The sequence below is a fragment of the Bactrocera oleae genome, chromosome 4 (assembly GCF_042242935.1).
Source record: "Bactrocera oleae isolate idBacOlea1 chromosome 4, idBacOlea1, whole genome shotgun sequence".
Classification (NCBI taxonomy): Eukaryota; Metazoa; Arthropoda; class Insecta; order Diptera; family Tephritidae; genus Bactrocera; species Bactrocera oleae.
In genome coordinates this window covers 43806646-43947116 of record NC_091538.1, presented here as the reverse complement: position 1 = coordinate 43947116, position 140471 = coordinate 43806646, and the positions used below count along the sequence as shown (strand labels likewise).

The window sequence follows — 140471 nt, the reverse complement described above, 5'->3', positions numbered from 1 at the left end:
TCAAATATTCTCTATTGAATATGCGTTTGTTGACAATATGGTTTTCTTGTATCCATTAGGTATAGAGTCTGCTCCTATGTTTCGGATATTGTCTTCTTGCATTATCCATTCATTATTATTTTTACCGTAAAGCACTTTAGCGGACTTCAATAAAAAATTTGTATACAATTTTTTTATTCTAACGGCATTCAGATTTTCTTTGTAGCAGCTCAAAACCCCAAATCCATGAGCAGAGAAATTTCCTTAAAAATACAACTTTTGGGAGTGCTTAACAATCTTTTGAATTAATGTTTGTTTGTTTCTTAAGCCAAACACGTCTCAAGGGGTAGAAAAATACAAAAGTTGACTAATCTGTAAATATTACATTGCTCCAATCACGGTTGATGTTCTCCTGCGACCAATGCATTCTTTTTTCAAAGTGTGATTTTGAAAATAGGGGTTGACATCAGTACTGCTGCGTTTGATGTCAGTTCCCTGAAATATGTCCCATATTGTATTTAGAGATATATCAAATCCCTTTTTAAACAAATTTCTTAAGATTTAAATGCCAAATAATTCTTTGCTCTTCGAAGACGACAAGCCACTTCGTTTCCAGTTTCACCATTATGGTCAGACCACCTCCTCACAAATGAAAACTCGTGTTTAAATACTTTGCAGTTTTTAATAGTATATTTGGGACCTTTAGGATAATTCGTTAGAAAAGCTGCTTCAAAACATTTTTTATACTGAGCACTCACCGTCAGTGATCGCAATTAAACAAATGTTACGTATATAAAACAGTTTTCAGCTAATTGATCGGGCAAGGATAAACGCACTGTAAATTATCAAAAGCAAGGCGCTACTACTCAAAACTTTAATCCATAGAAATAATTTTAATTTTGGCACTAATTCATGCGCACGTTCAACAAATGGCAAAATTGGGGTTAAACCAATAATAACGGCTGCTTGTGGTAAAATATCTTTATTTAGAAAATTGGGGAGTTTCTTTTATAACGTGAGTATTATTTAATATAAAATTGCGAAAATTCTTTCCGTTCATTTACAGAAAAGTGTTTCCTCGGCATCTCGATACATTTCTAAGATAAGTTCTGGTACAAGTTCAGGCCGTTATAAGCCACTGCTATGTGGCGAATCATCGAAAAAGTGTTTTTACGATAGTAAAATCCCATGCATTACACCGAACTATTGCAGAAGTTTAGTATTGCATATATTACTAATAATTTGCATACAAATTCGGTTAGTACTATTGAAGTTAGAGGTGGAACCGAAAAAGAAAACTAACAAAATAATAAACATAAACGAACAAAGTAGATTCCTTTAATAAGCGTTATACTCAAGCGGTTCCACCACTTTCAAACTTAAAAAAATACCCCAATATTTTTAGAAATATAAAATTTTTATATCTTCGAACATCCGAAGCTAACGTGGATGATGTCCATATTTATCCCTTTTTAGTAACTAGCATACTACAATTAATAATGATGTTTTGAAAGCAAATATATTGATTTTGGAGGCTAACTTCGAAAAACGGAACAATTATTTTCGTTCATATGACTCAATCTCTTAAAAAAAAGATTGGTTTGGCCCAATATCGGGTCGGCTTTGTATACACCATCCCACGATTTAAAGGTTAAAGGGAGTATGGTTGGACAGAGGAGATTCTCCAGATTAAGAATATAGCTGCGGGAGTTGGAAAATTGGAGATAAAATGGAAAATTTAGATGATAATATTTTGTAGAGGGTATTTTAATACTCTCGCAACCTGTTGCTACAGAGTATAATAGTTTTGTTCACCTAACGGTTGTTTGTATCACCTAAACCTAATCGAGTTAGATATAGGGTTATGTATATAATAATGATCAGGATGAAGAGACGAGTTGAAATCCGTCCGTCCGACCGTCCGTGTAAGCTTTAACTTGAGTAAAAATTGAGATATCCGTGAGACGGTTGGTATTGCAGATGGGCGTAATCGGACCACTGCCACGCCCATAAAACGCCATTATTCAAAAACAAATAAATTGCCATAACTAAGCTCCACAATAAGATACAAGACTCTTATTTGGTATACAGGATAACAATAGGGAGGGGCATCTGCAGTAAAAATTTTTTTTTTTAAAGTGGGCGCTAAATTTAATGTGCATATCTCCTAAACCGCTAATGCTATAATAACAACATAAATTCACTGGAAGCAAATGTTTTTAGAACCTCTACCTACAGTGTGAAAATGGGTGAAATCGGGTGACAACTCCCCCACTCCCCATATAACGGTACTGTTAAAAACTACCAAAAGCGCGATAAATCAAGCACTAAACACGCCAGAGACATTAAATTTTACCTCTAAAATGGTATGAGATGACTTTATAGGAACCGCGTTCAAAATTAGACAGTGGACGTGGCACAGCCCACTTTTAGGTGAAAATCCATATCTTGAGATCTGCTTAACCAATTTCAACAAAATTTGGTACATAACGTTCTTTTTATATTTCTATGTTATAGTTAGAAAATGGGCGAAATCGGAGTACAACCACGCCTATTTCCCATATAACACCATTTTCAATTCCATCTGATTCTTTCACTTTCCACTACGCATGTCAAGCAACAATGATTATATCGGGGTAAAACTTTGCGTGAATAATACGTTTAAAGTATGCCACCTTGTGACCAAAAATTGTCTAAATCGAACCGAAACTGTTCAAGCCCCTAAGTACTAAATATGTGGACCCCAGTGCCTATAGTTGACCTTCTACCGAAAATATCAGTCAATCCACAAAGAAATATCAAACGAGTATACCATTTGACTTTGCGAGAGTATAAAATGTTCGGTTACATTCGAACTTAGCCCTTCCTTACTTGTTTTTATTTATTATACTCTCGCAACTTGTTGCTACAGAGTATAATAGTTATAGGTTTTTTGTAACACCTTAAACTAATCGAGTTAGATATAGGGTTATATACAATATATTATATATAAATGATCAGGATGAAGAGACGAGTTGAAATCCGGGTGACTGTCGGTCAGTCCGTCCGTCCGTCCGTCCGTCCGTCCGTCCGTCCGTCCGTCCGTCCGTCCGCCCGTCTGTGCAAGCTGTAACTTGAGTAAAAATTGAGATATCTTTATGAAACTTGGTACACATATTTATTGATACTGTGAGACGGTTGGCACTGCAGATGGGCGTAATCGGACCACTGTCACGATCACAAAACGCCATTAATCAAAAACAAATAAATTGTCATAACTAAGCTCCACAACAAGATACAAGACTCTTATTTGGTATACAACCACGCCTATTTCCATATAACACCATTTTAAATTTCATCTGATTTTTTCACTTTTCACTATGCAAATCAAGCAACAATGATTATATCGGGGTAAAACTTTGCGTGAATAATACTTTTAAAGTATGCCACCTTGTGACAAAAAATTGTCTAAATCGAACCAAAACTGTAGGTACTGAATATGTGGACCCCAGTGCCCATAGTTGACCTTTTACCGAAAATATCGTTCAGTCCACAAAGATATCTTAAACGAGTATACCATTTGATTTTCTGAGAGTACTTAGCCCTTCCTTACTTGTTTTGATTGCTTTCATTCGTTTGCATATGGAAACACTTATTATTTGTCAACATGAAACCCATTTATTAGTGTGGATATAACGAAAATTGTGTAAAAAATAAAATACTTGTTTAAAGCAAATATGAGAATAATTGATATAAAATAACTATGTAGAAACAATTTAGTGAGGTGCTAGTGAAGAAAACTGTACTGTAAATCGAGAAATTGCAAGATAAAATTTGTCAAATTTTCAACTTGAAATGCAAATTTCTCTAAAACTAGAATTTTCCGGCAGCTATACATAATTTTATGTACTCTTTATCTGGAGAATCTCCTCTATCTATCCATACCCCTTTATCGTAGGATGGTATACTTAAGTTTCCCCCCAACATCTACCCAAGTATTGTAACATTACATACCGGGCAAGTTAATATTTGCTTGCTTTTGAGACTTCGTATAAGTAAGATTTAGTAGAGCTTAATTTTTTGTAGATACATTTTGGAATCGAATAATTTTAATAAAAACGAGCAAGAAAGGGCTAAATTCGGGTGTAACCGAACACTTCATACTCTTGCAACTTGCAAGGATTAAACACGGGGAATTGGTTTGTCTACTGCTAAATGCTTACATATATATTAAAAAGTTTAGCGAAAGATATCAACATTCATTATTCCACGAAATGAATGAAAGTGAATCAATTACAATAAAATTTGGTATTTTATTAAGTTATATTAAACTTCATAGACTCAATTAGTTTTATTGATTTATTTTACTTCGCGTCAGAAAATTATATTAAGATTAAGGCTAAGAGTGTGCTGTGGCGTTTAGGGCAAACCACCTTGCAAACCAACACTGCTATTTATATGCAGAGGACTGTTATCTCGGAGGATCAAGAATTTGTAAATGTCTACTAAGAGATGCCCGACTTCAATCCAACACGCATTTCGCTATGGTTGCTGTGTATCGAATTGGATCGCAAACGTATGACAGTTAAGAAACTAATTATGGAACAGATTTCTGAGAAGATCAACGCTGATTTCGGTGACGATTTGAATTCTATTTCCAATGATGACAAAGCTGACAAATTGGTGCTACGCATGTGTATCATGAACAATAAGGAAACTAAGAAGCGAATGTGCTCTCAGACATGACATCGCTGGGCATCAAAGCCATTGGCAAGGTATACATGCATTTACCGCAAACGGTACGTAAACTATCGACATTTGGCCTAGCTGTGTGACGCAATGACAGCTTACTGAATACATGTAAGTAAATTATATAACTCTTTTATATGTTATGTAACGGTTGACCCAAGTAGAGGTACTTTTTTCAATAGCCTTTTTCAGACAGATCACGTGTGAGTCGTGTCAAGCTGTCATGATATATTTGTTCAGAATTTTTTGATATTTCATCATGGAAAGACTTACGCCTAAACAACGTTTAGTAATCGTTCAACTTGATTAAGAAAATTCACGTTCTGTAAAGAATGTGTTTCGCGCCCATCGCTCAACTTATGGTCAACATAATCGGTCTACTGAGCGTACTATTCGCAACACCATCACCAATCTTGAGATCTAGCATTCATTATTGGATAATATTCGACCGAATAGACCACGTCATATGCTGGAGTGTATACGAAGACCGTGGAGAGTCGATTCGGCGCCGTTCGCAGTAACTCGGACTGACGTATTGAACAACTTGGGGCATTTTACGTCGGGATCTCGAAAGCGTACAGAATACAACTTGTGCAAGAACTGAAGCCGCTCGACAAACGGTTTGGTGTGGTTTGTGGGCCGGTGGAATCATCGGTCCATATTTCTTCAAAAATTAAGCCGGTGAGAACGTAACCGTCAATGGCGACCGTTATCGAGCCATGATAACATTTGGTTTCCACAAGACGGCGCCACTTCCCACAATCGCATCAATCAATGGATTTATTGAGAGAAGACTTCGGTGAGCGGATTATTTCACGTTTTGGGTCGGTCGATTTTTTCTGTGAGGATATGTAACGTCTAAAGTCTATGCCGACAATCGCGTTTCGATTTAGGCCTTTGAGCAAACATGCGTGATGTCGTTCGCAAGTTACCAGTTGAAATGCTGGAAAATTGGACTCAACAAAGGAGATAATCTTCAAAAGATAATTCCAAATAATGTCCGTTCGAATGATACCCAAGTTATTGGAAAGCTCACCACTATATTTGAAATGTTATATTTCACTCACTACCGCACATTAAGGAAAATCTCGGTGTATTTATATTATTATTTATATTTATTTTCGCATAATAATTATTATTAAATAACACAATTATTACAAAACTTTAACTTAACTTTACGTTTTTTGAGCGATATAATTGTTTGTGTTGAAAAATATGCGGGATTGCTTTTGCGAAACGATGTGACGAATAGCGTCGGTCCAATCGCCGATGTATCCGGAAACGCGGGACAAGGTGCCTGATCTAATTTAACGCGTGCGGAGCGGTATCGTATCAAATGATGTATCGCAGAAGCTTTTGTAGCAACCAAAAAAAGAGTAGCGTGATTAATCGCTTTTGTAATCGAATATGAAGTATCTGCGGCGGAGACCTTTTTGTTTGCTTAGGTGGTGCGCACTCGCGGTGCTGTGTTTTCCCGTGTGGTGATGTATGAGTATGGTGTATTGTGGTGGGTTATACTAGGGTGTGTCATTATTTTCACGGGTGAAGCGGTGTACTTGGCGGGAGGAGTTTATACTCATTTAAACACCCATTAAATTTGAATTTTTTGTGTTTTGTTATAAAAAAATTGTTTCTTCTGGTTCATTTTGGCACAAAATTGAAAGTGGAAGATTTCTTCATCTTAACCTAAAATATTTTGTTTGATTACCTTAACATAGGTAACCCATGTTAACCATTTGTTTGGTTACCAAACACCTATTAATCGCTGAGTATGGCGATAATTTTGCGTTGCGATAGTTGCGTTGGAGGTATATCTCTACACACCGATTTATAACAAAGACTTCCTCTTGGAAGGTGCTCGGAAAACTTTCAATGGGAATGGCGAGTTTGCTACGTGGTCCTGCATCAATTCACTCCGACGTTTTCGCGCCGTCGATGTACCACTTGATTGTACTGTCCCTTAGCAGTAGGTCGAGCGCAGAATCATTTCATTCCGCCTTACTGCTAAGGGTAACTTTAAACCTCCTAGTGAAGTTTAGCTTTCTTGGAAATAGAGCAAGTAGTATTTCATTACTTAGGGCCTTCATATGTTAGGACGAGATTACCTGTTGTCATTTGAAGCATTGTATGTTTAGCAACTTGACTGATTACTGTATGTAGCGGAGTGAAAGCTTGACTATGGTCAGGTCCACATGCTGCTTCCACTGAAGAGGGAAATCCAGCGTACTGCCCAGATATTTGGCCATGTTAGTCATTTCCAACTCTCTGCCTCCAATTGATAAATTTCTGAGGCCGGGCAGAGACCTTCGTCTCGTGAACAAGACGATAGTAGTTTTCGACGGATTAATGTTCAATCCAGCCCCGCTACACATCCCTTTGCCAGACTTAATCCCCTTTGTATGATGTCACAAAGAGTCTGCAAATCTTCCTCTGGCTAAAATAACAATGTCTTCCTCATATCCCTGACTTTATCTATGTATGTCCCTGACAGGGAATCCCATTGTTAGTTAGCAGCTCAAGTAGGTCTTCCACGACTAGGCTCCATAATCGGGGGGATAGCACTCCATCCTGTGGGAAGCCTCTTGCTGTGCCTAGACGAGTCCTAGTGTAGTAGCGAGTACATATATGTACATTTTTTCTTCCAAATTTTATTGTAAAATGGAAATAATGAACTTTTTAAATTAAATTCAATTTACATATGTACATGTATATCCAAAGTAACAAGTGTTTTTTTCTTGCTCTATTAAGTTTAGTAGTGTGTGCAGTATTAAAATTCAATTAAAGTGGGAAACCGGAAATCTCCCCTCTTTATTCACTTTCTACTCATTTTAGATATTTGTGAATTTTTGAGGAAAATTCTCAAGCTGGGCTCCATCACCGTTCAGTTCTTAAATTATGAAAATTTTAATTATTTAATACAAATAGTTCTAAATTTATTAATTTAAAACTGTTTGTTAAATTAGCTAACATGCATATATATATGTATATAATGTGCGAATACTAAGAAATAGTAAATTAATGTAACTATTATTGTAAATTTTAAAAGGTATAACAATTAGTATGAACTATCTATAAACCATATCTAAGTTTTTTTTATCAAATAAATAATGATAATGTAGAATTCATATATACTTGTGTGCGAACACATCACTAATTCTTTTGTTTGTATTAAATAATGCAAAAATAACTTTAATTCAATATTTTACTTTTGTTAAAATCCATTTATTCATACAATAACAAATGGTTGCAAAAACAAAAAATAAGTGTAAGATTCATTGTACATATATTAAAGAGTTTGATTTTCGAACTTTAAATGCAAATATCTCAAAAATCATCGGATAATGCTATCCTAAAATTTACACATTGTTTTATTTATAACGAAAAAGGTAACCCATACGTTAGGCGTTGGTACCAACAATGAATATCCAAACAAATAACCCATAGCAAATGATGAAGTAACCGATGCACCTGTTTTCTGTAACTTATAGGTTACCATAGCAATGACCAAACAAACTATTTTCATTATAGTTTTCCAAAATAATTGCCAAATTAAAACAGTAAAATATATTTAGCATTTGCGCAAAAGCAATGAGAGAGAGCGGGAAAGATAATCACGCCGACGTGTAGTGAAAGAGAAGAAATAGCTACTTTTTTCCATGGCTAGAACAAAAGTCACCTTTCGGATAACAAATGCATTAATTACTGATAGCTTATCAGTAACTAGTTAGCTGACTTTTTCTCGTCTTGTATAGAAAATATTTTTTGAGTTTACTTAGAGATCTCCGACGGCCGATATATTCATTGGTGCTTGATTTGTATACTGGAAAGTAAAAGAATCAGATGGAATGTAAAGTTGCGTTATAGGCGTGGTTGTAGTCCAATTTCACTCCTACCAAATTTGTTTGAAATTGTTTTTTTTAGTTCTTGAGATATAGGTTTTCACCCAAAGCTGGATGTCTACTGTCCAATTTTTATATTGGCTGCTATAAAGCTCGATCGTACCATCTTATGCGTAAAATATAATGTCTCTGACATATTTAGTTAAGTCTGTTATTGAACTTTTATCAACACTGTTATATGGAGAGTGGCTGGGATTATAATCCAATTTCACTTATTTTTACAGTGTCGTAAGAGGTGTTAGAGGTATTTGCAGATTTATTTGATATATTGTAGTTGAATGGTTTAAGAGATATATACATTAAACCTATTAGGGGGCGGGCCCAACCATCTTTTTGAAGATTTTCAAACCACAGGTCCCTCTCCTTAATAACATTCATTTTATCAAATTACAGTTTTATATCTTGCCAAGGAACATGGGTACCAAGTTTCATCAAGATATCTTAATTTTTGCTCATGATACAGCTTGCACGGACGGACGGATAGACAGACAGTCAACCGGATTAAACATGTCTAGCCAACGTGATCATTTATATGTATATCTGGACGATTGATAGGTGATACAAACAACCGCTAGGTGAACAATACTCTTATACTCCGTAGCAACATGTTGCAAGAGTATACAAATTTAAATCCCACAAACCGAATTGAAAAATAAAAATAAAAACATTTTTATCACAAGCATACATATAATTAAGAATTACTATCAGGTCACAAATTTCAAATAGATTGTATAATTGATTATATAGGACTATACGATGCTCAAATAGTGACTAGAGATTGCTTAGTGCCGTTTTACATTGGGACTCAAAAGAGTCTCAAACCAGTTTATTGTGGGCGAGGGGATGACGAGGAAAGACGAAGGGACCGTGCCACATGTGTTCGGGTGGCACGCTTTGTGTTCTTGTTCGTAACAGCTCGCTGCTACCCTTTTCAGCATTCCTTTTCACTTTCAAATCCTTTGAATAGTTGCAAGAGCGCTCGGTTTCAAATGAATTCGATAGCAAATTTGAATTCTGTTATCTATTTTTTGTATGTAATATGCAAATATGTATGCATAGAATAATAGAAATATTTTCAAAAATTGTAAATAAGGAGAAAATTAGGATATAGATTATGGAGTAAAGAAATTATGAATTTTTAATACGGAGTAAAGAAATTATGAGTTTTTAATACTTAAAGATTAGGAAATTCCTATTATAAATTTGGCCTTGAAAATATTAGTAGCGGATATTCTATACATTCTTGTGGATTAGGGAATTCCCGTCTTTAGTATTTCTTTGAAACTATTTAGCGGGTAGGTACTTGTATTATGCATATTGTTCTACCATATTCATGGTAATTCATTGCAAGCAAAATGTGTGACCATCATCTCAACATACAAATGAAATACGCAGCACGCAGTGTTGCGCAGTCGAACCGCACAAATATTTACGAAAATTTTGTGAAAAGGAATGCAGAAAAACTAGACTCGAGTTGCTGGACTCTTTTTGACCGTGTGAATGCACAGAGCGACACCAAAAGAAAATTTGAAAAAAATGAGACTCTTTTGAGTCCCAATATAAAAGCACACTTACTGAACTACGCTATAAATCTGTATAAAGGCCTATTCACATACAACTTTCCTCGCTTTGCGTGACAGTTCATACTGAAACTTAAACAACGGAACGCAGAAAACAAAGGTTATGCCACAATGAACGCTTTGCTTTCAATATTTCTCTCTAATAAAACTGGCGACTGTTGCTTGGCTAATGATGAGAGTTGCCTAAAATTTCGCTTGGCTTCGCGCCGAAAACGTTTTATGTGTACGTGCTCATAGAAAAGCGATCTATTTTGTCAAAACAAATGTTTTAGGCAAAGCGAAGCCAAAGTTCTATGTGAATTGGCCATATTTGTCTAAGAATTATTAGTAGCCCACGAACAGACCTACACATTAACAGCTGTTTTATTTGGCGCCACTTTGAATCTAGTAGACGATTTCTTGTTAAAAGATCGATTTCAAATCCATTTCTTTGGAATTTGTAAGAGGATGAAATGGATTATGAAGTGAATGAAAGTTTACGAGTTGTATTTCAGGTATAAATTTGTAAAATTAAGTGAATTTTTATAATATGTAACGTTATATTTATACGTAATTTATAGGCGATAAAGGAGAGATGTAGTAGACCAGTTCTCTTCGATGGGTTTGAACTAAAGGTGTTGTTGCAGAACTTAAGTCCACTGGAGCAGGTAGAGATGTGTTTACCTTGTAAAAACTACGAAAGTTGCAATTAAAAAAATTCTATTCCAGTTGCTAGCTGCAAGGTATTTTTGCAAGTTGCCATGGAATGTAGGAAGTTTGCGAGTTTTGGCTGTTCTGCAATCGGCTAATGTACTCACGGCAAGTAATTATTTATTAAGGTTTGTAAGAGTAATCCAGTTAATTGATTCATTGTAAATTAGTTAAATATTAATATAAGTATGTATATATGCAGACTGGAGAATGATGAGGAGGTACAGTTAATTCTGAATGATTTCCTCGAAGCTGAATTTGAATTGCTAAAAGAATTATATACTGTCGCATATTATGGTACTATTTTGTGATATTATTTGTAGTGAAAATTTTAAATTCGCTTTATAATTATTAGATAGCAGCAATGCAATAAGGCTAAACGACTGCCTTGATGAGTGTCTTTCCAGGTTGTATGCTGATTTAATGGAGAAACCGCAACTAAATGATTTAACTTACATTAATGGCATAACAAAGCATATGCCAAGTGAGTTGTTTTCATTTTTCATTTGCAAATGATGCGTTTAAAGACGTTAATCCTTGATATTCTAAAATTTAGCTGATTTTACACTAAGTTTGATGCAGAGGCACATTCGTGCAGCCTTAGATTTACATAAGAGCAATGCCAAAACAGCTTTTGGCAATTTTTCAAACTGGATCAATGAAGGTGTAGATGAAATTCAATTCACTAAAGAATTATATGAAAAAGTATGTATGTTCGAAATCTCATCATTTTGCTTGTTTAGTAATTACTGCAATTTCAGTTATTTCGACATTCTGAGCAGGAAGCGATTTCATATCTTTTTAAGCTGTCTTGTCTAGAACACTTCAGTCAGTGGAAATTTTATTTAATTCTCTTACAAACAATTTCAAGTAAATGCAGTGAGGAAAATTCGGCTTTTATACGAAGTTAAGTCACTCTTTGTTTAATGTAGAAAAAACGAAGATTGTTAAATTTTTGTATTTATTTCACAGAATACTTAAAAACACGACTAAGTCAAATAGCGGCACTTCCCAAACGCGAGAGTATGCTTCATTTGCTTCTGTCGGTTCGAGCCGCAACCGCAATAACGATGGATATTGATAAGAATATTACGGCATATGCTGATTGGTATAAACGAAATATATCTGATATGAAATTTGTTTTAAAAGTAGAGGAATTCAAAGCTATAATTGATATTTTGGAACAATGCATACCTTATGAATCATTAGAGGATTATCTAGAGGTACTTTATGTTATAATTAAATTAGTTTTGATTTTGTGGTATTAAATGTTAAACAATTTTTTAGATTCATGCTACTTTCTCAATATCCCCACCTGTTCATTGTGGTAAAATAGTACAAAGTTACAAAAGTAAATGCAAAATGCATTTGACCAAAATAAAGTCAAAAGCTAGGCAAAGCAGTGAACACGACGAAAGCATAGTCATAGAGGATTGTAATTGAATAAACTTATTTTTTTAAATGCAAGTGCGTATTATTTCAACAAACAAATTTACAACACCTGTATTACACCCTTAGCGTATCTCTTATTATCTGGACATAACTATATGCTTAACTCTACCCAAATCCTTATAGTTATTGTGCGCGATCTCCACCAGCTATAGGTTTATTTCTTTCGTCCCATAGTGTCACGCCATCACAAGCACAAATTTTTTTGAAATTCTCCATAATTCCTGCTGAACGTGCAATTATACCGCAGGCAATGCTATAAATTACCAGACATTATTTATTTATTAAGCTCTAAAATAAATGTTAATAGCACATTCTTACCGTTCACCAGCGTTTCCATCGATGCGGCTCCGTTCATTGCCGCCTCTCCCCATATCGTCAGCATTCGCTGTTATCGCCACTGAGCGCCCAATGATATGCCACACATCTAATACAGGATCGACAAAACGAAAGGTAGCACGACCACTTTCATCAGCACGTATATTGCCCAAATCACCCGCATGCCGTGCATCAGGTGCATTGTCCGGACTGCCGTGTGGTGAGCCGCGTGGATTGTAATGTTCTCCGATGGAAGCGCAACCACTTGATACGTCCCCTGACTCATGCACATGCAAACCATGTAATCCAGGCGTCAAACCATCTACAACACCGTCTACCACCACACCTGGACTATCTTTTGTTAACGCACAAAAACGCAAAATTCCTTGTATCGGTGTACGGTCAACGTCACTGCCAGTAGTATTTATAATCGCAACCGCGGACTGTCCACCAAAACCAACCAGTACTGCTTTTCGTCCAGTGCTCTCGATTTTATCCTTAATAACATACCAAGGTTCCTTTGTTTCTATTGTAACTCGTCCTTCAGTCGAATCAATGTGAACATTGCTACTACCCTGAAGGGCATTGCGCACTCTTTCAGCACAATCCTCACCTCGCATTTGTACTGCAAATTCAACCTGTTATTAGAAATGTGTAATAATTTAAAGAAGTATATTAGTGACAGATTAGTATTACTTTGATATCGCCCATTTCTCCACTTTCTATAGAGAGATAAACGAATAACTTTAATGTCTACTAGAAATTTCTGTTTTGAATTCAATTGCCAAAATAAATGATAAGGGCATAATTCGACAGCTGTTGACACTTTTGACGTTGGCATTGCCAAATGTAGTTTAGGTTCTGCAACAATTATACGCTATAAGAAAAGAAAAATACAACATATTTTATACTGTGGCAATTTGCTTTGTTAAAATATACATTATTCTAAGTTAATATATATTAGGGTCAGTTTTAGAATACCGTTCCAGAATTTCAGGGATAAAATGGAGGGTCGGCTTTAATATACCGTCCCAGGCTTTCGAGGATAAAATGGATATGGGCGGATAGAGGAGATCCTCAAGATCAAGAATATATATAGATATAGCCGCGGGAAACTTATAGTTTTCGGATATTTCCGTTTAAAGTTGAAAATTTCAACTATTTAAAGTATGTATTTTTGCGATTTAAAATGAATTATACACTTAATTTTTTTTCCCCTTTTATATCCACTAACACTTGATTAATTCGTTTTTAGAAACTTTTTTTTGGGAAAACTTTAGTTTAGCATCCCACGATTTCAGGGTTAAGAGGGGTATGGTTGGATAGAGGAGATTCTCCAGATCTCGATTCTCCAGATCTCGCCGGAAACTTATAGTTTTCGAGATATTTGCATTTTAAGTTGAAATATTCACAAATTTCATTTTACAATTTCTCGATTTATGGTTATCTTTTCTTTTATATTATGCACTTATTACACAGTAACACTTCACTACAATGTTTCTACATATTTATTTTATATTAAATATTTAAGTATTTGCTTTAAATAAGCATTTAATTTTTACACAATTTTCGTAATATGAACAATAACAAATGGGTTCCATGTTGTCAGATAATAAGTGTTGCCATATCCAAACGGATGAAAGCAATGAAAATAAATAAAAAACCCAATCACAAAATATTATGAACTTAATTTTCCATTTTAATAAAAGAAAAAGGTTTTATGGCTTAAACGTATGTTTTATTGCATCTGATAATTTCACAAATGGATCATGATGCTGATTTACTATATTTTTACGCTATATGAATTTATATATCAAATTTTCAAAATTATCACTGTTATTATAATTATCCTTAATAAAAATTGAAGTTTATAGAGATTTTTTTTGTAAAGATTTTTTATTTGCACTGGCGGCCTTCGGCCGCGCTTCAAAAAAATAACCCTGGTCGGTCCCACACCGGGGTGTTCATAATTCAATCGCGTCAAACTTCTTTCTGCACTGGCGGCCTTCGGCCGCGCTTTAAAAAAATAACCCTGGCCAATCCAATACCATAATTTATCAATAGAAGGGAATGAACAAAATAATAGTTCATGTATTTGGGGTATAATCCTCTTTTATTGTTCATTTTAATTTGCTTTCAAAATATATATTTATATATATATATATATATATATAATAGATATGGCAACACTTATTATCTGACAACATGGAACCCCTTTGTTATTGTTCATATTACGAAAATTGTGTAAAAATTAAATGCTTATTTAAAGCAAATACTTAAATATTTAATGGTCGGCAAAAATCCCCCACTGAACCCTCCCCGAGGGTGCCGACTGGTAATAGATACCACAGATTCACGACACAAGCGGGGACGAGCTGGTAACAGTCCGCCCCTGCCGTAGACGTGAGGAATCTAGCTAAGGTCAGACTTCTTATCTGTGTGTTCGATGTTCCTCAATAGCACAGCATACAGATGAGGAGCCTTACCATGGTCGGGGGTAAAGGGCTGGATCAAGGTGTCATGCGACCCGTGCCGAGGATCAACCTGGCTGGGGGCCCTTAAATAGCCCAGTCTCGAACGGAGCTTACGGATACCTGGCGCCCTCCGTAATAAGATAGCCTTACTTGTGCAACGGGGGCTATGCGCAAGTGGACATACGTTCCCCCACACTCGTGGGACCAACAATGAACCAAAACGCAAATAAACAAAAACAACAAACAAAAAATCGGAGAGAGCCCGGATCTCCAGGAAAAAAGCCGGAGGGAGCGAGTTGCTCCCATAAAAGAGCAGCATTTGGAGCAAGCTCAACAAACACGAAGAGGACAGGAGCGAAGCTTGGTCCTGATGACAAGGCAAGCACTAATAAAGGGGCAGAAGCTAAAGCTGGCCCACAGAAAGTGGTAGCGCCGGAGGCAGCCAGACCCAAACCCTGCGGCCAAAACACGGCTGAGAAGCAGGGGGAGGAAGGAGATGCCAAAGGGGCTGCTGCTGGAAGTGTATCTGCCAGGGAGTGGCCTGCATTTAGCATGCAGGACCCGACAAAGGCAAAGTATGCGGAGAGACGACGCGCCGCATACTTACTAAGGTTGGTAGAGCTAAAGCCGCCAACGAAAGAGGAGCTAACGAAGGAGCTCCAAGCATCGATTGACTGCGCGAGAGCAGTCACACCCAACTTCAAGTTGGAGCCGCCGGTAAAGGCAGCCAAGCGACAGAGGTCAGCTGAAGAGGCAAAGCCGTCAGCAAAGAGACCGAAGACCAAGGGTGTAACGCCCGCGAAATCATTTGCAGAAGTGGCCCAATTGTCATTGGCCCAATTGTCATTGGCGTTCTGGATGAGGGAGATCCCGAAGGAAGAATCCCCAGAGCCCAATGGAAATGGGTGCAGACTGCGCTGACAAATGTGGCGCTGGAAGTGCTATTAAGCAATCCGGGTCCGCCACCGTCATGCGCAGATGCCGGCTGGTACCAGGGCCAGATCAAAATGATTGCATGCGATGACGAGAGATCGGTCGCTCTATACAAAGCTGCTATAGCCAAGGTGGGAGAGGTATACCCCGGGGCAAAATTGGTAGCAGTGGACAAGAAGGACATACCATCCAGACCAAGGGCAAGGGTATGGATTCCGGCTACACCATCACACCCGGACCAAATTATGCAGCTCATAAGAGCCTGCAACCCGAGCCTACCCAAATTACGGATAAATTACGGGTTCACGAAAGTAAGGATAACGCCTTACAAGTCGGACGCCGATGCTGCAGACCATCTGGCATCGGGGAAAGAGTTATGCGAAGTAGAGGGAGATCCGATGGAGTCCTCCAGCGACGCGGAAAGCATGGAGCAAGGTGAGTGTTCTTCTTCCGGGTCTGAGCTTGCGGCCAGACTCTCAAGCTTGTATACCGAGAAAGAGCTTTTAAGCGACTCTCAGGAAGACGCAGATATAACAATAGTTAAATCGTCTTCTTCAAATTAATCTCCATCATAGCAAACTAGCTTCAGCAGCCCTAATTAACCGCGTGGCAATGGAACAGCCTGAATTTGTCCTCATTCAGGAGCCATGGGTTAATGGAGGGCGTATTTGCGGACTGAGGACGCCGAACTATAAGTTGCTAATAGCTAACTGTGAAGGTAAAATCAGAGCCTGCATAATGGCAAAGAAAAACCTTAATGTTTTTATATTACATAATTACAGCAACAACGACACAGCAGCAGTAAGCTGGGAAACGGGCTCAAGCAGTTACCGGCTAGTGTCGTGCTATATGCCGTATGAGCAGGAGCTGGTGCCACCTCTGATGGTAAAAGAGGTGGTACGGGATAGCGAGGCATCCAAGTGCAGGACGATACTTGGATGCGACTCAAATGCGCATCACACAATCTGGGGCAGCACAGATGTAAACGACAGAGGTGAGTGTCTCTTTAATTACCTACTAGGTACTAAATTACTGGTGTGTAATAAGGGAAGCACTCCAACATTTATTACAAGAAACCGACAAGAAGTGCTGGATATCACACTTGTGTCGGAAGAACTAATTGACAGGGTAACCCAATGGAGGGTTCTCGAAGAACATTCCTTTTCGGATCACCGATATATCGAATGTACAATAGAGGAAAGGGCCGATAGAGGCATTAACTTTAGGAATCATAGGAGAACGAACTGGCAGGTGCACATGCAAGAGATAGAGAAACGTATCCCTATGATTCTACCGTTTCAGCCCAATAGCAAGGAGGATCTAGATATCCTCGTTAATCGACTCACGGAATCGTGCCGGCAAGCACTAGAAGTGGCTTGTCCAATAACACGAAGCAGGGGTAGCCCCCCTGGTGGTCTCTAGAACTTAAAAAGCTACAAAAAGAATGCAGAAAGCAGTTCAATTTAGCTAAGCAATCCCAAGGCGAGTCAGGCTGGGATTATTATTACAACCTCCTTAGGTCATACAAAAAGGAAGTGAGGAGAGCAAAAATAAATTCATGGAAATCGTTTTGCAACGACATCGAGAACACGGCGGAAGCGTCTCGACTTAGGAAAATAATGGCACAATCGGTGCATAGTATCGGATATCTTCAGAAGCCAGACCGAAGTTGGACAGTATCCAGTGAAGAGTCCTTGGGGCTACTAATGGATACCCACTTCCCAGGCAGCTCTGAAAGCCATACTGCAGAAAATACTCAAGACAGTGGAGCAGAAATGAGCCCCACTCTCATAAACATAGTGTCAGAAAGCAACGTACGCTGGGCAATAAACAGCTTTAAGCCTTTCAAGTCGCCGGGATCAGACGGTATATTCCCGGCTCAATTGCAGCAGTCGCAGAACTACATAATGAATTGGCTAATTGCCATTCTTAAGGGGGCGCTGCAATTAAACTACATCCCTTCGCTTTGGAGGGAGGTCAAGGTAATATACATACCAAAGGCAGGCAAAAGCCTCTCCTCTTTCCTTTTAAAAATCCTGGAAAGACTAATAGAATTACATATAAGAAATAAACTGAAACCAGAAAAGTTGGCTGGTTCGCAGCATGCGTATTCTAAAGGAAAATCCACAGAAACAGCACTAAGCACTGTGGTGGCGGAGATTGAAAAATCTCTGGAAGTCAAAGAATACACTCTATTTGCCTTCTTAGACATAGAAGGAGCCTTCAATAATATCCAGCCTAGGGCCATACTGAGTGCGCTTAAGGATCTGGACATCTCTGAACCTCTCAGGATATTAATTGAACAGATGCTCACGAGCAGGTCAATAATTTCAACGATGGGAGCGTCAACGATGTGCAGATCTGTCCAAAGAGGTACACCTCAAGGAGGCGTGTTATACCCACTTCTCTGGGTCCTGACAATGAATAAGTTGCTGATGGATCTAGAAAAGAAGGGGGTACATGTTGTGGCCTACGCTGACGATGTGGCAGTATCGGTCAGAGGTAAATTTCCGAATACTCTCGCAGACCTTATGCAAACGATATTGGACGATATAAATCGCTGGGCAGTATCGTGCGGATTAAATTTAAATGCTGGTAAGACAGAGCTCGTATTGTTCACCAGAAAACATAATGCTCCAGAAGTTACGGCGCCAATAATAAATGGTTGCAGACTAACAATTGGAGATAAGGCAAGCTACCTGGGACTAATCTTAGACAGGAAGCTTTCTTGGAAACAAAACTTGGATGCTAGGGTGAAGGAGGCAGCCACAGCACTCTACACCTGTAAAAGGATGGTGGGCCCCAAATGGGGACTTACACCTCGGGTAACTTATTGGCTCTATACAGCAGTTGTCAGACCAATCATGACATACGGTATATTGGTATGGTGGCCAATAATGGAAAAGAAATACGCGGTAAAGCGTATGGAAAGCATACAGAGAGCAGCCAGTATATGCATTAGTGGAGCTCTTAGAACAACGCCAAGCCAGGCTCTTAACGTCATTCTACATTTACTGCCAACAGACCTGTTCTGTAAACAAGTGGCGGCAAAGTCAGCTCTTAGACTAAGGGAATCCTCCCAACTAGTCGCATGCAACAAGGGGCATTCAAGGATACTCAGTATATTCCCGTTCCTACCCAAAACCACGGATTTCCACAATCCAGTAGAACGGATGCTAAATTCGGTCCACAATATTGCCTTCCCCACAAGAGATGAGTGGAAAAGGGGCGAGGTGGACAGGAATACAGGAATTAGCATCTACACGGATGGATCCAAACTGGATCATCGAGTGGGAGGTGGTGTCTTTTGCGCAACATTAAACACCAATATCGCCTTCCGTTTGCCAGATCACTGCAGTTCACTGGGTTCCAGGACATAGCGATATTCCTGGTAACTGCGAAGCAGATGAACTAGCCAGAATAGGCACCACTTTGCAACTAACCCCTGAAAAAGAGGGTATCTTTATACTCTGGCAACTTGCAAACACTTAATCAGCGAACATGCTATAAATATAGCTGAGTCTCGGTGGAGACAATCAATAACCTGCACAACCAGCAGACTAACGTGGCAGGAATGGAGCGTGAGTCGCACAAACCGACTACTAAAATTTAAAAGGAATGATATAAGAACTCTGATAGGAGTACTAACAGGTCACTGCCTAATTGGAAGACATGCAAGTAGGCTAGGTGTACCATACAACGACTATTGTAGAAGCTGTCAAGAAGTAGAGGAAGAGGAGACTGTAAAGCATCTTCTATGCGAATGTAAAGCTCTATATAGGAAAAGAATCGCAACTATCGGTCGTGGATTCCTTGACGACGTATCAGAAGTTGCTAATATAAAATTATTTGTACTGATGAACTTCATCAGGAGCACAGGTTGGTTCAAAGAGGAGACGATAGAGTGAGGGAACATTAGTCCCGGTGGTATCACAATGGGCCTCCTATAGGCCTAGGTGCGTCATTGGACACCCACTCAACCTACCTACCTAAATATTTAATATAAAATAAATATGTAGAAACACTGAAGTGAAAAGTTAGTGTATTCGTGATCTGGAGAATCTCCTCTATCCAACAATACCCCTCTTAACCCTGAAATCGTGGGATGCTAAACTAAAGCCCACCCCTTTTTTTATATTAGATGCTGCAAAAATAGCTTTATTTAAATATTTAAGTCATTCTTCAATTTTATTAATTTTGACAAAAACAAAATGGTTGTGAATGTCAAAACACAAGTGTTGCCATACTAATATATTTTGTAAACGAAGAAAAATAAAATAAACAGAGAGATTATACCCTAGTTATAGGAAACAACGCAACAATAATTTCTGCGCTTAAAAACCTTGGTACACCCCGGTGTTGGACTGACCAGGGTTATTATTTTGAAGCGAGGCCGAAGGCCGCCAACGCACAAAGGAGTTCTAAGCGAAAAGATCTTGTTACATCCCGGTGTTGGACCGACCAGGGTTATTTTTTTGAAGCGAGGCCGAAGGCCGCCAATGCAAAAAGGATTTCTACAAGAAAAAGTAACATTGTCATAGAGGGTACATAATCCTTATTATCAATCTAATAGTTTATTTTTCCTATTTTTGGATTCCTTTATTTGGCGTATTATCTGTTTTCAATTCTTTCAGTTCATTTACAAAAGATGTTGATAAGTTAACATTGGTTATTTGACATTTTGCCATCCTTATGATAATGTCAGAATTAATAGAATTTAGCAATAATTTAAATATTGAATTAAACTATTTTTGCACTGCATTTACCTAATGTAAAATAAATGTGTATAAACGAATTAGTGAAGTGTTAGTGGATATAAAAGTGGAAAATATAAGTGTATAATTCATTTGAAATCGTAAAAATGCGTACGAAATTTTCAACTTTAAACGTAAATATCTCGAAAACTATAAGTTTCCCGCGGCTATATCTAGTTATATTCTTGATCTGGATCTCCTCTATCCGCCCATACCCATTTTATCCCCGAAAGCCTCGGACGGTATACTAAAGTTTTCCCAAAATGGATATATTGATTTAGCCGCGGGAATATTATAGTTTTTGAGTTGTTTGCGTTTAAATGTGAAAATTTCAACTATTTAAAGTAAATATTTTTTCGTTTTAAAATGTACATATTTTGCATTTTTATATCCACTAACACTTCACTAATTCGATTGTACACATTTATTTCACAATATATGGTACAAAACTAGCTTTAATTCAATACTTAACTTATAGCTTCAGTCTATTTATTCACATAATAACAAGAAGGTTGCGTATGTGGCGATCACATGGGGATTCTTTTGTCGTTCATTATCGCCAAATTGTCTTTTGGTGTCGCTCTGTGCGGAAAGTGTCCTCTTTATAAAGTTTTCGCAAATGTTTGTGCGGTTCTGCTACGCGACACTCAGAGCGTATTGTATCGTTCATTTGTATGTCAGTATGGTGGTCTCATATTTTCTTACAAAGAATTACCATGAAGGTGATAATTATCACAATACCAGTCAAAAATGAGACTAATATTGTGTCTGCAAATGGTGCAATCATTGCAACACTTCCGACTTTAACTGGATCTTTCTCTTTTACAATCGATTTTACAATTGATGATTCAACGAACCTTTCGACAAGTTTTATAAATTTATACAAAAAGAATAACTATATTAAAAACAACTCACCTTTGTAAAAATAAGTCCGCCATGTCAAAAATTTCCAAATTTGTTGCCAGTATTGGTATAGAGCATTGTGTAAAAGGCGTAAGCTAGTTTTAAACTACTTTTTAGGAAAGGAATATATCTTCTTTTTTACTTTAAAGATATTGGAACTTCAAGAAATAGTTTATCTAAGAAGTCTATATATTCAAAAACTAAACTTAGAACTGTATAATAATATTTTAATTGTTAATGTAAAGAGTTAAAATAAAATATTGTAGAGATACTGTTGTTGGAGAAGTTCGGCGCGAAAGAAATGTGCAAAGTGTGTCTATGTTATGATTTTTTTGCAAATATTATTTTTTCGAAAAATTTAAACAAATAGAATTATTGGGAAATAGACTTTCCTCTCGCAGATTTGTCACCTTCGTGTCAAAATAAAACGATCTAAAAAACAGTTATAATTTGCGTGGCCTCCTTCGTTGGGGGACCTAAACTATACATTTACCTTTTTATAATTATTTGATTCCAGTATCCGTTATTCTACCAATTTTTGAATGAATCACAATTATATTTAATAAGATCTTATTAACATATAATATAATCAGGGTTGCGAACTTTTTAATTCAAAATTGAAAATCTAATGACATCGAAAGTAAATATTTAACCTAAGATTGGGATTTTTGAATATATATAAATATATACAGATGCCGAGATTACAAATTAGATTTTAGTTTTTTTAATACCGATATTGGGGTTAAAAATTAAAAATCTAAATTTGAAATTCGAATTTTTAGTCCAATATGTTTGTAATAAAAAATAGAAAATTCAATTTTTTCATTAGAATGTGTAAGTTTGCCGACCAGTGCTCTAGCGAGGGTGGGGGAATGGATGTTGTTCAGGGTGTAGTGTGTGAAAAAATTAAAAAAATATTTTTCCACGAACATAATGGTGTTGGGATGTTTTTCCTGGTAAGGCGTTGGTCCTTCATTTTGGATAAAGAACACAATGACTGCCATTGAGTACAGAGACATTTTGCCAAACATGATGCTACCATATGCTGAAGAAAACATGCCGCTGAGATGCTGTTATCAACAAGATAACGGCCTGAAACATACATTGAGGGTGGTATCTTAGTGGATCAGGGATGCGAATGTGACCTGTATGCGATGGCCTAGTCAATATCCTGATCTCAACCCCATTGAGAACTTGTAGAGTGACCTTAAGAGCAGATTCGCAGCCTTTTCATTTCAAAATGAGAAGCAATTGTGGCGGAAAGCAAAGGAACTGTGGGATGCTACCCCAATAGAAACCTGCCAAAAATTAATTTAATCCATGCCGAATAGAATTGCAAAACTAACGAAAACAATGGAGGATATAATGGTTATTAAAAACCCATTGACCAAAAATAGGATAACTTGAATTTTTTGATTTTCCCGCCCCTAATAGGTTTAATGTGCATATTTCCTAAACCGCTAATGCTATAATAACAAAATTCACTGGAAGCAAATGTTTTTAGAACCTCTACCTACAGTGTGAAATAGTTGAAAACGGGTGGCAAATCCGCCCACTCTCCATATAACGGTACTGTTAAAAAATACTAAAAGCACGTTAAATCAAGCACTAAACACGCCAGAGACATTAAATTTTATCTATCGGATGGTATGAGATGACTTTATAGAAACCGCGTTCAAAATTAGACAGTGGGCGTGGCACCGCCCACTTTTACGTTTAAACCCATATCTTGGGATCTGCTTAACCGATTTAAACAAAATTCGATGCATGACGTTCTATTCATATTTCTATGTTATAGTGCGAAAATGAGCGAAATCGGACGATAACGAACAAGATCAATCTAGTAGCACAGCTACTAATTACATTGAAAAATCAAATTCTCATTTTAATCTTAATACTAATATATGTATATATTGATATGCAAGAAAATCTTCTAGAATGAAGTGGTTCAGGTCGTGGCCCGACTACGGGGGCGAGATCGAGTGCATCGGGAAGTGGAAATTCCACTACTGGAAACATCACGTGGATAAGACCTAGTACTTCATGTTCAAATAATTATATGCATTTTTCTAAAACTAAAATATTATGTAGTTATCGATATAGGACAGAAAATATTCAATGGGAAAATATTGATATAATAACAACCCCCTTAGCACTAGTACCTGTGAATTTTTTAACATTCTATTTAAGTGAAGCTAAATTTGATATGCTTCCATCTACAGCAAAAGTTACTAAAGTTTCTTGTCGGGTAACACCATTAGGAACAAGAACTGCATTTGATATAGGTTCTACACTAAGTAGTACAGCAACATCAGAATATGTACCTATTGGTTTAGTTGCTGCAGGAATAAATACATAATGTTATTTTAGAAATTTATTATATACAGCAGTAGCTACAGATCCAATGAAAGTAACAGGATTAAAAACAATGAATGTTACAGACATACATATATGAAAAATATTATAAACATATACCGTCAAATGCACTTTGTGTACCAACTGATATTGCTGAGTGTTTTGCACATGAATGGAATAGAGAAAAAAATCCCGATGATAAAAAAAATCCTAATTATATTGTACATGATAAAGGAAGTGTAAGAATGGATGAAAAAGTTCAGAAATTTTTAATAAACCAAGCAATAGGAATATCAATTGCTAATTAGGAATACAAACCTAAAAGTGGTTTTATAAAAAGAGGAAAGGAACATTATGTTCCAGAAACAAGAATAAAAAATAAAGTACATTCAAATCAAACACGACCACATACTTGTAGTCATGTACTTAAATTTTTTACAGCATCTGGAAAAACAATTCCTGGAGATATAGGTTTGACAAATACAATGTCTACTACAATTGTAATAAATAACATTAATGATATATATGCTAGAACTATAGAATCATATGGAACTTATCATCCTATAAAAGGAGGTTTTGGTTATGATGCCCAACCACAGTTACATGTTGGATTAATTGCTACACCTCAATTAAAACCAACAGATTCAAATAAAAGTTATTTGAATAGTAGTTGTTATTGGAAAGTAGAATGTTCAATGTTGTTTTGCTAGAGGGTTAGTGTTAGTTGGCCTCTGGAGAAAACTTTTACTGCAAACTGGGATCGTGCATATACTGATGGTCAAACACTATATGTAAGTGGAAAAATAGAATCATCAGCTATAAAAGAAGAAAGCGACGAAGAAAATGAATTTTTAGTTGTAAAAAAAAAAAAAACAATTGAATATAAAATAATTTTACATAAAATAAAAATATTATATAATTAAATGATAACATGCTAATGGATGTGGTTTCTTTTTTAAATATTTTTACATGGTTTCCATTTATAAGAATACATTCTCGATCTAAAAGCAGAATCTTTTGGAATAACATTATTATTTGATAATACAAAAATTGGCGTTCTTATAATAACAGCGTCATTACAATATTTTACTTTGGCATTTACTGTATCACCTCCAAATAACAGTTTTAATGTTTCTACTGCTGTAGCTTCTAGTTGGTTTAATATAATTCTTCTAGAAACACATTCCATTAAGGGAAATTAACACTGTCTATTGAAATTTCCTATTTGACTAAAATTTAAACAATAATAAATAAAAGTATCAAAAAAATAATTTTTTAAGCATTTGGTGGAGACACATAGTATTTTTTTTGGAATATTTTTACCTAATATTTTATATAAATTTTTTAAAATGATTTTATTTCTAATTCACTATTTGAAAATTGAGATTTTAATAATTCATCTAAAATATCTATTGATTCATTTATATTATAATAATAATCATATAAATTATTTATTGTTGCATTAGCATTAGAAGATATAATAGAGAAATATGAGTATCCTTCTCCGAAAGAACATTCGCTTTCTTCATTATCTCCTCTACATTCATTGGTTTCTTCTTCAATATTGGACCGTTGGAATCCTGCTTCCTTTTCCTTTTTTGCTGCTTCTCCTTCATAATCGATGTCTCAGTGCTTGTGTATTCGCTATCATCTGCGTCTGGTCTAAATCTTTTTGAATATCTTGTGAATGTAGAGGATATTCCTCGTTTTCGCTCATTACTGGCGAAACATGGTTCCCGTACAATTGTTACTTTTTTCGAAGACATTATTACCACAATTACTATTTTCCGGTGAATAATTATATGAGCACTGACTATTTTCACTGTCTGTTAACATTTAAATTTTAGTAGAAAATTTATCCGTAAAATTTCGACATAAATTAAATTTGCTATCGGCCGCATGCCATGATTGAGCTTAAGGAAAGCGTAAATATATTTAAAACAAAATTGTTTCAATTGCAAATACTTCAAAGTTATCAAATAAAAACTTTGTACACCTATTATTTTGTCCATAAGTGTACGTTCACGTTATTAATTCAATATTTTTTATGTTACATTTTTTACCTTTTCATGTTTCACAAGGTGATGGCCAGTGGTCCAATAGAAAAAAAGGACCAAATTTGGTCAAAATGGTAACCAGAACAGAGCGTTTCAAAATTCCCGTTTTATGTAACATTTTCCATTGTAGCCAAATCGGAACAATGATAATTTTTGGGTACTTAAATTAAAACACACAACAGAGAAACTTTTTCTATGATTTTATGGTACACCATAACAACGGACTTTTGCACTTCCAATACTTAATAAAATGATTTAAGCTTAATAGCTCTCAATTATTAAATGTTTTTAATCATTTTCAATTGATAATTTATACTATGATGTATCACATTACAAATAGTTTTAAATTTCTTATTTTCTTTAATTTTCATTGTTTTACATTTTTTATTAATGATCTTGAAGGGCGGCTACAAATCCCTCTGTTCACATATATTTTTGGATTTCAATCTGGCCGTTCTAGATGTTCCATCGTTATGTGATGAAATCTTATGTATGTATATGCCGTGCCATGCTTCATAGTATTAATTATCAATTAGGTAGGTAGATAGGTAGAGTGGCACACCTAGGCCTCTAGGAGACTCAATGTGATACCAGCGGGACCAAAATCCTCCTTCTCTTCTCTGAACCACCCGTACTTCTAATGAACTTCATCAGTAAGACAAGTTTTATCTGTGCAACCTTGAATACGTCGTCAAGAAACCCTCGACCGATGGCTGCGATTTTTTGGTTATAGAGAGCCTTACAACCGCCTACAAGATGTTTAATGATCTCCATCTATTCTACCTTCTCACAGCCTGAAATCGGATGTCAGATTAAGGCATTATTTCACTATCTTTGACGAAATCCTAAGAGACATTAGCGATCTCAAAGCCGACTGGCTGGCTATATTTCTTGTTGTGATCGCACTCCTTGTCAGTACAAGAAGGCTTTCTTTAATTGCTGTGACCTCCGCTTGGAAAATATTGCAGTGGTCTGGAAGCCGAAAGGCGATTTTGGTATCAAGTTTAGCTGAGAAGACATCGTCGCCCAGTCGATTATCTAGTTTGGAACCATCCGTATAGATGCTTATCTCTGCCTCCTTGTCCACTTCACACCTTTCCCACTCTTCTCTGGATATTATGGAATATTAGGGACCGGATTTAGATTCAGCTCTGTATGATTTCGAAAATCCATGGTTATGGGAAGAAATGGAAACTTCCTAAGTATCATAAAATGCCCCTTATTAGTGGCGACTAGTAGGGGGGATTCCCTAAGTCAGAGCTAAGTTCGTGCCATTTTCTTGCAAAACAAGTCTGTTGGCAGTAAATGTAAAATGACGTTTAGTGCCTTTATGTCTAACCGCGTATTTCTTATCCGTTGTTGGTCACCATACCAATATACTTATAAGTCATAATCGGCCTTACAATTGCTGTGTAGAGCTAGTGAGCTACTCGAGGCGTTAGTCCCCATCTGGGCCCCACCAATTTTTTACACGTGTGTAGCTGTTTTGTTTACCCTAGCTTCCAAGCTTGGTTTCCAAAAAAGCTTCCTGCCCTAAATTAGTCCCTTGTGCCACTTAATAATGGCGGCGTGATTTCTGGAATACTGTGTTTCTTAGCGAACACTACTAGCTCTGTCTTGCTAGCATTGAGGTTGTGAATTTTCCCTTAGAATACGCATGCTGCGAAACTGCTATTTTTCCTGGGTTTAGTTTGCTTCTTATGTGTATATATTAGCCACTCCAACGTTTTCAAGAGAAATGAGGAAAGACTAATTGGTCTGAAATCCTTTGGATTAGTGTGTGAGCTTCTGCCCGCCTTTGGTATATATATCACTTTGACTTTCCTCCATAACGAGGGAATATAGTTTAATTCCATTGCCCCTTTAATGGAATATGTTATAAAAAAATTTTGAGGCGCTCTCACACTGTAATAAGTTGGACATCCATTTAGCCCGGCCAAAAAATACGCATGTATGTATGAAACAAAACTAAACGATTTATACGACCTTTAATATTGAGTGAGTATTAGATATTTATAGAAATAAAGTTATATGTAAAAATAATTTTTTTTACAATACTAGTAAAACTATAAATAATTGTCTTGTTAGTTGGAACAAAAGCTTTAGAAAATATTTTGCACACTATTTCTATACAAAAAAGTTTTAAAGGAAATCAGTGATGGGCCTAATTACACTTGAATTGAAAATCGAAAAAGACAAGTAAAACATGTCACTGGGACAGTTGAGTCGCTCTGCACACGCATACACTCTCAAAAAATAAAATGTTTAAATGTGTAAGAATGCAAGAATGATAGTATACAAGATTACGCCAAATGCCATCGTGTGACGTAATTCTTTTAAGTTGATAAGAAGAAGCATAAAACAGTAAGTAAACTGTAAAAAAACGTAAAAATTGTTGTTAATTCGTGAAATAGACTTAATTTACTAGTTTATAGTAAAAATGTTTTAGTAAAATGAATAGAATATTGTTGTGGGAAAATATTTTGGTAATTTTTTAATAAATATTATACTTTTGATTGACAACATAAATTCCAATTGAGTGAATCATTAAGAGGGATTGTGATTGTGATGTATCCAGGAGTATTTTATTTGATTATACACCAATATATATACATGTATTAATAACAGTTCTGATGTATTAAATGAAATTATAGTTCAAAAGATTCTCAAAGTATATTTATTATGATAATGAAAAATTATCTGAAAGAAAATTGAAAAAACTCGTTTTAATGGTTTATTTGATTAATAGTTATTGCAACTCGATACTGCACACCTCATTTTTCAAAATCAATATATTTTATACCTATACATTTAAATAAATACAACCTTCGCAATCACAATTTCTTCTAGTCATTCACTTAGTTTGGCAATTATGTTGTCAATAGATAATTGTATTTAATTGAAAATAATTCAAATATTTTCAAGCAACATTCTATTCATTTCACTAAAAAAATTTCACCAAACACTTATAAATTAAGTCTATTTCAAGAATTAACAAAAGTGTTTACGCTTTTATTTACAATTACATGCTGTTCTATGCTCTTTCTTCTTCTCAACTCAAAAGAATTACGTCACTAGATGGCGGTATCGTGCCATTTGTGTTTGTAACAGTTGTCACAGCCTAAACCAAAAAACGCAACGGTAAGTATTGTCTTAATCTTATATTTTATCATTCTTGGGATATGTGAAACTTTGGTAAGCATTGTTGCACAACCTTAGCGTATTATTTTGTATCTAACACAAAGAACGTTCGAATTACACCTTCAAGATATCGGTATAATATTGAAGATAACTTTGAATACTTACATATTTATCAATTCATAAGTATGTGATCTAGTTTTGCAGATTTTTGCGCCGATATTGAACAAACGCAAAAGCAACAATGAAATGCAGATAATTCAGCTGCCGATAAGCCGATTGCTGGAGTAATACACGGGTATATGTATGTATGTACCTATATATGATTGTTTGTAACATATGTATGTATATTAGGGCAGACAATTTCCGCCTCTTAGGCTTAAAATTAGTCGAGTTTGTTAATAGCTTCAGATTCATTGGGATAATGCTTTTTTCTGGAGGAGAAATAACTGTATTACATTTGACAAGTAACAAATGAGTATACAAGTTTCAATCTATATCGACATTTTAATATAAATTATCTGAAAAACTTTCTATACTATTCTTTTAAATCGTTCGCACACCCTAATGCACTCCAGTACTGGTATGTAAAACGAGTAAAAGTCAGATTAGAGTTAATTTTTCTTTTAAATCAACTTGAATCATAAATGAACAAGCCCATTCGCGTTGCAACCGCAATGAAGTAATGTTATTTGATGGAAATACTGCTTTATAAAGAAATAATATCGGTGTTATATAAGTATTTTATGCATTCGTTTGAATTCTCGTAATTTTTGAAGTTAAAATTTGAAAAAATACTATTTTAATAACAATATTTTTGTGATTGTGGAAGTATTTATATTTAGTATTTAGGATAAAAAAGAAAATAAAGAGATACTTTCGCACATGTATGTGATCTGCACAAAAAAAAATCGCGAATGCAAGTGACCAACAGTGGCGAAAACAATAAAACAACACTTATGTATAACGTAGATAACTTGAGTGATGTTTGTGCAAAAGAAGTAAGCAAATCTTCACACTTCTGAAAGTGATAAAACGTATTTCACATTGATAAATTGTGAAAATAATTTATTTATAATATGTTATGTATTGTACTTCTACGTTTTGTTGCATTGACATTGTTTGTATATATGTACTCGTACATATAAATGTATATGAAGATTTCAAGAAGTAAATACTAAATGATTTTACAATAAATATTCTATTTATTCTCAATTACTTCATAGTAAACAACAGATAACAGTAACAATAATAACACAAAATAAAATAGTATAAATTAGTAATTAATACTGTGTACTTAACATAACTACTGTAAAGACTGCACCATTTAGCATATAGTTTGGATAAGCATGGAAGATTTCAATATTTGCACCATATCGTTAGTGATAATAGTATTTATACTTTTCATCATTCGGGTAAGCAATATCCATACCTGTATATGTATATATGTAGGTATGTATGTACAATATATGTATGTGTGTACATACAATTACTTGTATATAAAATTAAACGTGCTATTTTATCCAGTATCTGGGCGATAGTGTTGATAGTATACTAGCGGTACGAAACAGTCGTAATCTTTGTTGCTACTTTTAAGCAACGGTACCGTTAGACAAATGATGCTTTTGCCGTTATTTAGATAAGAAATACACCGTTAAAGTTAGCTCAAAAATGACATATTAGGTATTAGATCACAACGTAAGATATTAAGATGGAAGAGTTTACAAGAAGAGTCAAACATATGTATGTAAGTATACAAAAAAAGCATTTTGAGTGATATTTCTCAAAACATTTATTTTATAAACGTCCAGAAAACCTGAAAAAGCGCAATCTTTTTCTTAATAATAATTCAAGCTCAGTTTCAATTATAGTTTTTCTTTTCTTTCTTTTGAAATCTCTCACAAAGAGAAAAAAATCAAATTTGTTCCATAAAATTAATGAAAATCTGAGGAAGTTCAAGAAACGAAATATCTGATGAGATTGCCAAAAGTGGCATCCGACTGGCTACTGAATCAGTATAGGAAATATGTAAGTTACTAAAAACGATACACAATGAAATTTCCGAAAGGGTTGACAGACAGATCAGAGTAAGATGAAATGCCAGGATCGCCAAGATCATGTGCAAGAAGCCGCACGCTTTTACGCACACAGTCTCGAAAGGACTGCAGGTTGTTGACATAATGACAGATCATAACCTGCTTGCATCGCATGCGAGTTGGATGGGCATAAGTAAGGACGATACATGCAAAAAGCGCAGCGAAGTAGGCATGAGACTAGCGTCTCATGTTCTAGCACACCTTCTATACTTCTACCCAGCCTTATTTAGAATTCGTTTCAGATATCTAGGAACTTCGCAGTTCAAGGGACTAGACAAAGTATCAAAATTAGATATCAAGTCGCTCTTGAAGTTCGCAAAAAGCGTTCAAATTAAACTGAACCTCCATCTGGCATTACTGAGGACTAGTAGGTGCCAGACGGCCAGTAAAACCAAACCTAATCTAATGAAAACCCTGATTGCTTTCCTTTATAACTATTATTTCTATTTGCTTTAATTCCAAATAATTACTTCTGACATATCTTAACTTGTATTAGTTTCTCCAAGCTTAATCAATTCCATTATTGACAGAGAGATCGTGCTACAAACAAAATATCGTGGTTTATAACTTAGAGTCCTAATCTTAACTTCATTCAATCGTTTTTAAATTATTGGTTTCAAAGTAAAACTGCTTTTGCTATTTTTTTTAGAATGGAAAGAGTGAATTTAGTGTTTTGATGTTTTGCGGATTCCTAAGGTTTATCTCTAAGAATAAATACCCCATTTTATAACCCTATTCAACCTTTTCACAATCAAAATAAAACGACTTAAAGTTCAATCAATACAGCTTCTACAATTGACATCTCTGAAAGCATTCTAATATACATATTGACACGCTATCGATTGGTCGGATTGTGATAAGTATACTTGTATATGAATGACGCTCGATATTATAATAAGTTTCTAATAAAAATTTTCATCAAAACGGTCTAATTGTTACAGCTAATTTCAAAAAGTTTACATTTAAGACGTGATACAGGACAACGTCTGTCCGGCTTCTAGTAATTATATACATAAATATCTAAATACCACTCTGGTATAAATGTTATGAATAACAAGCAAGGAAGGGCCTATGTTCGGGTGTGACCGAACATTTTATACTCTTGCAACTTGCAAGGATCAAAGGCGGGGAAATACCTTCTGGTGCTGCCAAAACTTCATATTAAAAAATGTTGCGTCAGAATTCAACATTCATTACTCGACGAAATCGGAAATGAAAAACACGCTCACTCAATTTAATATATCGATATAAGTATGAGATACAAAAGCCGCTTGAAGTTCGAAAATCCTTCTACTAGGTATATGAGGGCTAAACAAATATTAACCCGATTCAACTCATTTTGTAAATACAGACACACTATAATCAGGAAAGGATTTGGAGCTTAGTTATGGCTCTTTAAAGGTTTTCGATTAAGGTCTATTAATAGATGATTCCGCCCATCTACGTACTCGCTCTCACATTTATGGCCAAAAACACGTATACCAAGTTTGTGTAATATGTCTTAATTTTTACTGAAGTTATAGCTTACGCAAACGGACAAACAGACAGTCACTCGGATTTATATATGTATATTATATATAACCCTATATCTAACCGGATTATTTTTAGGTGATACAAACAACCGTTAGGTGAACAAAACTAGTATACTCCGTAGCAACATGTTGCAAGAGTATAAAAATAATCATTAATATACATACATATATGTACGTATGTATGTGTAACATGTGTACTCGCCAATATGACTCTATGACTCTTTCATTTCTTTAACAATTTGTATATTTTTGGTTTTTTGCAGATACTCTCCTTATCAATTCGAAATATAATTTTATTGCGGCAACTGAAGTATGAAGGTATGTGTCCATTTTATTTTAAAATTTAAGGAAATCTCATTTGTTTACGCATTCATCATTTGTGAAGAAGAAGATAAAAAGGTGGGTGAACTGTTTGAGTTGGTTTGAAAAGGTGAACGCCGACAGCAAAGGTTCTGCTTGACATTTCATCATGGGATGGTATTTCAAACAGACCATTGATATTTAGCAAATAATTATGGTTGCGGTTCAATGTTATAGCAAGAGTCAATGGTCTCAAGAGTCCGTTTATGCATTACTTTTGGAAATATTCGTGCTGTTGTTTAGTAGAATTGCTGGGAAGTGAGTCTAAACGCGCTTGACATCTTCAGAGTTAAGACTTCTTTTTAGAAGGTGTTTCTGCTAAGAAACTTCTCTTCTGAAGTCTATTAGTTGTTTATACACATAGAGTATTTAAAACTTTATGGTTTCGCCATTGATCGGAGGAGGTTCGTCATTGAGGGGATCTACAAAAAATGGGATTAGAAGCTGTTTGAACATAAATGTCATACTCGTATTTATATCAGATATCATCTATCCAATACCATAATTACAACAAATAACGGGATTAAATTCGAGGGACCTAAATGTAATATATGGGAGCTTTATAGCTATTCCACAGTAAACAACCCAGCCCCTGTCTATGGAAATTAGCGACAACTTTGACTAAACTTTGCGTTCTGCTGACCTTTGATTAAGTACATGATGATTTATTTTCTCCAACTTGTGAAAGGGAAAAACGAATGTTGTAGGCTCGGTTAAAACCGTTATATTATATTTTTGCTAAATGTCAAACAGCAGCGTAGAGACTCCTGCGAGTTTTATCAAAAACTATTGCAAGTCAATTAAACCAAAAGTATCTCAAACTTTCACGTTTTTTTTAACGTAATGTGCATTTCTCTCGATTTTTTTCGAAGTTTACTTTCTCTCAGATCTTCCTTACTTCTATTGTGCATTTTAAGTTGCTCGCGCATGTCGAACATTATTTAGAAATGCTCAAGTTATTTTTTGGTTTTCTTAACAGAATATTTTACTTATACATTCCCGTAAATAAAGCCTATTCGAAGCATGTTATGTATCTTATCTTCCTTCGTACTTATATGTAAAATTACCTTAAATTTTAATGATAAACAAATCGCACAACAAAAACAATATTGGAAGGAGCTTAATTAATATCTAATAGTTGATTCACGTCAATATTGAATTTCATTTGAAAGTAATTTTCTACACACTACGACACCGTTGATCGTGTGTTGGGTCTTCGTGGAATAAATCACAGTTGTGAAATTTGTGTACAACGAACGGTTGGCGAATAATTAGAAGTAGCCAGAAGCAAATAGAGAGTTGTTACTAAGTTTTGGTTTAGTTTTAGAGTAAAAGCGCATCCAGCTTCTTTAATTAAAATCGAAACTTGTATACGTATATAGTCTTCATACATCTTTTTGTTAATAATCGATTTTAACGACGTTGCAATGTTAAATAATATCGAAAGTACCACGTCAATAAATGATCTATTAAATAATACGACAACGCCGCAAACACAATCCGATTTCCATTGTTGTAATTGGTTTGGGCTTTATCATTATCTGGTCGTGCTCTTTGTTCTTCTAGTGGGATTATGTATACTGTTCGTAAAGGTATTGTACTAAAAAAAATATTAGTTTTGATTAATAATGCTATTAATAAAAACATATCTTTAACTTTATTGAAGATGATAATTAAAGCTCAACGAAAAGCGTATAGACTATTGCAACCAGGTAAATATGCATATTAGTTTCTTACATAATGTAATGTAATTTATTAAATCTTTAATTTCTTTTATCAAAAATTGAAATGTATATTTCATTAACGCAACAATGCCAATTATTCGGACAAGAAGGGTTATAAAATTTACTCTTTTAATTAAGGCTTTACTGAAGAAGCACTGATTATTACGGTGCTGATTTTCAGAGGGTTTTTTTTAGACAATTAGTACCCTTGATATCACGTTAATACTCTTTATAGCTAACAGGGCTCACAGCTGGGTCTAAAGGCTCAACCTATTTTATTCTTTTTTATGAATTTATTTCTAACGATTTTATCTGCTTTTGATAAGTTCAATTAATGTTTAGAAACTTTTTTTTAGAGCGATAGCGTTCTGATGCCAAAAATATCAGGGCTTGACCCCTTTTGTTTATCCGAAATTTAAAATCTATTTTCTTGCTGTCAAAGTTATAAAGCTATTTTATATTCCTGCATATCGGATCGTCGCGGACTAAATTATAGACAGGAGAAGAAGAAGTTGTTCATAAGGATGGTTCTTGCAGACAACGCCAAGCCTCAGAGTACAAGTATATATATTATTTCGTATTCGGATTTTTTTTTCTTTCTTTAGAAGTTAAGAGACGATGGGATCTTAGGATGTCTGTTGAAATTTTATATTCCCTTAATAAAACAAATTGACTGGCTTTTAAAATAGTAGGTAGGTAGGTAGTGTGTATTTCTGACGGTGTACTTAAGCCTTTAGGGGGCCGAAACATTGCACAGAACAATGCAAGATGAAAAACTGGTGCTGTTTTACCACTTTCTGAAAATCACGTTTGAAACAACCATTTTGACTAGAAAATTTAATGGACATAAACAACGTTACAAACTTAATATACCCTGTTCAGGGAATAATTAATTTGGCTACATTATACAAATCTACCAGAACAAAAATTCCGTGCCATTGTTGTACAATCAGCACAAAGTACTTTTAAAAATAAATATTGGCTACTATAAAATGAAATAAGTATCAAATCACCTAAAAATGCTTGTTAGCAAGTGTATAACGGTATCTTATCAAGTCATTTGTCATTATTTCATCGGAGAAAATCCTATACCTTAGATAAAATTTTCACATATTTCCCGCAATTTATCGAAAACGGCACGAATTACGAGTTTATACTCACACATACACACAAACATACAAGCATTAAGAAAGGCAAATATTAGAGGCAGGCGAAAAATCAAAACTTGTGCGAAAATTTCGGATAAAGTCAAACGTTAGTTGAACATTAACTTTGCACCGTAACGTTTGGTATCCTTTTAAATAGTTCGCAATGCCGGTAATGTCGGCAAACATTACAACGGTCGGTACAACCAGCGCCACGACTATCGCCACACATTTACAGAATGTAACCGTGAGCAAAAGTTTCGATCCGTTTAATAATCAAACTATACCATTCTACAATAATAACTCAACATCGGCTATCGGCTTTAATTATTCAAATACAACACCATGTTGCCAAAATCAATTTCCAACCGACCCAACCATTATTACATTTGGCGATTATTGGTACTGGAATGAAATCTTTTTCTTATATATAATGGTTTTACTTCTAATTTGCATTGGAGTAGCTTATGTACGTAAATACATACATACATATACTTGTATAAATCTGAATGTGTGCTAATTCTATTTTACTTTTCTTACCACATATGCCGTTATACCAAGAAGGCTATCCGCGCACGTACTACATGTTTAGCGGCACAAAAGCAAAGAGGTAACTGTACATATTCGGTTAAAGGATGCTATGTAGAGATTTATAATTTTATTTTATTATTTTTACCTTACATACTTTTGAAATATCATATGCCTGTAAAGGCTACAACTTGTATATGTATATGTTTTATATATGTATATACACATATGGTATACATTTATTTAAAGGGTGTTTTTGTTTTAATCCTGTGGTTTTCAAGAAGAAATAAAACACATATAATTTAGTGTCATGGCCAAAAACTTAGCTTTATTATAATAATAAGGATTTGCCAATATTTTTTACAAACGATTTCGGACAAGTGACTGCCGAGAGACCCAATTTTAGCAGCAATTGGGACCGTATGTCAGCCATAACGCGCCGAGTATTCTCTTCCAATACGTCAATCGCCTTCGGCTTATGTACATAGACAAGCGACTTCACTTAAGCTCACACACCACAGACCTACGACGCGAGATATTGCGTGAAAAAGTTTCTATCAATAAAATGGTTGTTTCGTTGGCTGTATGGCATGTAGCGCCGACTTGTTGGAACCTAATGTCGCCCCTATCAACATTCTCCAATTATGGTACGAATAATTCATTAATAAATCTATAACATTTCCACCAGACCGGGTTCAGCTTTGATGAAATATGGACCAATAATTCCCTCTGCCCCTAAAGCAGACCAAACAGTGACTTTTTGACGATGTAACGGCAGCTCAACAATGGCTTGTGGATTGTCATCCCTCCAAATGGGATAATTTGGTTTATTAACATACCCATTCAACCAAAGAGTGAGTTTCATCGCTGAACAAAATTTTTTGGAAAATCAGGATCGAACGTGTTACGCGGTTGATGGTCGATCGAATTCAATTATTACACAAATTGGATTGTGTAAGCCCGAAGACCAAGATCCTTACGCAAAATTATCCATAAAGTGGATAAGTACAGTGACGCGATGGACCCATTTGTGTCTTCTTTGATGCTTTACCCACAGCAGCAATAGCGTCTCTCGGTGTCCGAGACGTCCATCGTTGCTCGAATTACCGACGAATATGTTGACCGAATATTGGACATAGTGCACGATGCGTCGCGTGACCGAACCATTATTTTGGTAATAAATTTAAATAAAAAGATAAACCAAATTGAGTTTAAATCAAGTTACAGCTGTCAAAAAACCAATTCCGAAAAAAATATTTCCTTATTGAAAACCACACGTCTAAACAAAAAACATCCGTTATATACACATATGTACATTTGCATATGACCAAGTCGCCATCAACTCCTCATTAACTTCAAAATCAATTCTTTGAAGAAGCACGATGTGCCTGTGTAAATTCTACCAAAGGTGCCATCTAATGCTGGCTACATGATTGAAAATACCATACAATAATCCACACAACAGTGTTTACTTACAGAAAACTTATGTTGCCAGTATGAGATAACAGCCGACAGTGCTTCTACCTGATATAAATTAATTGCACTGCTAATAGACCTTTTGAGCTGATTCATCATCATAATAACTGTATCAAGCGATCAATTCTCCATACTTCGGAGTGCACCATACTTTGCATTGGTGATTATAGGAAAACATCAATGTTTATGTAACCGGTTTTTGACCGAGTCTATTTGTGAGTGAAGGTGTTGTCATTGACGCCATCTAATGATAGGCCCAGGAAACGATTTTTCTTAGACGTTAACGGAAAGAATGTTAAAAAATCGGATTAGAATGTAAAGCAATGAAAGGGTTAGTTTTCTGTGGGAATCGGTTACATTGCCGATACTTTTTTCATATATCACGATTATATGTATGTATACAACGCGCTACTAAAGCCCAATAGTGCGAGGGTTACGCGAGTTTGTTCAAAAACTTAAAAGTAGGTAACAGACAAAACGCTGTCCGTTGAATATAAAGTCATATGTCTTCTGCGGATTTGCCATGAAGCCGTGGCGATTGATTGATGATAAAATGTTTTTGATATTGTTCACTTTTGTAACAACCGCCTTTTTATATGGATTGTAAACTGTCTCTGTTACACAGTCGTTCTCCGACTTCTCTTACTTTAAATTGCATACTTGTATATATGTATATCATCTGATTTCGGTAAAATGCTTACGTTTTTTTTAAATTAACCTAAGGTCATAAGTTTGCTCTTGTAAATTTTTGAATTAATATAGATCATGCTCCACCTGCATTCCACAGGTGAAGAGTTACAATTCTTGTTTTCTCCGGGCCCAGGGTTAAAACGGTGGGTGCCCCCTCTTTACAGGAATGTTCCTAATACTTCATAAGTTTTATTGACTATCTTTCCACTTACTACTTCAATGTTTTTAAATACTAAGTCAAATACGTCGTAGTAGTTTATTTTCTCATCACATCTGTATTAAATTTGTTTTCTTGTTGATGTTGGGTGGAAAAAATTTGTATTGTACGCTTTTGAAAATCAATAATACATACATAGACTTTCAGTCAAAAATAATTTTTCAGATTATACAGGAATATATGAATATATCAAGACTTGACAGTTAATATGAAGACACAAACATCTTATTCAAACATTTATTTATCGATCTAATTAATGAAAAAACAGTTCTTTTGAAATCGGTTGATATCAATCCTCAATTATTGGAACTCAGAAGTGAGTTTTTCGAGCCCTGGCGGCAGCGAATGTGTCGATAACAGTCTGAAAATCCAACTTCTTGGCTAATTCTGCCTCTATGCCTCTAGGCACAGTGTAGCTAGCCCTGAAATACTGCCCTGTGATGAGCATGATCTATTAGGTGCGTAACTAAGTTTCCGCTGTATGTCAATAGATGGCTCCAGTAATTTGTGGTGATCGATTTTGATATATCCAAAACGTGATAAACTTAACCTAAATATTTGAAAAGGAAACTGCGTTTCCACATTAGTGACATTGTTTATGTGTCATATACTTTTGGTTCTGCGAATATGTCCGATTTTTTACCAAACAATCGTCATTTGCGGAGAAGTGTTGATTTTCTTCTTTCGGTCAAAGAAATCGCCAGCTGAAGTACATCGGGAACTCCAAAAAGTTTACGGAGGTGCTGCCCCTAATGAAACAATGGGCCGTGATTCGTCGCTTCAAAGGTATCCGCTTGATGGAAAGCCGAAATCCTTCGAAGTCGGTGAATTGGAGACGTTGGTCAAGATTGGGAGTCAGCCGACTAGTCATTTCAAAACGATTGCATACGCTGAAAACAAAGGTGATTCTGCTGCATGACAACACTCAGCCTCAGAGGTCAAATCCGTTAAAACTTACCTGGAAACGGCTGAATGGGAAATCCTACCCCACCGGAAATATTCCTCAGACATTGCACCGTCCGATTATTATTTGTTCCGTTCGATGTCACTTGGTCTGGCTCAAAAACAGTTCCACTCACATGACGACATCGAAAAATGGCTTGATTCGGGCAATACTTTGAGTAATTCATTTGTAACTATTTCCTTACAATAAAATTGCATTTTCATGAAAAAACAGCGAGAAGTTAGTTGCACACCTAATATGATCCTTGCTAAATCACTAAACAATGGTTCACCACTTGAATCAGAAACGGGTAAGGTGCAAAATATTCTCAAAGCGATGCAAATATTTGGAACAACCCATCCTAATGTTCGAGCATGGATTTAAAAATTTGCATCGTAAACGTGTCTGAAGTGAATAGCTTCATTGGAAAACTTGTCAGATACATCAACGGAATACTTTTGAGCAACTGTTTTTACAGCTGCGTTGAGTTCATCTTCTTTCATATCATGGAACCACCATAGAAATGAGAATGATTTCTTTTGAATTCAATTTCTTCATTATTACAATTTTCATCCACTTCTTCATGTTGGTCGTTTCCATGTTTTTTTGTTCTTGCTGATGGTAACATCGTCTCGACATGCTTTGAATTCTCTGCAACAATTTTGCATTTATTATAAATTGCTCTGCACTGGTCGCGCATAAATTGCAAATCCGCAAGAATGCTTTCTATCTTATCTAACTTCAGCATCTATGGTGGTCTTGATCTCTTGAAGAATCAAGTTCTGACAAATTAAGGCCAAAAGATTTCGAATCGTGCTAAATGGAATAAAATTCGTACAAAAAACTAAAAAAAACTTATTTCCAAACAGAGTTAAAAAATGACCGCTGTCATACAAACTAACCGATCAAAATGAAGTTGTTGTAACTGAAACCTTAGAAGAGCCTTATGGCTTCCATGCAGCCGAAGTTGACGTTTTTTCCAGGGACCATAGGATCAAGTAATATAAGCAAATTAAATTCTCTTTCTTAGTAAATGATCCGAACCAAAATTAGACATTAAATATGTGTTAGCTTCCTATACTAAATACATTTCATATTTTCTTGAAATTATTATGATCTTTAGACATGGATCACTTATAGAAATTCATAAATTTTATTGTTGTTAAAATTTATTAGATTACTCACTGGATGTTAGCTTATGAAATACCTTAAATTGTTTTGTACGCTGCAGTTAACTTGTTATTTAGTTGCAAAAAGTTTCACATCGGAAAATGGCTAAGTTAAAAATAAATCAACACAATACATACATACATATGTACACGCAAACAACCATAATTTACCTATATATAAACTTTAAAAGCAATTACGAAAACACTTGAAAAATTTGTCTTCATTTTCTATGCCATAATTACTCGTAACTCTATAAAATTTGTTTTAACGCCGCAAAGAAACCGAAATTCACGACACCCAAATACACATAGTAGATATTCAACTTGAATATCTCCCATTTCTCACGCACCGCTAATCGCAGAGCGGTCCAGCGCGCTGTGTTAAGCGACCTCTGCTCGTTGAATGTCGAATGTACACAGCATTTGGACATTACCCAGAAGGCGGTCATGCGATTTTGTGTGCGTAGCGTAGCCTCAATGCCGCGTATTAGATCGTTGGTTTTCAGTATGAGTAACATCTGACGATCGACCTGCTCTAACACATCGGAAATATGCGGTAATACGAGCGAAGTATTGTTTTGTAGCGTAGCTTTCTGTGTGTTAACGAAATTATAGGAATAAATTATAATTTAAAGAAAGCATATTAATGCAGCTACTCACCTCTTCTTTGGAGTATTTGACTTTGTTAATGCCTTGGATAAGCGTCTCCCAGGGACGGCCCGTTACCATACATGCAAACAATCCATACAAGTCACCTTTGATGCCCAAGTTCTGGCTATGAACGCGCATCGCCTTTCGATCCACATTCAGAATGCTGAGCCACAGTTTAGAATACTCATAACGAAATTTATCCGTTAGATTCGCATATAGTCCATGATCTAATAATACGATTTCTACTTGTCCCTTTGGACTTTTATGCACCAGTATATTGCCTGGATGTGGATCACTGTGCACGAAACCCGTCGTGAATATCATTTCCGAATAAAGTTGGCCGATTTTGTTGGATACAGTGAATGGATCTATTTTATGCTTTTTAATATAATCGAGATCGTTGACTTGTCCGCCTTCAAGATACTCCATGACTAGTATACGCGGTGAGCTATGTTCCCAATATATTTTCGGTACGCGCAACCATGAGTATTTCTGAAATTGTTTGGCAACTTTTTCAGCATTTTTACCCTCATTTAGAAAATCCATTTCGATAGGCAAATTCTTTTTGGACTCATCGACCAACCATTGCACTTTGAAGTCGGGAAAAACGAGAGCCATAATTTTCACTAAAATTTCCATTGTTTTCATATCGACACGTGAGTTACCCTTCACATAAGGGTGTTGTACTTTGACAGCGACCACCTCGCCTGTCTTTAATGTCGCTTTGTGAACCTGCGCTAGTGAGGCGGTACCAAGCGGTGTCGGCTCGAATTTCGCAAAAATGTCCTCAGGGTTACGTTTCAAATCCTGACGTATGACTCTATACAAATCTTCGACGGGATTTTGTGGCGCATTCGAGTGTAGTACCTTCATGGTTTGCACGAATTCTTTGGGTAATAAGTACTCTAGTGCACCAATATGTTGACCGGTCTTTATGTAAACACCCTTATTGACGCAGATGAGATCCAGCAGCTTTTCTGCGGCTATTCTATGTACACGACTCTTTTCCGCTTTGTACTCGGGCGAAGTTTTGTCCCATTCCCGATAGTAAAGTTCACGTTTGTATGTGAGCGCCACATCGAAAACGGTGATTGCCGAACGGCCGAGACGCACAATACCCAACGAATTGACATCGTAGTCGTTGGTGTGTAGGCTGAGACCGGTGCTGACGACGCCGGCGCCAATGATACTGTACGAAAGCACACGTCGAAACATTTATGGCACAATGGTGACTCGTTTTTTTTTTACCCAGGTGTGGCAAAGCAAATGATTTGTAGTGTACAAGGGAAGATAAGTGAAGAAGCTGTAAATACATAGCATATAATTAATCTGATGTGTTCAGCAAATATTGCGCAGAGGGTGAATGTGGGTTACTCCCACACTGAAGGATTGTGATGTGATTGTAATAAGGTGTTGTGACAGGAAATTACATATGCATTTTAGAGGTAAGAGCTAAAAATACTACATTAATTTAGAAACGTGGCGACGAAAGTCTGCAGAACAGCACATAATTCTTCAACTAACAATAGTTTATAAATATTAGACAGGGTGACTTTGAGGTTAAGTTAAATCGTATAAAGTTGAGCCTTTATAAAAATTAAGTTTGAAGTCTACTTTAAAAGACTGACGGATGTTTATACCCTGAACAGGGTTATTAAGTTGCTTCGAAGTTTGTAACACTCAGAAATAAAAGTCGGAGACTAAAATATATACATATAACAAAGACCAGAGTGCCGAGCTCAATCGATTTAGACATGTCGATCTAATCTGTCTAAATATACGAGACTAGTTTCTCAGTTTTGAAATATCGATCTGAAATTTTGCACACGTTCTTTACATCCCATGAAGCTACCCATTTGTCGGAACCGCTGTTATCGGAACACTATAGCAAATAGCTGCCAAACCGAACGATCAAGAACAAGTTTTTGTATGAAAACTTGTTTATATGTGAAGGGTATTATAGCTGCGGTGCAACCGAAATTAACGTTTTTTCTTGTTTTTGTTATATGACGGTCTACCCGGTCTTTTTAAGAATTTAAGAACCCCTAAAAATACCGAATATTTATATGATTTTAATAATTAGTTACTCTTATGCCCTGAGTAATATCCGATTTCGTCTGTACTAAAGTCTTACTCTATTTTTCATTCAAGTTTCCAGAAATAATCGTATATTATAAAATTCCTTTCTTTCATCCTCGGAATAGCAATACCAAATTTTGGCGTTGAATTCATTTTTAATTGCTTTGTGCGCCTAAATTACATCACTTTCTTGTTTAAAAAACATGTTTTCAAATGAAAGCCGCAAATTTGGAACGCTTGTGATTTAATGTCACTTTAATCAATCATAATTATGACTTTGAGCATTTGCCATGTGTTATCAGCGAAGTCTGATAAGAAACTGAACGGTAAAAACGGAGAATTAGAGTAACATAAAAATCCCCATTCACACAATTGTAGAAATGCATTACACTCGTACAAGATTGCCATTAATAAATACATATGTATTTGATTGCGTGAATGTGTTTGTATATATTTAGGCGCCGTGCCAAACAGCTGATCGCGCATTACAGAAAAAGAAAATAAAAACTAAACCTTCACGCAGCGCTCAAGAGGAGCGCAAAGAGTAACTGCAGAGAATGGTGCACGTTGTCTCACCGCTGATTGTTTGTTTTTCGTGACTTTCACTCCACCAAAGCCAAGCCACAATGCCAGGGCAGCAACAGTAAAAACAATAACAGTCAGCAGCAATATCACTAAATTCCAATAACCACGGCATAGTAATGCCAGAGTCAGTGGAAGCAGTGTGCGTTGCCGAGGCAGTGTGACGTGGTTACATAAACAATGAATAATTTAGATTGCGTTTTCTAAATTACACAAGCCAACGAGTACTCGCGCACAAAATACATACAAACATACACACGTTTGGTGGAAGCGGTGCGAATTTCACTTACATATTATTATGTAGTCTTGCCAATTTTTTGTGAAATCGTTAGAATCTATCAATTGCAACACAAACGGCGATGTTAAATAAATGAATGAGCACGCCGCGTAATACTACAAATCCACTGTTAGCATGACTTTTGACACTGGTTTAATTCATTCCGTATATTGATGACGAAGATGACAGAAGAACGATGACGACAACAGCATCGACTTTGACCTTTTCACAGCCATACAACACATGCGCTTACCGTGAGCAACAACACCCGACTGATTGGTTAACGTAATTCTTAAGCGATTGGCTCTCGTTGAGAGATTGGACGCCGCACATCTGTATGTGCTTTGGCTGCGCTACTGTGAGTTTTTCTATGCTCACGCTCGCGACTGCATATTTGTTTTCAGTTGACTTTTGTTTTACTTATACATTTCAATGTATTATTTGAATACCTTTTCGCCCGTCAGATATTTATACCCTTCACAGGGTATATTAAGTGTGCCACGAAGTTTGTAACACCTAGAAGGAAACGTCCGAGACCCTACAAAATATGTATATAAATAAACAGTATAACAAGTTGACTCGACTCAGCCATGTCCGTCTGTCTGTGTCTGTTGGCCATTTGTCGGAACCGCCGATATCGGATCACTATAGAATTTAACTATCATAAAAACTGATCGATCAAAATCCAGTCCTTGTTTGGAAAAATTTTTTATTGACCAATAAATCTATACGTACTTTGGTATGGATTATTGTCCAAGGCAACTGTAAAATCTTCGAAGAAATTGTTGGGATTGGACCACTATAGCATATACATAGCTGTCATACAAACTGGCCGATCAAATCTGAGTTCTTGTTTGGAATCTTTGGTATTTGTGAAGGGTATTATAGTTTCGGTGCAGCCGAAGTTAATGTTTTTCCTTTTTTTTTCGTTTGTTAAGGTCAGCTGCTGTATTGAAGTTCAACAGGTACTGAGGCGCATGAATTTTAATGCGCTGGGTTATTTGGGTTAAACGAAAACAAACCCATTTTCATTAAAGAGCATCGCTGTGTGTTTCATACTGATGATCATTAGTGTGAACGTTACCATAAGCTCAACTGTATATGTGTGCGTGCGTATTGTAACTTGGTTATCAAGCGGTTTTATTTTTGCGCCGAAATGTAGATAACATTTTGCCATATCGTTTCTGGAGCGGAGCGGGTTTGTCACACTTCTTGTATTTATTGAGTGATGGTCACTAGACCTACCTATGTAAGTTTTTGGGATCCTATTGTACACAAACTTCAAACTACTTCCTCCACCTTGAGTACAAAAATTATCTCACGGTATTTGTGGACTTAAATGTGGTTGTTGAGGAGCTAAAATTTCTATTTTTAAAAAAGGAAATGTAAAAATAATACAAACTACCCTGGAAATATTGTATTTAGACATACTTTGTAATAAATTTATCATAATTTTTACAATCGAAAAAAAAACATTTTTGGACCTTAATTTTATAAGAAATTAAGCAAAACCGTTATAAATCTATTTATCTTATTCTAATGAATATTAAAATTTTCTTACCTTCTGCTTTTACGACGCAGCTCGTCTACGTGCCCAAAGTAGTGGAAATGCCAGCCCACCGGCCGACGGCAGCTGTACAGAAAACGCAGCGCCCAGATGCGACAATCCGCCAACATACGAGTCCGCCATGGCAAATTATCTCGACGCAAAGCAACAGTTGCGCGAGATGGAAGAGGGTGCCTTAGCTGGTGCTAATGCCATGACGGCTTCCACAACGACAATCGAAACGTGTATATCTAATGTTGGCCAAAGTCATACAGACTTGAGGACCACCATAAACGATGCCGCACCCACAGGCAGCGAATCACCAAGGCAGCCGCTGCAGTGATAAAAATTATATACATACATATTATGGGATTACTAATGGTCTAGTTGTACAATTCTACTGAATAAAGATATAATGCCTATATTACACAAGTGATCCACCACAAGCAAGTCATACATACGTATAAACCCAATGCTATATACTGTACACTTTATCACAAAAAATATATGTAATCATATGCAATGCAAAACTGCTTACATTTTTTTTGTCAAAATCCTTAAATTCTTTTCTATGCCTTTTATGTAAAATAGAATTTAAAAAATCGACGACATACACGATACATACATATCAATAATTACGGTAATTCAATAGTTGGTCAATTTAATATGCCAAAACCAAAGAGCACTAAGCAATTAAAAGATAGCAGCAAAGAAATAACACAACGAAAAGGTAATAAAAAAAGACATCGTAAAAACGAAGAAGACTGTATTCTTGTTGAACCTTATATCGAAGTTGTCGAACTAATCGAGAATCATTCGAAAGAACTACTAAAACCGACAAAGGAACAAAGCGATGTCACAAAGCCAACACTACCGGAAGAGGTCAACAACAATTCAACACGGTCGCTGAAAAGTAGTAGCAAAAGGAATGTGAAAAGGCGGCGTTCTTTACGCTTATTGTCTATGAAAGAAAATAAATAATTTCTTTTATTGTATTTTTTATTGATTAAATGAATCTTAACTAATAAATATTAAATAATAAATGAAGTATTTCAATTAATGCTTGTATTAATTTTTTTTTTTTAGTTTTCTCATTACAAGCTTCAAGATAATATACGTAAATATACAAAAGAAAGTGCTTAATATACAACAAGCGGACTTAGCCGCAATTGAAAAATTAATTATATCGATATATAAATATGTAAGTAATAATCCTTCTAAGGCTAAAGTACCAAATTCTACACTTAAAAGTATTTGTTTTACGTTCTATTCAAAATGGTTTGCAATGATGGCCCCCACTTGCCGTACGGATCTTTGGCAACCATAAATAAGTCATTGCACCAGGTAAATCCGATAACGCGATTCTCAATCAGTTTTTTAAAAGCGGCATTTTCGTTTATGAGATCTCGATAGTTGTCATTGGAAACAATCGCTGCATCCATTTCAGCAGCGAGCTGTAAGACAAAACTGCAAGGAGAGGGAAATTAGCTATTTGTTTGTATATTACATTTCCGTACTTACCGATCGTCATAACTAATGGTGAATTTTCCCGGTAAATTTTTACATGGTGTAATAACAATTTTGCCCGCACTGTGCAATTCGAACATAGCGGCGGAATTGGAACATTTATGCATACGAAATTGAGGTACAACGGCCTTGACTTCATGTCCTATTTTTTCAAAGTAATCAATACAAATTTTCAAACCCTTTACTGAAAATTCTCTGTTAAGGGCGTGGCTGTAATGGAGATTTTAAATGGAAAACTTTTTAATAATTAAGAATTTAGCCGTTAATAAAAATTTGGTATAAAAAGTGTTTTAAGCGAATATAATAAGTAAAAAAAATTCCCACCACAGTCGGTTCTAAGATACCGGTATTGACCTGAATTTTAACCGGCCAGGCGCTGTCATTTCGGCGATATAACTCCGTTTGGATCGGTAAGTACCAAGTTAAAATTGGAAAACATCGTCGGAACAACTCCAGCAGCAGGGTTGCATTATATATGTATATAAATAAGTAAGGAAGAACTAACTAACTTTTGGTTCAATTTAGATAATTTTTGGTCACAAGGTGGCATACGTATTATTCACGCAAAGTTTTACCCCGATACAATCATTGTTGCTTGATTTGCATACTGGAAAGTGAAAGAATCAAATGGAATTTAAAATGGTGTTATATGGGAAATAAGCGTGGTTGTAGTCCGATTTCGCACTATAACATAGAAATATGAAAAGAAGGTTATGTATCGAATTCGGTTGAGCGGATCCCAAGATATGGGTTTTCACCTAAGAGTGCGCGGTGCCACGCCCACTGACTTATTTTGAACGCGGTTTCTATAAAGTCATCTCATACCATCCTAGAGAGAAAATTTATTGTCGATGACTTTTTTAGTGCTTGGTTTATTGCGCTTTTAGTATTTTTAACAGTACCGTTATATGGGGAGTGGGAGGGTGTCCCCCGATTTGACCCATTTTCACACTGTAGGTAGAGGTGCTAAAAACATTTGCTTCCAGTGAATTTTGTTATTATAGCTTTAGAAGTTTAGGAGATATGCACATTAAACCTATTAGGGGCGGGACCACGCTCACTTTTAATAAAACGTTTTAGCTACATGTGCCCCTCCTTAATGTGATCCAGTGTACCAAATAACAGTCTTGTATCCTATTGCGGAGTTTAGTTATGGCAATTTATTTGTTTTTGACTAATGGCGTTTTGTGGTTGTGGCAATGGTCCGATTACGCCCATCTGCAATACCAACCGTCTTACGGTACCAAGAAACATGTCTACCAAGTTTCATAAAGATATCTCAATTTTTACTCAAGTTACAGCTTGTACGGACGGACAGACAGTCAGCCGGATTTCAACTCGTCTCCTCCTCCTGATCATTTATATATATATAATTCTATATCTAACTCGACTAGTTTTAGGTGATGCAAACAACCGTTAGATAAACAAAACTGTTATACTCTGTAGCAACAAGTTGCGAGAGTATAAAAATGTTGCGAAAGAATTCAACATTCATTTTTCGATGAGATCACGAAAGCGTTACAATCAAATTTGGTATTTTATTAAGTTACGTATATTTTAAGTCGTTGACTCGCATAGTCTTATTACTACATTTTGGATGTCCGAAATATTAATATAAAGATTAACCTAATTGACTAAAATGATATATAAGTGATATTATCTCAATCAAAGCTAAATTTAATACCCCATATTAACGAGGAAAATGTTAATGAAAAGATGGGAAATCCCAAATTCATTATGGACTAATGAAAATCATAGTGTAGTATATGGAAGTGGGGTAATTTGTGGATCGATATCCCACATTTTTGGCATTCATATATAGTATATCGAGCCTTAGAATTTGAATTAGAATAGTATTAGGTTTGCATCGCAAACTAGCGTCTATTGTGCCCTCTCCTCCATCACATGTATTCCTAAAGTCCTAACACCCTGACCAACTACAGAAACCTGCTGGGTGCTATTGAGGTAATGTGATCCCTGTCCACATAAATGGAACCGAGGGCCTAGAGTCTGCCTTTACAAATTGCTGTGCAATATAACCAGTCTTATACTGTCACTTAATTTTGATAAGATATCTTACAAACTAACACATATATATTTTTCATATGGGGGCTTGTGAATATTTTGACCCGATTTCAACTAGTTTTGGTATTACGAAATATCATTACCAGAAAGAGGCTCTCCGAGCTTTATTAAAAGACCTCACAGATTGACCAATGTAAAAGGTATAAAGGCAAGTGAATGTTTGAAAATTCGAATATTGGTTATAAAATGAAATACCTTGAGTGCACTATTTGTGCAAAGTTTTATTTTGATAACTTCATTTAAGTTTGATTTCTATACTGTAAAAAAAAAGATTCAGATGGAATTTAAAAATTTGATTATATGGTTGTCGGTTGTCGATTTCATAATGTATTATAGGAATGTTTGGGTAATCTCACACATCATCTTTGAAATTGGTCAAGTATTTCCTGAGATATAGGATAGGCGCTGCCACACCTCTTGTCAAATGTATACAATTGCTTCTATAAAGCCTTGTCTTACCAACTTGGTTGTGAAATTTAAAGCTTGTGGCGCATTTAATTCGTGAGTTATCATCTCTCAGTAGTTTTCAACATTACCGTTATACATGTAGAAAGCTTCATCAAAATATCTCAAATTTTACTCAAGTTATCTTTTGCAAGGACGGACATGGATTTCAACACGTCTCGTCATCATATTTATAACTCTATATCGATCTCGATTAGGTTTAGTTGATACAAACAACCGTTAGGTGAATAAAATTAGTATACTCTGTAGCAACATGTTGTGAAAGTGTAAAAAGTTAAAAAAAGCAGACAAAAATTGTAGCATACTGTTAGGCTGATCATTATCAAAAAAAAAAAAAAACACGAAGTTTTCAGAAGATGATTTTTCTGACGGAAACTTATTACTTGTAAAGAAAGTTATAGTCCTAAGTATTAATTTTAAATAATTTAACTAAAAATATTCTACAAATACATTATTTGAAATTTAATAAAAATTCATGAAGGATGTCAACTTACTTAAATGCAACATTACAGCCATCGATGAGTATTAAGCGTTTCATAGATTGTTGCTCTGACGCTTTTGTGTTACCAGCATTTGGATTATATGTGTTGTTATTGTATGCCTGCAAAGCCTTTTTCTCGCTAGTTGTAAAGAGGCCACTGTTTACAGCCGCTCTTCTCGGCATACGGGGCGGACTTACCGGAACGATAATTGGCTGCAAAATTATTATAAAAAAACATTAATATGCGTAATTTAAAAATCGAAAATAAATATATGTGCGTTTTAACTTTTATGGTTTGTTCAAATATTAATTTTTCTATATTTTTCTATAGATTTCACTTACATTTGGCACATCATTACTACTGAGCGGCACAAAATCTAATACAGACGCAGATCTATCTGATTTCCGGGTGGTTTCGCTGATGAATATTACGGAATCGTCCATCTCCACATCTTGCCTTTTGCTATTTACTGAATTTGTAGCAGGTCTCAGCGTGGAGTCATTAAGGGTGTCATCCAGAACTATGACATCTTTCGATGTTACTGTCTGCTTTTTCTTTCTATTTCTTCTACGGTTTCTTGAGTTCGACTTACGATTTCCGACTACTTTCGACGTCTCAGTATAATTCGAGAAAGTGTCTTCCGATCTTATACTGTCTAGCGTATTAATTCTAGAGACATCTTCGTAGAACATGATAGTTAAATCAGTGAAATCTTCTTCATTCTTTTGTGAAGAATTTCGCGCTGCTGCGCCGCCGCATGGCGTTGAAGTGAGTAATTTGTTGGTAGCTTGAGTACCGCGCCCATTTATACGCTGTATTATGGAAACATAACCGGAAGAATTGTTATTTTTTGCCTTCGAACGAGATGTGTTGGGCAGATCGTCATCAATAATGATTTGTTCAATTTGTGGCTCAACACATATGCAGTCATCGTCATTATCCTTGGAAGTGTTCGCAGTTAAATGCATATCGTCATCCGAGATTATTTCACCTTCTTCCATACTTAAATTGTGCAAGTTGGACGCTGGAGCGGCGCATTTATTTGCCATATTCAGTTTAGTTCTCAAACTACGCTGTAATTGTTTGGATTTATTTTGATTTTGTAACTGACGTCGTTTTATGGCCCGCAGAAGCTTTTTGGTAACTCTTTGGCCGGCGCTCGTTACATCTCTGTTTGTTGTGCTTCGACTAAGTCGCTTATTTCGTAATTGTAGACGGCGCTTCTGTGTATTTAAAATATGTACAAAATATAAGAAAAATATTTCGTGTTTTAAATTTACCGTATTATCTCGGAATTTGTTGAATCCACCGCTTTTGCGTTTAGCGCTAGTTAAGGGCGTCTCGTTTGCTTCGGTCTTTGGGAATGTATAAATATATAAATATAAAAAAAAATAAAAAATAATAATATTAGCTAAAAAATAAACTTTAGATGCACTAGGTTTAGTAATAAGTTAAACTTACCTGTAAAAACAACAAGCTAACATTTGTAATGCCATTTTAAAAATATTTTCGCCTCGTTAACCTGACGATTGGCGTTAGGAATAAACTGGTATAAAGATTCGTTCTTGTATTAAATTCTACTGAATAACTTTGTTAAACCCTGAACAATGTTTTTTTTTGCCACGAAATTTGTAACATCCAGAAGGAAACGTCGCAGACCCTAGTAAACTTTTTAATTGGCGAGATATCTTCGCGAATTTTGGCGTAGATTATTGCTTAAAGGAACGCTACAATCTCCGAACAGTTTTGAACCACTATAAAAAAATTACAATACAAACTGATCAACTTTCTTTTTATTCGTGAAGGGTACTTTAGCTTCTTTTTTTCCTCCTTTTTGGTTTCATATGAAATAATTTTAACAATAGAGCAGAGCTCAATACCGTGACCTTGAATATATTATACCAGTTTTATGACTCACTACTTAGCTTGTTGTTTCATATACTTACCTGCATGGTCTCCAACGATGTAGTTACATGATTATATGCATGTTCTTTGACAGAATAATGCAAGTCTCACAATTATGAGCAAAGGAAAAAATAAACGGCACAGAAAGCATTCTACAGCTCTAGTACTTTTACCTTCGCTCAAATATTTTAAGTTACTTGTTTTAATCTGTCCAAAGAACAAGCGGTTCATTTAATGAAACACACTGCTGTTTTAATAATTTATTTTTATTATTTTACATACAATAAATACAGAGAAAATAGGCAACATTTGAATTTTATAAATATTTTATTTGTTTGTGCATTTGCGGTGCAGCGGTTGATTGTTGAATATTAAGCCGGATTACACATACAAGGTGGGTTCAATATTTCTACTAAACTGTTTCGATTTGACACCGTTGAGATTTACCTGCGTTTATTAATTTAACAACATTACAACAACACATATGAAATTTCCACGTCCGCGAACGCAACCTAAATACTAGCTATATATATATGTATTTAAAATGTGTATGTGTATGCATTGTTTGGAATTCTCAAGTTAACTTTCATTTGATAGAGCTGCATCCTATACAATTTTTTGATTTTAGCTATACATAAATTTCATATAGTACCATCTGTCTAATATATAATGAAATAATAAGGTCAACGCTTATTCCATACAAAATCTAATTTCGAAATTCATCAAATTTTACGTACAGATATGAAAATCGAATTTTTCCGAATTTAAATCACTAAAACTGACAATTTTATAAGTCATTACACTTTAAGTGTGCTTATTTCGTCTTTCATATTAGCACGCGCTGCAACTTCATAGCGTGTTTGAAATTCCGCTGTTGAAAAAATATTTGGTATGCTTAGTAATGTTTGAAGCACCTAAATACCCAAGTCAGAAAATAAGTTTAGAATTAAATTTTGGTTAGGACTATATATTTAAATTACCTTCAAACGCATATTTTTATAATCCTCATCGCTCATATGGTCATATTCCATACGCAGTAATTGGCAGTAACGTTTATAGTTCTCACTACTGACACTACGAATGTAGAAAAATACATATTTGCAACGTGTTTTATTCACTAAATAGTTAATAGCATTATATTTACGCTAATATGGCCAAATCCAAATCCTGCAGTAAGTTGGCGTCGTCTTCAAAAGTGGCCTCTAGTTCGTTTTCCGCAGATTTATCGCCCAAAAGTTTTAATATTGAGTTCTTGGACTCTTGCTAAAAGAAATTATTATAACGGCTAACGGTTTACAAATCGACTGGTTGAATACTTACATCATCCAATGACGCATCGCAACAAAATTCTTCAAATGCTGCACAATTTTCTTTAGCACAAGGCTGTATGCCATCATATGAGTAGTATTGGAAAAATGCTGCGAGTACCAATGCTGGCTTACAATGCAGCAGATGTTCGCGTTTATGCTGCATCATTTCATTCCAATTATGATAGTAACGTTTGGAATGGCTTTCATTAAGTCGCTGATAAATACGTGTGTACCAGCTTTTGGCCACATCCTCAGGGACAGCGAAATTGTTGCACACTTTATACCACAATTCTTCCATTTACTCTTATTTAGGTTCACACAATTAATAATTTCGAATATAGATGTTTAATTTTTAATTTACGCGGAAGACAATTTTTCCTGTCGCTAATATTGATGATTCAACCTGAGTAAACGATTTTTTCAGTCTTACTTTTTGACAATTTATACATAGGTTATGGAAGGCTGGGTATAAGGGTGGCGAATTTCGATAAGGATAGGGATGCTAACCGTTATATGTGTAGGTAACTAACAGGTGTTATGTTTTTAAATAAATTATTAAGTCAAAATCCAAAGGTTGGACTGTTATATCATTTTTTCAATAGGTATAAAGATTAATGAACCTTTACTTTAACAAGAATTATAAAATAGGCATAAAATAAATAGTTACAACATACAAAGATGTAATTAAATACAAGTTGGCAATTCTGTGTAAACCCCATAACCACCGAAGGACTTATGGGAACCACACTTTTGTGACTATTTTAACTACGCACGCGCTGGTATTGTCAATACGAATAATTCATAATACCAAAACAAGCTAAATGTTATGTTGTGAAATAGAAAAACTCTTGACATGTTTATAATTAAATTGTACCCCACTTACCATTGCACTAACTATTACTGTGCTACTTGGACCGCTAATGTCTTTTGACTCTGATTGCACGTTGTTTAACTTGTGTGCTAATATTTTTTGAGTTGCTAGTTTTCCTTTTGCTGATAATCGCTGGAATTTTTTTCGCGCTTTTACTTTATTTCGTTTACGCTTCTGTTTGGTCAAAACAGTTGCATTGGTATCGTTAGCCGTGGCAAGAGCAGCATCAATGCTTTTATTATTTTTACATTTAGAGCCCCTTCGCCTAATTCTTTTTTGTTTTTGTTTGTGACCAATTCGCATTATAGCATTTTTGGTAGAAAATAACTTCGAAAAAATGTTTTATTGTGTAAATACAAGAAAAAATATGGCGTTTAAAACTGGTACAAACGAAATGTGATTGAATTTATAAAATCAACAGCTGATAGAACTTCATTTTCGGTGTCATTCACAATAACATCCCACAAAACGGTTAGTATGTTGCTTCAAAATTAAAAAAAAAATAAGTTAACAAATTTAATTTGGAAACAATAAGTAGACTTATTGTTATTAATTTGTTAAAAGTATATATTAATTTATTATAATTTATAATAGTATATAAGTACATTCTGCTTCACTCTAAAAAACATAGCCCGATGCGTCAATGTTGTTCACAATTGAAAAACAGGGTTCCGTATCATTGTAGCGAAATTTTGCGAAATATGGCCTTCTTGTTTTTATTGAACATCTACTATAAAATATATAGTTTTAGTTTGCATATAAATCTAAGATTATTTTTTTTTTAATGTAAATAACTATTTGAAGAAGTTTTGGTATAAATACAATTTATGTTCACACTTGCTCTGATTTGCTTAATACGGCAACACTATTCCTAATCAGAATAACTTTTGGGAAACTGCGAAAACTCAACAACAAGTATATAAACAGCACAAGATATAACCAATCGTATCGCAAATATCACATTTAAAGCGCAAGGTGCAGATTATTATTTTCAAATTACTTCTGTAATAGGAGAAAGTAAATATATATATTTTGTGAGCATAAATAAATAAGTAAATTTTGTTCTAAATAGTAAGAAGCTATATAAAAGCATTTAAAACTATGCAATGGCAATTGGTTACATTCAACTAAAGCACGATTCCTTTATTGCAGACTCTTCGGAACAATTGCAACAAGTGCTCGGCATACGTAGAAGTGCATAAGAAGATAGCTCTTCCAACTGGCATAAGTGTAAAGGGCTTCCGGGGAAAGTTTCATCACGGACGTGTTTGGTCTGTTGGATTATTTCGACATTGAAGAAATGGATTTCTGGGCGCTTTTGACAATTGTCGTACTAACGGTGTTCATTATGAGCTGTTGTGGATACTGTTGTTCCTCAAAACAACGTGGAACCGTATTGGCAAGTAAGTATGGCAATACCAGGAATACAGCCAAGTTGAGTCATAATATATGCATACTAAATCGGGGAATTTGATCGTTAATATATAATTATTAATATAATTTGAACATACATTGACGCTCTTAACAGATTTTTTTTTTTTGTTTTCGTTGAATTGACGGTTGAACAAAGAGTGGTTGCAAATTATTTTCTTATCACAATATACTTTGCACAGAATTTGTTTATGTAGACTTTCATACATATGTATATACATAAGTGAGTATGTTGAAGTTTGTACATACTTTGAAGGTACAGCTTTTTGGAGATTGATCACGTTTCTTTGTTCCCTTCATCAACGTCTTACCGTAGTAACGTCATAAATGGGGTATACATATGCTGATGCACATATAGATGTATACATATATCTCATAAGTATTTGTGTAATTACATATTTAAATGCATTAAGAGCTGATATAAACATAATTTTGTTAGCATATTGGATTTCATCCTAAGGCAAACAAGAAAGGAAACGCAAAAGTTTAAAACATTGCATCTTAATTCTGCTTTCGTTTTTTAGGTAAAATTGCGAACTGATACCACAATGCGTTGGCATGCCCATTGACCAATTTTTGAATTGGTCCATATGCAAACCCGATGTACTATCCTTATTATTAAATTTAATATTATTTGTTAGACTTATTTCACTTTTGTTAGTGTTAAACATATGGTTAGTTACATATATGGGAGATGTGGATATGTACTCGCCTTTCTGATTTTCTCTCAAAAATGTATGCTAAGGACAAACATCGCCCACAAATTTTAATTGACAAAGTTGGGTGGTCAATAAAATTTGTTTATGGGTGTAGCAATGGGCGTATTGCGAATATCTGCATCTGTCTAAAAGACATCGAACAATCTACGCTGCCTCCAGGGCTAAACAGGTGGACCATTAACTATCTGAGCGGTCGGTAATCGTCCGTACTATTTCGAGATCGAAATAAGATGTTAAGAAGAATTAAACTTGGGTTCCGCAGGGTGCTGTCCTCTCCCCGCTAATGTTTAACTTCTATATTTCGAAACTCCCACAAACAATGAAATTGATGGTATGTGTTCGAAAGTAAACAGCTATCTCACCGATCTTTCTCGCTTCTTCTATGCAAGGAGCCTGATACTCTCTCCCATTAAATCCACAGCGACTATATTCCCGAACTGGACTAAGGGGTAAAGACTTGATCTTAATATCACAGTCGATAGCATTAAAATTCCGACTGTCAACAACTCTAAGACATTAGGTGTTGCACTCAACAGCTTAAACTTCTTTACTTCGCATACGTCCCCGGTTATTGCCAAAGTACAGAGCCGTAACAAAATCCTCAAGTCGCTAGTAGGTAAAACGTGGAGAAACGATAAGGAAACCTTGTTCGCAACATACAAGGAAATCGGTCGGCCGATCATTAACTATGCAGCACCGATATGGCTTCAGACGTGCTAGAACTCTGCACTTTGGCTCCCGTTGAACACCTAGTAAGGCCTGCATGCTTCCGGTTAAGAAATACAATGTATTAATCTCCGAGCAGTTTCTGTTGGGATGGTTTCTGCGAAATACCTGCAGTAATTTGCTCGAAGCGGAGCCTCTCCTACGAGCATCAAGATGTCATTCCTTGATTACGTCGACGACAAAGACCCGGGGTCGGTTTTTTATGGGCCAAATTTTCAATGATCTCATTTTTCATAAAATATTGCATATTATTCTCAACCTTTCCCCAAAAAAAGTCAAATATTCCGTTACTTTCGAAAATTTTTTGTACTTTTGGTTTTGATTTTTTTTCACACGGAGCTGAGCTCTTATTTTTGAGTATTATTTATAAAACTTTCAAAAAACGTATTTAAATTAGTGAAGACAATACACTTTTCACTTTCTTAATTTTTTTTTTCGTAGATCGTTGCAATAACGGCGTTTGATACAATGACTTAATTATGTGAGCACATGCGACTAGACCAACTGCGAAACACTTTAAATTTTTTCGCCAACCACATTACTAATTTCTCTGAATTTGTTCTTAGCAATTACGAAACAGATAACAAAAACTTTTTCCATACCATTATACAAATGCAAAGTTACTTCGAGGACTTTATATTGTGAAACGTTAGTTTGCCATGTAGCGACTTAATTATGTGAGCACGAGTGTATATAAATGATAGGGATGAAGAGACGAGTTGAAATCCGGGTGATTGTCTGTCCGTCCGTGAAAGTAACTTGAGTAAAAATTGAGATATCTTTATAAAACTTGGTATCGTAAGACGGTTGGTATTGCAGATGGGCGTAATCGGACCACTGCCACGCCCACAAAACGCCATTAATCAAAAACAAATAAATTGCCATAACTAAGCTCCGCAATAGGATACAAGACTGTTATTTGGTACACAGGATCACATTAAGGAGGGGCATATGTAGCTAAAACTTTTTATTAAAAGATGGCGTGGTCCCGCCCCTAATAGGCTTAATGTGCATATCTCCTAAACTGCCAAAGCTATAATATCAAAATTCACTGGAAGCAAATGTTTTTAGCACCTCTACCTACAGTGTGAAAATGGGTGAAATCGGGGGACAGCCCCCATACCCCATATAACGGTACTGTTAAAAAATACTAAAAGCGCGATAAACCAAGAACTAAACAAGTCATCGACAATAAATTTTCTCTCTGGGATGGTATGAGATGACTATAGGAACCGCGTTCAAAATAAGTCAGTGGGCGTGGCACCGCGCACTTTTAGGGGAAAACCCACATCTTGGGATCCGCTTAACCGATTTCAATCGAATTCGGTACATAACCTTCTTTTCATATTTCTATGTTATAGGGCGAAATTGGACTACAACCACGCCTATTTCCCATATAACACCATTTTAGATTCCATTTGATTCTTTCACTTTCCACTATGCATATCGAGCAACAATGATTATATCGGGGTAAAACTTTGCGTGAATAATACGTTTAAGGTATGCCACCTTGTGACCAAAAACTATCTTAATTGAACCAAAACTGTTCAAGCCCCTAGGTGCTGAATATGTGAACTCCAGTGCCTATAGTTGACTTTTTACCGGAAATATCGGTCAACATAGAATAAGGCGGTAAGATCCACAAATAAATCTAAAACGAGTATACCATTTGACTTTGCGAGAGTATAAAATGTTCGGTTACATCCGAACTTAGCCCATCCTTACTTGTTCTATGTTATAGTGCGAAAATGGGCGAAATCGGACTACAACCACGCCTATTTCCCATATATCACCATTTTAACCCATATTTTACTAATTTTTTTTTCATTTTCAACATCAACCACATATTATTTTTTATTTATTTACCTTTAATGTCTCGAATAAAAAAAGATGTTTTCATTCTATATTTTACTTTTTAAGGAAATCTACAGAGGCGTACCTATTATATTCGCTTTCAACTGAAACAAAATAGCATTCACGCAGTCATTCTAGAAGTAATTGACAGAAATCGCAATAAACATATAAAGTACTGTTATCAAGCATGATTGCATAGTGACTAGTATATGAATTAGAAATATTGCTTTAAATCTGAAATTTATATTTATTTCATAATCAACTGCATATCCCTACTTTTTAGATGAAACTCGCGCCCGCACAGTCTCGAACTCCGAATCATGCCCAAATTGATCATGTTAGAAGTTCTAAAGAAACAAAATTCACATATATTTTATTTCTAATTTACATTGATTAAAGGCTTGTCTATCGAACACTCTATCTTATCTAAACCTAAACCTCGCAGGGAGGCAGGGATTGGTTCACAACAAATTGATAGCAATAGTGTGCTATTTGAAAATAGAAATCTACATACAAGGTGCAATTCAAAAGTTTCAGGACTTTTATTATAAAACGAATTATATTTGTTTTTTTTTTGAAAAATTTATTGGTCGCCTTCAAAATAGTCTCCTTTCGCCTGAATACAACGTTTTGCACGTTTAAGAAGGTTATCAAATAACTTTTTTAGGTTATTTGTCGGTATAGCGTTGAGGATGGCGGTCGTCGCCTTTTGGATGGCATCAACGTCAGCATAGCGGTTTCCTTTCATGGCCAAATGTAGTTTTCCGAAAGGGTAGAAGTCTCACGGTACCATATCAGGTGAATACGGGGAGTGGTTGATAGTTAAAATTTGATTTTTGGTCAAATAATCGGCCGCATGCGTCGATCGATGAGACGGTGTATTATCGTGCAACAAACGCCAACTTCCATCTTCGCGATATTCGGGCCGAATGCGACGAATACGTGCTACCAAACGCTTCAAACTTCTTTGTGGACAATACCCTTGGAATCATAAAAACAAATCAGCATTGTCTTCATTTTTGACTTCTCCAGGCGCGATTTTTTGGGTTTCGATTCATTTCTCATTTATGTCCTCACGACCACTTTAAAAACGTTTAAACCACTCGTGAATACGGCTACGGGATAGACAATCATCGCCATAAACTTGTTTCATCATTTAATGAGTTTTGGTAAAAGTTTTACCAAGTTTAAAACAAAACTTAATGTTGGCTCTTTGTTCGATGCTCATTTTCCGACCGACACTACAAATGTAATGTCACATGTAGCGCGATATCTCAGCTGTTATACAAGTCAGCTGTTATATAAATTTTATACGACAACACTAAAGAATACACAATTGAGGGATAACAATTTCAGACAGATGGCGCCACTAGAAGCCGCGTTGTTTAAAAATTCCTTTGTCAAATTTAGTCGAGACACAACGGGCTTTGATCATTTATGTGTGCGAAAAAGTTTTGATTTATTTTTTATTTTATGAATTAATTGAGACATTTTTCGTGGCAAATTAAAAGCTTTCTCGCAATAATATTCGTAAAAAGTTTTAAAATATTTTATATGAAAGCTATTAAAAATCGCATTTATTGCGGAGCAGCCCTAATATAGCCCATTACTCGTATGTGTGTGGCTGTATTTTTAATGTTTTTATAACTTTGAACTTTTGAGTAACATCAGTGCGTGGCTAGCTCACTTGTATTCGCGATTTCACCACGCCAGACGCGCGCAACCAAGAAGTTATACTTTGTTTAATTAGCGCATATACTGTTTAAAATGGTTTGGATCGGTGTAATTTGGCTCCCGATTTCTATATTCGTTTTATTTTTTCTGATATTTCTTGCAATTTGTATAAAACGTCGCCGTACTGTCGTGACCCAAAGAACATTGGGTAAGCTACGTGCTCATTTTGTATAAAAGTGCGTTATTGATAAAAAAATCTATGAAATTTTAGCCCCTATTATGGCTTTTAACTCAATCCGTCAAAAAAATTTCGGTAGAAATTTTGTCAAACTTTAATTTTTTTTTGTATTACGTTTTTCAACTTCTAAGAAGCAGTTCATGAATATAATATTTTTGAAAAATATTTATAGAAAATGGAAAATGGGTAAAAGGAACTATTTTATTCATAAAATCATTTAAACTGCATTCTTAATAACTATCGGCAGTTAGTAAATGGAGAGTTTGTTATAACCTTTTATAGTGTTTTCTTGTTTGAATCTACGATTTTAAAACTTTTTAACTTAACTTTTTTTAAAATTTTATTATAATCGGAACATTTTGCAAAAGAATATAATGTTTTCGATCGCTCAAGGGTTATTGTAACACCCAAAGCTAAGTGATATAGATATAGGGCTATACCTAACTATCAAAATGATCAGGATGACTGAAAAGCGAGCAGCGTCTGGATGAGAATAGGACATGTGAAAAATTTCTGGTCGATATCTTAAAAACTGTTCCTTTCTCACCAAGACGCTGCTCGTTTGTCGGAACCTCCGATATCGGACTAGTTTTCCATATATCTTCCATATAAACTGAAAGATCGAAATCAAGTACTTATATGGAATGCTTGGTCATTTGACGAGATATTTTCAAGAAATTTGGCATGCATTATTGTCTAAGGCAAGAAATTGTTCAGATCGGACCACAATAGCATATAGCTGGCATACAATTGAACGATCAAAATCAAGATAAAGACATTTTTATACTCATTTATGCTAAAAAAAATCCACCGGTGTGGGTATTATAGCTTCTGTGCTACCGAAGTTAACGTTTTTTCTTGTTTTTTCATTATGTTGATATACTCGCACATGCCGCTGAAGTACCATACAATTTTCAGCTCTATTCATTGCTTACTTTGTCTGTAGCAGCCGTTAAAGTTAAACGTGTTTTTATGGGCTTGGCAGTTTTCGTTTGTTAGAAGTTCTCTTACTTGTTTGTGAATTTTTGGCCAAAAACAACATTGCAACGATACGCTAGCCTCCATATTCACTAGACATGCATAATATCGAATGCGAATTCTTTTGGAGGCAACACCATTAGTTTAGGCAAATGAATAAATTAAAAAAAAAACCAAAATTCCCGTTATTTTTTGAAGGGATAAAATCGGTGTGGACTTGAGTAAAAATTGGGATATCTTAATGAAACTTGGAACACGTGTTCCTTGGCATTAAAGTGAAGACTATGGGTGTAATCGGAGCACTGCCACACCCACAAAACGCCATTAATTGAAAACCTATAAAATGCCACAACTAAGCACTAAATTAAGATATAAACCTGTATTTTAGTACAGGGGATTGCTGTAGCAAGTGGCATCTGTGGTCCAAAAATTTTGAAGAAATGGGCGTGACCCCACCCTCCAATAGGTTTAATGTACATATCTACTAAACCACTAAAGCTACAATAACCAAAGCTTAGGACAAATCCTATAACTACCCCTATCGACTGTGTGAAAATGGATGAAATCGGATTATAAACCCGTCCTCTCCCCATATAATGGTTTTGTTAAAAACTGCAAAAAGTGCGATAACTCACTAACTAAACATGTCAGAGACATTAAATTTTACACCTAAGATGATAGATAGATAGATAATAACGAGGTTTGCTCCGCGACCTAAGGTCTATTGTGCCCTCTCCTCTGCCATAACGACATTGATAACTTCCAATATACTGCAAGTTGCCAATGTGGCGATGTGATCCTTATTCGGAAACATGGATTCTAGGACCTTAACACTGCGTCTGCAGTCTATCAACAGGTGTTCGGGAGTTTCCGGCTCCATGTCGCAGAACCTGCAATTCGCATAAGAGGCTCTGCCCAATGCGAAATTTTTAAACCAGCTGAGGTTGTAACCACCCAATACTTCTCCATGTCTACCTTTTCCTCCGTGAAAAGCAGCTCCTTTATGGTATGAGGACCAACCGCCAAACACGGTTCCGGTTCTACCATTCTAGTAGAAGCTGCAGAGCGGGCAAGTTCGACAGCCAGTTCATTTCCGGCTATATCCAGATAGGATACATTTCGTTACGCCCTTAAATACGCTGTTTAGCCGTTCTATGCACTCCTCCACAAGTAGCGATTTAATCTCAAATAGAGATTGTTAATAGTGCTGTTTGGCTATCGCTGAGCATGGCGATACTTTCGTTGCGATATGTGCATTGGAGTTTATCTCTACACACCTTAACCGGTATGAAGTTAGCGTTAAGATACAAATGTGTTGGCAGCGAGCCCTGTGCAGCCTTGCTGCCTCCGGTGTTGAGGAGACATAATCACTGACATTTCTGAAGCATTGCTGTTTTGCAGACCTAATCTCTTTATTGTAAAAAGTTAGGTTGCACCTAACGTCTTTTGGTTATCGTCTTTAGGCGATGATGAACTGGTTTGGCGCACTTCTGTCTAGCTACACCTCCCTACTAACATTCAAAAGATAACAAAATCTGTGTTCTTAGGAATACGTCTGCGAGGGATTTGCTTAACCTTTACTTTTAGTGCGAAAGTTATGATTGTGTGATCTAACATGGACATTGTGAGATGAGTCCTGTCATAAGGTCGTTACACAAAGTGATGTCTAGCACCTTTCTTTTTCTTTGTAATAATTCAATTACTACTAATGATAAATTCCAAAAGAGACTCCCATTCCTTGTGGTGGGCGTTCGCGTCGCATACTAGGATAAGGGGCAGCTTGTTGCTTCTGCAGTAGTCCACTAGGTTATGCACTGCCTCTGAGGGTGTGTCTCCCCCGGAAAGTAGGCTGCTGCCAGGACGAAGTCCGCATCTTCGGTGTCCTTGGCCTGCACAGCGATCAGGTCATGTGTTAGGAATTTTGAAATACAGAAGAAATCAATATCGTTCGGAACTACTACATGTCGAGTGGTGCAGGTTCGCCTGGTCAACTTTCACATTGGCCATCCAGAAGCTCCTTTGTAGTGGATAGCACTCCTCTTGTACTCCTGTCTGCTCACTGGGGACTCCCACCATGGCCGCAGCAGTAGCAGCCTGATTAGCGGTACTAGCGCCGGAGCGAGTGGCTTCCTCATCAATCAGCATTCTTTTATTAGTTCTGTTATCAGCAAGTCGTATGCTTCTAGGTGCTCATCAGGCGGAATCCCTATTACAGTATGAGTTTGTAGAACTCTACGTCTACACAGAGGTTTAACATCCGTCTGGATCCTCGACTTTACTGTCGACCACTCGTCAGGCAGAGGTATTAATGTCCTCGTTCTGATTCTTGACGACTCCGGGAACAAAGTCATAACGCTTGCCTGCACATCTGGGGAGAAAAATCGTCATGTTTTGCATTGGTGAAATCACATATCTCCGGATCTACTCGACCAATTTCAAATTTGGTAAATAACATAATCCTGACGATTCTATATTACGTTGTAAAAGTGGGCCCAATCTGACTATAACCACGCCTACTATTGAAGCACAATTTTAAATTCCATCTATCTGACTTTTTCACTTTTCAGTATACAAATAAAGCACCAATAAATATATTCGTAAAACTGTGCAAATAGTAATCCATCTCGAGTCTAAAAATTACCGAATATGTAGAGCCCAGTTCGTCTGGCTGACTTTTTCCCGAAAATATTGGTCAATCTTGGTAAGATATGTTATTCAAGATGTGTGAGATATTATTTTAATAAAATTGAGAGAGCGTATTTTTCTAATAATCCTTGTGCCTAAAATGGATAAAATCGTGCGAAAAATTGCCTTAGCCCCCATATATATAACTGATATTCTGGTTTTTGAAACATCCGGCTGATTTTACCCCATATGTATTTTTATATTTATGTATTTATAATATTGCTTCAAAATATGTTCTCAAGTATATCTAAACAATGTCAAAAATGAATGCAATCAGCGCTTCCATTTCTCTGCCCCCAATATACTCTATATAATCATTTCTGACTTTCGACATGACTTTAAACCGTTTAGGTTGGTCAAAGTGTGTGTGATATTTTAATGAAATTTAGTGGACTCGTTTTCTTAAAAGCTATGCAATTATATTAATGGTTTGGCACTCTATATAAATAAAATTGGTCTTTTCCAAACCTCATATCCCTAATATAATGAATTTCAATCACATCAACTCAATATTGTATATTAAATTTAGCCTCTTCGGTTGAGTTTATATAACATATATGCCATTTGAGGATGATTTAAGTTTAATTTTCGCTGACGGGAAGTAAAATGTAGTTATAAAACTAATTAATTGTATGACCTACAATATAATATAACTAACTGGCTTATAAAAAAAGAAAAACATAAACCTTATGAAGAAAACATGCTTTATTTATAAAATTATGACAAATTGTGGTCAAAATAATAAATTAAGATACCTTGGCGAAGCAAATCTTTTTTGCACCTAGTCTTGCTTTTCCGATCACGGTTTGTCGGGCAGAAACCCCAACCTGCCTGTGAGTGACGCTCATGCACAAGAGGATCGACAAGCATAGGTTTATTGTGGATCGCAGATATACTTTCTTTGATATCCCTCCTCAAAGTGGGCATTTGAAAGCGTTCTTCCAAATGCTTCTATTAGATTCATTCCCATTTTTTTCAAAAAAGTGGGACGATACTTTATATGAAGCTTATTATTTGTTTTTAAACATTTATAGAGCACCCATGAATTAATGAATGATATGATTATGATTAATGAAATTAAATAATTCAATAGCCCGTAGAACAGGCACATTGGCCAATGTTTTGTTTTAATTTAAAAAAAATTTTTTTTGCCATTGCATGCCACACATCGACTCCTCCCTTAGTTTTATTGTAATAATGTATTATTTCTGGGAGATGGACATCATTATTCTTGTAAAGCGAATCGTGAAGCGTTGATAACATGATCACGACTTTCTTCTTCGTTGATCTTGGTGGGTAGTAGGACAGAAGAGGCAAACATAACAGTATTTTTTTCTCTGTTGGTTAACTCCAAAAAAAAATCTGGTCACCTTTGTTCTTTCGCGTCGTGCCAACCATGGTCAATTCCTTCTCAGACAGAAGTTTAGCTAATGGTATACTGGTGAACCACAAGATGTTTGACCTACATAAACCATGGCTTTCAACATTTAACATAGCAGCTTTCAACATCATCAATATTTTTATGCCATATTTATCATGTTTGGATAGTATATACATTTTGAATGCACAACGCCACAATGTGATCAAAAAGTTCACGAACTGGAACTAAGCGATTAGTCGCACGACATTTTTCACGAGTATCTTTATCATCAAATCTTAGACAATTTGTCAAAAACTCGAATCCACAATGTGACATCGTAGCTCTAAAAAGCATCACTCCAGTAAATCTATTAAAAATATCTTTCGTATTTATATCATTCATTTTAAACCTGCTAAGTAATAAAGTCCAATTAAAGCTTTTAACGCACTTAAATATGTGGGTTTTACAAATGATGGTCTTCTCTGTCTTCTTCGTATTGGTACCCTTTACTTTTTCTTACGCTCTTTTTCTACTTCTGCATTAGTATGACAGACAATTTTATTAAGTAAGTTATTTCATCGTATAGATAAAGATTCCAACCTGGCTTTTCTCCGCTCTACTTGTATTTATTATTTTTTCTTTTGCCATAAAGAACTCTTGGGACATCAAAAACTTTTAACATCCCTTGTTTCCTTAAATTCTGAGATATCTCTAGCAAGGTCGTATCATCATCGCTACTAAAGGCATCTTCATCCATATTTTCTTGCCCATTTGCACACTCATGATGAAAATCTTCTATGATTCCATCAGGTTCATCATCGATTTCTTTAATTTCCGAGCCTGGAATAACCAGGTCTTCCTCGTCACTCGATTCTTGATTTATTATATTATCTATTTCCACAATATTCAATCCCAATTTTTCGCGTCATAAACTAACAACACACAAATTGACATGTAAAGAACAAACTTAGCGCGACCTAAAAAAAAATAATATACAAACATAGGAAAAAAATACGGTTTGCGCACCGAGTCAAATTTGTTCAGACGGTATATATAATATTTATTAACATTATATAATATAATTCGGTAAAATAAATGATGGATATTGGTATGTTCCTTCCCACAACATTGATATAATTAATATAGTGATCTGTGTCTGTTAGATTGATGTTTTTTATATGTTAAATATCAGGGATATGAGACAAAATATAGTAATGAAACTAAGCAAAAAAAGTCTATGCCAAATCAATTCGTTAATATTTATTGACGGTGTTTTTGAATAATTGATAATAATTATCAAATTCTGAATATATATCCTCGCGCTTAAGCCTTGCAAAATGCGGAAGTATAAAATGTTCGATTACGAATTTAGCCCTTCCTTACTTGTTTATAATAAACATATGCAGCCATCTCGAAATATGTCAGACGCTTTTATTTCTTACGAATTTCCAGTGTACGTATACAGTCTCTATAAGAAATCAAAATAATCTTGGAGGTGTTGTACTGACTGACTTCAGGCTAAATGAGTCATATCTAATCTGTTTTTACCAAAAATACAGGTGAAATAATGATAAATCCGCTTAAATTGACACGATAACAAGCTGGAATTGTATAATTATACATTTGTGTGTTTGTATGTGAATGTATTATATCTAAAGCAATACATACAAACCTTAAACATTATAGGTACATATGGTTGTATTCATGTCTAGGGTGTTTTTTGGAAGCAAACTATAATATTATACTTGTACCTATATAGGTATATTAGAAAAATAGTTGGCAAACTGTAAATAAGCGAACCGATAGTCTATGCTGATAACTGTTACTACTGATTCGTTAGAAATCAACATTCGGCACAATTGGGCGCAATGGGCTTCCTTACAGACAGTTGCGATTTATTTAAATAAAAATATTCTATACTTTTAAAAAACACGCGTCACATATATATAAGGTGAATTCCATAGTAAGTAATTAGTTTTTAAATAATGTCAATATGTCCATGAAAATAGCGAAAAAAATACTTCAAATGGCGCTGAGAGTCTGCAACTTTTACACAGTCCAAATTTATCTTATAATGTTAATATGTATGTCCTCGAATCGTAAAGCAAAACAAGAATGTAGTACTATACCGCCAAAAAATGAGTGAGAATGTATTTTTTTCTATAATTTGAAAAAAATATTTTTCTTAGAAAGCACCTTGTAATCACTAAGGTAAAAATCTGATTGTGAACCCCCATTGGCTGTTTGTCTTTCAACAATAAATTAAAAGAATGTCAGTGGATTTAATTTAATCTTACGCTCTCTTTACTGAACAAGTCTACCGAAAACTAGTTTATTTTAAGATATAAAAATGTGTAACGATCGGTATTATGAAATATGGGCGTCAGTTTCCTTTGTTTTTGTTTTCATTTGTATAAATACGCAATAATATTTACCTTTACCTTTGCAAGGTAACATAAGTTACATTAAAAAAACCATAAAAAATGTCAACTTTGCACCAAAGCTAAAATATCCTTTACAAATAAAAAACTTTTTCATACAAGAACTTGATTTTGAACGTCCAGTTTGTATGGCATATATGCTATATTATACCGATATCGGTGGTTCCTAGAAATAGGCAGCTTCTTGAAGAGGATAGGGCGTGTGATAAATTTCAGATCGATATCTTAAGAACTTAGAGACTAGTTCGCGTATATACAGACAGACATAGCTAAATTGACTCAACTCGTCACCCTGATCATTTATATACACATATATTTTATAGGGTCTCCGACGGTTTCTTCTGGTTGTTATAACCTTTGTGGCAAACTTAATATACCTAGTTCAGGGTCAAGTAATCCATATAAGAGCCTACTACACAAATTCATGCAATGACAGGAATTTTCACAATTGATTTTAATTTATATACATATGTATAGTAAAGCAATAACTAATTTGGTCATTAGCATTTAATTCCCAATGAAGAAAATGTGCCTATGAAACCCTGTAAAGAGTGTTAAATTAAAAATAAAATAAAATTTCATCAAAAAAAACGACAGAAAGCCAAAATAAGTTAATTTAAAACAGGAACAAGAAAAAATGTTTATTTCCGTTGCACTGAACCTATAGTGCCCCTCACATGGCACTATAGCATATAAGTGATCCAATCAGAACAATTTCTTCGGAGCCCGCATTATTGCTTTAGGGAATAACTCATGCCAAACTTCGTGAAGATATCTCGTCAAATGCAAAAGCTTTACATGTAAGCACTTGATTCCGATCTTTCAGTTTGTATGGCAGCTATATGCTATTGTGGCCGATAGCGGCGGTTCCGACAAATGAGCACCTTTTTGCGGAGAAAAAGACGTGTGCAATTGACATCTCAAAAATTGAGGGATTCGTTGGCGTGTATGGTATACAGACAGACGGACGCGGCTAAATCGACTTAGCTCGTCTTGCTGATCATTTATACATACATACATACACACATGTATTTATTTTTTAGGGTCTCTGTCGTTTCCTTCTGGGTGTTACGAACTTCGTGGCAAACTTAAAGTTAACTGTTTCGGGATAAAAATAGTACACACAACTGACAACTTCAAATTCACATCTTCACTGCCTCAGCTAATTGACCAGCTTGAACATGCCATAACCTAGTGTTTAAATAGGTAAGCGCATACCACTGTAAAGTTTTATGTGACACTTACACTCGCGGTTAATGTTATAAACGAAAAGCAGATCTCTTTATGATACCAAACAAGTGGTAATTTATTTGTTATTACAAAGCATTCTAATTTTAACACTTGTTTAAATACTAATAAAGATAGCCGTGTAGAATGATGTCGAACGAAATGATTGTAGTTGACGGTTACAGGATTGCTGACGAAACGAATTGTAGCGCACTTGATCGTGGTCGTATCGATGTGTGTCATCGTGTGTGGTGGTAACTTGTGTGGTGACATCCTGTGTAGTGTTGTCGTATTAGGATGTGTCATTATTTATGCGGATAGAGCGGTGTACTTGGAGGGGGGAGTTTATAGTCATTTAAGCGCTTAGAAAAACATGAGATTGCTATAAAATTCTTACAAAGTAATTTATTTATTATAAAAATGTGGCTTGTAATTTATTTTATTTGATGGTCAACTTAGTCGTTAACTTTAACGTCGACATGTTCATATGTATGTGTAAATTTTGGTAAATGCATATGGTATTTTCCCCACATAAGTACAGTTATACTGAAATTAAATCACACAGGGGCCTAGAACTAAAAATTGACATTTAAACACAAATTTTATCATAACAAATTGTCTTAAATAATAATCCTATCAGGTTTAGTGCAGCAGATAACAAATATTTCCTTAAGGCAGCAAGTAACTAGTGAAAATATTTACCAACTTTGTTTAGTTGATCGCAGACATTGGCGCGCAGAGGGCGTTCGATAAACTAACCAACTAAAATTATTAAAAAATTGTATTGTAATAATGACCTACTATCTCGGTTTGATATTAATTGTGTGTGCAGTGATATTTTGTAGCTTCTTGGTGGCCTTGTTGGGTGCTTTAAGACGTCGGCGTCTACGCGCTTTGGCTGACCAAGAAGCTCAACTGTTAAGCGAAGCAGGACTTAACTGAAACTTTTTATAAAATATATATCAATAATAACAAAATAAATTTTAATATTTGCCCAATTATCTACATAATGCATAACTAAGTAATTACACTGCCTGTCGAAAAACATGGTACATAAAAGCCTCAAGAGATTTGGTGAATACAACTATTTCTACTTATTTTTTAATTTATAAATTCTGACATTTATTCATTTATTTTGTAATTTTAACTCCAGGTCTGTGCTATTCGAATTTACTTGTTTTTCAACGATTGATAGTTATCTGTCGACTTTCGATGCTAAAATCCTTAATTGTTTCTAGTAACTTAAATTGTAATATAATTTCCTCTACTATGTATATAAGTATGAGTACATATGTACAGTGAAACCTCCCTTCGACTGAAACTCGTCATCGCCCAAGAAAGATTTCTGCCTTTAAAACTCACTAATTTATTATTGAAATTAAAAATTGTCGTAAATATGGCTCAAACAGGTATTATTATGTATTACTTCAAATGTCCAAACTCAAAAAAAAACTTGGAAACCGTCAAATATTACAAATAGATTTCCAAAATTTGCGACGCAATATATTTTTAAATTTTAAACAGCAATCAAAACAGTTTAGTTTGAGGAAATTTCATTACTCTATTCGGAGCCGTATTATCCAACTGTACTATCATTAGCAATAGTTTCTAAATTTGCGTCAGTTACAACATCCAATTTGAAGTCTGCGTTTTGGGTGCATATATTATTATCTATTGCGACAAAGTCATACGGACTAGACTCTCGGAAGGTTTTCGATAATGAAAAAATGCAAGCCAATTTTACCACCGGCAAATTTCCATTCCAGCATTCCCTGGCTTCTTTTATGAGATGTATTGTCTGTGAAATATTTATATTTTTTTAGCGACTCTATGCTTGCTAAGATATCTTTAACTTAAAATATTCGATAACGAATTTTAAAATTTTTAATAATACCTTGATCGTGACAAATTGAAGTCGAGTTACCGGAAAAATATTATCTTAATATTTAAAGAATTTATCGAGGGACGAGAAATAATAATAATTTTCTATTTTGCAACTGCATGATTTTGTCGAAATCATTCAGGTACTGTGTCATCCATGCCTTCTTGTTTAACTGCCAATTTACTGGAAGTTTTAAAATATCAATAGACGCAAAAGCTCTTGGACGTACCGCGTGCCGCTTCCCAATAACAAGAGGTTTTTCTTTTTTTGCCGGCCATATTCGAACGAAATAGGTCAACTTTTCTTTCGAAAGTTTGCCTCTACGAAAAAGTTCGTATTTTATAGCCAACGTTTTGTTTGGCCAAGTTCGGTAGAAAAAAACTGTTTTGTCAACATTATAAGTATCCCTGGTGAGAGTTTTTCCAAAAACTGCTGTACATTTTGCATATTAACCGCAGCACTTTAACCACAAATAAAACAAAAGCTTATGTTATTTCTAGCTAGACATTTTTGGAGCTAGCCGTTAGAAGTCAAAGAATCATCGACGCCGAGCTTAAAGTCGGATATATTTACATAGAATTTTGTATATATAATTGGATTAAAAATTTTTAAACCAAAATACATTTTTTAATTAATATTATAGTAAATAATTGTACGCGTCCGCCTAAGGTAGGATCATTTGTTCTAAATATTGCACTTCAAATTTGGTTCAAGAAAAAATGTCCTCTCAAAGGCAGTGTCCGTCTAATAGAAGCATTCGTTAGGACAGGTTTTTCTGTATATATGTACATGATTTTATAGAACCTCTGAAAATAAGAAAAAGTACTTCGCACTAAATATAAACCCCCGCTTCTTCGATCCTTATGTTTTGATTGGCGGAAACGCCTTTGGCATTCGTATGAAGTTTGAGCGGAGTATGGGTTTTAGTTTATAGTATAAAAAGTCTACATATGGTATATAATTACTGCTATTGAAAAAGTTGTACAATGTTTTGGAAAGCGCAAGTATTTAAGTGAAAAATGATTTTATGGATATAACTGCCTGCCTTTATTTTTGGTAAGTTTGGCAATAGAAATATTTAAGGATCATCAGTCGTATTTGTCTAGAGTTCAGCATAACTTTTACAGCCAGTTGAGTCGTAGCACTGGCTTCCGTAAAAAAAACTCTGCATACCTTAGTTAACTTCCCAATATTAATGACGAATTAACATCAGTTCTGTGTGATAAAATAGCAAATCGATTATGCAGGATGTGAAACTACATTGCAATTCTTCTCACTTGAAGAATTTATTATAAACAAACAGTTTTTTTTAAATACATTTTATCAGTTCTTGCTAATTCGCATTAATGTCGTATAGATTAAAGCCCAATATGTGTGAGTACTTGAGTTGTCGAATCGATATATTGCGATAATTCACTGTGAACAGATATACACATAGTGCGCGCAAGTGAATTTTTTATTCTTCACAGAGTTTCAGTTGAATATCTCTCCTCTTTGTTCGCGTTTTTTCTCCAGTTGTTTGTGAATTATTACTGTTAAAAATTTAACTACTTCATTTAATTAAATGTGAATTTGTGCTGTGTAACATGTTTGGTCATCCGTCGGAAGAAAACCACAATATAGTCGTTATAATTTTGGCAATTTCATTTTTTGTTGCGACCGCGTTGTTGCTCTTTGTGCTGATTTCAGCTTATTTAAAGAAGCGTTCCGAGAAGATGAAATGTCTTCAAACACTTTTTCCAAAAGGTTTGTGGCTTTATTTATTACTTGTTTTGTTATTCAAAATTTTTTTGAAAAAAGGGAAAACAGGTCGGGCGTTTTCGAACATTACCAATTACAAGTATGTATACTACAGAAATTACAAGAATTAACAGAATCAAATGTCTCTGATTTCTGTGATTCGATTATGATTATATATGATTTAAGCAAACATATTGTGACTATTACGGACGTCAGAACAAAATCGAAACGAGGATACATTGCCAGAATTAGCTAGACAGCGAAATTCGTAATTGCCAGAATGATCGAGTGGCGAAGTTTGGTTAACGATCTTCAATGTAAGAGCTGTGGATTGTTGCAACCAAGTCACAATAACAAACTGCGTGTATATAGTTTTGTTTCGATATTCTGCTTTGATTTGTTGTCTAGTATATCTTCTTTATTCAATTTAGACAACTCACACTATATTTTTGCGATATTATAACTGAGAAAGGTTCTTTAAAGTCGACAAATTAAGTATGGCTGTCGATCAAAAGAAAAACTTTCTCATCGTAACGTTCATCACTGGTTACATTCCTCTTTTTTGCCCATTTAATTTTCTATACAACTACAAATAAAAGGGTTTTGCGTATTGTTAACAGCAATATTTAGTGAAAAACTTACGCTTTGGTCAAAATATTTCTGAAAACTATATTAATTTCGGATTTAGTTCAGATATGAAGTTTATAAATATCACAAAAAATAAAATGTTCGATCCGAGAGATGGCGCTATTGTCGTAATACCTCTTTAATCATACCTATCATAATTAATATATAATATATCGAAATTATTTTACGGACTATTTAGGTTTATATTTAGTACAAATCGGTCTAGTAAAACTTTATTACTTTTCTAAATCGATCAATGCTTCGCTGCAGGGTGTTTCCTCTTTACACATATTTACAAGCAATAACTCAAATTGCACTCAAATCGATTTTCACTCAATATTTGCCGATAATGACTAAGTAACTAGCACTGGTAAGCGGCTACTATTGGGCGATTTCAATGCCAACTCATAGGTGTTGTTCTTTATTGGCTTCCCAAGTGTCCAGCGCTAACCTTAGAGTTTGATTTGATATATTTTATCTTTAGCAATTGTTTAAAAACTCATAAATATATTCAGAGTCTAACCATTAGCAGTCAATAGCTCGTGCCATGCAAATAAACTTGATTTTGTTTTTAATTGTCGTGAAAAATAGTTGATGAATTGTATACATATTCTTCTGAGTGAAAAATAAACAAACACAGCAAAACATTATGTGGACCGGTATGATTATTGGTATTGTAATGGGTTCCTTCGTAGTCGCATCGGCAATTACGTGTTTATGTCTCGGAATTTGCTATAATGCGCGAAAACGTCGAAATATGCACAACAACACAACGTTTCCGAGCCGTTAGTAAAACCTTTTATTCTAAACTTAGTTAATAAATATTTGTGTATGTGTGTGTGTGTGATAAAATTGATTGATACTGAGTCAGGGCTAAAGCGTGTACTGATAGTGCCATATGATAAGGTCCAACGGTTGACAACTAGACAATTTGAGTTCAAGATATGAAAAAAAGCTCATAGGACATAAAACATTCTGTGGGCTGTGTGTATTGAATTTTGGAAATTTTTTATTTAAAATCGCGCCGAAAATACTAGAAAAATCATCTTATGATTTTAAGACATTGACTCTACTTAAAACGTGAAGAGCTGAAAAATATTGTGAAATAAGTTATTCAGAGTAATAAATTAGAGTTTTAATCTGAATAGTGTTAAGGCATTTTTCTGAGTGTGCAAAGCAAAAATAAAAATTTTAATATAATAAAATAAGGATTTTTTTTCAAACGTTAGCAGAAAACTTCCAGAATATGCTATGTAACAGCCGTGAAATGTGTTTTTGTTTTTTAATGCATATAATGTTTATGTTAGACCGATTTACATGCGAAAAAACTGTTTTTTAACAGAATCGAATTACCTTTAAGAGGGAATATTCTGAAATATAGAAAAACTAAAATGGTACTCAGTTGCCAAGGGTCAAGCGCCAGTTGTCTAACGGCTACCATACTGACGCTAGTTGCCATACACAATAGGAGTGTTAATTTTAATGTCAGAAATTAAGTTTTGATAAATCAATCAATCTGAATCAATCTCGAACCATAATTATGTATACCGAGTATCCAAAGATATCTTTAAATAACTATTCCTTTTTTCGTCGTGAATCAAAAATCTTCGTCTTACAATCGTTGAGACATCCGCTATGAAATTGTGCAAAGAGAAGAATTTGGTTCCACTAACTCGCCTCAAAGCCAAAATGGACAAATATTGTTTCATGCACACCCTAGTGCTCTTATCTATTCCTGATTAAATTAAGGGCACTTCCAATATTCCATACATTGCTTTCTTATCGTTCAAACTATTACTCTTGTTTATTTTGGAAATATACTTCTTCAGTTTTCTATAAATATTTTGCATGCAATCATGGATGAGCTGACAGCTGCTAGATTGCAATTGATTTTTGGTTTTATTATAGTGGCCATATGGTTTTACTGTGTTTTCGAGGTGTGTCGTCGGCGAAGACAGCAATATCAGCAGTTTCCCAATGTCTCTAGTAAGTGAAATATTCGAAACATTGTTTGCCTTTATACCATAAATATTTCGACAAAAATTCGGATCATCAACTTCATCACATATTCGAAAGTTGATGAGTCACACATGGATACTTTCCTATTGTAAACTGAAATTTTATTTTTATACCCAGTTATGTATCCGCAGCATACTCTTATTATTATCTTATCAGATTAGATGGTATCTAATCTCAGCCTATTGCGATACTGATTTCGTGTACAAAAACTGAATTTGAATATCGACAACTACAGTTAATACGCATAATTTCTCCAGCCTGTTTCACAGTCTTCATATTGTACACCGTAAAGATGATCGCTGTAGGCTTTGCTATTTGTCTAGCTCTGCTGTTCCTCGGGATGTTCGCTTTAATTGCGTTGGGTATTTCAGCATACCATAGAAGAAACTATCAGCAACGTCTGCGGTTTCCGAAACGTTAGTATCTGCCTTAGGGCTTATTGGTTTATCTTAATCTACAATTAAAATTGTAATTTGATTGTCAAAAACACGCTTTCCAAAAAGCGTTAAAAGTACTACATAACAGTGCAATAAATCAAAAATGTCTGTGCTATAATCGATAATGTCGATTATTTATTTAAAATATAGACTTTGTATATCATTAGATTGTAAACTATAAGTACGCGATTACGGGATTAGGGAACACTATTTTTTTAAGTGTTAATGAATTAATTAATAGAATAATGAATAATGAAGTCATTGCTTTAAATCCGTTAAAAAAATTATACAAAATGTGCAAGTGTTGCAAAGGCAAAATATGGTATACAGAGACCTCACATTTAGTAAAGAGGTATGGGAGTTAAGTTACTAAATAAAATCTGGTATGAAACTTCAACATTTTCCAGTGATTACAATTAAAATAAGTAATTTAATTTCGATAACTAATCGATCACATACTACGGAAGCTTTAGTAATTTAACGCAGAATATTTTGATGATGACTTGATCATACAAATTAAATAAAACGATATTTTTACGCGTTTAAAGGTTGTGATTTATCGGTTTTTTCGAAGAGCATGCTTGACAACACCCAGTGAGGAAAATTAACTTTTAGTCTTGTTTCTTTTTTAAATCATAAACATTTCAAATCGATTTTATTAAATAATAAAAAACGGATCCATAATCGAATTTCGGTTATAATTTTTCTTTTTTTCTTTTCAAAATTCTCAAAGTCATCGACTTCATGAACGAAAATTATAATGAATAAAAGTAACGTTTTCACTTGTAATATGTTTGATTAGAAAGAGATAATCTGCCATACGAACTGATCGATCAAAATCATGTCCTTGTATGGAAAACTTTGTATTTGTGAAGGGTATTATAGTTTCGATGCATTCGAAGTTAACGTTTTTTTCTTATTTTATTATGAAATTAAAAAAAAAATGGAAAATTTGGATACAGTGATTACAAAAAACAGCTAGTATAAGCTATATAGCTATGTAGCTATCAAAAGCAGAATAAAGAAGCAAATAGAGATTGCATAGAATGGAATTATACAGCACTATCTTTAAGCGTTGACATGTTTTAGAGATCGGAGCGCAAACATATACTAGGTGCAGAGGAATTGTGAATTCATTGAGATATATAAATATGTATTTTTATGGATATATGAATTATGGTGGACCAAAAAAACTAAACTTTTTCCCTTTATATGCATATTTTCCTATATATGTTATATCTGACCCTATATGTAACTCGATTTGTTTTAGGTGATACAAACAACCGTTGAACAATATTACTATACTCTGAGAGTATAAAAAGCATTTGGGATTTTACACATCTTATTTACGCTTATTCGAATGCTTATCTTTTTGTTGTTTGCTCTTGTCTCTATCGTCCTCAAGTAGGCCTAAATGAGTGTAATAACAGTCCTGATAACAGTTGTTTACAGTCATTTTGCGACTGTGATGTTAGAGGCTGTTTCTTGCTAATTGGGGTTGCTAAAACCGAAAATGATAGTAAAAATTTCACGTGGGATTTTTTGTGTTGTAGTCACGGGGTGTAAGGGTCAAAGCACCAACATTTACTAAAATGACAAAAGTAGCTGTACGTAATGGTCTTAGCACATCAGTCGCAAATTTTTTCTTCAGATTTGTTAAGTAGTGTAATTAACACTTATAATTTTATTTTGCAGTCTTGTTTCTATGTTCCCTAATTTATTTTCACAAAGCTCACTTATCCATATTAGGCTGCGTTTAAACTAAAAAACTTTGTTTACTTAGTAGCGGCAACCCCTGTCTTGCCAGTCTCTTTTCCACAAACTTCGTGTTGTCATTACTAAAAGTTGTTGCTTTTGACAACATGTCAGTCATGTGTGTTTTAATATCTTATATTATATTACAATAATTGTAAAGTTTATCGAGAATACAGAGATAAGTAGTTGCACAAGGAAATTCCCATGAAGAAGTTTTCAATTGAGCTCTAAAAATAAAACAAATATCACAAATATAGAATTGGTTAATTATAAAATTATGTGAATTATAATCGTTATTGTTTCTAATAATATGCGTATTATCTTAGTACGTGGATATTTACGTATAGGGGTATCTTTTGCCCTCGTATTATCTGACATTTTACGGTTTTAGTGTATTTTTGAACTCCGAATTTATTAGATACTTGCTTAGTCCAACATTGCAGCCGAAGTATCGTTTAAAAATACATATACTTGTATATTTCAACTTGTGTGGTTTCGAAAATGTCATTTACCACACATCATATAAATTCAAAAGTGCTTCCAAAGGTGTTAAAGATTATGTTCCAATCACAATGGCTACGAAACAGGAGATATCTGTAATAAAAACGTACCTGATACTTGACAATAGATAAGATAAAGGTACTTTGTTAAAACACTGGAATATATATTATGACACTGAAAAGCAGAAATTGCAATTTCATGTTTGCATTTCCATTATCTCTACACTAAGTCGTAAAAAAGTCACAAACAACTAATAATACCATACAATTTTATTCGTTGCATTTTACTTTCCCACATTACAGATAATGTTTATTATTTGATATAGAAAATTCTGGCAAATGGCAAACTAAATTATATATTACAAACAAAATAGAGTTAAGAAATATATTTTAGTGAGCAATTTTTGAAATAGGCTTTTTTTTAAGTATTTAAATTATTAAAATTTGAAATATATAATATGCATACATAAATACTATGTAAATAAAATATAAATACTATTTAAATATTATTCGATCATCTAACCAAACAGGTTTAAGAATGTTGTTGGACTTATGTATTCTTGAGTAGAGTTGCCATCTCTTTTCTTTTTTAAATCAATTAAAGTTAATGAAATACTACAAGCCAAACAGGTTTTTAAAATATTTTTCAGGTAACAATTTTTTGAAGAGTTGTCACCTGTTTAATTTTTGTAAATACAATAAAATTTGTAAAAAATTAAAAATTACAAACCAAATTATAGAAATATTTCTGTAGGATAAATTTGTGTGAAGAGTTACCAGCTGTTAAATTTTATATTGAAAATTATGAAATATTACAAACCTAACTGGTTTAAGAAATATTTCTGCTGAAGTAATTTTTGGCTTGGAAAATGTTAGTTAAAACATTTATAAAATTTATAAAACAAATTTAGTAGTAAAACATTGGCATTAAATGACAATTGAGTCATATTTGACGTTCATAGAATTGCTATAGTCTCAAAAAATTATGTATCCCAGTTCCTACCTGGAAAATTTCACTTCTGACGTTCGCAATTTGTTTTTAATGCGACTAATCTCAAATAACTCACTCACTCACTCTAATGCACTAATACACTACTTTAGATTAGGTTATACCCACCGGCATTTGCTTATTTACTACGCCAAATATTTAGATCTTATCGGCAGCCTTCGACGTTATCAATTTCATTCGCGTAATAACTAACTTGGGTAGCATTTGTTGCAATGAACATATTCTTTAGTACAAGTTCAACTTATTCTGCGTTAAGTCGCTTCTCCGTGTTGTTTCAAAATTATCTTTTCTTTGTTAGATGCAAAAAGAATGATTGACGGCTTAGCTTTCACCTTGTTTATAACATTTTTTGTATTTAGTTTAGCCGTTTTGGGCGCTTTCTGTTTGCGTGGACACAAGCGGCGCATAAACGAAAGATGTCCCAATAAAGGTGTGTTCATCAGCATTTAAACTATCAGGACATATTCATTACACAGTTGATAAGTTATTATTATAGAACTTGTAAAAGTGACGTGCAGATATGATAACACAAATATATATCCGTTTAAAATATCAGATTAACGCCTACTCTTATCAAGTGTGATTGGGTACAAATACTTTTATGAGCTTCTTGTTTTTGCGTAGTTCCTACAAGTGGCTCTCAACACCATGTTGACCTTCATATTGTCATTAGTTGGTGCGAAGTGCACTTAGTCGCTGCGTAGCGCTTTTTATTATTTTGTTCTTGTTCAAACTCTCTTTTTGAATTGTAGCACACAGCTTAAATATTAAAAATGGAGGCTTTTGTCATTGTGTTCATTATAAATTTTATTATTCTCATAATAATTTTAGTATGTGTAACTATTATTTGTCCGAAAATACGTGAAACACGCAATAGAGGTCGCATACTAGCTGGTAAAGTGCTTTTTGATTTCAGCTATTCAGTTTCTGCTGGCTTCCACGAATTTTCAGCTCTGTTTGACATTCTTTAGTAATTTTTGTTTATAGACACTACTTAGAATGTGTGAACGCTACAAAATCTAATCTCAAATGTATTTATAGCAAACACCATACAATAGCTAATTTGTATTTATCTACTTTTATTGCAGCACCCGTTGTGGTGACATCAACTACACATACAGCACCTGGCGGTTACCCGGTAACACAAGTGCCGCCGCCCAATGCTTATCAACAGCAGCCAATGTATCCACCATACCCAACGGCAGCAGGGTAAGTCATTAACGCTTCTGCCAGCATCATATTCTTTATATGCAGTGTACAACAATTACACGTGCCACAGCGCTGCATATCCAAACCAAATTTAACATATTCTTTTTCATAATCCACAGCGGTGCCGGCCAAATGCCTATGCCGATGCCAAGCGCCCAACCGCCAATGCCTGGGTAAGTTTTGTCGTACTAATTTGTTATTGTTGATATTTTTAATTATTGTCATCAGCTAATTTGTAAAACATTTATACTTGCAGCATGCAACCTTATCCACCAGCGGTGCCTGCAACGAATTACAATCCGCCCAGCTATGAAGCCGCCGTAGCGGGTGTAGGCGTGGCTCAACCAAATACTTACGAAAAGCAAGCGCCCTACAATCCCAATTACAACGCATACTAGAGCTCGACCGAGCGTAGTTAGTTTTACATTTGCAAAATCGCTGCAAATCGTTGCAGTTTTGATATATACCTATTATACATATATACATAATTAATAAGTAAGCCATATATTGCGCGCATGTGCTGGTGCTGATAACGACGAAGAACTGGTTTTCTGCCAAAACGCGATAAGATTTGTTTGCAAGCACTTGGAACGCACGAGTGTTTTGTTATGGAAAACTTGGAAGTAGCCATTGGTGTGAAATCCAAAACAAAGCAAAGCAAATAAGTGAACTGCAAATTCAACTAAAATAAAAGAGAATCATTAAAGTAATTTAAATAATTGCATTGTTTAAGCATGGTACGTACAAACTAATTTGTATTTTTTAAACTTCCTCTCTGTATAATAAAAAAAGAACACAATTTACTTAACCAAATGTCGCCGAAACGTCAGAAAAAAGTATTATGATAATATTTATTTACATTTAATATAATATTGTAAAATTCAAATTGCAATACACAATGAAATACGAGCAAACGAATCAATAAAGAAATGTTTATATTTTGTAAAAAACCATACCTTTTTCTAGTTTAAACTAACATACGAGATAAACAAAAATATTTGTTTCGCTGTCAGCACAAAGGTTTTTTTTACAACATTTTTTAATAATTTTGTAAAGGCCATTATGTAATTGTTGTGATATACGCTAATGTTAGGGACCGCATCTTATATAGGCACATTATTACAATTAACATTATTAATTATATAGGTTTTTTTCATTTATTCATCCACTACCAGTATCGTCTTATTGAATTTTTACTATGCTGTACAGCTTATTACAATTTTATAACATATTAATTCATTAGTGATAAACACTAATGTACAATACATATAGTCTGAATTTTTTACAAATACTTACTATACTATCTTCTTATCGTCGTTTGGTTTTAAAAAATTATTGCTTTGTATTATTGAATAAAATACTGTTTTACTATTGAATGATTTGAATGATTTGACTGATTTCCAATAGATCAGAAATAATCAGGGATGATAATTGTTTAAATAAGATTTCAAACCGATTCAAATTGTTCTGGATGTCATGTTCATTTAATGTTGGAAACGGAACTTTTTTCCGGTATTATGGAAACAAACATTATGCTTAAATATATTTCGATTTGCCTTAAAACACTTAGAAAAAATCTAATTTTTGTTATACATGAGAACAAAATGTAAAATGCCAAATTTAATGCTCATGGAACGTGTTAAGTCAAGCGTGACGAGCTGAGTCGATTTAGCCAGCTCCATCTGTCTGTACGTGAGTCTGTATACGCTCTTTTCTCCACAAGAAGTTTCTCATTTGGCGGAACCGGCGATATCGGATCACTATAAAAATGCACAAATTCACGTTCTGTAAAGAATGCGTTTCGCTCAACTTATGGTCAACATAATCGGCCTACTGAGCATACTATTCGCAACACCTTCACCATCTTCGCAGCAACTCGGACTGACGTATGGAACGACTTGGACCTTCACCCATCTTCAGACCCAGTAGTGAAGAAAATATAGCGGCCGTAGCTGAAAGTATACACGAAGACCGTGGAAAGTCGTTCGCAGCAACTCGAAATGACGTATGGAACAACTTGGCGCATTTTACTTCGATATCTTAAATTGAAAGCATACAAAATACAGCTTTCGCTTTTCCAAGCAGGCTCTTGAAAAGTTCCAAGAAGATCCATGGTTTTCGAGTCAAATTTTGCTCAGCGATGAGGCCCATTTCAGGCTCAATTTGTATGTAAAAAAGCAAAATTGTCGCATTTGGAACAAAAAGCAACCTGAAAAGATTCAAGAGCTGCCATTTAATCCAAAAAAAAAAAAAACAACGGTTTGGTGTGGTTTCTATGGTTTTGCCGGTGGAATCATCGGTCCATATTTCTTCAAAAATTATGCTGATGAGAACGAATCCATCAATGTCGACCGTTATCGCGCCGTGATAACGACTATTTGATGCCTGAAATTGAAGCTCGTGATCTTAGCGATAATTTCCGTCAGACTTTTTCCTGAGGGGATATATTATATAAAGTCTAAAGTCTATGCGAACAATCGCGCTTCGATTCAAGCCTTTGAGAAAAACATCACGCGTGTCATTCGCCAGTTACAAGTCTAAATGCTCGAACGGGTCATCGAAAATTGAACTCAACGCATGAACCATCTTAGACGTAGCCACGGCCAACATTTGAAATAGATAATTGTCAAAAATGGATCACCCATTAAAAAAAGTCCTGTACATAATATACACAAAATGGTGCATATACGGTTTTCTAGTGACTACTATATAGTTGATGTATATAGACCAAAAGACCAAAATAATTTATTAGCGATCTGAGGTCGGGAAGAAGAAGTGAACGTTGGTGGTTGAATTTTTAAAGATTAAAATCTGTTCCTAAGTCCTATGATACGGGGAAAAAGTTAAAGGGCAAATTTGTAGGTAATAAAAATATTTAAAACTTTTGCATTAACACAAAACCTCAAAATTTAAGGGAAAAATTCAAATAACCAAGTTTTAGGTGTTTTTATTTTTGTCTTTTAGTTACAAAAAAACAGTTTTCTTTAAGAAATTTGGGCAGCCTTCCAAAATTGAACTTAAGTTATTTCATTGGTCCTACGCTGGAAAAAAATGCACATTTCATGGATCTGAATGGACAGAGTGGCCTTTCGTAAATCTCTTATTATAACAACAAGACCTATTTCATTCAAATCTGTTGCAGGGACAGGAAAATTTTCTACACAAGCTTTTATTACCATACCACCTTTACTTTTTTTTTTTGATATTATTGTCAGCTGTATAAAATACATAAAACTATTTTGTTGTATATATGTACAAAGTGCGTTCCAAAGTAAACAGGACTTTTAAAAAAAGACAGAACAAATGGTTTAATCGGCAAAATCAATTAATTTTATTCAAAATAGTCTCCTTCTACTTTAATACAGCTTTTTGCACGGTCCAAAAGCATGTCGAACGAGTGTTTTAGCTCGTTGACCGGTATGACCGCCAGTGCAAGCCTTTTGAATGGCCTCCACGTCTGCATAACGCTTTCCTTTCATCGGCAAATGAATTTTTCCGAAAAGGTAGAAGTCGCACGGTGCCAAATCAGGTGAATACGGGGAGTGGTTGATTGTTAAAATGTGATTTTTAGTCAAATAATCGGCCACAAGCGTCGATCGATGAGACGGCGCATTATCGTGCAACAAACGCTAACTTCCATCTTCGCGATATTCGGACCGAACACGTCGAATACGGCGCACCAAACACTTCAAAACTCCAAGGTAGAATACCGCATTAACGTTTTTATCATAAATATAAATCAGCATTGTCTTCACTTTTGACTTCTCCAGGCGCGATTTTTGGGTTTCGGCTCATCGTCATTTATGTCCTCACGACCACTTTGAAAACGTTGAAACCACTCGAGCACTCTGCTACGGGATAGGCAATCATCGCCATAAACTTGTTTCTTCAATTGAAACGTTTCGGTAACAGTTTTACCAATTTTAAAACAAAATTTAATGTATTTAAGTATGACTCTGTGGGAGGTTAATTCTGCGATGAGTGGGTTTGAATGGGGTTTGAATGTAATTCTAGTTTTACCTATAGGCCACAACGTACTTTTTTATTTCTTTAGTAATAGAAGCGATATTCAGGTCCCGATGAATTTGATTGTTTGTGATATAATATGGACCATTTGCAATCATTCTGAAATCTTTGTAGTATTTCGATATGATCGGAGGATGGTTCAATTAGATCAGGGGTAAAAACTATTTTTAAGTGGTGTGTAAACGTACTTGCTTTTTCTTCACTTTTGGCCCATTTATTGTTTTCCATTCTATTGGTTGATTGCACTAGTGCTAGTCTCTTCAGCTGATTTGTTTTTTTTAAAAGGAGTATTCGGCGGCAGCAGTTGCATCAAGACTTTTGAGGTAGCTCTGCAGTTGACAGTTTCGTTTTTTTTTTTGGAGTAAGTCTTTAAGTTGTTTTGTAAGAGCGTTTAAGGTCATTTTGTCTTCTCGCTTCGAGTTTGTTTATATTATTCTATATATCTATATTATAGTGATCAGATGATAATTTATAGCATGAACTATGAATATGAACCATGAATTGATTTTTCTTCTCAGAGGTGGGAAATTCAATTTCAGTAGGTTTTTATTTACCATACTGCTTTTATAATTTGCTGCACTATCAGACGTTTTCTTGGCTCGACAGTATTCTATCCTTCACCTGAGGAGGACTTACTACAGGAAGAGAATTGAATGATTTTTGCTGTTTTTATAGGACCTGTAGTTGTTGTTGAAGCTGGCCTATTCGTTCTTGTAGACTCAGTATCATATTGCTATCTTATTTTTGTTGTTGTTGTTGTAGGTTGTTTAATTTGTTGTTGCTCGTCTACTGATATTTGTGGTGTTTTCTGTTGTTTTCTTTGGATGGGGAGTGGTCTACATGCATTTTTGAAACTTTGGGATTTATTTATTAATTTATTTTTATTATTAATGTTGTATTTGACAGCTCTATTCTTCCCCAGATTTTTTTTTTGTTTTTTGCGCCAAAAATAAAGTTTATTTTGTTTTTGCTGCTCTATGGATTAAAAGTTACACAAAGATTGGTTTTGATTCAAAATATTATCACTGCACTTCGGCTGATTTCAAAGCTAAATCCTTACTAGAGTGTCTATATCTTTAGCCTTATTTCTAGTATGCACATACTTTTCTGACAACTGGATTCGACCGCACTCAGTAACAGCTATGTGCTATCTCTTTACTTATTGTCGAGAATGCCATAAAGTGTTACTCATACGCACCGGTGCACATACTGGAAGGAATTAAGTACTGAGTTGCCATCTGTCAATGTTTACGCAATTACGTTGCATATCCGCCGTAAACAACAAATTGCCCATTCAAAACGTTACATAACTCTAAACTACAGTAAGCATTCAATTGCGTAAAATAGCTGCTCTCACTAAAATTATTACGTATACGCACGGTAGAACCCGATTGAGTGCTTGTTTTGTTGAAGCGTTGAGTTGGTTTTGTATTTAAGTAAGGGCATTGGTTGAGAACAAAACGCAAACGTTTAAAGCGCATGCAAATCAAATGGCTGACAATAGTGGCAATAACAACAAAATTTGTGTGGAAATTACAACAATGGCAACAACAAAAATTGCTTAGCAAAACAATGCCAGCGTACCATGGCAATAAGAAAGAGCTGCGTAAACCGCCTAGTAAGTGCCCACATTCGCTGCACAACAGAACAATACATATGCAGCACACAGTCGGTCGTTCCATTTTCCATTTCCGGCATTAATCGTGTTGCATTGCTGGTTGAAAGCTGTTGAATTGTTCGTCGCCACAGTGGTGAAGTACGACACAAACTAAACACAAAATTTTGCAAACTTTTGATAAAGAATAATTTCCAAAGAAAGTTTGTTTAAAATAGGTTGTTGAAATATGAAAATCGGTTACCAGGAAAGTTTTTACCGGATAAACTGTTTGAGATCTTCAGTGATCTTTTTAAAATAAGCAAAAGTGGCGTAAGCAAGTGATGAATTCATTCCAAAAAATGGGAGTTTGGTTTTTTGCAGTACTGAAACTTATAGTTGAAATGTAGTAAAAATCTGAAAGGCCTGGCTTTCTCAATTCAGTTGACGATAGCATTTGGCATTTTCACTTTTGAATTTCCCTTTAATTTAGTTATAATTGTAACAATCGAAGCGTTAAGAGATTTAGAACAAAGATCTACCGTTTTTTAAGGTTTACTTTTTATTTTGCTATAACCTGTCTAAATTACTTCAATTCAGTCTAATCGGAATTGTATTGAAATCAAATTGCAATAAAATTTGAGAAAAAATTATTTTGGAGTAAATTGAAAGTGCTCAAAAAGCATTAATAACTTGTTCGTAACAACAGCAATTAAAACTATTAGCATTGCTCCGTATTGGTTTTTGATAAGACTCTTCGTCCAAAAATCTTGACGAAGTTGTTAGATACATCACTGGCGGATCTGTATAACCGCTCAAGTATTACTCGGAATTAAATTTTAATAAACTCTTAACAATTATCTGGTTGTATTCTCTCGCGCTTTCTTTTCCCAACTACAGGAATCCTAATGACAATGAGCTCAGATTTTTGTTTAAACAACCTGTTAAGGAAACCATAAACTGTTTTCATTGTCCGGCCAAAAAGCTAAATAAACAAACAGCATTCATGGTGTATTATTAGTGGATTAATTCGTTGGTATTTTCATTTGTCATTTGAACTCTTCACAATAGTAAAACTAATGTAAAATATGTTAAACAAAAGTTAGAAGCATATAAGATAGCGGTTGTACCACTTTAATGAGATATTCGTATACTCTCTTGTAAGAATTCAACTCGATAACTTTGTTGTTGCTTTTATATGTAATTTTTTTGAAAAGAGAGCAGAACGAAATGAAGGCAGCTATTATTAAAGATAAAGACAATAACATGATCGTCCATCCACCTCTGTTAATGAAGATAGCAACAAAAAAGTTAAAAAATCAGTGCTTGTCGTTTTGGCATAAGAAAGATAGAGGAACTCAATATCTCTTATGGATCGCTTTTGGTCAATGTTTTGACCTGATGCGTCAGCACTTTCTAAAATGATTTTGACTGACTTTTTGGCCAAACACGAAACGAGTGTCATCGTTCAGATACCGTATTCGCCAGATTTGGACTCCTGTGACTTTTTTCTGTTTTCGAAAAATCCGTTTTGAGGAAGCACTATGAGTTCATTGACCCAATATTTAGTTAGTTTTTTTTTTAAATTTTTTAATTTCTTTTCAACTGTTCAAAATTATTTCGGAGTTCTCGCTTGTGTTGACGTTGAAACAAGTCCACAGTGCCAGAGCAAGATGCCAGCTGTCCGACAAGTTGCTGCTCGTTACATGCTTCGTCGCTGCTGCCGATATGACCGTTGGTAATTTACGTGTACACACACGCATACAAATGCATAATGCGGCAAGTGTGAGTAGCAGCTAATGCAAATATGGGCACGGTCATAAAACGGCAGCAAATCTGTGCGCGTTCTGCATGAAATGTCCAGCGACGCTACAGTCCGCGCCCGCATTTTACTCGCCATTGTGCCACATGTAGTATTAAATAGAATAGGCTTCGTCCAGTGTAAGGAATAGTGACTAGCAACAACACTCGTTCAAAGAATTAAAAAAAATATATGTGTGTGTATATATGTGCGTAGGCAGAGCAGTAACAATAGCTACATCGTTGGTTTTTAGTGAAATTGACTTGGGCAGTAAATGCCATGACTCGCATCTATTTCGCGCTGCTCCTACTCCCAGCCAAATATGCAAGTATGCTTGTGCTGGTCCAGGCAGTATTATAGCCTCTTTTGTTTTGAGTGGGTACTTTAAAGCGAATTCCATAGTAAATAGCTGGCGAACGCGAGAAAGCGAATCATTTTGATGGTATTACAATCTGCGGCGGAGTTCAACAGTCGGTAGCGCTGCAAGCAGTCAGTGGCCGCTTAAGTCAAATTGTGGAAATATTTCTGGCGATTGTGCAACGGCACACATATATATCTCCTGTACATATGTACATGTATATATATACATATATATACATATATATGTACATGTATATATATACATAATAGGGGCTTTTCGATACACTTTTGGGTAATTGTCTGTTCGGGACGCTAAACTACGGTAATGAACTATCACTGACGCGAACAATCGATGCAAATTGTGATGCGTGCAACTTATATTTTTGCCCTTAGCAAAAGCGTTTTTAAAAAAGGAAAACAAGCCGTTGCTTCAACTTCGCCTTCTTACAGCAAAAAGACTTCCTTTATTTTACACTTAAGCCTATTTATACTATTTACCATTGTTTACTAAATATGAATTTTATCTTGTGATGAAATTCTTTAACCTTGAGTCTATGGGATTGATTTTTAGTTATTATAAGAATCTGATACCGAAATCTGTTTACAAATAGTGATTGGCGATATTTTGCTTAGAGTTACTTTTCAATTAGACTATTGTGTTTACTTTACAGTTAAGTGCTATGTGTGAGCGGTGGCGTTAACTCCCCCACCTCTAAGTCGAAGCGTCCCGTCTTCGAATATAATGCTGTTAAATGGTTGATTTGATTTGACAACCTCAATAAATTTTCTTCTTTTTCTTTAGATTTTTTTAATTGAATTTGAGAAGTAATGTATATAAAAAATTTATAAGCAAAATAAACCAATAATGTCATTGACGCTATAATAGTAATTGACCACCAAATGGGATTATTGTTTATTTCCTGTTTTAATGGTGTAAGTATATTGAAGTTGTTTAATCGCAAATCTACATTTTTTGTTTCAATATATTCTTTTATAAAAAATGTTTTAAATTTTCCTTCTTTTAAATGATTAATGATTTTTCCTGTTGGGTTTTCATATATTTTACTATCAATTGTTACATTATCTTGAAAAGTTACCAAATAAACTCCGTTTATTATGTGATTATTAACTTTATGTTTTCCAGATACTACTATCGCTCCATCTTTTATAATTTTTATAGACTCATTTTTTTCATTAATTTTTGTACAATTAGCATGCTTATTATTTAACATATCAGACAAACATGTATTATTTGCTTTTATCATACAAAATGCATTATTCAATTCATTTTTACAAAATTTTACGGAATAAAATTTATCTTGACATTTTATTATTTCATTTTCAATAAATAATTTTCCATCGCTTTGTGCGACAGCTATTGCTTTAAATAATTTACATATGTTTTTTACTTTTGGATATTTAATGTAAATAACTATTAAATTGTTTTTTTGTGCAATTTTGAAATCTGATACATCCATAAGATCTGATATTGATACATTAACTTTTTCTTCGTTTATTATTTCTTTTATTTCTGCCATATCTAAAATTAATGGATTTAATATCCCTACTTTTGACAATGCAATTGTTTCTACTGTGTTTTCAAGTTCATTTATTATTAGTTTATTCCTTTGTCTTAAAACAGTTTTTTCATTAGAGCTACCTTGTAATTGTTTTAATATTTGAGTTAATTCCGTAATGGTCTTAAATAACTGTGAATTAGTTGTAAATTGTTTATTATTATTTTCTATTAAATCATTTACTTTATTTGATATTTGCATAAAATCATCATGGTCAGGTGTACCTGTAATCCATTTCCAAACTGTCCCAAGCTCATTAATACCTCTTTTTGATCTATTATCAATTTTTAATTTTTTTAATAACGTTTCTATCATTTGCATTTCAAAATCCATATTCAAATCTTCAAATAATTCTATTTTCTCATTGATTCTATAGTTTTTTATAATGTTCTCAAATAGCGATAAATTAGTCAAATGATATAGTGATCCATAATTTTCAAAAATTGCTGCATTTTCCTCCTCTATTAGTATATAGTGTTCCCTTGTATAATCAATTATATCCGATGTGATAATTGTAGCATACAACATCAACAATACAATTTGTTTATGTGTCACCATTGTTTCTATAAAATTATAAAATTATACTTTAATATTATCCTTATGAATAATTCTGTTTCTGCTTTGTATTTTAACCCTATTTCCTAAATCCTCTATTACTATTTGTTTTTTATATTTGGGCTTTAATTTATTTCTTTCCCCATATATTTTTTCATATATAACTTCCCCTCTATGATAACTTTTTTGAATCTGTTTTTTATTATGGTACTTCAACATTTTTTCTTGAGCATTTTTTAATATTTCTTTCATATTTCCATGTTCTTCTTTGTTAAATAAAACATTATAAGGTTTTTTATCTGTTACCGAGTGTACTGTTCTGTTATACTGCTGAACTGCCCTCATAATTGATTCGTAATCATTTATCAAATTATGTTCTTTCTTCAAACATCGAGAAATCTCCACCAGTGTCGAATGGACCCTTTCTACTTGTCCATTGCTAGTACTGTGACGTGGTGCACAATAATAAATTTGTATATTAAATCTTTCCATTAAAGACTTGAACTGTATCGTACTAAACCCCGGTTCGTTATCTATAACTATACTTTTAACATCTGGAAATGTCTGCAAAAGTTCCAAAACCTTATCTTCTAAATTTAATTTATCTTCAATACACTTGATAACCAAATATTTGGAATAAGAATCCAAACACGTAATAAACTTTAATTTTTGTGCAAAAAATATATCGATATGGAGTTGCTCTCCTTCTTTTTCTGGTATTGGTGCTTCACCTATTGGAATCAATTTCGGATGCCTTTCATACTTATTACTATTACATATATTACAATTTCTCGCATATTGCTTCAATTGTTTTACCATTAACGGCCAATAATATTCTTGCCTAATTTGAGCCAAATTTTCTCTATAATTTCTATGTGCTCTATTATGCGTTTGCTCAATAATTGCCCCCTGATCCTCTCTATTAGTCACATCATTAGCGAATAACTTTGTATAAAAAAATTTTATCGCTGGAAATGCTTCCCTTAACACATTTTTTATTTCATAAAGCACTTGAGGTGTGCAGTGTATTCCCGTAACTATTTTTGGATTTATATATTCTTTCAAAACACCAATTATATTTTGTGGTATGTCGTACTCGATTAAAAATCGCTTATTATTAAAATAAGAAATCGTCTCCAAGACTGTTATTCTTGCTCCATCATTAATCAATATTTGTTGTTTAAAATGATTTAATGGTTTCTTTGTTTCGTGAATGTGATACTCATCACTACTTTCTGCTGAATGTTGAGTATTCGTTACTGAATCACCTGAACGATTTGACTCCTCAGAGCTAGTTATGTTATTTAGTATCTGTCTTGACAATGCATCAGCAACGACATTTGTTGCCCCTGGCTTATAAATAATTTTTGGTGAAAATTCTTCAATAAACGATCTCCATCTTTTAATTTTAATATTTGGATTCCTTTCAGAAACCGCAAATGACAAAGGTTGATGGTCAGTGTGAATTTCCAAATCACTAACACCGTATAGATAATTTCTTAATGTTTTTAGTGCCCACACTATGGCAAATAATTCTTTTTCATTTGTTGCGTAATTCAGTTCTGTAGAATTTAATGTTTTTGATATAAATATAATGGGCTTACCCTCCTGTGATAACACAGCTCCCAAAGCCACATTCGACGCATCAGTAGTTAGAATGAACTTCATATTATAATTAGGTTGCGTTAATTGCACCTGTTGAGACAATAAATTTTTCAATCTTTCACAAGCAGTTATGCCACTCTGATCAAGATCAACAATTTTCTTCTTTGACAAGTATTGAGAAATCTTTCCATTTTCTCCCTGTAAATATTTAGTTAATGGCTTCGATATTGCCGCATAATTTTCTATAAATTTCCTATAGTACCCTGTTAATCCCAAAAATCCTCTCAACTGTCGTAATGTCCTTGGTACTGGGTAATTCTGAATAGTTTAAATTTTTTTTGGATCTGTTTTAATAATATCCTTAGCTACTACATATCCCAAAAATTCAACTTCCTCTTGATAAAACTTTGATTTTTCAGTCGATATTTTCATGTTTGCCCCCCTTAACATTTCAATTATCAAATTCAAATGGTTTTTGTGTTCTTTTAAACTTTTTGAAAAAATTATTACGTCATCAATATACACATGACAGAACTTCCCTATATATTCTCCCAACTCATTATCCATAGCTCGTTGAAAAATGCTCGGCGCATTCTTCAATCCAAACGGCATTCGTAAAAACTCGTATTTTCCATTATTAACCGAGAATGCCGTTTTTTCTATATCGTTTTCTTTCATTAATATCTGGTAAAATCCAGACTCCAAATCAATTGTGGAAAAGTATTTTGACTTTCCCAAATTTGTCAGTATTACTTCAGGGTTTGGCATCGGGTACCTATCCGATATTGTCTTCTCGTTAATTTTTTTGAAATCGATCACCAATCTCAATTTTGGACTTCCGTCGTCATTCATACCTTTCTTTGGAACTACCCATACTGGAGAGTTGTATGGGCTTTTACTTTCCCTGATTATTCCCTTTTGCAACAAATTTTGAATTTCCTCATTAACAAATCTATTCACTGACATTGGATAAGGATATTGCTTTGACCAAATTGGTCTATCCTCAGTTATTCGTATTTCCGCCTTTACATCAGTACGAAAGGGCAGATCTAAGTTTACATTCCTATGTATTTCCAAAATTTCCTCAATTGCTTCATTTTGCAATGTTTTTATCATTTTTCTTTCATCATTTAATGCTGATGGTCCTTCGATCTTTGAAACTTGATCGAGGTTGTTAATTAATAAATTATGTAACACATGTCCGCTTTCGGAAACATGCCCAATTTCTTTTTGGTTTATTTCATTCGCAAAATCAGCTTTTAGTAAGCGTTTTGTTTTTTTGTTGCCGGTATTATCGTCGGCGGGCGCCTTAAGATTTTTGAATCCCAAGGGGTTTAAAATTTTATTTCTTTTATTTTTATTTTCACATTTTTCTTTTCCGTGGCCGGTATTTACATCGGCAGGCGCCTTAGGATTTTCGAATCCCAAGGGGTTTAAATTGTTTTTGTCATCCAGAAAATGTATTTTTTCTATTTGGCTATCACCATATATCAATACTCGATTTGGAATATCAATCTTGGCTCTGATTTTATTTAAGAAATTTATTCCAATTAAGAGATCACTCTCTAAATTATCAATTTCATAAAACCGTTCCTGAAACCCAAACAGATTAACGTTGTGGTAATATTGTATGATGGTCGAACCATTAATGGTCCTTACCCTCTTCTTAATTGCTAAAATATTTTTATTAGTATATATTCCCGCCTGTATATATGAACTGGTTTATTCGCCTTGGGCTAGGCCAATTTAAAGACTGATCCACGTCCATTGGCTCTGGACGATTTTGAGTAACTTCATTTATCTGTGGCGTCCTTATTGGATACCTTAAACTATTTTGAAAATTGTGAGCCCTCTGATTTCCCTGTGAAGGACCCCTTGAATTTATCATGTGACTATTTCTTGAAAAATGCAAAGCAAATTGTGCTCGCATTTGATTTGAATTTAGTTCTTGCGCCTTAGCAAGAGCGTTTGGCAAATCTTTTGGTGCCAGCGTAAACAGAATTTGATCCAATGGGGGATTAAGTCCCGTTATAAAAGTACGTAGAGCTGTATCCCTATTTTTAATATTCAATTCCTTTGTTATGGCAGAATTCGTGCCATGAGTCATAATTGTTTTGTTAGTTAATAACGTTAATTTTTTATTTACCTCGTTATAAAATTCTATTAAGGTCCTGGAACCTTGTCTTAGTATACTCATCTCCTGCTCTATTATATGACAGGGTCTCTTATCGGCATATGCGAAGTCCAATCGACTCAAAATAGCATCAAAGTTAAGGACGGTGCCGTGATTTGTCAAGATGTCATTGGCATCCTGCGTTAATTTATTACGCAGTATTGTTAAAGCTGCGAAGTATTTTTTACTCCCCCTGGTATAAAGCGACATAGAGTTATTGGCGGCTTCACGCCAGCTAACGTAATTATTTATTTTTCCTTTAAATTCGGGAAGAGATTTTATGACATCTAAACTCTCATCACAATGAATGGTCGAGTCGATACTCTCAACCGAATATTCAGTTACATTATTATTAGAGCTTAAATTCCTAAGCTGGAGCCTAACTTGCTCCAATTCTGTTCGCAATGAAGCAGTACTAGCTGCTATTAATCTAGACACCACATCCATATTCATTGAATTATTACCGTTATTTGCTAAGGCCATTACGGAAAACTTGTTTGTTACTTCTTCCAGTTTTATTTTTATTTAAAAAAAAATTCTTTTATTTATTTATTTATTATTATTTTTTCCTTGGGCACTTGGAATGATTGTGATTGTCCCTACACTTATCACACCAATATAATCTTTGGTATCCTAACTTAGAGGGATTATTTCCCATTAGTATTTTAAATACATGAACTTATACTTAACTATATTTATTCCTGGTTGCTGCGTCGTCACTATCACTGTTTGTATCTCCCTGTTGATGCCTTTATTCCTGGTTGCTGCGTCGTCACTATCACTGTTTGTATCTCCCTGTTGTTGCCTGGTTGGTATCTATATTTATTTCTGGTTGCTGCGTCGTCACTATCACTGTTTGTATCTCCCTGTTGTTGCCTTGTTAAAATAATTTGTTGTATTTCTTTCACGTTCAAAGTTTTTTTTCTTTAATAATTTGTTGTATTTCTTTCACTTTCAAAGTTTTTTTTCTTTAATAATTTGTTGTATTTCTTTCACTTTCGAAGTTTTTTTTTTTTTTTCTTTCTTTTTTTTATATAGTTTTTCTCGTATTTTTTCACGATACTTGTTTTTTGTAATTAAGCAACTGGAGATTTTTGTCTCCTTTATTTGTTACTCAGTTTTTTCGGTTTTTGTTTTACTTTTCTCGTATTTATTACGATACTTGTTTCTTTATTTTGAACAACTGGAGATTTTTGTCTCCTTTTTTTAGTTGCCAAAAAATTTTTTTATTTGAGTTCAAGAGATTTTTTTACATCTCCTGGCAGGATCGCCACTTATATTTTTGCCCTTAGCAAAAGCGTTTTTAAAAAAGGAAAACAAGCCGTTGCTTCAACTTCGCCTTCTTACAGCAAAAAGACTTCCTTTATTTTACACTTAAGCCTATTTATACTATTTACCATTGTTTACTTAATATGAATTTTATCTTGTGATGAAATTCTTTAACCTTGAGTCTATGGGATTGATTTTTAGTTATTATAAGAATCTGATACCGAAATCTGTTTACAAATAGTGATTGGCGATATTTTGCTTAGAGTTACTTTTCAATTAGACTATTGTGTTTACTTTACAGTTAAGTGCTATGTGTGAGCGGTGGCGTTAACTTGCACGGACAGTCTGTTGCACACAGTGTCATGCAACACAGCAAAAGTCATGTTTTTAGTGTGCACAATCAACGCGCACTTAATTCACGATGTTTATTGACCGCTAAACCTCACCGTTTCGTGACAGCTCTGCGTCCATAAATGGGAAGATAAAGAGCTTCAATTGTTGTATTTGTTTGCCTTTGAAATATTTTGTTGCTGAAGTTTGTTATGCATTGGAAAATAAAATAGATTTTTACGAAAATGCATTGCTTTCAGCATGATATTGAATTTGACTGTAAATAATGTAAGATGTAACAACTTGTTGGCGACATTTCCGGTATTGTAACCCATTTTCAGTTTGTCAGTTTGTGTGGCAGCTATATGCTATAGATATTGGACCAATCTGAACAATTTATTTGGGCATTGTAGCGCTGCCTCGGACATTGATCTGTGTCAAATTTCGTAAAGATATCTTGTCAAATAAAAAGGGTTTCCATGTAAGGACTTGATTTTGATCGATGAGTTTGTATGGCAGCTATATTCTATAGTCATCCGATACCGGCGATTCCAAAAAGTAAATAGCTACCTAAGCAGAAAAGGACGTGTGTAAAATTTCAGATCAATATCTGTAAAAATGAGGGACTGATTCGCGTATATACAGACGGGTGGTTGGACGGACATGGCTAAATCGACGCAGAACGTCACGCTGATCAGTTATATTATATACTTTATGGGGTCTCGGATGTTTCCTTCTAGGTGTTATAAACTTTGTGGAAGACTTAATATACCCTATTTAGGGTATAATAATGGTGGATACCAAATATTACAGACTTTCGGAAGTTTTAACAATCAACATTTTATAATAAAACCACTTCCGTATTTAACAAGAAGGATGGACATTATTAACTCTACCCATATTATGGTTAAGAAAATATATTCACTTAATTGCATCAAAATATCATACATATTGACCGATATTTACGATATAAAGATCGAAAAACACTATATAGAGGCTTGGCGAAGAGATTTCGTCCACGCTGGTATAAAACTATTTTATGCTTTAGAAAATGTGTCCACCCAATTTTACTATGATACCACACATATCAATATATTCGACAAAAATAAGATTAACTAATATCAGTATCTTTAGTATAATCGTGAAACGATTTCACCTACTTTTGTCAGTGAACTGCGATTATCCAACATTATCCGTTTACTTAAATCCGATAGCATATCTCCCATACTGACTGATTGACGTACATATATGCTATCAAATAGAATAACAGAAATAATATATTATTATATTTGACAAGGGAATGAGCTAAAAGAATTCCCATAGGATGAATCGCAAAACCACCAACATTTTTGTTATAAAGTCAGTGATAGACACGGAGGTCATAATATTCGGAATCGGGGGCCTTGAAAATATGAAGTCCAATTTTGACCAGTTTTAAGCGTGAGTTGACATATATTAGAGAATTGGTTTATTAAATATTCGTATGAGATTTCACTGAAAATTTTTAGATCCTTCTCAAAGAGTGGCTAAAAAATTATCAATGGAGCCCTCGAACCCGTCCGTTTGATATCACAATAGGTTAAACTAAGAAATATATATATGTTATATAATTTTTCACCACAGCTTAATATCAGCCGTTCGCAGGTGATTGAAAACTTTTGGTACCCTATCGGTATTCTCATTTGGAAGTTCATCGAACCCGTATTTCTTGCATGGTACGAGGATGATCCCACAATTTGTGTTAACACTACATATATACATACTAAATATACTCGTATATTCTAACATTGTTGCATATTTACACATGTAGCATTTTACCTTTCTTTGTACCCATTTTCCGCTTTTTTTGTGCGACTACACATTTTTTGCTTGGAAAAGGTTGTGCACCGCTGTTTTTTATTGCTGCTTTGCATTTATTGAGAATGCGTGTTTACTTATGATAGATTTTATTTTAGGTATATATAGGCATACATATGTGTATTTATTGAACTTTAATAGCCTGAAAAATATTTATAGAAGCTATAAGTAATTGATGAACTGACAGTTTGTTATTATTGATGCAATAAAATCTTGAAATTATAAGTTCAATTTGAAGACTATAAATGACTGGACTTGTGACTATTTTGTTGTCAGCACAAAAGCCAAAGGTGCTGCAAATTACAGACGGAGTCAAACGAATTATGATCGTTGCTAGTATTACAATATATACTGATACATATTGATCTAAGGGAAAACAAAATTTTTGAACTAGGCGAGGTTGTGCGGATTTTATTGTAAATAAATGCTTTCATAACCAATTGCTTCGAAAATACACTTCACTGTGTTTAATATAAACGATTCTAAGCTATTTCTCCACCAATTTTCAGCCAAATCGGTTAAACCGTTCTTGAGTTATAAATATTGTAACTAACACGACTCTCTTTTATACACATATTTAGTATTACGAACCGTTTGTATGGGAGTACAGAAAAGTGTTGTTTTTAAGTTTTTTGAGACAATTTTAAAAATTCAATCAATCAAACATTATTCTAAAAAGAATTAGCGAAATCGGTCCAGCTGTTGTCGATATTTGCGCTTAGCAACACATTTAGTGATTAGTTTTAAATTATAGATTCGATCATTCGATGCTATAGCTATGATGTACATTAAATACGGTACTTTAACATATGCAACAAACTATTTTATACAGTGAAAACATTATTTACGAATAAAGGTGAACTCGTAATTGCCGGTATAAGAATCCAAGGGATTGCACTTGAGGTTTAATTTCGAAAATGATTCATACAAATATTTGTCAATGGAAAAAATAATAAATTTTCCATTTGGCGTTTTGCTGAAAATTTGATTCAATATATTTTTTTCAATTTTAAAAACATGCTAAAGTTTAGAATACTATATTTTTTTATGAATTGTTTTTAAATTTGTGGTTTAAACTATACTACCATTTATGATGGATCAACCTGGATACAGTGTGTACAAATCGGTTTATATGTGTGTATTAAAAATTATAGATGGATAATTAAAAATTATACTCAGTCGTTTAAAATTTACGCCTAGTATTAAACAGTAACTGCATATGTAACGTTTTTACCCTAATTGCTGATGTTTATTTTCCTCCCAAAATCCAAACAATTAATGAGATTACATTCATATTTAAGTTGGGTACTTATACCAAAATATTCAAAAGACACGTACAATTTCGGGTCAGTTGTTCCGTGAGTTGAGGAAAGTTGAGCTCTTTTTAGTTTCAGGAAAGTTTTCGCATTAAAAAAACTGGATACAATGGAATTTCCTGTGTTAATGAAACACTCTTTTTGGTGAAAAACTGCGGTGGATACCAAACATTGGTTTGATGAGTGTTATCGCGGTTATCCATAATTTTTCCGGATCTAGCTCAACAATTTTTTTGGTGCTCTGTAAATAAATGCTCTTGATGTAGCCAAAATTCTTCTTGAGGATACTTCTGCGAAAACGTAGAGTTTCTACAGCTTTCTCAGAATTTCTGGATGAGTGCCATCTTAAGATGGGGCCATCTACGTGAATTGTGTTATATTAGGCCACATTTCGGTGGATTGGAGAGAGATTAGGGTGGCGCTTATTCTGAAGGCCGGTGAAAGCTCCAACACTGCCAAGGACTTCAGGTCTATCAGTCTCTCCTCATTTCTATTGAAAACGTTGGAGAGGCTCGTGGACTTGTAGATTAGATGCCGAATTCAAAGGAAGAGGCTTTCAAGGGCTCAACAAGCCTGCAACAAAGAAAGATCGGTCGACACTGCTTTAGACCGTATACTCATTGAGCCCTAATGTGTAAAGAATATATAGTGGGTTTCTTCCTCGACATCGATGGTGTCTTTATTATACCTCTGGATGTGTTTGCAGTTGAGGCAAATATCAAGTCTTCTTTCCATCAGAACTGTTGTGGGGGAGTTGGTTGGGCACGTGCAATATGGAAAGTAAATAGAAGCAAGGTGGGATCCTCTCACCCTTTCTCTTGATCTTTCTGTTAAACGATCAATTGAAGGAACCCATTACCTACACAGGCGGCGTAGCTCTTTTGGTCAAAGGAAAATTATTAAATATTGATTACGATCTTCCCCAAGCGTATTTGTAATGGTAGCCATCAATCCAGATAAAACATAGCTGGCCCAGAGGTTCTCTGAGTTACTTACTACAAGGTCCATTTCGAGCAGTAGGTGTTCTGATTGGACAATGTTCAATAGACTTACATGCGGTAAGGCTACATATCCTGTCGGATGAAAATTGCCAAAGTTGTTTGGTGGAAGACGAAGTGGAGTCATCCTGAAATTTTCTTTTCAACTGTACAGCTTTCGATCCGAATTCGATTGGACACAGTAGCTGACAATTAATTGTATTCCGATAAACTTGGCAATAGCTATATTTTAACATAAAATAGGAAGACTAATAATCCTAAACTCATTGTAACCCCAGAAATCCGTTAAATTCTGCAAAATTTTTGGATATGAAATGAAATTACTAAAAATATGACATTTTTATTTTCTTGTAACATGTTGCTACAGAGTATAATAGTTTTGTTCACATGTTTCTTAGCATTGTAATTGGGTTTTCTAGATGGGCGTAATCGGACCACTGCCATGCCCAAAAAACGCTATTAATCGAAAACCAATGAATTGACATAACTAAGCTCCATAATAAGATACAATGCTGTTCTTTGGTTAAACGAATCGCATTAGGAAGAGATATCTGCAGTTCAAAAATTTTTATAAAGTGGGCGTGGCCCCGCCCTTTAATAGGTTTAATGGGCATACCTCCTAAACCACTAAAGCTATAATAACGAAATCATTCAGCACAAATCTTTCTAGCACCGCTACTAGCAGTATGAAAATGGGTATAATCGGGTGATAACCATGTCCACTCCCCATATTACGGTTTTGATTAAAACTAAAAGTCAGAGACCTTGAATTTTACACATTCCTTTACAAAAATAGGAAAATGAGCGCGGCACTGTCCACCTTTAGGCATAAACCCATACCTCTGGATCTACTTGACCGATTTCATCCAAATGTGGTAAGTACTATTATCCTGACATGTCTATGTTACAGTGCACAAATAGACGAAATCGGATTAAAACAACGCCTACTTCCCATATAACACAAATTTAAATTCCATCTGATTTTTTGACTTTCCAGTATACAAATCAAGCACTAATGAATATATTGAAATAAAACTTTGCAAAAAGAGTTCCTTCAAGATTTGCCTTCTCAAGTCTAAAAATTGTTAAAAGCGGGCCATAACTGTTCAAACCCCCACATACAGAAAATGTACACCTCAGTGTCCATGGTTGAAATTATCGTTAAATATAGGAGGTATATAATTGGAATTCGAAGATAATCATTTCCTAATAATACTATGTCTGTATGTCGAAAATGGATTGAATCGAGTCAATACTTCTTTTAGACCCCATATACTTAATAGAAAGATTTTCGAACTTCCGTTTGACTTTATACCGCATAATTGTATATAGGCCAATATGTGAGTAATCCTAATATAATGGGTATATTTTTCTAATTACAGTGTATTTGTGTGCCTGAAATGGATAAAATTGGATGAAAACTTACTCTAGCCTCTATATAACTAATATCAGTATTTTGGTGATAGTATGAGAAGTACCTGAATGAAACCTATTTTTTCCGTTAGCAAGATGTTGTAATGCCAAATGATATATTTTTCGGGTCAATAATACCCCTATCTCTATATGTAAATAAAATGATTTTTGGTACTTTTACAAACCATATGCCGAATATATCGGTCAGTGTGGATGTAATGAAATAACGCCGTTTATCTACATACATACTCGAATGGGAGTACCTATCCATAGTTATAGACAAACAGATAAGGGGGCAATTCACTGCTATATCGCTTTTAGTCTATCGAATGTCTCTTTTATAGCAATAATAACTTACAGCGTTCCAATGTGCACACGACAAAACGTCAATGGAAATAAATTGTTTTATGCCGCGATTGATGCAACAACAGCAAAAACAAATGACATAAAATGAAGTGCGGCGGAGTGATGCCGAAGAATGGCAAGAGCACTGGAGCGCGAGTAACTTTTAAATTGGCCAAATGCCATCGTGCATTGCCACTAAAAACAGAAGTTTACCGCTTACATATTTACATGCATACATACATATTTACAGTTATAAATGCAGTCTCATATGTGGAATACGAGTATTATCGATTTGAAATGGTGTGCCTTGTGTGCCAATTTGATTGTTTGCATAGCTTCGCATGACCGGCAGCGAGTCCAAAGTGAAATGTCAACCCTGTCGGCGATACAATTTGTCAATTTCAAATTTATCAACAGTGCATTGCACTACACTTCCTCTCCGATGCTCCTCGCGCTCAGACTTGTTTGGAACGCTGCGAATAGCTTAAATGGTGCCGCGAGGCTTTAACGACTCCACAAAATTATTGTTTTAGTCGAGAGCGTTCATTGCATTTGTTTTGCTGCGAATAATTCAAAACATATAGTTGACATGTCCCTACATATAGGGTGCATAGCAATATGAAAATATTTTATATATAATCAATTTCAGTAACCTTATAAAACTCCAAATATAGTCTGCGAGATATTGCGTCATGCTGACTCTTGCAATCGACGACCAAGTTGACATCTTCATTGTGCTTCCTCTAAAGACCATTTATATCTTTCAGAACTGATCTTGCCTTTAGTAAAGATGCCGTTTGACAACAATTTTCAAATTGACCGGTTTTCTCTCGATCTGGACAGAACTGTCACTACTAAACTAAAATATAATATAATCACCTAGACACCAGATTTTAAGCGATGTATTTCTTACACATTTAAATGGTAATATATATATATTTATATACATATATACATATATATATTTATAATATTTATTTATCAAAGAGCTATAATGATACATAATGTGATAATAAGTACTCATGAGGTATGTAACTAAGTTATTTTTGACATAAATATACTTTATTCGTAAATAAGGAGAAATTGCCGATTATTTTATATAAAACTTGTTGATATAACTTCTTTGATAAATGGAAATATGTCGGTCGACCAAATAAAATATAAAATTATAAAATCCTCCTCATTTCTAAATTAAATTTTTTAAGTACTAATTTGAGTTCAAATTTGATACCTAAATAATCGTAAATATTGATTGAAAAGACCGTTACAACTCGATAATGCGACAATTTTCCTTACACAAATTTATTGAGGTGGTTAATATAAATTCCTGCTGATTCACCAGCTTCAACCTCAGTATTGAAAAGGCTGTACAATGGAGGAGAAAATGCCTGAATGTTTTCTTCTCCCCTTCCTCTATAAAACTTTGACAGTTATCGTCTGACAAGATTTTCAACCTTATCATGGACAATGTCCAATAAGAACTCCTATGAATATGGTAAGATGACCCTTGCTGAGGGCAAGTAGTTTTGTGGATCTCTTGCGTTCTACTTTAAACAAGAAGGATCTCGCAGTCACATAGATGCTAGTTGTTGATAAGTGCCTGCTAAGCTCACATGAGGTACAGAGGCCCAACGCTAGAACGAAATAGCAGATCGGAGACCCAGCTTGTTCTCAATGCAATGTAATTAGTACAACGGCCGGTATGGGAGCAGAGAAAAAAGAGAAATATCTGAGACGCAGTGATGTAGTCAAAAGAAGGAGGAAATGTCCCGATTTGAATTTCTTCAAGCTTCCTTGAGTCTTACAGTGACCTTGGCAGCAAGACCCCTGCCGGCTATAAAGCCAGACGCGTGCTATGTGCAGAATGACATTCAGTACTACTTTTGCTTAGGGTGCACCACAGATGCCAATGATAGCCGGTATTTTGACGCGTCCAAGCTTAATTTGCGTGTCTCTCTTATTAAAAAATTTATATTTGAAAGAAACAATAAAGTTAGAGATCTGATTTGATATAAGAGAGTATGCGGTTATCTCATTAACGTAGTACTGTTCATGATCTTTACCTCATTTTGTAAATGTTTAGGAATCTACTTTGTAATTATTTAGTATTGAAAATGCAGTCGGATTTTTAATATTTGAGCATTTTCTAGTTAGTTTTATTTTTATTAGAATCATAGTCTTGCAATCCGCAAAACTTGGCGTTGAGTATTGTACCGCTGTATGCTTAACTTCTTTGGGTTCAGCATCTATTAATATGTAATATATGTAATTTTATCTAATATTAGGAACTTTGAAATGTTTATCCAGCATTTTTACACAACCTTAAATATTTTTTAAGCAATATGAACATGTATTGTACATATATTTGTATTTTCACTTAATTTTATTACATAAAATATGATTTATTTTATTTTCACTGTGTTCTTGATTTGCAATCGATATTCATCATTAATAATTCGTGGTTATACAGGTTTATGACGTTGTGGTTTTCACCGCTATTTTCGCTGGTTTTGCTGTCATGAAAGTTGATTAACTTCAACAATGCGAACTGGTACAATATGACTGGACATTTGTTGTTGTAGAAAATAGGTATGCTCATGAGCATATCGGTTATATTCGGTTGTCTTTAATTAAAGCACAATATAAATCACTATGCCAATTACCAAACTCAAATTTGCTCCAACTTATCTAAACTAGACCTTGATCCCCTATATGATCCGAGTCTGTAGAAACTGCTCGGGTAATGTTACTTCAATGAAGACTACTAAATAGGGCTTAAGATGTCCCCTATAACATATTAACAATTCCAATGAGTATAAACAAGAAAAACGTTAACTTCGAATACACCGAATCTGTAAAAGCATTCAAAAATACAAAAGATTCCTTAAAGAACTTGATTTTGACCGGTCAGTTTGTGTGGCAGCTATGTATATACTAAAGCGATCCGATCTGACTTCTTCGAAAATTGCACCGTTGTCCTTGAAAGTAACCCATGCCAAATTTCTTGAAGATATCTCGTCAATTGAAAAAGCTTTCCATTCAAGCACTCCAATCACTCAATTTGTGTGATAGCTATCGTATATGCTATAGAGGTCCGATCTCAATAGTTTTTTCGGATATTGCACTGATGCTTTTGACAACAATCCGTGTCAAGTTTTGCGAAGATATCTCATCAAATACAAAAATTTTCCAAACAAGCACTGGATTCCGATCGTTCAGTTTGTATGACAGCTATATGTTATAATGATTCCATATCGGCAGTTCCGATAAATAAGCAGCTTCTTGGGGAGAAAAGGACGTTTGCAAAATTTCAAATCGATATCTCAAAAACTGAGGACTAGTTCGCATATACACAGCCAGACAGACGGGCATGGCTAAATCGACTCAGCTTGACATGCTGATCATTAATATATATAATTTATAGGATCTTCGACGTTTCCTTTTGCGTGTTACAAACTTCGTGGTAAACTTACTTGTAATTATTTTTTATCAAAATCTGTTTCACATCACTAAACAACAAGTTGCTCCGTTTCACTAACAATTTTATAGCTTTAATTCAATAAATTTATCCATAATTCATTTGCCCAACATATACTAGGAGCTTTATTAATATTTAAGGATACCGCGACATTGTCGACTTTGTTTTAGTAAACGTACGCATATGATACTGTGTGGTCTATCACACCGCACACATATGATTAAGCGAATTTCAAGGTATTAGTAGTGGTCTAGATGGCGCAAATCCAGCTTTCAAAGAGTTTAAAATGAGTGTTGCAGTTCCCGTCCCTTTTGTGACCTTCAGTGCTAAATTCGAGCTTCGTAATTAGTTGCAGGGTTAAAGCGCTTTAGGTATTATATAATAAAATGTATATATGACAATGAGGTTTCAACTGTATGCTAAGTTCGATCAAAAAATCCAATGTGCACATTGACCAATACATAAGACACAAAGTCAATCCGATGTCTGACCTTCCTTCTAATGGCTGGGGAATTGACTCTATCCATTTTATGCAAACGATACACTGTTATAAGAAGGAGATGCTTTCTGAATTTCATCAATGTAACTCACATATTGACCAACATTAGGGAGAGAAACATCTCCCACATTTTCAGCCCACTGGTGCCTCTGACTACTGTGATTTCCTGTACCAAATACTGGTCTTGTAACCTAATTTGGAGCTTAGTTACGGTACTTTATATACGGTACTTTATATGTTTTTGCTTAATGTCATTTTGTGGGCGTGGTAATAGTTCAACTACGACCATACCAGAAGTTTGAAAATCTTTTACTAGGTATATTGGAGTTAGAGATAGTATTGACCCAATCTATTTTTGGTATTACTACACATCACATACTATCAACAAAATATAAGGAGTGAAGTTAACTGGATGTTTGAAATGTTAGTTATATAGAGACTAGGGCAAGTAGTAGCCAGAAGTTTGAAAATCTTTCTATTAGGTATATGGGAGCTAAGGAGGAGAAAGGGGTTCAAGAGAGCTTGAATAGTTTAGGTTTGATTTGGACAATTTTTGGCAAATAAGATGACACACCTAAAAGGGTGCCACAAATTCTGATACCGGCTCCTATAAAGCCCTCTTGTGCCATCCTGGGTGTAAAATTTCATGTCTCTGACGCATTTATTTTAGATTTATCGACCTCTTAGTAGTTTTTTAGAATGGGTAGCGATGCTAAAAATATTTGCCGTGGGAAAATTCGAAACATTAAACTTACTAGGGGCCGGGCCACGCCTATTTAAAAATAATTGTGTCAATCATACTATAGATGCCCTTTCCTAATGCATCCTTCTGCAATACCTAATGCGCCCTTCTGCAAAACCGAGCTCTCACAGGTGCCAAGGAACATATGTAACAACTTTCATCAAGATATCTTAATTTTTACTCAAGTTATCGTTTGCACAGACAAACGGACAGACAGACTATCAGTTGGATTTCAACTGAGTGAGCTTTATGATTGCTGAAATCTCTTCTTTCTGATGGCATTAAAAATAAATACAATACTACGGTAAATTTGTTCAAAACACGCAAAACAAGACCCTTATGGCTTATGCGCAGAAAAATATATGAATATTTTATTTTTAGTGCTGACCAAGAAAAATCAGAAAAATCGAGCTTTCTGAATCCAAAGAAGATTCTGGTGGTGATTCCGATTTTAAAAGCAAGGCTGTCGGCAAATGCTTTAAATTCAAAAAAGTTAAGTTACATTTTGCAAGAATTTAGTGTACCACCAATGAAGAGAATACGTTTCTCCAAACTATGTGAAAAAAAACTGTTAAAAAAATCATTGTCAAAAAAAGAAAAAAGTGGTAAAAAACATGAAAAAAATATCCCGAGATCAACTGTTAAGTGGAAAACTTTTACTTGTCAGTTCCAGTAGAATGTTACCTGAAATAAAAGATTGTAAAACTCTAGTAAAAGATGGTACAAAGATTAAGGCTCAAAAAGAACTATTACTCTACAATTTATTAGACTTATAAGAACATTTTGAAATAGAATATCTTGAGGCATGAATTTCAAGATCTTAGACCACCCAATTGTATTTTAGCCAACAAAAATGGTGCACATAATGTATGCGTATATCTCTGAAAATATATATATGGGCAATTAAATTAAGCAAACAGTTTGCGAAAATTCAGCGTCCGAATGTTTTTTCAGAGACTGTGAAAAGTGCCTTGGAGCTGATGCAGCTATCGAAAAATTTAAATATTTATTGGCATTGACAGATGTCGGAAGCTTAGCGCACCGCTCATCCATAGTTGTGCCGCTCGTTGAAAGAGCGCAATGGGGGACAAAAAATTCAATATCTGCGGAAACATAAATGAACAAACTTTTCCTTGTTGATTAATAAAAGTGAACGTTTTCCGCGTTGTTTCACATATTTTGCAATTTTTTTAGCGGAAAGAACGCTTGACAAATTTCAATTGTTTAATAACAACTTAGTGAAATATTATTATATAAACAAATTGACCATGGGAAAACATCCATAATATAGTATAAGCATTTTTTTTTCAGTTCACAAAATTTCATCGATCAGCAGCAGTTTATGAGAAAATAATTTTACAATTTTGTGATGCTTTCAGAATTCAACCTTCAATAACATTAAAAAAACGAATTTTGACGAAATATTTATATCAGGGGTTGTGCGTCTGGTCACTCATTTAAAGATGTGCTAATTTTTAAAATCGGTGGCTTAGCAAAATTTTTAGGGCGCTTATGGCTATATTTCAAAATCACGAAAATCTTAACTAAAAATAATTTTCAAATTTCTAATCACAAATACTCGATTGAAAAAAACTTAATTCTAAACACCGAGTGGAAAAATATGTTAATTTCAAGTATATAATCATGCTAACAAAAAGTTTTTCCTTTTTATACTCTCGCAACCTGTTGCTACAGAGTATAATAGTTTTGTTCACCTAACGGTTGTTTGTATCACCTAAAACTAATCGAGTTAGATATAGGATGAAGAGACGAGTTGAATTCCGGGTGACTGTCTGTCCGTCCGTCCGTGCAAGCTCTAACTTGAGTAAAAATTGAGATATCTTTATGAAACTTAGTAGACATGTTTCTTGATATCGTGAGACGGTTGGTATTGCAGATAGGCGTAATCGGACCACTGCCACGCCCTCAAAACGCCGTTATTCAAAAACAAATAAATTGCCATAACTAAGCTCCACAACAAGATACAAGACTCTTATTTGGTATACAGGATCTGCAGTTAAAGTTTTTTTTTAAAGTGGGCGGGGTTCCGCTCCTAATAGGTCTAATGTACATATCTCCTAAACCGCTAATGCAATAATAACAAAATTCAATGGAAGCAAATGTTTTTAGAACCTCTACCTACAGTGTGAAAATGGGTGAAATCGGGTGGCAACTCCGCCCACTCCCCATATAACGGTACTGTTAAAAACTACTAAAAGCGCGATAAATCAAGCACTGATGGTATGAGATGACTTTATAGGAACCACGTTCAAAATTAGACAGTGGGCGTGGCACAGCCCACTTTTAGGTGAAAACCCATATCTTGGGATCTGCTTAACCGATTTCAACCAAATTCATATTTTCATATTTCTATGTCATAGTGCGAAAATGGGCGAAATCGGACTACAACCACGCCTACTTCCCATATAACACCATTTTAAATTCCATCTCATTCTTTCACTTTCCACTATGCAAATCAAGCAACAATGACTGTATCGGGATAAAACTTTGCGTGAATAATGCGATTAAAGTATGCCACCTTGTGGCGTGTTTTCATTGGTCGATGTTATATCTCATTTGCGCGACACACTTCACACAGTCGTAAACAGAAGTACATTTCGTCGCTGTTCTGTATAAGTTGCAAATACATATGTATATCGGGTAATTGTGTATTGATTACAATGGATTTGTGGTTGCTGTTTTTTTCTACTTATAATTGTGTTTGAACTCTGCGTGTTGCAACACTGAATTCTGTTACAGTTACATTTTTAACGCACATTAAATTTCAAGTATTGTTTGTGAAAAAAAACACATTAAAGTGGAAATAACCTTTGATATCATATATCATGATGATATTTCTTTTGATGAGTTAGAAATTTTTAGGTAAATTGCAAGTGCATTGTTTGATAATTAAATTGTTTACTATTTTTTTTCTAGGTTAATTAGTTGGTTGAATCGATATAAACGAATACGAATTAAAGTGTAATTTGAGAGATAGTTTCTTTGTGTGTTGATGATGTCCTATTACTTCCTGTTATTGGTATTTCAATTGCCTAATTTTGATCCCTTTCATATTGGTTCTATGAACTTGGTTTGTAGGCATTGTTTAACATTTTGCTTCAGAGTCGACTATGCGTGAAACAAATTCCTTCACTATGTGTTGTCATAAGGTTAAATTCCATCAAATGACAGAAATACCGGGTGTTTTTTTTAGAGGTATAGAACTTTAAATTGTAATAAAACAACGATTGATTATTCGATTGACATGAATTTTATTTAACCGAAAGATAATCTTGTGGCATTACATTTTAAATATGATTTCTGGCATATGACCGCCACGGATGTAGTCCAATCTGGACGTCCAATTTTCGTTGACTTTATCCAACATTTGTGGTCGTATATCGGTAATAACACGGCGAATGTTGTTTTCCAAATGGCTGGTTTGTGGCTTATGCGCATAGACCAATGACTTTACATTACCCCACAGTAGAGTCTAGCGGTGTTAAATCACAAGCGCTTGGAGGCCAATTCACAGGTCTAAAACGTAAAATTAAGCGGTCACCAAACGGTCTTTCAATAAATCGACTGTGGCACGAGCTGTGTGATATGTTGCGCCGTCTTGTTGGAACCACAGCTTCTCGACATCATGGTTGTTCAACTCAGGCATGAAAAAGTTAGTAATCATGGCTCTATACCGATCACCATTGACTGTAATGTTCTGGCCATCATCGTTTTTGAGGAAGTACGGACCAATGATTCCACCAGCCCATAAAGCGCACCAAACAGTCAGTTTTTCTGGATGTAACGGTGTTTCAACATAAACTTGAGGATTAGCTTCACTCCAAATGCGGCAGTTTTGTTTCTTGATGTAGCCATTCAACTTGAAGTGCGTTTCCTCGATGAATGAAGGTAGTACGCGATACGTATTCCGCACAGAACCATTATTTTCGGAATAAAATTGCACTATTTGCAAGCGTTGTTCAGGCGTGACTCTCTTCATGATGAATTGCTAAACAAAACTGAGAATAAATCACTTTACAGCTGTTAAATCGGAAGCCATCTTGAACAGTAATGCCAACTGAAAGTTCTATACCTCGTAAAAAAACACCCTACATAAAGAAAACGCCCAAAAATTATTTCGATTATTCGAAGCTACAATTCGGCCTATGCTAAGGTCAGTTTCGAAGCTAATATTTCTGACACAGTTTTAAGATAAATTTATCATTTTAAAATTCATGACATATTTTAACACAGAGTAGGACTCATGGTCACATCATATGGTCGTACGCCAAATTATGTCCAGTTGTATTTTTACAATGTCGATACGCCTGAGCAATCAAATAAAACTTGCGATGCTGTTTTAATGAGACAAATTTCTGTAGAATGTTGAAGTTTAGTTTTTTTTTTTCTACAACTTTCGTTGGACTTTGTTCACTTTAGTTCAAATTCTCTGGCGACACTGGTTAAAATTAAAATGTATGTTATATATATTTATATATGAATATTGGAATTGACATTTTTTTGTCCTTGCGTACTTCGTGTTCTACGATTTTAAACTAGAGCTAGCACAAAACCCATATATTCAATGCTTTAGAGCAGTGGTCAGCAAACTTAAGCATTCAAGCTTTTTATATTTAAAAATATTTTTGATTCCGATTTTGCAATTAAAAATTAAATTTATAATTGTTTATAACAAAGGGGTTTAAAGCAAAATTTTTAATTACAAATTAGCAACCCTACGTACAATTACAAAATAGTGGAAAAAAATGAGATCAAATATATTAAATAACTTTGTTAAAAAAGGAAAGTTGCAATAATTCAGTAACTAAAATTACTAAAATTTGTTTTTAAGACGATGGCCATTATTTCTTCTGAAATGGAGACCAGCTGTCTTGATAATTAACACACACACAATCATACCGTACTAAATTAACCTATACATTTAAACTAATTTGGTTCAATATTATGGAGCATTTTCTGTCAATAAAGTTTACTAAAAACATTATCAATTTCTGCTCTCATCTATCTCCCAATCAGGTGATAGTAAATGAGAATATACGAATATACTTGCCTCGCAGAAGCCAGCAACAAAGTTGCCACACAATTACTCGTTAAGTAAAGTCTTAGGAAGTTAAATTAGGCGCGTTCTCCAGAGTTTTGTATATTACATTTTAAGCACGACTATTAGGCTGGTACATATATTTCTTAAGATATACACATCCATATACGAGTATACGTACATATAAACACAGGGTGCAGGTGTGCTTACCAATATGTTGGCGCTGAGGTAAGCTTGTTTACTTTGGCTTCGGTTTATGTTAGCAGCAGGCAGTTTGTGAAAATCTGTGAGATTATATGTACATATATACGTGTGTATAAAAGTGTGCGTGTTTTCCTATCCTGCTTGGATCAGCAATATAAAATTTTTGCGAAGCGCCTTAATGAACACTAATTACTGTTATCCTGAGGTAAATGTGTGTATGTACTCTCCTGCAATAAGCTACAGCAGCGGCGACATTCCTGAGGACAATAAGGAAATTTGTGTTTTCTTCATCTACGAAGGGCTTCAACATATATAAGTGTGTATATGACTTACATATTTACAGCATTATACGTGTATTTTTTTTTGAGCACACTTGCCTAAAATAATAACTGCAATTTCCTGCTCTTCAAAGTGAAGAAAAGCAAAATAATTTAACTGAACAACGCAACACGGAACAAACTAAAACGTTAACTTCGGCTGCCCCGAAGCTATACCCTTCACAGGTACATATTTTATGGCAAAAAAGGGTATAGTGAAGAAATTTTTATATAGATTTTGATAGGCAGCTATATGCTATAATTGCCCGATCTTAACAATTTCTTCGGAGATTACAGCGTTGTCTTCGAAAATAGTCTATGCCATATTTTGTGAAGATATCTTGACAAATAAAATAGTTTTCCATACAAAGACATTAGTTTGAACGGCCAGTTGTATGGTAGATATATGCTATAGTGGTCCGATATCGGTTCCGACAAATGAGTAGCGTTTTGATAAGAAAATGACGTGCGCAAATTTTCAGATCGTTATCTCAAAAACTGAGGGAATAGTTCGCGTATATACAGACGGACAGACGGATAGACAGACGGGCATGGCTAAATCGACCCGGCTCGTCGCCCTATTCCGGGTATAAAAAGCGCTAAATTATAACTAAGCAGAAAAGGTCACTACAGAAAATAGAGCAACAAAATGAACAACTGAAATACTGCCGAGCACAGCGAGGAAAACAAACAAACGCAGGTGGTATTCGGCGTTAATATCAGGCGAATCCCAACAAGCAGCAACCATAAAAGCCAAGCGTTAAATGCACTTACACCTACACACATATACACTCACGCACAGAAGTCTAACGCGCATATACATGCTGTTTACTATTACGCTTCTAGCGGTATGTGCGCTCATGTGCGTTGTCATTTGTATGCTTTGTGTTGCCGAGCATATGCTTCACAAACGCCTACATACATACACACATACATACAATTAATTCCACAGACCTGTGTCCCAGCGGTTGGCTAAGTCTTGCGAGTGGCAAAGCACATGCGAACTCGTTTATTTGTCAGTTATGCCGCTTTGTATTTGCAAAAATCCTGCCACTGTCCGCAATATTCTTCGGTTAGCGTGCGTGCATGTGTGTGTAAGCTTATGCTTAGTGCGACAGTGCATTAAGCCAAGCACTTGGCAAACCTCATCCACACGCTGAGTTGTCTGCTACTGGTAAATTCACCTCGCCAACCTTACCATTGCTTTATTATTCACTCCCAACGTGATGCCACCAGCGTTGGGCCACTTTGCTGCCGTCGTCGCCGTTGCTGTTGCCTTTAAGGGCGATGGTGTGGCAAATGCTGGAACACTCGTTCTTTTATTTCATTACAATTGTGCAAATGTTAATACAAAAGGATATATGTATGTCTGAAGTATGTATAAAATAAACAGTATATTGAGAAAAGTGAATCAGTCCGTGAGTGGTTTTATTCGTATTAGTTGCACAAAGGTTGATGTCACGTGTGATGCTACAAAATTCAAATAAAAAAAAGTAATCCTGCGTTTTCTCGAAAGTTCTACAAATATTTGTCGAGATACATTGAAGTATGGAATGAGAGCAATGTCAATAGCTGCTGTTATTTTAATTTTTTTTTGTTGCCCTAGAAATCTTAGAAATTTTGACGTTTTCAAGTGTCCTGATTACGAACTTATTCATGACTTTATTGAACCTATTCTTGTTTTTGTGATTAGTCAATCAATTACACTACTCAACAAATCTGAAGAAAAAATTTGCGACTGATGTGCTAAGAGATCTGTGGGGGTATTTGAGATGTCCTGATGACGAATTTGAGTTCAAAAGTTTTGCATCACAGTACAGTTATTTTTGTCATTTTAGTAAATGATGGTGGTTTGACCTCAACGTCCCTTGACTACAACATAAAAAATTCTAGGTGTTAGGAAATCTTGTACTATCATTTTCGGTTTTAGCAACCCAAAATTGGCAAGAAACAGCCTCTAACATCACAGTCGCTAAATGACTTTAAACTAGTGTTATCGGCTTGTCAGTAAAACAAATTAATTTTCCGGCCATAATTAGGGGTCTGTGCAACTTTTTCGCGCATTTATATTGGTACAGACTACCGGTGGAAGCGAAAAGTAGGAATGATATACAAGTAGATAGAAAATTTCCGAGGCTTAACAAGGAAAAGTTAAAAGGTGGAATATTTGATAATCCTCAAATATGGCAATTAATGAAAGATATAGATTCTATCAAGGTTATGACTCAAGGAAATTGGAGATTGTAAAAGTTTTTCTAGGTAACCATAAAGCACCAAGAAATTGTAAACATTTTGCTGAAAAACTTTCCGACTCCAGGAGCAAATATGAGTACCACGTTAGACTATCTTTGCAATCATCTGGATAAATTATCGGATAATTAAGAAAATTATAGTGAGGAACAGACAGAGCGGCTCCACCAAAATCTAAATTAAAATTAAAGAAACGAGTGCAAGTCTTACAAAATCATTGATAATTTTATAAATTGTGAGCCCAAATGTATCCAAAATTTTTCTAATATATAGTGTAATGATTGTCTTATCTTTGAAGTGGCTGATAAGCACACCTTCGAACCAATATAAGTACCGAAAGCAATGTCAGCTTTGTAAATAACCGTAGAATCACTTCTATCAATTGTATCCCAAGAGCGAATAAAAGTCTTCTCTTGTCAAGCAAAATGAGTACGAATATGTACCTCAAATTGTATCTGATCTACATATATTAGGGAGATAAGCCACAGCTGAACGAATTGTTTGATGGAATAAAATATCTAATGGATTAGATATATGTAAGGGAAGTCCAATGAAATTTGATCTACTGAAAATGTGCGAAATCCGCGCATAGATTTGCCTTGAAAAGGTGGATCTTACTATACCTGCTATGTTCAATGTCAACGTTACAATTTTGAGTCTGTATTGAGAACAGTACATTGCAAAAATATTTTATATATTTTATGTGAAAAAAGTTAGCAATTAGAATGTTAATTATAATTTCCGTTTAAAAAATAGTTAAAACAAGAAAAAAACGGTTGCACCAAAGTTCGAATAAGTTTCCATACAATACCTTGGTTTTGATCGTTCAGTTTCCATGACAGATATAAAATATAGGGGTCCGATTTGAAAAAGATATTGTAGCGTTGGCTTAGAAAATAATCTGTGCCAAATTTTGTGAAGACATCTTTTCAAATTAAAAATATTTCTATACAAGCACTTGATTCCGATCGTTCAGCTTGTATGGTAGGTATTGCTAATTACTTTGAGATATTGGAAAAACTTGCAGTTGTTTAGTGGTATTTGGTCCCTTTTTTCCATTTTCAAACATTTTAATTTAAAATTTATCAAGTACATTTATTCTGATCATTCTGATTAAAGGGAATATGATATGTAAATATCATTCGGGGTTTAAAAACGTTTATTTGATACCAATAAAAATGTCGAAATCGAAATTAAATGTGTCTTGAAAATAATCATTTTGATTCTTGTATACTCGTTTGACTTAGAATTCCAATTTCCAATTCGCCAAACGTTGAAGAGTAGCGAATCGAACAACTTGCACCAGACGTTCAAACGAACAGGTAACACTTGGCGCGCCCAATTGTGCTGCGACTCTTTCTTTGGTGGAGAAATTCGCCGTTCCGCGTCAAAAAACGTTTTACAAGTAGTAACAATTGAGGTTTGTTTTGTAAAATTATTATAATTGATTTTAAACCTTAAGTTTTTAAACTCTTATGTTATGTTTTTAAACGTTATGTAGTTTTGTATTTTCGATTAATAGTCATTTTGTCATTTGAGCAATTTATTGTACAATAGTAAAACTGGTCTACAATATGCAAAGCAAATCTTTACAGCATTGAAGATAGCGGTTATACCACTTTAATGAGGTATTCGCATATTCTCTGGAATAAATTCAACTGGATAATCCTCTGAAGACAGCTTATAGTAAGACAATTAAAGGAATGTATATGTACATATTATATATTAGAACCTGTCGATTTTTTCAACATGTTCTATGGGTCATTCTGAACAACTTTGTCTAACAAATGTTTGGTCTAAACAACCAACAGTTATTGAGAAAGTATTAATAAGTGAACTACTCTGCGAAGAACACCCGTATTTGGAATGCCCGAGCATTTTGTCGTGTGCACTTATGAGTGGTCTTTTAGAATGTTGTGTGTCGACATACACTTGTCATTTTATTTGATTTCATTACTTTTTATTATAGGTATACATATCTACAAACATCCTGATATGTGGGCGCCCACACACATTCCACATTCCGCACAATTTTCCCTCTCAGGTTTCAGCTTTATGTAATATTACGTTGGTTTGTGTGGTAATTTTCTCTTTAATTGTTGTGTATAAAAATTAATTTGTATGAGAAACACACACGCGCACATTTTGCAAAAATAATAGAAAGCAGAAAATGTATGTAAAACAAACGGTATATAAATAAACGCATCCACTCCTATAAACTTGTATTAACACAAGAATGCTTGCGAATTCCACACGTGTGCCAAGGTACACAGCACGTGTCGGATTGCTGGCAATGCGCATAATTTAATATATTTACATATACTTGTACTTTCATACATCTATAGGTTGAGTAAATAAAAAGTAGGAGGGAGTAGACGAACTAAGTAAATTATGAGCTGTAGTGTAGGGTATTCTTTTAAAACTACCTAAAAAGACAGCTATCAAATTTAACATGCGAGTTTGACTTATGAATTCGGTAGAATTTGCCAAATTATTAGTGATGTAATGTATTAAAACCGTGGAAATTTATTTACAAAACTCAAGTCCTTTGGGATAAATCTTATGTTTAAAATTTTACCATTACTTTTATTTTAAAAAGAAATCAAATAAAATGGGCAACCCGCTCTTTTCATCTATTCAAATTACTCGGTATTTATTCCAGTTATACTACAAAATACCCTATGTGTAGTACTGCCTTGGCTAAAGGCAATTTTTAAGAATTGTCTGAAATTCATAGCGGCACACAACTCATGGAGAGAGGTGGGTAGGGTATTGTTCTTTCCGAAGGCAGGTACTTGTAGAAACAATCCAACCTATTCGAAAGAGTTTCGATGTACGAGCTTAAATTCCTTCCTGCTGGAAACATGAGAGATAATCTTGTCCAAAGAGCAACAAGCATACACAAAAGTCCGAGCCGTAGAGATTGTACTCTATACACTGGTATTTAGCATCGAAAAGGCTCTTATACATAAGCAATATACTCTTCAAAAGTTCCTGGATATTTCTGGACAATTCAATAACATTTCTATGGAATAGTATCAATTCTAATTAATATCGACGTGTTGATCCTGCTGCACAAGCCTCTTGATCGCTAAAAGGATCTATACACCATTAACAATACTAAAACCACCACACTCAATATCGCAGGCTGGTCTGGGGTTGAATCCGGAGAAAACTAATCTGCTTGTTTTCACTAGAAAGTACAAAATCCCTTCATGGAGGCCCCTTTATATAAAATAATGCGACAGGACTCTCTCTGAAGGACCGCACCAAGTGTCTTGTCATAGTATTGAACAGCCAACTGCTGAGGAGGTACATTGTGGAAGAGAGTAAAATGAATTGCCAGCAATGCCTTATATGCATGCAAGCAGATGCTCGACACTACTTGAGGGCTTTATCCCTCTCTCATGCACTGGTGCTACACAGAAATTGTTATACCAATTCTGCTCTACGGTGCAGTAGGCATTCTGAAATCTACCGTACTTACCGGAAGTCAATGAAAAGGGCTCAGCGGCTGAGCTGTGCATAACGGAAGCTCTAACAACTACTTCAACGGCGTCTCTTGAACTAGTACTAAAATGTAGAACCTGAGCTAATCTAACCTATTTTTTAAATTGACGTAAAACAGTATAAAACTAATTCTCCAGATCCCTCACATTCAGAAAGTTACTATGTGTTGTGTTTGCCTGTCAACATATGTACTATTAGTTTATCGTGAAGTATTTCCATCAACTTAGTGTTGGGAAGGGTAACCAAATTGATATCCTCAGCTCATTGTACCTCCGCGAAAGCATTGTTAAAATTGCAAAATGGCGGAGAAAAGTAAACTTTTTTTGTTTAGATAATGTAAAGATTAAACGCGGTGAATAACGGTATATCTGTGTCCTTTTTATGTGTGCCTGCTCGTTTGATGATAATGCTCTCTTTAATTATAATTACTTTTGTAGTGATATATACTTTACTGCATATATTTCTTTTGGGTTATTATTCGATTGATACTTATGCTGTATGACCATACTTTTTACCTAATTGAGTCGGAACCATTATAGGATATAGAGCGTCTACCAATAAGGAGAACGTGATTTTGATCGCGGCAGCCAGGTTTGTTTACGGATTTGTGTCATATGTTGTCAGTGTGTTCAGTAAGGTTTGCAATTTCACATGTCACGTTTCACTTTGGCACAACGCTTGAAAATTGTCCAAAATTATTACGCAAATTCACATTCTCCGAAAAATTCACAAATTCACATTCACCGCAATTACTTTTCAGATGAGACCCATTTCTGGCTTAATTGTCGCTATTGGGTTTGAGTGAAATCCTCATGTAGTTCAAGAAATGCAATTGCCTCCCCAAAAATTGGTCGTTTGGCGCGGATTGTGGTATGGCTGAATTATAGGCCTTATTTCAGGAAATGCCGTTACCATCATTAGCGATCCTTATAACAAGATGTTGACCAACTTTTTTCTTGGAATTTGATGAAATCGACGCGGACGATCTCAAGACGTTGCGACGTGTCATGTTTCACGTTTAAACATAGACAAAACGTAAACATAGTTTGAAAACTTGTTAATTTCGATAAATGGCTCAGTCAAATGGGGATTTGTTAAATCAAAGGTTCACGCCAATTAACCAGCAACGCTCGAGGAGCTATAGCCGAAATTCCAGTCGACATGCTGCACCGGGTCATCAAAAATTGGTGTAAACGAGCCATTAGGCCGACATTTTTTCAAATCATAAATGGCATAAAATTATCTGCATAAAAAAAACACCGAACCCATTTCCACCAAATTTCAGTTTAATATCACGTCGTTCTTGTTGGTTGACCCTTTAGTTGTCATAAAAACTGATCGATCAAACTCAAGTACTTGTATAGACAACTATTTTAGTGGCAAATTATCTTCACGAAATTTCACCTTTTTTCTTAGACCGGTGCAGCCGAAGTTTAAGTTTTTTCTTGTTAGGAAGTCGTTTAGGTAGAATTCTTTCGCTGGCTTTTTTCTCAGGGATCATAACTCAAAACTAAACTATTTGCCCTACCCCCATAGAACCCGATATGTGCATTAAAATTGGAAACATTTCAAATGTTTAAAAGTCATAAATCAAATGAAGTTCAAAGCGGTCAAGTTGCAACAATGTAACAAAGCGTTATATTGTCATGATAAAGAATTGTGGTGCGTACAATTGTTCTAGAATTAATTGGGTCTTTTGAGTTGTTGTTCATTGTATCTTATTTTCAATTTGTTGATAGTCAGATTGCTATACTTAACAAAGCAAAGAGAGATTGTCTTGATGAATGGCATTTATAATCCGATTATAGCTGGTAACTATCAAATAGCGGTTAAATGGAAAAGTTGAGTTAATAGAACGCAGAAAGCAAATTGGCTGAACTTCTCAAAGGCTACAAAGTGTCAAGCAACTCAAACAAAAGTTTAGTTATTTCGATTCATCCACAAGACCAATTATTATTTAAGTTCAGTTTGTAATGATGAAGTTTGTATGGCAGCTATCGATATCGGTGGTTCCGACATACTGCTGGTCCTTATTGCTGAGAAAAAGTCGTGCGCAAAATTTCAGACCGATATCTCAAAAACTGAGGGTTTTGTTCGTATATATACAGATGGACAGACGGAGAGCTCGTCACGCTGATCATTTATATATAATATATGTATATTTTATAGAGTCTCCGACTTTTCCGTTTGGATGTTACAAACATCGTGGTAAACTTAATAAACCCTGTTCAGGGTATAATTATAGAGAAAGTCAACGGGCGTCTCAGTTCGTTTAAGATGTTGTAAAATATCCTTAGATTATTATGAGAGTCTTTGTACCGCATATTTAGTTCAATATGTGAGTTATCTTCATGAAATTGAGAGAGCGTGTCTTTCTAATAACGGTATATTTTCATCTTGAAATGGACAAAATGGCACGAAAGCTTTTCCTAGCCCATATATAACTAATATAAGGATTTTCAAACATGCGGTTCACTTTATCTTAAGGGGGGCTGTGGCTTAGAAGCCCGAATTTTAGGCTCTTTTTCGAACCCGATAATAAAAAAACAACAAATATTTTCACTATACATTTTTTAAATCTGTTTTTTTATTGATATTTATAGAGTACAAATCATTTAAAATATTAAAAATTCAAAAAATTCCAGATCCGTAAACGGAACTGAGAAGACAGGGCTCCCAGTAACCTAAAATAGAAATTGTTGAGTGATCCTTAAAGAGGGAGTATGTAGTTATAGCACTACGAGAGGATTTTGGAAACATGTTTTTTCACAAAATGGCGGCTGTTTGAAAAATATGTTTCGTTATTTCCCTGTTTTTTGGCGTTCGGAATCTTTTAAAAATACTTTTTTTTTTTCGAAAATCCTCTCGTGCGATAGTATAATGTAAGTATAAAGAAGCTCTGTATAAAAAGAAGTAAATCGATTGAGTAGAATTTAAAATATCATGCACACCGTTTCTAAAAAAGTAGTTCAGAGAAACACGAATTTAAAATTTAAGGACAAGTTACGCGTCATCGGACCCGTTCAACGGCGTGTTATCCTCACATGTTTTTAATCTGCAATCCCTGCTCCATACAAAGTACCTTCTTCTACTTCAAACATTATGTTTAGTAGCAGTGCAGATGATTTTGCGGTTCTAGTTCCATTTTACACTATAAATTTATTTTTTTACTTCACTATTTATAAAATATTTACGTTCGTACGGTGTGGTATTTGAAACAAAACGGAAACTAAACTGAGCATAGTATGAATTTATTTTAACAAAATAAGTCAAAACGATTACACGAGTCTCAGATCGTCACTTTTAAGAAATATAGATCGAGTACAAAAGAACTTGAGGTTTTTCGGCGCATCACCAAATGAGCTATCACTCCGAAAATAATAGAAATTTCAAAAAATCTTTTTAGGGAAATATTCTTAAAATATTCGAATAGTCAAACGAAAAAAATACGATTTTTATAAATTTCCAAACCAGAATACCCCCTTAGTAAAACACTGAGCATCTAGTAACGACATTTCGTTTTTGATCCTTGCTCCTTAGCTCTTCCTTAGGTGGTGCGACCAGAGTTCTGATTGGTAAGGCTAAAGTAATTCGTATCATTATATTTCGTAATTTTAATTTTATTATTTTCCGCTTTAAAAGTCAAAAGTCTATCAATCAATTGATTTCTGCAAACTATAAATGAACAGTATGAATTTTACCCAACTATTTCGGCCTAAAATCAATGTGCACCAATTTCAATTTGAAACCAAATCTCTTTGGCTCTCCGCAATCTCAGCACATTCATAAATACCCTTTTGTATTTTAGCCAATTAACCTCAACTACGGAATAAATTTATCTCCCACCACACATTCAATCGCACACAAGCAAATTCTCATACTCTCAAATACGAGCATGATCCCATCAGCAACCTATAACGGACTACATTCCATTTATTTGCTCTCCCATTTCACTTCACTGCATGTCAATTCACTTGACTTCTTAGATAGATGCATAGGCTTGTATGTGTTTGTGTTTGTCTGTGAGACAGCATCGTCATCATTACGAGTGGTATTACCATCATTATCACAATTACTTATCTACTCGTAACGTATATTGAGACTGACGTGAGTGTGGTGCGGGTGTTCGCTCTCCAACTCCACACTCAAGCACACAGGTTGAATGTTCATTGTGACTTTAAAAACGTGCTAATTGCCGGAAATAAAACAGGAAATAGCAGTGTTGCTATGCATGTGCGATTTGCACCAGAAAACAAAACGAGTAAAACCAAAACAAAACGGAACTACAGCGATTGCCATGAGAACCACGCCATTGTAGCTGGTTAGTGGCTGCTGGTAGAGTGCTTGCACTTGATAAGAAAGCCAAAAAGTATTTGGTAAACAAGAAAATAAAGAACATACGAGTGAGCAAATAAATTAATAAAATAAAGGTTGTACATGAAGCTAAAAGCAGTCATAACAAAAGCAGTTAGAAGAAGGTGTAAACAGTAAACGCTCAAAGAAGGTCGAATACCGTATTCCTTTAAAGCTTTTAAATTCGTTGGGCAGCTCTTTCCGTTTAAGTGCCATTTTTGCCTTCTCGCATTGCTGCTTAGCTCTCTTGCCGTGTCACTCATCTCCGCAATCCCCATCGAAAACACTGTCAACCATCTTTTCCAGAAAGGCATCAGAGAAAGGATAGCCAAAGAAAGATTCCTTGTGTCAAACTGCTTTAATCGCACATTGTGTGCCCTATCATTCGGAGAAGTGCATTAAATTGAATTTGCTCTTCAAGTTATTTGTACTCTCATTTATATTGAAAATCCGAATTTTCTTACGGTTGCTCTGTCATACGGACTTAATGGTTTGCATGGCGCATTCAGCGGCGCATAATAAGTGAAGTCATTGTCGGGCTTTGAAATTTGTGTGACGAGCGGTTGACTAAGTGAATGAATTGAAAGGGAGTGTGTACAAATGTGCGTATAGAAATGATTTCATTTGAAATTGAAATACAAAAGATTGAAGTCGGCTTTGTGAATTTTAAGCGGTTATGAAGGGTTTATTGCTTACTAAGCGCAGGCTTAAAATTAGAGCCAAAATTCTATGTTGTATGCAAATGATATTTGTTTGGTAAGTTAGGAAGCTTCTGTTAAGTTAAATGTACATACTTATTTGAAAACAGCTTACGTATAGTTTTCAGTCTACCATGGATACTGAGAAATCCATCTATATATTATATTTCTTTCGATGAAGAGTTCATTTTGTTGTTACTTACTTTTACGTAAACTTCCACATCCTTCTATTGTATTATGACTTGAAAATAAAAAATTCGGAGTGCAATCACGCCTACTTCCTTTCCAACACAAGAATGGTTTCCATGAGATTCTTTCACTTCATAACATATAAATAATAATAATGAAGATATCGGAATATATTTTTACACACATTTTGTCTTATCTTCCGGCAAAAATTGCCGGAATCGGAACATATAAAACAATCGTCGGTATCTCGAAAGCAAATTTTCCTTGTCACAATGCGGACTGGTGCTAAAACGGAAAAAATTAGTACTTCTCCTATCCTCCATATACCTATCACATTTATGTTATAACTTCCGCTTGACTTTGAAATTTTAATAACAATGGGTGTTTTTATAGAGGTTTGGTGTCCAATGAATTTTTTTCGGAGATGCTATTGCTGCTGTGGAGCAGAGTATCGAAGAAGACGTGCGCAACGATTGGAGCTAGAGCCAAAACGAAATGGCAACCAATCCCGATTTTCACAACAAAATTTTGTTCAGCAATGAAGCTCACTCTTGGTTGAATGGGTATGTTAATAAAAAAATTGTCCCATTTAGAGTGATGATAATCAAAAATTCACTGTTTGGTGTGCCGTGTGCGCAGAGAGAATCATTGGTCTATATTTCTTCAAAAATGAAGCCGGCCATAATGTTACAGTTAGTGAGGAACGCTATAGAGCCATAATTAATGACTTTTTCGTGCCTGAATTGGAGAATAATTCGCAGGACCTTTACTTCCAACAAGACGGCGCCACATGTCATAAAGCCATCGAAACAATCAATTTATTTAAGGAAAGTTTTCCTGTTATTGCATTTGGTCTTGTTCCAGCTCAATATATTTCAAATTATACAATTTTTAATGTTATATGTTTACTCATACTGTACTTTTTAACGCTGTTATGCATTGAAATAAAATATTATAATTTCAAATCAACATCTTATCACTTCTCAAAGTATATCCTTTGAAACTCATTGAAAATCCTCTTTAGCAATTTACTGGTAACATCAATTTAATACTCCTCTGAACATTTCTCAATCGTACACCAGTGTGTTGTTTGCCAATTGCTGCAAGTAGCGCATACCAATATCCAGTGCGCTTATTAAGCGAATGTTATTAGTACCAAAGGGCGAGTTGGGAATGAAAACATGAAGATATCCACACCGAAGCTTACAAACACATATGGAATCAACCGAGGCGAATGGTAGTGCCGTTAGAACCAATAAAAACATTGATACAAAATTTACTACTTCAAATCGCTTCTGTCAACACAAGCCCAGGGAACGATAATACGAGTAAGTAAAAGGAATTTAAGGCAGCAAATAAATCGTTCCAACATTTCAACTGGGACTCGCTCTGCAACGGCGCCGTGAAGAAGAAGCATTGAGAACTGTAAAATTGAGATATCGAGGAATAGGCCACTGCAATAAGCTAAAAATAACACAAGTTTAATTCGGTCTATATTTGTTTGTACATGTGTGTGTTTTTACCAGTGGAGCGCCGTGCACAAATATGGATTTATTTGTGTGTTTACTTTGTGCTCCGTCAAGTCAGCAAATTACCGGTTGACAAGCAAACACCACTCGCTATTGTGCTCTTGTTTCGCCACGACAAATGAAAAATTGTTCGGTAAAATTTTTTTTTTCATTCTAAGCATTAGTTTTGCTTTTACAAGCCATCACATTGTTCAAAAGTTGACAACGTGTGTTGGAGGCGGTGAGTTGGTAGGCTGTTGCGAACTTCGCCACATCCACATCCGTTCGTTTCCAGATACATATGTGTGATCTGTCACTCTTATTTAAAAATTGCGAAAATAAAATATCAACGTTTTATCAAATCTATTTCTTCCCATTACTTCTATTGTCAGTTTTGCAATTGTCCGCCTTTTGTTGTTACTCGCTTCCTCCCCTTGATATCCACTGTTTGTTATTTACTCGGCGTCCTAACCCATGAATCAATCGGTAATAGCAATTCTTCTGGCAGGTTCTTATTTTTTTCCCACGTCTGCACACATTTTCCATTATGAAATGTTAATGATGACCAAAAGCCGAAATTTTGCGAATTGTTAGCTTTGAAATAACTTCAACGCTCAACTGCATCTATATAACGGTGTAAATGCTCAATCAGTCGGTCACTTGTTGGGAATTGTTGACCCAGTTGGCGGTTGGCCTTTCGGTCTGCAGATTAAACACTAAAAAGGTTATACTCTCTTCGTTTTAGCAGTTATTATTTATTTGGGTTTTTGTTACTTGTTAAGTGATGCGGAAAAGAAAGTGATGATAAATATTTGGCATAACGGTTGCATACCGCAAAGAAAAAGAAGAGTGGAGCTTACCTTTTCTGTATATAAATATATGGGAAAATTGTGCTCGAAATTGGAGCGGTAACAAATTAAAATTGTATTATTTTAAATAATTTTTCATATGTATATTTCGGACTTAACAATGGAAACATGAATGTCGGTGGTTGAAATTGTGTAAATTTCTTTGTAAAATATTCTCCATGGCGAGAAATTACTCTCAACGGAACGGCGGAATCGCCAGCACTAGCAGAGGAACCTCTGTTAAGTTCATGCGGGGCGCGGGGTCCTCAGCGAACGCTAAGGTTCCGGGGAGAATCGCGTGACTACAGATAAAAAGCTGAAGTCGGACCGTTGGATGACTGCCACGATTTTGGAGCGCTATGGTGGCAAGCAGGCTGACCAGAAATCTGATCAGCATGCTAGCACACTTGAGTGGGCCAAAAGGGTGCTAAGCGACATTAATGACGGAAAAGTGGGGCCGAGCGAACCCCACACCTCGATGAAGCGACAAAGGTCGCAGGAAGGGGAAACCTCCCTCGGCAAGAAACCTCGAGTCGGAGCCGCCCCGATGTTTAGCGAAATCGCTAAACTCGCCAGCTCAATAGAGCTCGGGGTGTATGACAACATCAGGGGAGATGGAGTCATCTCCCATGATGAGTGGAAGCGGGTAGCGGGAAGCCCTGGACCACCCCCAAGATGTGAAAGTGCCGGGTGGAACCTCGGCTTACACAAACTTATAAGGTGTGCCGACGAATGGTCGGCATTCCTTTATAAGGAGGTGGTAGCCAGGGTGGGAGAAGTTTGGAAGGGAGCAAGGATCGAGGCGGTGGCCAAATCGGATCTTCCGATGCGACCTCGATTAACCTCCAGCACTCAAAGGCGGCCTCCGCCGATCTACTGCTTCGTCTAGGACGGGACGAACCTACTTAAAGAACTCGAGGAGCAAGGCTGTCTCCTATGCTGATGATGTGGTTCTTATGGTTAAGGGAAAATTCCTTAATACCGTCTACGGGCTCACCGAGGGGTACCTGAACGTGGTATCTAGCTGGGCGAATAGAAGCGGCCTAGCCGTCAACCCAAGTAAAACCGAAATGGTTTTATTTACTAGGAGGTATAAGATTCCAAATGTGCCTCTCACCTCCTTCGGGGGTTCACTTCTTCAACCTCTTGAGAAAGTGAAATACCTAGGGCTTATCCTCGATAGAAAACTTTCCTGGAGGCCAAACATTGAGGGGAGGGTTAATAAGGCATCGGTTGCCTTATACTGCTGCAAAGGTGCTATAGGGAAAAGGTGGGGACTCTCACCTAAGGTGGTGTTCTGGCTCTACGAAACCGTAGTTAAGTGTGTTCGTCTGGTGGAGGGCGCTCGAAAGGTCCACACTGGCTAAAACGCTTGAGTGGGTCCAAAGAGCAGCGCTCATCGGAATCTCCGGTGCACTGCGGACCACACCTACAATAGCTCTTAATGCTATTTTAAACATAGCAACTGTGGACATTGCCGGTAGGTGCATTGCTGCGAAGTGTGCTCTAAGGCTCAGGGAAGCTGGACTTATGAGGAGGTCCGAACAAGGACACCCCGTAATTCTTTCCTCCTTCAGCTGCATTCCGGAAAATATTGATCACTGTGTCACTGAGGCCACTCGAGGCGGCTCCTTCTCCGCTCATATTCCAATGAGGGCATGTGGATAGGAAGAAGCCGCTGGAGAAGAGGCGCGGTGAGCTTTTTCACGGATGGATCGAGGCTAGGAGGGAAGGTTGGAGGGGGGGTTTTCTGCAAGGAGCTCTCCGTCAGTCTTAGCTTCAGGATATCGGACTACTGTAGTGTTTTTCAGGCGAAAGTGGCTGCTATCAAGGTAGCGGTAGAAGTACTGCTGCGTAGTGCAGCCTCGTTTGTAGAAGTGAGCATCCACTCCGATAGTAGGGCGGCAATACAAGCCCTGACTGCGCGAACCGTGCATTTAAAGCTAGTCTGTCTGTCCTCACTAGAATTAGCATCAGGCTACTTCAATATCAGGCTCGTTTGGGTGCCTGGTCACAGCGGAATCGCTGGAAACTGCAAAGCCGATGAGCTAGCCAAGGGGGGCACCCTTGCCCCGCTCACATCGGTTAGCGTCTTGCGCTCTAGCTTTGGATCAATGGACCTCGCGTGCACTCAGCAGACGCTGGTCGACGACCAACTCCTGTGCGACCGCGAGATCCTTCTGGCCAAGAGTGGAGCGCAAGAGGTCGGGGGAACTTCTCGCCCTGAGCAAAGTGCATCTCGCCGCTATGGTAGGAGTTCTCACTGGACACTGTCCAATGGGAACTCATGCGGTACGGCGAGGTGGAATCATCCCGGCACTTTCTCCTCCAATGTCCGGCTTTCGCTAGGCTGAGATTGAAATATCTCGGCAATCACATTTTTGGCGGACCTAAATACTTAGCCGAAATAGATATTGGCCATCTTAACAAGTTTGTTGTAAACACAAAGCGTCTTGTCGACTTGTAAAGGTCTTTTGATCCAGATTATAGGAATTTTTGTAAGTATCACAACGGACTAGCGTCTTAAGCTGTCCAAGTGGGATCCTTCTTGGGATCGACCTCCTAACCTAACCCTGATCTAGGTATATTAAGTTTGCCACGAAGTTTGTAAGACCCAGAAGGAAATCGTAAAGACCATATAATATATATAAATTTAATATAGCGGATATATGCAGAAAATATAAACAAAGGAATGGTAAATCCCAATTTCTGAACTAATGAAAATCATTATGTATAGTATACGGTATGAGAGCTGGGATAATATGGCATATTTTCAGCAATTAACTATAGTATATCCAATATTTTACTTTCGCTTAATTTTGCTAAGATATCTTACATATTGACATATCTCAATCAATACGGTATAAAACAAACCGTATCTTATATAATGCTTATCAAATTCTTATAAATATAAGGTAATTGGGGCTAGGAAATATTTTGACCCCATTTTATTTAGTTTTAGTATTACAATATAGGTATAATTACTCGAAATAGATGCTCTCTGTATTTCATTAATGCATATTTTAGTTATTGTTAGGATTTTTTACATATTGACCGACAGATGCGGTATAAAGTCAACCGGAAGTTCGAAAGTATGTACAGGTTGGTTGAAAAGTTTCTGCGCTCGAAATGAAAAAAATGCTTCTTGTTCTTAACTTCAATACACTTATTCCAATGATCCTCCAATAATTTAATGCAATCCTTATAATGACTTTTCGGAAGGCTGTAATAGCTTCTTCATTCGACGAAAAACGCTTTCCACGAAGGAATTGTTTCATGTTTTTGAAGCGGTAGTAGTCGCTGGCAGCCAAATCAGGTGAATGCGGTGAATGCTCAAGGAATTCATATTTTAATTCGTTGAATTTTGTCATTTTCAAAACACCTTAGTGAACAAGTGCATTGTTTTGATAATAATTTTTTTTTTGCTGCAAACCAAGTTTTTTCTCACAACTTTTTTCATCCAGCTGATCCAAACGGCTGCAATAATATTCAAAGTTGATTGTTTTACTTTTCTGCATTCCAAACAGCTTTTTCATATTTAATTCTCCATGTAAAATAAAAAGTACTCGTTCGTCTGAGACTTCTAATAATTGTTCATACATTTTCCGTGCTTTTTAAGAATCTAATCACTGCGCGCTATTCGATTTTTTCCATATTAAAAAAAATACTCTGACACGTCAACTTCAAATGTCTTGTAAACATATTATATAATTAATTGACAGAATGACTTGTAACTTGGCATGCATTCTCACTACAGATGAACCAACATGAGAAAAAAATATTTTGGAGCTAGTAGTGCTATTTCTTTTCAAACAACCTGTTTATTAGGTATATGGGCGCTAAGGGAAGTGTAAACCTGATTTTACCCATTTTTGGCACAAGGGCATCCTGTCATCGCAAACGTATTCTTCCTAAATTTCAATACTAGACCTCAAAGATTGACAACCATATGTACGGGAGGTCCACATGTTTGGTGTCTGGGTTCTTGAAAAGTTATTGTACTATTTCGAAAACTTTCGGGTGTAAAATAAAATGCCTTTAGGGCACTATTCTTGCAAGTTTTTATTCTGAATACTTCAGTGATGTTTGATTTGTATTTCGAAAGTAAGAGGATCACATGGAATTTAAAAATATTTTTAAGGGATGTAGTCGTAGTTGTAGTCTAGTTTTGCCAATTTTTGCACTATACCAGGTCCTGAAATATAGGATTTTAGGTGGCCACGCTCATTGTCCAATTTTTATAACTGCTCCTATGCTCCTATAAAGCCCTTTCCATTGATCTTGATTGCGAAATTTAAATATTGTGCCGAATTTATTCAGTGAATTATCATTTGAGTTAGCTTTAGTGGTTTGGAAGATATGTACATTATGCCATTTCGGTGTCCTCGCTATTGTGATCTCCTGTACCAAACTACAGTTATGTATCTAAATTTGCGACATTTGTTAGTTATAGCAATTTATAGGTTTTCGATTAATGCGATGCAGTGAGCCGATTACGGCCATCTACAATACTGAATTTTTCATGGTGGCAAGGAACATGTGTAATAAGTTTCATCACGATATTTTAATTTTTACCCAAGTTGCAGCTTGCACAGACAGACGGACAGACAGACATCTGGGTTTCAACTCGTCTCGTCATCCTGATCATTTATACATAACATAACTCTATATTAGTTAAGTGATTAGTTTTAAGTGATACAATCAACAGTTAAATGAACAAAACTATTATACTCTGTAGCAACATGTTGTGAGAAGAACTTTGATATGTTGGAAATTTGTATGAATTAAAGGCTAGTGAGATATGTGTCTATGTCAAGATATCTTCATTAACAAATTCACATAATTTTATCAATATCACGTGATGTACGTATCCCGAATCATAAATGGGAGTGTACATATTTCATTTAGTTTGGAACCGTCCTAAAAATAATAAGCAAACGTGACCGATATTTACATCACAAAACCTTGACCAAAGGTTCAAATACTTATCTATCACCCATGTTATGTTTGTCCTACAATTCATTATGTCAAGGAAAGAATGCTAACAAAATATTATTGTGACCTCCAACATATCGGTCAGGACTATATATCTAGTGTCTTCCGAAATATGGGGATATTCATTAAATTTTGTAAATGATAGCAATTTTGGTACCAAATCTCATTATGATAATTGCAATATTTGTGTACTATACCTATACTAACCGATTGACTTTATACTCATCATACGTTTAACCTTAGATGCGGAATTTTATTTTTACCACCTACCATTTTACCTTGTGTTGAGCAAACGTATTGTGAGAAAGTAAAAATATAGTTTGTAATTTAGACACAGCTTTCCCTATACTTACGGGCCTAGATTTTTGACAACTTTCGAAAAGTGAAGAAGATCTCGTATAACGTTGATACATTGGTAAAGCGATTACATATCATATATCATGACCGTATTATTATTGTATTTCAAAACAGCCACACATTTTTGATGGTGGGAATATTGACTGCTTATCACCTTTGGATATTAAAATGCTTTTTTTAAAAGTGGAGGTCATGATGTGCAGATGGAAAACACAACAAGTATTTTAGCTATCAATCAAAGTGAAACCCTAACTATACTTATTTATGGATTTCTACCCCACTCGACTACACACCTTGAAATCAACGAGGGCGAGAAATCAGAAATAACGTGAATTAAACTTTTGTTTAGTTCATTTCAAAACACTTCGAAATAAATGGTGAATAAAAAGGCAAACAAACATTAAAGCGAATTTCAATTTAAATATTTCATACCTCTTAACTTTCGAAGCACTTGAAAAGCCCCCACAAGCGCGGTTCCGCTCTCGGCTTCGCCTATTTTCCATTTCTGACGTACCAAACGACACGCTTCATGAAATTGAAATGGGACCACCCAAAAGAGAGCTTAACTAAATAAAATACAAAATGAATTTGAAAGGAACTGAAGACAAAAGGGAAAAAGAGAAAAGCGAAAGAGTTTGTTTTAAAAAAATCCTATGTATTGCTCTCGTCGTGGAAAAATGTAAAAATTGTCAAAATGGCAAACCCTGGAAACAAAAAACTCAATATCCTAAATACAAACCGCCAACTTCGAAAGAATGCGGATAAGTGAAGAGGAAAACGGAAAATTAAGAAAACAAAAAACTGAATAGGACACCAAATGGACAAATTATTGCCTGAGAGAATAACTATTGCGCTGCTGGTTGAAGGAGTACTAAGAAGCTGATTCATTCGTCAACATTAAAGTCATTTGAAGAATGACGTAGAAGTTAATGAAAACTTGTTGAATTATTTACGGACAAAAAGAAAGAAGAAGAAAAAGCGACCGAATGCGAAGATTAAATGAAATACTTTCTAATGAAGGGCGAAATTCACACATTTGTCGTTTGTCTAAGCAACCGACAACTTGTTGCTGTATAATTTGTGTGGTTAAGTTGGAAAGTGGGCTTTTTGTTGGAGGCCCTGGTGTTCTTAAGTTTGTTTAATTGTTTCACAAAAGTACTTTTTTATAACAGTTAATTGAAAAGGTCAAAATGTCATGAATTTGTTCACCACAATTGATATGTCTTGATTGGTTTGAGTGGTGCCTGATGACATACACTATTGTGACTCTTTTACTGCTTCCCTTTGCTAATATTATGTTACATTGTACACCAATCACTAGTCAAAGCAAGCAATACCTTATTGTATACCTTGATGGCATATAGAGAGTTGGATATTCCTGTTTAATATGACTATTTATTCCCAAATCTCAAAAAATTTTCTGCATGAGCGGCCTATTTTCATAGGTAACGAAATATGCACCTATTTTGTTCGAAGATTTATTCCAAATTGGAAGATAATTTTATAATCCCTCTCCTGTTAAAATCCTCACCCCTATTGGCAAAAAGCTGAGACAGCCGATTTTCACATTCTTCTCTGGAAACGCATACGCCATAGACATAAACAGGTAGTAAACACTTGGTGCCAGATACGGATTAAAAGGTGTACACAAAAGACCCTCATCCAAGCTCACAGAGCTTCTGGCGAGTCACTATTGATGTTGGAGTATTGATGGCCTGGAGTTGTCTTATTGGAACACAATTCCTCTCCTGTTAGCCAATCTATTGGGCAATCGAAACAATGTTTCCAAAAACGGCTTTCCAGAGTGGGGTGCTCTTTGATTCAAAATTGCCAGAACAAAATCTGTGAAATCAAAATTGCGCGGGATTGGCTGTTATCGGTACGGACCATAAACGCTATTCACATTTTCAGCCGTCTGGCTTGCGCTTTTTTCTTTATCGAAAAAAAACTGCAAAATATTGCGTGTTATCTTTTCGCTGGTGTCCATCATTGAGACGGAGACAAATTTAAAGGAAAACCTATAAATTGCTATAACAAAGCAGAAAAATAAGATATAAAATTGTAATTTGGCATAGGCATAGTAGTAAGAGACTAAAACTTTTGAAAAAATGGGCGTGGTTCAGCTTTCCAAAAGGTTTAATGTACATATCTCCCAAACCATTCAAACTAAAATAACCAAATTCGCTTAAAAGAAATCCCTTAAGCATCCCTACCGACAGTGTAAAAATGGATGAAATCTGTTGATAGTCCCGTTCACTCCTCATATAACGGTACTGTTAAAAACTACTTAAAGCGCGATAAATCAAAAACTAAATATTCCAGAGACATTCAATTTTATTCCTGAGATGGTATGAGAGGACTATATTGGAGGAGGGGGTCAAAATTGAACGATGGGTCACTCTTAGGTGAAATAACATATGTATATCAGGAACTGCTAGACCGGTGTATAACCAAATTCGGTATATAACATTTCTCTGACATTAATAACTACAGTGCGAAAACGGGCGAAAGACGACTACAATCACACACTCACACATTGTTCCACATTCCATTATGCAAATCTAGCTTCAATGAATATATCGGTTTAAAACTTTGCACAATAGTGCGCTTATATCTGGCCATCTTATGAAAAACAAGTTTCGAACATCCAGGTGACGGCTGAACTTTAGCTCTGTGTGAAAGAGCGAAGTTCTGATGTTTCCTTTAATTGATTAAGTTGTTCAAAAATAAAAACGAATGTTTCAATCAACAGTTATACATATATATACATATATAGGTGGCGCAGACACTATTACTGGATGTCTGGTAAAGCTAATCTTTCCGATTACGCTGTGCGCCTGCCTGTTATGCGTCGAATAGACTTAGATTCCCGATTGGCTAATGGATTTCGTGAGAATATATTTAGCCTTAACCACTAGGGACTGTTTTTTTTGTTTTAATTACCATATCGTGCAATTAAACGTTTTATTCTAAATTTACAAACCATTTAGGCAAAATATTTAAATGGATAAGAAAGTCGGAGAAGTTTACAAAGAAACTTATTGTTTAGTTAAGGTAAATGCGAGTAATTTTAGCATTCTGTATAAACCTTAAACTCTGCATTGCGATGTAAACTATGCAAGGATTTGCAAACAAATTGAAATTGAAATGCAGACAAGTGCGAGCTGAACTTGATTGTTTGATTGCGGTCATGTCTGCAACGGCTGCACTGAGCGCCGAGCTTGAGTTAATAACAAAATAATCAGCAGACAGAATAGTACTATGAAAAACCATTGCAATCAGAACAATGGGAGGTGGATTTTGAGTTATATGAAAATATTATATACAAACGCACACAGAAGTATTTATAATAGCAAACCGAACTGCCAGACAGGGCCGAGAAGAGTGAATGGAGTTTGTTGTAAGTTTCTGAGCCTGATAATCGGTCATTTTTGCACGAAACTTGGCCAGACGAGAGAGTTGGTGAGGAAGCAATCGCTGCGGGGAGACATTCAGCTGAGCCAACAAACTTGCCTAAGTTTGTATGCCGTCAGCTGTTGAAACAATGTCACCCATTATTCCCACATACTCATAATTCTCTACAAATAAATGGGTGAGTTTCGCCTTCCTTCGGTGCAATATTTCAATGCTTTCTCTCTTCTCTGCAGGACTTTGTTTCAACTATAATGCTAACTTTAATCTTACTTAGTATGCAAAACTGGAAGCAGATTAGGTAAGGGGGAACAACGTATTTGCGGAGACGTGTCGCTTTGTATGTGTGATGCGTTGACTGTGCCGGCAGAAACTATAACCACAAAACCTCATTTTAAATTCAAAATCAAATGTGAATTTGTAATTACTTGGAAACCAAATCAAGAGAGAGTGACATGAAAATGGGAAATCGTACGGCTGTGCACGACTCGATGTGGTTAAGAGATGATGATATTTATGGAGAATTGTCTGGTTAGCATAGTGATCTGGTTTTGAATTTGCAAGGACGGGCTGGGCTGATTGGTATTTGTTATTAAGAAATGGAGTAATGCATCACCCATTTGAATTATGTTCAATAGAGCTTTATTTGTTCATGCTGAGGCATATCAGTGATTTCAAGGAATAGCATTGATTGTAGCCTGAATTTTGGTGGATATACATACGTTACATACACGTAGATATGGCCTCTGTTGTAATCGGGGTAATACTTAATTCTAAAATCATTACATAGTCCACTAGAGACCTTAAAGTGTTTTGTTGCTAAATTTGATTACTTTAAATCCAGAGCTCTATGCTTAACTGTTGGAACTCAGTCCGTACACTCATCTGTTTTAGAGCAAGTTTTTCTCATGCTCTACCACTACTTCAAGATCGTTGTGTTCTTTCCCTTTCTAAAGACCACAGTGTTAGTTTTAAGATTCCGAAGTACTACTCTTCAGTACTAGAGTTTGGTCACTTTCAGGATTGAAAATATGGTCGGCCAATCAGTATAAGGGTAAATAATAGGCTTCAAATAAAACGATTCAGTTAAATGGCAGGCTATCGCATTGGCTTTCTAGATACTACTAGAAGCTAGTTTCTATGTTTTCAGGAAGCGGTCGAATCCCAAAACTAATGAGAACACAGTGAAAAGTACTTTAAATATGATTCTTAGTTTCTGCGAGTTTCTTCCAGAAGTTTTTGAAGTGTAATTATAACCGTTATAACAACTCTCTATAGCAGAGTGAGTATAAGATATAAACGTTACAGCGTAAGATCAGGCAAATGATTTGTCTGCAAATGTAGAAAACCGAAAGTTTATTGATCTCATGGAGGAGACATAATTCCAGAATTTAAAGTCCATATATGTCTTCGAAGTGGTGTCAGTAGGATAGTACCTGGAGTTAGTTTTCATCGTTTATATGGTGTGATATTTAGTAGAGTTTCAGAAATTTCTTGAAATTAACACTGAATCGAATCAAGCTGTAGAATTGCATCTCAAACAATACCATCGACATCGAAATTATTAAAAAAGCCGCGCCATTAATTGTGCCTCCTATCAATTTAATGAAAATGCAAATTCGCTTGTTCGTCAGAGGCAATTTTATATTTGAAAAAGTCATAGTAATTTGACATACTTAGCATTGAACTATTTCGGAGGAACGAGATCGGCAGTGAAATGCTTTTGGTTGATCTAAAAATTAAAAAACGTTCTTTTCAATGGCTTTATTTTTCGACTTGTTGTAACCGCTTCGATAGTGTGCAACCTCCTCCCATAAAGCTCTTCCCTACCATTTTGTTTGTGAAAATTAATGCTGATGGCGCATTTATTTCGTCAGTTATCGCACTTTTAGTATATTTAAACATAACTGTTATATGGGGAGTGGGCGTGATTACTATCTGATTTTGCCTATTTTCACAGCGTATTCTCAGCAAATTTGCAAGTGGATCAGACTTCTGGAAACCGGTGCAAATTGAGCTCTAAGATTCCATTACATACATAAAACCCAAGTTAATAAAAGCGTATTAAAAAAATATTTTGTTTTACGTTTCCATACGTTTCTCAGAAGATAGAAAGGTCGTAATTAATACGATCTCAACAACACAACCATTCGGACTGCCGATCTAAAAACTAATAATAAACGGTAACTTACATTGCATCTAACATTTTCGTCTCTGCTTTGAAAAATACATTTTCGTCGTAACTTTTCCTTTTTTAAGTTCAAGCTAAGAAATGGCAAGTTGAAATTGGCTATTATGTATACCATATATTTAGCACATACAGTTTGAGTAATCTAAGTATTTTTTGACTTTCTTCCAATTTCTGTATTGTGCATCTTACTACCTTCTGTAAAATATATAGATGAGTTTTAAGTTTTATTCCGGCTTGGAAGGAGCTTGTAACCTTAAAAATATATTATACGAAGGTTAAGCATATGAAGATATTTTTCAATCACTCAATCCTAATTATATATCGGTTTCGTCCAGCTTTCTCGCCTTTTCAACACTGTTTTTGGAATTTATCCTCAACAAATTGGTTAATATAACACAGGTGGTTTCTTAGATACAAAGTATGTACATACATTAAATTTCTGTCTGTCTGTATATATGCGAACTAATCCCTAAGTTTTTTGGATATCGTTGGGACTACTATTGGATAAAGCTGTCATTCAAACTGATCGATCAACTGTATGACAGTCAAGTCCCTGTATGAAAAAATATCACGCAATTTTTTTTCCAAACTAAAACAAAAAAAAAAATTAAACTATTTTGGTACATTTAATCCAGATTCTACATGCTTAAGAGTTAGTCTTAAGCGTAATCGTAAAATTACGCTAAATCGATTAAGATCATTCACTAATTCCTTCGAAAGAAAATAATTTCATTCATACCTCGACGTTATAATCTACTGACTGTCAAATCACCATATTTGTTTTATACCTAATAGCTCAATTTAATCTGAATTTACGGTACGGTGTAGCCCGGCCACTGTTAGCTGATTCTGCTACGGGATCCACGAAAGCCTTAACGAATTACCAGCAAATTTTGGTTACAGGGTCTAATAAATGTAATGGGAGTTTTTTTATCGGGTCACCCTTATCCAGCACGTCAATGGTAATGCGGTTCCGGGATGATGATGCACATCAGCAAACTATTTACGGATGTTTTTTTGCTGCTGCTGCTGGCGGTTCTAGCTCGAAATTAGACAGAACCGCTTTTATGCAATCAAAGGATTCCTGAAGCTCCTTATTGGTGGGCATTTGCAGCTGTACTCTTCTGAGCAAGTAGGCAGCACGACGCTTCTTTGCATACCGAGTTTTAGCTGGGTCATCGACCCTAAAAATAGGCCATTCTCCGGCCGACGCACTACTAGAAACCTCACTTTTGGCTCCTGAAGCTAGGCTTAATTTCAGCTCCAGTGGTACTTTACAAAGTTTTGTGAAAGCAGCAGGAATCATAGTTCTCAGTAGGTTCTTACATAGATCCAATTGTCATAGCGGATGTTGAACACAGTGCTGAGTACGCTGAAAACGACTCAAATGTTGAGGTGATCTAACTGCTTCTTATTAGGGAGGAAATTATGTGTCAGTGTATAAGTCTTCAGCAGAAGAGGGCCGCTCTTCAAAGCTCATTCCAGATGTCTTCGTGTCGCATTTATTTATTGAAACAAACTTTAAATAAATTTTCCTGAATTTGTGTTGGCAATTACTTCCTCAGCGCCGTTTGCTAACTAAACTTGAGTGTTCGAATTGCGCAAACTACATACATTAACTATGTTTGTATGCGTGAAGTGAAATTAAATTTATTGTTGAGGAAAATACGAAGTTATTTCTAAATTTACAACGTGCCACAAAGCTGCAGAAGCACATAAATTCCGACAGAACAACAACTACATGCAGCGCAATTCGAGTGCTGCACACACACGGCACTCAAAGATAAAGCCACGATGCAGGGGCACGAAGGAGGTCGAGGGCCAACGAATGCACTGGGACTTGCAACTTGTAAATGTGGTTATTGTTAAGTAAGTATTTGAAATATTTGCTAGGCGCGCACATAAATATTTACGTGTTATGGCGAAATTTGTTAGCGCCAAGTGTGACAGTGTGTGTGTGCACGGACGTGAGAGCGGCGCTCATGGATGTGTCAACCAGTGATTTGCAAAGCCGGGCTGTGAAGTTTTCCTTATGTTTATGATTCCATTGTTGCAACAATGTCGAGCGCATTTGCCTCTATACACATACAAACATACCTCATGTAAAACCAATATATTAATATATTATATATTTATGTGTATATGTATATATTAGTTTGCAAGTAAACTCTTGAACAATACTAGACAACAAACAAACAACTAAATTTCCAGCTACAGTTTACTCATCAAAGCCAAAATGAGCGCCACAAGTGTGGCAGGCAACTACACGCACACTATAACACACATATGCATGTATATCTACATATATATAGACTCACATGCTGTTGGACTCTCTTTAAGTGTTGGCTGACCAAGCTTGTGGCCAGCTGGCCTTATTTCGTGTGCGTAATTATTTATGGCGCTGACTTTTGCACCATCAAAGTGCAGGTCCTCACACACACACTCTCACGTGCTACTGAGATGATATACATGTACACGAACACATAGGTATACATAAAGCGAAGAAGACACAATTAAGTCATACAGGCTGTCAGCCACTGCAGCCATTTTAATAGTCGACCGCAGTTGCCTTGGTGTGCGTGTGTGTATGAGTGTCGCATTGGTGGCATCGTTGCTGTCGCATGTGCTTCCGCAATACGCTTCGCAGCTGTGTGTAGTTTTTTGCTGGCTAAGTGCCGCTACTGCTTGTGGGAATACTCGACGCTGCCTGACACTGCTTTGCGTTGTTGTTGTTTGCTCTGCTTGTTGTATTGTCTTGGCTTTAAAAAGTTTTTGAAAATTTTTTGTTGACTTTTTTGCTCGCCAAGCTTTTATTGCGTCATAATTGCGAATGTTGCTTTTGTTGTTCGCTGCAGTGATTGCCGTTGCGATGACCTCTGAGCACGTACATACATATATACGTATGTCTGCATTGCTGCAATAGCTGCAATTGTGCGATGTGTTGGCGATTTTTGTCACAATGTCATATCATAAAATGCGCAACGGCGGCTACTAGAAAGTGTTGTGCCATCAACAACAATACGATCAATGTACTACAATAACAACAACAAAACCAGCCATTCAAAGTGTTGACTGTAGGGTATACTTCATGGTCCGCTCGTCACGATTATAAATGGCTTCCATCGGTGTGGTCGACATTTTTCGTTATAATGTTTTGTTGTTATTGTTTTTCCTTTTGATGCAGCTGTTCTTTATTACTGTTCTTGTCTAGCTTA

General features: G+C 35.2%; 6 protein-coding genes across 25 annotated transcripts; 3 read left to right on the top strand and 3 right to left on the bottom strand.

Annotated features, from left to right (window-relative positions):
• Positions 1 to 10518: 10518 nt before the first annotated feature.
• On the top strand, positions 10519 to 12338 carry LOC106625215 (uncharacterized). 2 transcript variants are annotated; one of them, XM_070108391.1, is made up of 9 exons: positions 10519 to 10680; positions 10747 to 10833; positions 10895 to 11004; positions 11064 to 11173; positions 11232 to 11360; positions 11433 to 11581; positions 11638 to 11782; positions 11849 to 12099; positions 12164 to 12338. In XM_070108391.1, exons 1-9 carry the CDS (start codon positions 10639 to 10641, stop codon positions 12317 to 12319), a joined length of 1179 nt encoding a protein of 392 aa, XP_069964492.1. In that variant the 5' UTR covers positions 10519 to 10638; the 3' UTR covers positions 12320 to 12338. The 2 variants fall into 2 exon arrangements, with proteins under 2 accessions (XP_069964492.1, XP_014100512.2); XM_014245037.3 differs by having other exon boundaries at positions 10520 to 10680; positions 11079 to 11173.
• On the bottom strand, positions 12326 to 13835 carry Ccs (Copper chaperone for superoxide dismutase). Its single transcript, XM_070108392.1, has 3 exons — positions 13340 to 13835; positions 12647 to 13281; positions 12326 to 12581 (listed from the first exon to the last, which is right to left on the bottom strand). Exons 1-3 carry the CDS (start codon positions 13352 to 13354, stop codon positions 12452 to 12454), a joined length of 780 nt encoding a protein of 259 aa, XP_069964493.1. The 5' UTR covers positions 13355 to 13835; the 3' UTR covers positions 12326 to 12451.
• A 16110-nt stretch (positions 13836 to 29945) lies between these two features.
• LOC106625179 (uncharacterized) lies at positions 29946 to 47332 on the top strand. 7 transcript variants are annotated; one of them, XM_070108389.1, is made up of 4 exons: positions 29948 to 30243; positions 30484 to 30672; positions 33149 to 33203; positions 46308 to 47332. In XM_070108389.1, the coding sequence occupies exons 2-4, from the start codon at positions 30607 to 30609 to the stop codon at positions 46613 to 46615; spliced, it is 429 nt and encodes a 142-aa protein (XP_069964490.1). In that variant the 5' UTR covers positions 29948 to 30243; positions 30484 to 30606; the 3' UTR covers positions 46616 to 47332. The 7 variants fall into 7 exon arrangements, with proteins under 7 accessions (XP_069964489.1, XP_014100496.2, XP_069964490.1 ...); XM_036362631.2 differs by having other exon boundaries at positions 29948 to 30258; XM_070108388.1 differs by lacking the exon at positions 30484 to 30672 and having other exon boundaries at positions 29946 to 30243.
• Positions 41099 to 44993, bottom strand: Adck1 (aarF domain containing kinase 1). The gene is made up of 3 exons (XM_014244986.3): positions 44740 to 44993; positions 41798 to 43091; positions 41099 to 41730 (listed from the first exon to the last, which is right to left on the bottom strand). Exons 2-3 carry the CDS (start codon positions 43001 to 43003, stop codon positions 41389 to 41391), a joined length of 1548 nt encoding a protein of 515 aa, XP_014100461.1. The 5' UTR covers positions 43004 to 43091; positions 44740 to 44993; the 3' UTR covers positions 41099 to 41388.
• LOC106624944 (NEDD4-binding protein 1) lies at positions 47254 to 55343 on the bottom strand. Of its 2 annotated transcripts, XM_014244738.3 has the most exons (6): positions 54930 to 55343; positions 52112 to 52186; positions 51173 to 52054; positions 50844 to 51043; positions 47794 to 48009; positions 47254 to 47739 (listed from the first exon to the last, which is right to left on the bottom strand). In XM_014244738.3, the coding sequence occupies exons 1-6, from the start codon at positions 55218 to 55220 to the stop codon at positions 47532 to 47534; spliced, it is 1872 nt and encodes a 623-aa protein (XP_014100213.2). In that variant the 5' UTR covers positions 55221 to 55343; the 3' UTR covers positions 47254 to 47531. The 2 variants fall into 2 exon arrangements, with proteins under 2 accessions (XP_014100213.2, XP_036218523.1); XM_036362630.2 differs by lacking the exons at positions 47254 to 47739; positions 47794 to 48009; positions 50844 to 51043; positions 51173 to 52054; positions 52112 to 52186 and adding exons at positions 52985 to 53650; positions 53717 to 53810; positions 53881 to 53999; positions 54057 to 54449 and having other exon boundaries at positions 54930 to 55054.
• A 408-nt stretch (positions 55344 to 55751) lies between these two features.
• Positions 55752 to 82378, top strand: LOC106624968 (vacuolar protein sorting-associated protein 37C). 12 transcript variants are annotated; one of them, XM_014244808.3, is made up of 5 exons: positions 55752 to 55892; positions 56070 to 56320; positions 81308 to 81428; positions 81548 to 81601; positions 81685 to 82378. In XM_014244808.3, the coding sequence occupies exons 2-5, from the start codon at positions 56218 to 56220 to the stop codon at positions 81824 to 81826; spliced, it is 420 nt and encodes a 139-aa protein (XP_014100283.1). In that variant the 5' UTR covers positions 55752 to 55892; positions 56070 to 56217; the 3' UTR covers positions 81827 to 82378. The 12 variants fall into 12 exon arrangements, with proteins under 12 accessions (XP_014100283.1, XP_014100277.1, XP_036218529.1 ...); XM_014244802.3 differs by having other exon boundaries at positions 55783 to 55934; XM_036362636.2 differs by having other exon boundaries at positions 55812 to 55951.
• The last annotated feature ends 58093 nt before the right edge of the window (positions 82379 to 140471 follow it).

What these genes read in the sequence shown, in the direction of transcription:
- LOC106624968 (XM_014244765.3), top strand. Translation starts at nt 75,149, where the DNA reads ATGTGGACCGGTATGATTATTGGTATTGTAATGGGTTCCTTCGTAGTC. An exon ending in CAACACAACGTTTCCGAGCC is followed by an intron (nt 75,285 to 81,307) that starts GTTAGTAAAACC and finishes CTTTTATTGCAG; the next exon opens with CACCCGTTGTGGTGACATCA. An exon ending in CCATACCCAACGGCAGCAGG is followed by an intron (nt 81,429 to 81,547) that starts GTAAGTCATTAA and finishes CATAATCCACAG; the next exon opens with CGGTGCCGGCCAAATGCCTA.
- Adck1 (XM_014244986.3), bottom strand. Translation starts at nt 43,003, where the DNA reads ATGTTTCGACGTGTGCTTTCGTACAGTATCATTGGCGCCGGCGTCGTC. An exon ending in TCAAATACTCCAAAGAAGAG is followed by an intron (nt 41,731 to 41,797) that starts GTGAGTAGCTGC and finishes GTTAACACACAG; the next exon opens with AAAGCTACGCTACAAAACAA.
- LOC106625215 (XM_070108391.1), top strand. Translation starts at nt 10,639, where the DNA reads ATGGATTATGAAGTGAATGAAAGTTTACGAGTTGTATTTCAG. An exon ending in GTTTACGAGTTGTATTTCAG is followed by an intron (nt 10,681 to 10,746) that starts GTATAAATTTGT and finishes CGTAATTTATAG; the next exon opens with GCGATAAAGGAGAGATGTAG. An exon ending in AAATTCGGCTTTTATACGAA is followed by an intron (nt 11,783 to 11,848) that starts GTTAAGTCACTC and finishes TTTATTTCACAG; the next exon opens with AATACTTAAAAACACGACTA.
- Ccs (XM_070108392.1), bottom strand. An exon ending in GATGGAAACGCTGGTGAACG is followed by an intron (nt 12,582 to 12,646) that starts GTAAGAATGTGC and finishes GGTAATTTATAG; the next exon opens with CATTGCCTGCGGTATAATTG.
- LOC106625179 (XM_014245005.3), top strand. Translation starts at nt 36,281, where the DNA reads ATGCCGGTAATGTCGGCAAACATTACAACGGTCGGTACAACCAGCGCC. An exon ending in TTTGCATTGGAGTAGCTTAT is followed by an intron (nt 36,584 to 36,678) that starts GTACGTAAATAC and finishes TATACCAAGAAG; the next exon opens with GCTATCCGCGCACGTACTAC. An exon ending in AGCGGCACAAAAGCAAAGAG is followed by an intron (nt 36,725 to 46,307) that starts GTAACTGTACAT and finishes TTTACGACGCAG; the next exon opens with CTCGTCTACGTGCCCAAAGT.
- LOC106624944 (XM_014244738.3), bottom strand. Translation starts at nt 55,220, where the DNA reads ATGCGAATTGGTCACAAACAAAAACAAAAAAGAATTAGGCGAAGGGGC. An exon ending in CAGTAATAGTTAGTGCAATG is followed by an intron (nt 52,187 to 54,929) that starts GTAAGTGGGGTA and finishes ACATTCCCAAAG; the next exon opens with ACCGAAGCAAACGAGACGCC. An exon ending in GTAGTAATGATGTGCCAAAT is followed by an intron (nt 51,044 to 51,172) that starts GTAAGTGAAATC and finishes ATAATTTTGCAG; the next exon opens with CCAATTATCGTTCCGGTAAG.